Raw genomic sequence first — 144,179 nt, forward strand, 5'->3', positions numbered from 1 at the left:
AAACTTGTGTTTCCTTATTTATTTTCATTTTGGATGATCTGTCCATTGGTGAAAGTGTGGTGTTAAAGTCCCCTACTATGATTGTTTTGCTGTCGATTTCCCCTTTTATGGCTGTTTGTATTTGCCTTATGTATTGAGGTGCTCCTATATTGGGTGCATAAATATTTACAATTGTTATAGCTTCCTCTTGGATTGATCCCTTGATCATTATATAGTGTCCTTCTTTGTCTCTTGTAATAGTCTTTATTTTAAAGTCTATTTTGTCTGATATGAGAATTGCTACTCCAGCTTTCTTTTGATTTCCATTTTCATGGAATATCTTTTTCCATCCCCTCACTTTCAGTCTGTATGTGTCCCTAGGTCTGAAGTGGGTCTCTTGTAGACAGCATATATATGGGTCTTGCTTTTGTATCCATTCAGCCAGTCTGTGTCTTTTGGTGGGAGCATTTAATCCATTTACATTTAAGGTAATTATCGATATGTATGTTCCTATTCCCATTTTCTTAAATGTTTTGGGTTACTTATTGTAGTTGTTTTCCTTCTCTTGTGTTTCTTGCCTAGAGAAGTTCCTTTAGCATTTGTTGTAAAGCTGGTTTGGTGGTGCTGAACTCTCTCAGCTTTTGCTTGTCTGTAGAGGTTTTAATTTCTCCATCAAATCTGAATGAGATCCTTGCTGGGTAGAGTAATCTTGGTTGTAGGTTTTTCTCCTTCATGACTTTAAGTATATCCTGCCACTCCCTTCCTGCTTGCAGAGCTTCTGCTGAAAGATCAGCTGTTAACCTTATGGGGATTCCCTTGTGTGTTATGTGTTGTTTTTCCCTTGCTGCTTTTAATATGTTTTCTTTATATTTAATTTTTGACAGTTTGATTAATATGTGTCTTGGCGAGTTTCTCCTTGGATTTATCCTGTATGGGACTCTCTGTGCTTCCAGGACTTGATTAACTATTTCCTTTCCCATATTAGGGAAGTTTTCAACTATAATCTCTTCAAATATTTTCTCAGTCCCTTTCTTTTTCTCTTTTTCTTCTGGGACCCCTATAATTCGAATGTTGGTGTGTTTAATGTTGTCCCAGAGGTCTCTGAGACTGTCCTCAGTTCTTTTCATTCTTTTATCTTTATCCTGCTCTGCAGTAGTTATTTCTACCATTTTATCTTCCAGGTCACTTATCCGTTCTTCTGCCTCAGTTATTCTGCTATTGATCCCATCTAGAGTATTTTTAATTTCATTTATTGTGTTTTTCATCGTTGCTTGGTTCCTCTTTAGTTCTTCTACGTCCTTGTTAAATGTTTCTTGCATTTTGTCTGTTCTGTTTCCAAGATTTTGGATCATCCTTACTATCATTATTCTGAATTCTTTTTCAGGTAGACTACCTATTTTCTCTTCATTTGTTAGGTCTGGTGTGTTTTGACCCTGCTCCTTCATCTGCTGTGTGTTTTTCTGTCATCTCATTTTGCTTATCTTACTGTGTTTGGGGTCTCTTTTTCACTGGCTGCAGGTTCGTAGTTCCCGTTGTTTTTGGTATCTGTCCCCAGTGGCTAAGGTTGGTTCAGTGGGTTGTGTAGGCTTCCTGGTGGAGGGAACTAGTGCCTGCGTTCTGGTGGATGAGGCTGGATCTTGTCTTTCTGGTGGGCACGTCCACATCTGGTGTTGTATTTTGGGGTGTCTGTGGCCTTATTATGATTTTAGGCAGCCTCTCTGCTAATGGATGGGGCTGTGTTCCTGTCTTGCTAGATGTTTGGCATAGGGTGTCCAGCACTGTAGCTTGCTGGTCGTTGAGTGAAGCTGGGTCTTGATGTTGAGATGGAGATCTCTGAGAGATTTTCATCGTTTGGTATTATGTGGAGCTGGGAGGTCTCTTGTGGACCAGTGCCCTGAAGTTGGCTCTCCCACCTCAGAGGCACAGCCCTGATGCCTGGCTGGAGCACCAAGAGCCTTTCATCCACAAGGCTCAGAGTAAAAGGGAGAAAAAATAGAAAGAAAGAAAGAAAGAGGATAAAATATAGTGAAGTAAAATAAAGCTATTATAAAGCAAAGCTATACAGACAAAATCTCACCCAGAAGCATATACATATACACTGACAAAAAAAGGAAAAGGGGAATAATTAATATATCCTCCTCCCAAAGTCCACCTCCTGAATTTGGGATGATTCGTTGTCTATTCAGGTATTCAACAGATGCAGGCACATCAAGTTGTTTGTGGAGTTCTAATCTGCTGCTTCTGAGGCTGCTGGGAGAGAGTTCCCTTTCTCTTCTTTGTTCGGACAGCTCCTGGGGTTCAGGTTTGGATTTGGACCCACCTCTGCATGTAGGTCGCCTGAGGGTGTCCGTTCCCCACCCAGACAGAACAGGGTTAAAGGAGCAGCTGATTCCGGGGCTCTGGCTCACTCAGGCCGGGGGGAGGGGTACGGATTCGGGGTGAGCCTGCGGCGGCAGAGGCCGGCGTGACGTTGCACCAGCCCGAGGTGCACTGTGCGTTCTCCCGGGGAAGTTGTCCCCGGATCACGGGAGCCTGGCCGTGGCGGGCTGCACCGGCTCCCAGGAGGGGTGGTGTGGATAGTGACCTGTGCTCGCACACAGGCTTTTTGGTGGCGGCAGCAGCAGTCTTAGCGTCTCATGCCCGTCTCTGGGGTCCGTGCTGGTAGCCGCGGCTCGCGCCCGTCTCTGGAGCTCGTTTAGGCGGCACTCTGAATCCCCTCTCCTCTCACACCAGGAAACAAAGAGGGAAGAAAAAGTCTCTTGCCTCTTCGGCAGCTGCAGACTTTTTCCCGGACTCCCTCCCGGCTAGCTGTGGTGCACTAACCCCTTCAGGCTGTGTTCACGCCGCCAACCCCAGTCCTCTCCCTGCGATCCGACCAAAGCCCGAGCCTCAGCTCCCAGCCCCCGCCCGCCCCGGCGGGTGAGCAGACAAGCCTCTCGGGCTGGTGAGTGCTGCTCGGCGCCGAGCCTCTGTGCGAGAGTATCTCCGCTTTGCCCTCCGCACCCCTGTGGCTGCGCTCTCCTCCATGGCTCCAAAGCTTCCCCCCTCTGCCACCTGCAGTCTCCGCCCGTGAAGGGGCTTCCTAGTGCGTGGAAATCTTTCCTCCTTCACAGCTCCCTCCCACTGGTGCAGGTCCCGTCCCTATTCTTTTGTCTCTGTTATTTCTTTTTTCTTTTGCCCTACCCAAGTACGTGGGGAGTTTCTTGCCTTTTGGGAGGTCTGACGTTTTCTGCCAGCATTCAGTGGGTGTTCTGTAAGAGCAGTTCCACATGTAGATGTATTTCTAATGTATCTGTGGGAAGGAAGGTGATTTCTGCGTCTTACTCTTCCGCCATCTTCTTCGACCCCCCCCCTTTTTTTTTTTAATGTGAGAATAAAGTAGCCTTCGTCTTATTTTTTAGCTCCTTGCCTTTCTCCCACTTGCAGCAAAAGAAAGTGGAAAGAACCTAAGAGTACCCTGATTCTAGAACACCGCTGATTCAGGGTCTCTCAGCTGGAAACTGCTGGGTGGTGACTGTGAAGAAAGGCGGATCTTCAGCACTTTCAGATCTTACTCCTCATGGAGGGAATACTAAAGCATAACAACTGGGGGTACTTCCCAAATATGCAAGGCTGTAGTCATCCTACTTCCCAAGGTCAAACCCACAACCACAGGGGTTCTCTCCACACCCTCTGTTAGCAAACTGCTTTCCATTAGTGGTGTCCAGCTGGTGTCCAGCTTTCTCTAAGGAGTGGTTACTTTTATGTCAAGCAAAAAAATGGGGACTAGCCATGGAATACTGTCTTCTGTCAGATTAAATGGAATAAAAGGACCTGTAAATACTCTGTCCCCATAGGAATTAACATGCCTCTCTCCCCTCAGCTCTCCAGCAAACACACACCTCTAAAGGACAACTAGGTTATTGCTAAAACTAATCGCTCAACAACCAGTTATAAAGAAGATATCTGGCATTGATATGATCTAATTTTAAAACATTTGTTGACTTCCTTTTATGAGGGCTTTCTTCTGGGGCTTGCCACTTTCTACATAGGATTAGTGATTTTCTTTGTCCTTGGTTTTCACATCCTTTCTTTGGTGCAGCTGTTAATCTGAATACTAAGGCAACAATAGTGACAGTAACTACTCCTGGACTTGGTCATGAGTGTGGACTCCTCTTGACCATTCCCCTTTCCTCTCCCCTCATGCTCCCTCCCTCCCCTTGCCTTTAAAGCTGTGTGAGGATGCCATGCTTTAAACTTGAACTACAACCATGAACCTTGCTTTAGCCTCCAAGTATGTTTGCATCGGTGCATTGGTTCCTGCGAATCGCATCCTTTGGTACTTCAGAGACATAAAGTGGTGATGATTTGCTGATTTATTCCTGGTACTGGAAGGAATGCAGAAGAGCAACCAGAATGATTAAAGGGCCCGAGGGACTTGCCTTAGAGGAAAACAAGAAGAACCAGATGTTGTTATTTATTGGTTGAATGATCTAAGAAGACTATGGAAACCACTTACAAGCATTTGAGCTGGGATGATGGCAAGAGATGGGGAAGAAGAAAGACCAGTAGCTTTACAGAAAGACAGAAGAAAGGGCTGGGTGTTTAATACCGGGCTGTGAAAACTCACTGAGAAAGTGTTATAGAACCCATCGTTTCAGACACCAGAAACAGATGATGAAGGAGTATAGTTCAATTTTTTCTTCCCTGGATTTTAGCTTAAATTGCAAGTGGATGTATGTTCAGTTACCAGAGAGTTGGGTTTGGCTGGAAGGTGTGGCACTTAGCTCTCTGCATCCTTCTCTAAAACGTGCAGATATCTGGGCCCCCTCCAGCTCTATTAAATTAAAATTTATGGAGGGTAGCTCAGGGGATCTGCATCATAACAAGCACACTAGGTGATTCTCAGATACTCAAAAGTTGGGAACCACTGGTTATGGTAATAGCTAACACTTATTGGTGTAGCATATACTGGGTGCAGTGTCTACTGTTTTAAATATTCAATCATTTTATTCCTGAAGAATTATGCTTTAGCCCAAAGAATTAGGTATTATTATTGCTACAGTTTTACAGATAAAGGAAACTGAGGCACAGAGAGGGTCAGTGACTTGCCCAGCTGACACAACTAAGGAGCACCAGAGTCAGGATTGCCCTCAACTGGCATCTGGCTTCTCACTCTGGGCCCTTCACCACCACACCAGGCTGCCTCTCTGAGGACGGTTAACTTTGAAATACTGTGGGCCTCATAGGATAGAACAGCCAGGGGAAGGGGTTTACACTCCCCTTTTATCAAAGGTGAATTCACCTTTTCTTTTTGTTTTCTGTAAACAGAAGAGAATGAACAGTTTAAGGCCCTGGGTGCACATACGAAATACGTGCGAGCACCTAGTGATTTGGAAACTCTGATTTGTTCTCTGACAACTTGATCGTGGAGCTTATGTCTTTTTGTTTCGACTGTTAAAGGCTGGGAGAGATTTAATTTTGAAAAGCACCTCCTTCATTTGAAATAGTGAAAAGCTTTTCTGAGAATTTTTGTTGCTCTTCTTCAAAAAAACCAGGTTGAGATTGCCTGCCTGCAAGAGGACTTCAATTTAAGGCTTAAGAGACTGGACCTCAAAGAACTTTCCAAGTTGGCATTCTTTAAATGGTAACACTCATATTTTAAATGTTCTGAGTTCTTTTGTGGGATTGGGGGGGGAGGGGTTTGGTGTCATGTTATTAACGAGGATTCTTTCAGCCATTATGTCTGTATTTTTCAACTGATACTATATAACAGAATAATAATATTTATAATGATGAACTCTAAGAGCTTGAATTGCTATCTACATTATCACAAATGAAGCCTCTGCCCAAGGGGAACTTATATGCTAGTAGTGGGAGGCAAAGAATAAACAAATGTATGAATAAATGCTCATAAGAACCCCTTGGCCTATTACTCCCCCAGACCATGGAGAGAATAGACAAATCCTAGAAAAACACGGAAAGAAAGAGCACACAGAGCGAGTTTCTTGAAATGAATGAATAAATAACGTAACATTGGAAAACACAGCACTGGGATAGCACTGAGCAATTTGACCCTCACTCAGGAACAAACGTCCACTCTAGTACTTCTTTCCTGGTCTCTTGTATCGAGCTTCCCAGGACATGCCTGCCCTGCATCCTGTTTGGACATTCTTGATTCCCACCCTGAGCTGTTTTCTCTCCCTCGGCCTGGGCACATTCTCTAATAACCCACGAAGGCATTAAAATGCAACTCCGTTTATTTATACCCTTTTCCCTTGAATGAGAACGAGACTTCCCTGCTGATTGGGATCATTAGAAACTCCCCAGGGAGACACGGACACATTGTATTCTCCCTGTGTGTTGATGTGGATTTACCAGAAGCCCCGGGCGCCATGTGTTTGCATGCACAATCCTGTTTTAGGACGGTAACTACCTGCAATGTTTACAGTGCACAGGCCTTCAGAAATGGTTTCCAAGTGATTTTAAATAAATAGAAGTGAGCTGCTGAAGCATGTTATTTATTCTGGTTATCTCCCCAGGGAAGCCTGAACTGATGCTATGTTGAACTCCCTTCACCCAAGGAGGACGTTTTCTGGGAGCCTGGGTGAAGGGGAGAGGGGGAGGGGATGGGGGGGTGAGGAGGGAGGGCCAAAGAAGGGCCTCCTTGGCCACTGGGGTTTGTTGCTGTCTGTGAAGCAGATGGGGAGAGAAGTGGGGTTTTATAAGCCTTCCAAGGCCTGGAATTAAAATTTAGGGATTGTTACCCTTAGGAACATCAGGATGATGTGAAATATTCAAGTAAAGAGACATTCAGAGTTATTTCCAGCAGGACTTCTTAACTTGGGCGCTGAGGTTTGGCCCCAGAGGGAGGTAATCTTTGAGTTCCTTGAAAATAGAGGCATAATGTTGTTCATGTGAGCACATGCACATTTCTCTTGGGAGAATATTCTCAGCCTTCATCACACAAAGGGATCTGAAAGAAACCATCTTGCTCTTTGCTCACCCCCTTGAGAGCGCTGTTTTTGTATTCCCGGTACAGGTCTCTCTTCCAGGGTTACAGCCTTTTTTTTTTAACTTGAGCTATTGTTCAAAGAAGATTAAAAGAGAAAGATGTACTATATCTAAAGCACCAGGCTTCTGAGAGTGTGAAGAAGACAATATATATCTATTTTTCCCTTTCTCTTCATATACTGTTCCCGTGACTTTCCAGACTGTGTGCCCCTGAGAACTTTCCTGGAAAATGGTGCCCTCCCCTGGGAATGGTGCCCTCTGGTGTCAGTCAGCTCACTGTGCCCCTCCTTCCTGGGCTGTTTTCCAAGGAGGCAGGCAGAATTTTACATGGGGCAGAGGTTATTTGCATTCATATTTGCCACTGTCTAGAGGGCTCTCAGTTTGTAAGAGACTGCTATCAAGATTATTTCAAGAAAAAAAAAAATTCTTTTCCTACCACCTGGCCTATTTTTTAGTGAGAAAAGGACACTAAACCAAATAGAGTTAGAAACTCATAGAACTGAGAAACAATCATTTCCAACTCAATACAATAATTATTCATTTATTCAGTAAACTTTCATTTAGAACCTACTCTGTGCTGAGTGTGGAGGATACCATGATGAACAAGATAAAGAATGACAAAATTACTCATGATCCATTAAAAAAGACAGTTAAGGAGTTTTCAAAGTTGGTTATGTACCTTAATGGAGGTCTGTTCAAGGTATTGTGAGACCTGAGATACTTTCCTCTTTGGATGGTATTTCAGGTGGACTGTTGTCAAGCTTTTGCCTGGACATTTTTGGTGGTACAAACATCTGTCCCAGTTTTTAAACATCAAGTCTTTCTTCGACTGAAATGAAGTTACTTCCTGGTTACCAGTACATTGAGTATAAATACCCAAAGGGTCAGTCTGATGTGTAATTGAGCTGAGTGTTGGATTTATTCTTTTGTTTCAGGGCAGTTTATATAGTAAACACATGAAACTACTTTCCTCTTTCAAAGGAAATATACTTCTTCCATTTTTCTTCTCAAGACATTTTCCATTGAGACGACTAGCCATTTTGGCCTATATTTTGATTTCTCATGTTTAAGAGTAATATTCCACTCTTCTCTTTCCTGTAAGAACAATAATGCATGTATAATAATAAATGACAGCTTCTAGTTGGGAACACAAAAAGATCTGCAGAGACTGTGGCAAACTGTGGACACCTGCCTCTTCTGAATGAGTGCCTAAATGATGCATACAGGCTGGCCCAGTGTTACCAGTTCTTCTCATATTTCAAGAGAGATCAGAAATGAAAATTTTTAATGTAAAATCTGACTTTTAGATGTTGGCTTATTAAACATTTAACAGCTAATCAAAATACGTTCACAGCCTAGACCTGCCCCTGGAGCAGCCTATTTGCCATATCTGAATAGATAACAATCTTAGCAGCTCCAAAGAGGGAATTTCTCCTTTGAGAGTTACTCAAACAAATATACTCCTTCAGTATTTCACTCATTCATTCATTCTTCTATCCATGTATTCGTTCCAATATTTATTGAGTGCATACTATGAGCCAAGCACTATGCTAGGCACTGGATATATAGCGGAAAATATGATAAAGGCTCTGACCCCCCCCCAAAATTTGCTCTTTTTCCTATCTTTCATATTTTCTATGCTGAGCCTTTTACAACAAACTTGAGCCTTTGAGAGTACCTGTTTCTTCTTATCATCACCTGATTTTAAGTGAATGGCTTAATTGGTCAGGAAGAATTAGCCTGAAGAAGTATAAAACAGTGTCAATTTGGCCACCCTGAGGGAACTGAGCCTAAATGTTTTTCTCTGAGGACAGGGACCTTTGTTCACGTCCTTCTTTCCAGGGTGTCTCAGATTTTTAAAGGCATCCCACCACACAGGACCCTCCTGATAGGGAATGTGGAGGCTTTAGTTAGTCCTCCCATTAGTGCAGTCTACTGCTCTTTGGATGTATACCCAGGAGTGGAATCGCTGAGTCACATGGTACTTCTATTTTCCATTTCTTTCCATCATTTTCAGTTTCTTTCATCAGTGCTTATGGTTTTCAGAGTATGGGTCTTTCATCTCCTTCATTAAGTTTATTGCTAAATATTTTATTCTTTTTGATGCAATTTTAAACAAGATTTTTTTTCTTGCCTTCTCTGATAGTTCATTATTAACGTACAGAAAAGCAACAGATTTCTGTATATTAATCTTGTATCCTGCAACTTTATTGAACTTATTTATTAGTTCTAATAGTTTTTTGGTGGAGACTTTGGAGTCTTCTGTATGTAGTATCATGTCATCTGCAAATAGTCACAGTTTTACTTCCTCCCTTCCATTTTAGATACTTTTTATTTCTTGTTCTTGTCTGATTACTGTGGATAGGACTTGAGTATAATGTTAGCTGTGGGTTTGCCATAAATGGCCTTTATTGTATTGAGATACAACCCCTCTATAACAACTTTGATGAGAGCTTTTTTACCATAAATTTGAATTTTGTCAAATGCTTTTTCTGTGTCTATTGAGATGACCATGTGGTTTTAATCCTTCCTTTTGTTAATGTAGTGTATCACATTGATTGATTTGTGGATATTAAACCATCCTTGCATCCCTGAAATAAATCCCACTTGATCATGGTGTATGATCTTTTTTATATATCATTGAATTCAGTTTACTAATATTTTGTTGATGACTTTTGTTTTTAGTTTTTTTTTTTATATTTATTTTTGGCTGTGTTGCGTCTTCGTTTCTGTGCGAGGGCTTTCTCTAGTTGCGGCAAGCAGGGGCCACTCTTCATCGCGGTGCATGGGCCTCTCACTATCGCTGCCTCTCTTGTTGCGGAGTACAGGCTCCAGACGCGCAGGCTCAGTAGTTGTGGCTCACGGGCCTAGTTGCTCCGCGGCATGTGGGATCTTCCCAGACCAGGGCTTGAACCCGTGTCCCTTGCATTAGCAGGCAGATTCTCAACCACTGCGCCACCAGGGAAGCCCTGTTGGTGACTTTTGCATCTATATACATCAGAGATATTGACCTGTAATTTTCTTTTTTTCTAGTGTCTTTGTCTAGTTTTGGTATCAGGGTAATAGTGGCCTCATAAAATAAATTTGAGAGTGTTTCCTCCTCTTTAATTTTTTGGAATATTTGAGAAGGATATGTATTAGCTCTTCTTTATGTTTGGTAGAATTCCCCTGCAAAGCTGTCCAGTCCTTGACTTTTGTTTGCTGGGAGTTTTTTGATTACTGATTCAAGTTCACCACTAGTGATGGCTCTGTTTAGATTACCTATTTCTTCCTGATGCAGTCTTGGAAGATTGTGTGTTTCTAGAAATTTATCCATTTCTTCTAGGTTGTCCAATTTGTTGACATATAACTGTTCATAGTATTCTCTTATAACTTTTTGTATCTCTGTGATATTAGTTGTAATTTTTCCTCTTTTATTTCTTATTTTGTTTATTTGGGTCCTCTCTCTTTTTTTCTTAATGAGCTTGGCTAAAGGTTTATCAATTTTGTTTAACTTTTCAAAAATCAGCTCTTGGGTTCATTGACCTTTTCTATTGGTTTTTTGTTTGTTTCTGTTTTATTTATTTTTGCTCTGATCTTTATGTTTCCTTCCTTTGACTTTGGGCTTTGTTTGTTCTTTTTCTACTTCCTTTAGATGGTAGGTTAGGCTGTTGATTTGAGATTTTTCTTATTTCTGGAGGTAGGCCTATATCAATATAAACTTCTGTTTTATAACTGCTTTGGCTGTGTCCCACAGACTTTGGGAAGTTGTGTTTTTATTTTCATTTGTCTCAAGGTATTTTCAGATTTCCTCTTTTATTTCTTCTTTGACCCATTATTTTTTTAGTAGCATGTTGTTTTGTCTCTTTGTGTTTGTGTTTTGCCCATTTTTCTTCCTGTAATTGATTTCTAGTTTAATACCATTATGGTCAGAAAAAATGCTTGATATAATTTCTATCCTCTGAAATTTGTTGAGACTTGTTTTGTGGCCTAGTATGTTATCTATCCTGGAGAATGTTCTATGTGCACTTGAAAAGAATGTGTATTCTGCTGTTTTGGATGGAATGTTGTAGGTATCTATTAAGTCCAACTGGTCTAATATGTCATTTAAGGCCACTGTTTCCTTATCGATTTTCTATCTGGATGATCTGTCCAATGATGTAAGTGGGGTGTTAAAGCCCCCTACTATTAATTTCTCCCTTTATGTCTGTTAATATTTGCTTTATATATAGGTGGTCCTATATTAGGTACATACATATATGTTAACCAATGTTTTAGTCTCTTCTTGTATTGATCCCTTTATCGTTATGTAATGCCCTTCTTTTGATTTAAAGTCTACCTTGTCTGATATGAGTATTGATACCCCCACTTTCTTGTCATTTCCATTTGCATGAAATATCTTTTTCCATCCCCACACTTTCCATCTGTGTGTGTCTGTAGTTCTGAATTGAATCCTTTGTAAGCAGCATATAGATGGGTCTCGTTTTTTAATCCAATCATTTGCCCTATATCTTTTGATTAGAGTATTTAGTTCATTGACATTTAAAGTAATTATTGATAGGTATGCACTTCTTGCCATTTTGTTACTTGTTTTCTGGTTGTTTTTGTAGTTCTTCTCTGATCTTTTCTTCTTATTTTAGTTTCTTCCCTTGTGGTTTGATAATTTTCTTTAGTGGTATGCTTGTGCTCCTTTCTCTTCCATTTTTGTGTATCTATTGTAAGTTTTTGATTTGTGGTTACCATCAGGTTCATATATGTTGATCTATAACTATATCTACTTGTTTTAAACTGATAGTCATTTAAGTTTAAACACATCCTAAGAAATATACACTTTTTACTCCCCCCATGTTTAGTTTTTTGATGTCATTATTTTTCATCTTAATGTTTATCCCTTAACTGTTTATTGTAGTTATAGCTGATTTTACAATTTTTGTCTTTTAATCTTCAGACTAGCTTATTTAAGTGGTTGATCCACAGCATTTACTATATATTTGCCTGTACTAGTGGGATTTTTCCTTTCCTATAAATTCTTATTTCTTGTGGTAGCCTTTTCTTTTTCAATTAAAGAAGACCCTTTAATACTTATTTTAAGATTGGTTTAGTGGAGATGAATTCTTTTAGTTTTTGCATGTCTGAGAAGCTCTTTTTCTCTCCTTCAATTCTGAATGATAACCTTGCAGGGCAGAATATTCTAGGTTGTAGGTTTTTCCCTTTCAGCACTTTAAATACATCATGACATTCTCTTCTGGCCTGCAAATCTCCTGCAGAAAAATCATCTGATAGCCTTATGGGGTTCCCTTGTATGTGACTCTTTGTTTTTCTCTTACTGCCCATAGAATTCTCTCCTTATCTTTAATTTTGCCGTTTTAATTATGATACATCTTGGTGTGTGTCTCTTTGGGTTTATCTTGTTTGGGACTCTTTGTCCTTCCTGTACCTGGAAATCTGCTTCTTCCTTCAAATTTGTGAAGTTTTCAGCCATAATTTCATCAAATATATTTTCACCTCTTTTCTCTCTCTCTTTTCCTACTGGGACACCTATAATGCAAATGTTAGTACACTGAATGTCCCAGAGATCCCTTAAACTGTCCTCATTTTTTATTTGTTTTTCTTTTTGCTATGCTGATAGGATGATTTCCATTATTCTGTCTTCCCAATCACATATACATTCTCTGTATCACCCATTCTGCTGTTAATTCCTTTTAGTTTGTTTTTCATTCCAGTTATTGTATTCTTCAGCTCTGACTGGTTCTTTTTTATATTTTCTAGTTCCTTATTACAATTCTCACTGTGTTTATTTATTCTTTTCCCAAATTCAATTAGTATTCTTATTACTAATGCTTTGAACTCTTTATCTGGTAAATTCTCTTTGTTTCATTAGGTGTTTTTTCCAAGGGGGTTTTCTTACTCTTTCATTTGAAACATACTCCTCTGTCTTCTCTTTGTGTTTAACTTTCTCTGTCTCTGTGAAATTAGATGAAACAGTTACCTATCACAGTCTTGAAGAGATGTCCTTGTGTGGGAGAGTCCCTATGCAGTCTGCATGTGCCCAGTGGCTTTGGTGGGCGAGCTGGATCTGATGTGAGCAATGGTCACACCTTTCCCCAGGTGTGCTGGCAGCTATCACCTTGGTGAGAGGTGGGGCTGGAGATGGAGAAGCTAGAGCCAGAGGCAGGTGTGAGCTGGGGCTTTTCCTATCCTCAGGGCCATCACTGACCTATTGGGGACAGGGTTGGTTCCCAAGATTCTGGAGCAGAAGCCCTGAAACTCTGGTCTGAGTTGGTTCCATTCCCTCTTAGTGTGTGCCCTCACCCATCCTGGCAACAGCACTGTCGCCCCAGAGAGAAGCAGCGTTGAAGCAACTGGGGCCAGAATGGGTGCTCAGTGTAGGCTGTGGTGTGCACTGGAACATTCTGGCATGTCAAATAGAGTTCCAGACCACTCCCGATTCACTGCCTCCATGAGTGCCAGTAATGTCCACCCTAACCCAGTTCAGGTGCGGTGCTGAGTCCAAGCCTGCTCTTCCCCCCCTTCATGTGTGTACTCTCCTTGGCAATGGCAGCCTTCCCCCTAGTAGGGAGCTATGCCAGAGCTAGAGAGGCCAGTGCAGGCGCTGGGACAGTCCTGACACATTGGTCAGAGTTCCATACCACCATCACTCTGTTCAGATGCAGTGCTGAGCCTGAGCCCACCCAAGTGTGCACTCTCCTCGGCAATGGCAGCCTTCCCCATAGTGGGGAGCTGCTTGGGAACTAGAGTGGCCTGGGCTTGTGCTGGGGCAATTGTGGGAAACTGGCTGGAGCCCAGGTAGTTTCAGTCTACTTCCTCCATCTTATTCCTGGGAGTAAGCAAATGTATATGTGATCTTCAGGAGTGGAGTCTCGATTTCTTACAGCCCTCCTGTAGGTCCCACTGGTTTCAAACCAAATAAGGGGACTCATCAGTTTCAGGCCCTAGGCTGGGTTGCCCAATATGTGGTTCAAACCCCTCGCTCCCCAGGGAGGATCTCTGAGCCCATGTAATCCCCCTCCATTTTTGTGTCCCCTCCTAGGGGTGCAGAGCCCAGCCTGATCTCTTCTCCTCCCTTCCTACCCAACTCCGTGTGGATCTTTCTTTACAGCCTTGGTTGTAGAAGCGTCTTCCTGCCAGTCTCCAATTTGTTTTCAGTGAGAATTGCTCCACATGTAGGTGTATTTTTGATGTGTTTGTGGATGGAGGTAAGCTCAGCATCCTCCTACTCTGCCATCTTGATCTCCACCCCTTGGCTAAACTTTTTTTGACAGGCATGAACTCATTCTATTCCCAAGCAGTAAATATAATTTTATACTACCTCATGTATCTTGAGTTCATGTATACCTGTGACAAAGCTGTCTTCAAGAATCATGGACTTGCTTTTATTACATATTGCTTTTCACTGTGTACTCTATTCTCACTCAGGAACTCAGTGAAATAATGGACTAAAAAATAAGTACAGGCTAGTTTGATTTTTTTCTCTACTTGAATTCAAGTAATCACTGGTGACCAGGGAAAAAAAGCCACCAAAATATTTTCTTTATCTTCATAAATAATATACCATGTATCTGCTTGGAAACTTTCCTTTGTGATCACAATTGCCTTCATTGAACATCCAAAGTGAACAGGTTTTTAAAAATTATTAAACATCATTATCACTAGAAATATGAATAAGACCCACAGTCTTTTATTGCAGAAAATGGATACCCCAAGGTTTTTTAAGCAGCAAGCATCATTTGAGGTTCCTATGATAATGCTGACTCATTATTCTTGTTCTAAATTTATATTTTACTTTTTCCTCACCCTGCCTTTTCATTCATAGTATTTATGATGCAGAAGTGTGAATGTTCTGAGAGGACCATAAAAAAGTTAGCATACCATTCTTCAAGTTAGAATGACAGGGTTTCCCTGGTGGCGCAGTGGTTGAGAATCTGCCTGCCAATGCAGGGGACACGGGTTCGAGCCCTGGTCTGGGAAGATCCCACATGCCGCGGAGCAACTAGGCCCGTGAGCCACAATTACTGAGCATGCGTGTCTGGAGCCTGTGCTCCACAACAAGAGAGGCAGCGATAATGAGAGGCCCGTGCACCGCGATGATGAGTGGCCCCCACTTGCCGCAACTAGAGAAAGCCCTCGCACAGACACGAAGACCCAACACAGCCATAAGTAATAAATAAATAAATAAATAAATAAAAATTAAAAAAAAAAAAGTTAGAATGACAGACTACGTGACCTAGACATTATTTTCCGAATTATTTTTATAAGAAGTCAAGTTATTTTGTGGAGACAGAAAAGTTATTGATATATAAGGTAGAAATATTCTGGTCCTACAACCCTCTTTTGATGATGCACTGAGTTGGAATTGTCCAGCCCACTTGTGCCCATCACAATAACCATAGTCAGTCCACTCTCAGCCAGCTAGAATGGGTCCCGAACACCTTAGGTGGGACAAACATTTCCCCAGGGGGACATGAACCTGAAATTTTTTAGGTAATCAGTTCCCAGAGCTTTAACTTCCATCTGTACACTCTCCTAAAACTGATCTGACTGAGAATGTGCCTGTGGTCATGGCACCAGGATGATTCTCTTTTCCCTCTTCCCTGCTCACAGTAAGCTTTTCTTCTTTACATACAGAAGTCATCATTCTCACTCAACCAGAATCATACTAATCTCTTACTTACGACTCTAGTATAAAAACCTAAGGCACAAGCAAAAGGATGATTTGAAGTACTGGGGTCCCAAAAAAACACTTTAATCAAGGCCCCCTAAAACGAAAGTAAACCTCATCTCTTTCTCCCAGTCTCTTTCTCAAAAGGGTAAAATATGACATTAGAAATAGGGTATTTGGGCCTGTGCTGGGGATGTTCTAAATTCAGAAGGGAGTCACTTCTCATGGGAATGGGTATCATAGGTTTATTTGAATTAAAAACACAAAACCAGAGTTTGTGACAGAAAGCACATTAGTTTGCAATTGGTTTGATAATGATGACTGGCTTTGTCAGTTAACCTGGTAGATATCTTTCATAAACTGAATGAGTTAAATCTCCACATTTTGATGAAAATATTTAAAACATAATACTTATATAATTATAAAACATAATAATATATTAACAGTATTTATTTAAAATATTTTATATTTTTTAAAGTATTATTTTGGCAAAGCTGTTTCCATTTTACAATCCGTTCTAAGTTTGTTGGATTAATTAAGGTGTCTCTATGTGAAGAAGTAACAGATACCAGTAAAAACTCCTTTAATAAAGGTAGAACCTTACGGGGTATTTCCCAGGAACTGGGCAAATGAATGACTCATAACAGAGTTACAAATCACTTTATATCAGGTGGGTTCCAGTTATTTGCTTCCTACAAAGGAATTGAGTTGTCAGCTGCTACCACATTAAGAACTGGTTTTGATAATAAATCACTGTGTGAATTTTGGCATTCTGAAAGGAGTTCAAAGAACTGAGTCATTGTTGGAACACAACTTCCCCCTATTCTCATACACATGAACAACTGGTAAAGAAAAAATTGGGAATATTGTTGATTCTGCCCACTGTTTTGTACTAGCAATAGGTAATATTCACCCACAGATACAAGAGCAACAGCCCCCAAAGTACATTTTTACATTTAATATTTAGTTATAAAAATGTATGATGTCTATGTGGATTAGCCAAATCTGTATCAATAACAAAAATAACAACTCAATCCAAATTTAAAAATTTTAACGCTTAAAGCCTTATAGCTATAGGAAATTGAATTTTTTTAATTTATATACATATTTATGATATTGAGAGATGAAGCAGTTAATAAGAGATTTTCTAGGATAAATATATATTAAGCAAGCTAAAATTCTCTTGGAGAAATGGGACAGAAATATTTCTTTAAGAGAAAAGGAAGGATATAAAATACTCCACCTGTTACAGAAGAGCTTCTTCATGTTTGTACAAATGGAAGATGATTGAGTGTCATATTACTGTGGCATTTAGATTCCACTGGGTACGTTTAACACAGTGATATTAAAGTTTTATTTTTAAATGTCAGATACACATGAACTGAAATCCTTTCTATTTAAAATTATGATGCAAATTTAAATATTAACCTAAAAGATGAGAGAGGATGCATAGTTTTTAAAAATTCTCTTATGAGACAAAAAGGTAAAATGCTTCTACTATAAATGCTGTAGAATTTCTGACAGTGGGTCATTGGCAGCATGTCACATTGCTCTAAATGTCAGCATTATACTTCTGACAAGTGACTTGTTTTTTTAGTTCAGCTGAAAATCCATGTTTGGAGTACCTTGGAGTCAATTATTAGAAGAAAGAACAAATGAGCAGGGCAGATAGCCATCTGAATTCAGCGTTTGCAGAGAGGGGGTGCACAAAACTGCAGGTCATTTTGGGCAGAGAGATCACAAGCTGGTGGAGTTGAAGTTGGTTTCTAAGAAAAAAGGAAAATCCTATTAGTAAAATAACGTTAATTTTTTTTTTTCAGTAGGCTTTAGTACTAAATGAAAAAATCCATGAAAATGAGATAAAAGGAGCAATGGAGACTGGGAGCAGCTAGTCATTTAGGGAAGGATGTTAGAGAAGGCCATTTGTAGTCACAAGATGAGAGAGGTGTGAGAAGAAGTCAAGAAAATTGTTCTGTTAGACAAATCACACTGTAAAATGAAAAACAAGAGACTCATTTGAAAAAGTAGACCTCAGTTCAGGTTCTAAGGAGGAAGAAAGAGAAAAAAAGGAAAAGAGATGCACTTACACAAAACATAAGGATGAATTATATTTAAAAAATTGAAGATCATGCAGGAATAAAGGGGTAATGAGAATAATTCCCCTTTGTTGAATTGGGGGATAAAAAATAGACCATAACTAATGAAAGGAAAGATGGGAAAATTTTTTAAAAACCCTTTTTTTTTTTGGTATTCATGTGACTTCACTAGAGTATTTCATCTGCCATACTAATTAGACACTCAACCACTATTCAGTAAGTGCCCACTGGGTACAAGGCACTGTCTAGGTACCGGGAGGTACATGAACAGGCACAGACTGGTCCCTGCCCACGAGTTGTTTACAGTCTCACAGGAAAGCAAAAGAACACTAAAATAACAAGACCTAGCAGCTTGTTGCGATATAAACAAGAACCTCAACAGGGAGAGAATTTGATTCCAACTTGGGTAGGCAGGGAAGAGTTAATTCATTTGCTCTTTCTTCCCACAAATATTCATGCACACATTTCACGCCAGCATAGACTGCTTGGTGCAGCAGTGACCCTGTCCCCACCCTGATGTCAAGCCTGATGATACATGGAGGAGTTTCCTGAAAATGCTGATGGCATCTGAAATTTGCCCAGCTCAGTCCACCTCCCTGGTGATGGCAGCCTGCGGTTGAGGCAGAAATATGTGTTACTCATCTGCATGTGTTTTCTTTTGACTGTGAGTTGACCAAGCCCTTTCCGTATTTCTCAGTATCCCACAGTTTAGCATTTCTTTATAATAAAGTCCACCAGTTTTACTGTGGCATTCAAGGCTTTTCATATTCTAGCCCCAATTTATCTTCTACCTTTGCCTCCCATGGCCCCCCTCCCACTTTCATTCACTCCATGTCTTGTCACTTTGTGCCTCCCCTTCTGGAAACTCCTACATTGCTTTAGATCCCTGTTCCTTTGCTCCTGTTGTTTCCTCTGCCTGGAAGGTATCTTTTTCTTTCTGGCCTCGAATGCATGTTTCCTTCACTTCTGCTTCCTGAAATCCTCGTCATCTGTCCTTAAGTCTCAGTTCACAGGCCAGCTCTTCCACAAGGCCTTCCCAGATCCTCCAGGCCAAATTACTCCCATTCTTCTGTCTTCCTGTGGCAACTATTTCCTCTCTTAATGGCATGTGCAGTTTCCTGGTACCTTACTTAATACTCTCCTTTGCCTCCCCACCAGAGGGTGAACTCAGGTGTGACTGAAGAGGCCAAATGAACAGCTCCTTCTCCTTCACGGTAATTGGTTTTAGGTCTGGCATCAGTGTTAGCAGCTCTGACACTATTTTCCTCTCTGAGTCTCTGCTCCAAGGGATGCTACATTCTTTACAGCAGGGTTCATTGGGCTGGCAGTTTCTGCTGCTGGTGAGGCTTCCCAGTAGAGCCTGACTGGACTACGGGGTGAGAAGCAGGGCTTCGAGGCATCATTAAAGCCTGAGCCATGCTTGCCCTGTTTGTGATTGCTTCCTTCCAACTTGCTACCCCCAGGAGCACCTGGAGGTCTGGTGTTCTCCGTGGTTTGCATATCCATATGTGCAGTGAGAGTGTTCATCCAAGCCCAGGGACCCAGCTTCACTCCAGGACCTCATCACTGATGAGGCTGGTTCTCTGTTTAAACTTCAGGAGGCCTTGCAGGTGATGCTGAGCTAAGTGTCCTTGTGTAGACAGAGCAGATCTGGACCTCACAGCTGCTCTGCTCATAATCATTGTCTTCAGCCTGTGGGTCAGAGCTGGGTCTTGACACCTTGGTGACATCAAACTCCCCTTCCCCACCTTCCTGATTTCCTAATTCTTCTCAGATTCAAAAATCAATGGACTGTGGTTCTACTAGCAGCTCTGTGGTAATAGCTTTCAGCTCTCTGCTCCTAATGAAAATATTTTTCTGTGTTCAAAGTTTTTTGGGTATAGATCAGTAGAGAATTTCTTTTTATATGTGACTTGATGTCAATCTATATGTGTGCATATAGTTTAATTCCTTTTTATTTACATTTATAATCAGTTTATTACACTACGTACTGAAGGTAATTTAAGGCAATATCCAGGTGAACTTTAATAAAATGATTTCTCAAAACACTCAGTGAAGCAGATGAAATGTTTATGGCCCCACCCTCTTCCTCTGAAGTGGAAAGGAGGAGAGAGAGAGCCATCAAGATTTATGGAGCATCTACTATGTGTGTGTTCTCTCATTAAATATAATGATCATGTAAGGTAGGAGATGGGAGGTGTTCCTCTCATTTTAAGATGACAAGCTGAGGTTTAGAAAGTTAAGATCAAATTGTCCATGGATAGACAACTAGCAGGTGATGGAGTGTGGATTCAAACCCTGGGTGATCTAGCACCAACACCCACGCTCATTAAACCATCCCTCCTCTGTAAATGCAAAGCGAGCGGGTTTATCTTATGAGGATAATTACCAATATATTTCCCAGAAAATTATTATCTGCTATTAATTGACAATTGATTCTCTATTTCTGCTCTTTTCTCTGCTTGAAATGTCACCCGAGCTCTCTCCTTTGGTGAACTCTGGTTCACCCTTTAAGAATTAGCTCAAAATGTGACTTCATCTTTGAAGCACTTCCTGAACCATATCCCACCTCCACTCTTGACAGAATTATTTCATTCTTCCACTACACAGTTCTTTGTAAATGTGCCTTAATTTTAGCACAGCATTATGGTCAGTCATTTATGCCTCTCTCTTCTCAACCACTTATTCAAATCGCCCTGATACCCTAGGGTCCAGTAAGATGACTGCACTCAGTGTTTGCTCAAAAGCTGCTTTTGAAAAAATATGTTGAATGAATAAATTTTGGTGATATAAATTGACTCTCCATAGAAGGATGTTAAAAATTAAATATTAAAATTCTGCATCATCCTCCCTCAAATCTGCCCTATGTAAAGCCATTGTTAAATTTATATGACTGTGAGCATCTGTCCAAGACAGGGATACAGTTCTTCTGCAGGGAAAGGGTTAGAGAGCTTCCTGGGGACCAGGGACAGGACATTTGAGCAAATGATGCTGGCGTGTTTCCTGGAGGGGCATCTGATTCCACTTTGTGAACGTTGATCTTTAGCTTAGCTTATTGACCCACATCTGTACGATACACCTCATGAATGAGCCAGCGTTTCTATTTAAGAACACTGTTCTAAACCAGTTTCTAATAATATGAAGTGGTGCTATGGAAATCTTAAATAGAAATAAGCCTACAGTCCCAGATTACAAAAGAGGATCAATCCCCACTCTTTAGTCTGACCGTGTTCTTTCAGGCTTTCCCAATGGGTGGTTGTTATATTCTAGAGGCACCAAGAGGCCTTGGGGGCCAAGATCTGTGTAATAACAAGCTGCGTGACTGGAAGTGTCTATTTTGTGTACCATTCTCACTTTTAGAAACAAAGGCATTTCTAAATGAGCTGATCTTTAACTTTTTCATTAAAATTATGGAATCTCTCCCTAGAAAAATGCATATCTACCCAATATTATGACTATAATTTTAGGGATGTATGGAACTGTAGCAGGTAAAGAAACAAGGGTAAGATGTCCCAACTACAGAAATAATGGCCTTCACTTCAAAACAGGAGGAGCAGGTAAGCATGGCCGCTGCTGAAGGGAACAGCACCATTTCTTGATATGGAAACAATTCTATCTTAAACGTAAAAGGAAGGTTTTGCAGCTCTGAAGTGCTTTTAGAACTATCTCTTCAAAAATATAATTAGAAATATAAATTTCACCAAGTTAGTAAATGTTCATTGAAAAAAAATTAGAAAGTACAGATAAACCATCCCCAAATAAAAGTATCCATGGTCTCAAAACCAAAGAGGACTGCTGTTAATATTTTATTATGTGTCTTTATTGACTTTTTCTATGACACATTCTTACCAAAATAACTACATTGATGATATTTACTAATACTTATTGAGCATTTAATATGTTCTAATCATGTTAGATGCATTAGTTAGTTAAACCCCAAATAACCTTATATGGTAGTTTCTATTATTTAAGCTATTTTCACATGGTAGAATTGAGGCGCAATGTACTTGGCTTGCTTAGAGTACATGGCTAGTAAATGCCAGAACTGGGATTTGAACCTCAGGAGCCTATCACCAGAGCCCATGAGAGCATGGAGTGTATACTATTTGGAAATCTACTTATTCACTTAAAAAGCTTATTGTGAACATCTTCCCATGTCACTAAAATTATATATCTACATCATTTTTAAATGACTGTGTAGGGCTTATTTATAAGCATGCATCATAATTTACTTACCCAATGCCCTACTGCAGAGTATCCAACTATTTCAAGGAGGAAATTTTAAATAATTCACGCTGTACATTCTCGAAGCTAAATCACTGCTCAATTACTTAATGATTAGGTTAGAACAGAGTTAAAATACTAATAGACCTTATATTTACACATGTTATTTCTTAGCAGTTCACAATTCTTCTTAGAGTAAAAGAATCTCAGCCTTGTTTTTCAAGAGTGTAGACCAGTGCTGTGTTGGGGAATGCTTCCCTCCCATGGCTTCTTCCTTCTTCCTGATGCTCAATTTGTTCCTGGGGACCTGAGCAATGCTGGTGAAAGAGACAGGCATCACAGTGTTTGGACTGTGCTTGGTGTATGATCTCAAAGCAAGATAAACCATAAGTTGTTTTCCTATTTTGATATCAAGTAGCAGGGAAAATGTACAGAGGAATTTTCTTAAAACACTGGTTTTCAAACTTTCATTAAAAATACAACAATAGGGACTTCCCTAGTTGTGCAGTGGTTAAAAATCTGCCTGCCAACGCAGGAGACATGGGTTTGATCCCTGGTCCAGGAAGATCCTACATGCTGCGGAGCAACTAAGCCCATGTGCCACAACTACTGAGCCTGCGCTCTAGAGCCTGCGAGCCACAACTACAGAGCCTGCGCACTCTAGGACCTGTGTGCCACAACTAGTGAGCCTGCGTGCTGCATCTACTGAAGCCCACGTGCCTAGAGCCCGTGCTCCACAACAAAAGAAGCCACCACAATGAAGAGTAGCCCCCACTCGCCACAACTAGAGAAAGCCTGTGTGCAGCAACGAAGACCCAACACAGCCAAAAATATATATATATACAGCAATAGAACTTTTCTCAAATGTAATCTCATAGGAGACCCCATCAAAATAAAAATATTTATTTTACTAGTATAAATTTATTTTATAACTCAAAGTTTCAACATTTACTTTTTATAAAATTCGTATAAAGAATTACGAAGCATTTTTGGTGAACAAAAATTTTGGAGTTAAAATTTAGTTGCAAACTTATATCTGTATTAGTTTATTTCAGTTTTTGTTTCGGTTGTACAGTACTGAGAAAACTCTTGGTTTGCACAGGTAAGTATTTGCAGAAGTTTTTTATAGCTTACCATGAATTTCTGAATGGTCTTCAATTAAACAGATCCAAACATTTGAAAAAAGATTAAATAAGAAAGTTTGGTTTCAGAGTTGTGTCCTTACACATAAATAACAACCGCTCACGTTACTTATTATAGAAATAATAGTAGAATACACATTTATAATGATCATTGCAACTATTTGTAATAAAATATTATCAAAATGTGTGTTGGGGCTTCCCTGGTGGCACAGTGGTTGAGAATCCGCCTGCCAATGCAGGGCACACGGGTTCGAGCCCCGGTCTGGGAAGATCCCACATGCCGCGGAGCAACTAGGCCCGTGAGCCACAATTACTGAGCCTGCGCGTCTGGAGCCTGTGCTCTGCAACAAGAGAGGCCATGATAGTGAGAGGCCCGCGCACCGCAATGAAGATGAAGAGTGGCCCCCGCTCGCCGCAACTATAGAAAGCCCTCACACAGAAACGAAGACCCAGCACAGCCATAAATAAATAAATAAATAAATTTTTTTTAAAAATGTGTGTTAATTAGCTTGACTGTGGTGATCAATTCACAATGTATATGTATATCAAAACATCAAGTTATTGCACCTTAATTATGTAAATTTTTATTTGTCAATTATACGAAGAGGTGGCAGGAAAGAGAAATCTGGGGCTTGTCCCACTGAGGGTCAATGAGCTGGGATCACGTGAAGCCAAGGATGACAACCCAGGACTGCCCAGACTGGTGATAATGGCTCCCGACAGATGGACACGGCTCCAAGACCTGCTCTTGTGGTAATTCGGCATGAGGATTAGGTGTAACCATGTGTTTCAGCGATCTCTCCTGTATCCTTTTTGATTTGGCTTCAGGCAAATGAGCACAGAAAGAAAGCTCTGGTGTTTGTCACCTGCCGAAACCACAGAGACACATTTTAGACCAATGAGAAGCCACACATCCTTTGCCCTAAGCTCTTTTTCCTCATTCCCAGACCCTTGTACCCTTTCCAGTTGCACTCTCTGACCTATATTTTCTTTACAACCTTCTTCAGCCCTCCTCTTCCCTTGCCCAGAGCCCTGGGAAGCTTCTCCTTGTGTGACTAGAAGGCAACCAGGCACATTGTTATTAACAAGAAAGCCCCTGGTCATTAGGCCTGTTAGAATTCCACAAACCACAGAGAGAGAGCAGTTGATACTTTGTAGTCACATGTTATATTCAAATAAGAACTTTATTTAGTAGCCTATTTTCATTAAAAAAAGTTAAGCATATGCATTTTTGCCTGTACATTATTAATGAAAAGAATGGCTGAGGCATATTCCAAGTTTAAGCACATACTGCAATTTTCTTCCGCTATGAAATCCATAAAGCAGCCATTTGACATGTAGACTTTGAAGTATTTAATACCAGTAATTATAAGGCCTTAACTCTTCAAAAAAAAAAATTTTTTTTTTTTATATTTGATTTATTTTCCTGCCTTGTCAGATGAAGAATTTTATCTGGAGAAGGATACTGTTGGTTTTTTGATTTGTTTGTTTGTTTGAAGTTCCTACATCTTTAATCTCCTTGACATGAAGATGATAGAGCGCTATTGAGGGGCAACAAGCTGGGATGAGTCATTACATTCTGATCACCTCCCTGCCTGGGCACGTGATCCTTGGAGAGTGTTCAGCAGCCCGGCGCTCCGTAAATCCCAGAGGGGGAAGCAGAGGTGGGAGCCAGTTATCACATTGACCCAGGCTCGTGCCTGGCATGCATCTGACTGCAAAGCTTCAACAGTGCCTGAAAGCTGTGAGCCAGAGGGCCTCCCCTTGGCTTATATGAGAATGCCTTTCCTCTCTTTCCTCTCAACCAATGGGAGTAATCGAATTGCCTGTCTTACTTTTTAGAGAGTGACCTCTAAACCCCTCTTGCTTCCTATTTTTTCCTTGTATTCACCTTGTTTCTGTGTCCTAACTTCTCTCTGCTTTGCCTCACTGACAGCAGAAGGATACAACAGCTGACTGCGGATGTGCTCTCTCTCTCTCATTTGGTCCCGTCCAGAGCTATTTAAATGTCCCCGTTGAAGTCTTGTCTCCTCTGGTCTCTCCAGCCCACTCTTACCTGCACCTCTTTCTCTCCATTCACCTGTCACTACGGAGCCAGGCCTTTCTCCAAGGGGATAATTGTCTCTTTTGTTCTCTGAATAATCCTTCTTGACCGTCTTCATAATAAACTAGCAGAAGTTCTATGGAAAGAATAATATACTGCTGATACATAGCTTAGAAGGCCCACAACACATAATTTCAAATTCTGTGCTTTTCAAACCATTTAACACCCAGCAACTCTGCATACATGGAAGCATTCATTCATTCAGTATGTACCCTGTGTGTTTGCTGCTCTGCTGGTCATTAGGAATGAAGCCAAACACAAGACAGATGATTCCTGCCCTCAGAGAGCTTCTAGTCATATGGGGAATGCAGATACCACACAGTATGTACCATAAAACTGATTACAGTTGTGACAGATGCTACAAAGCGAAAGTTCAGAATGCCACGTACATAACAGGGAGCCTGGCCAATAACAGTTAGTGCTTCTTGAGTGCTGATCATCTACCACCCAACCTTTCCTACAACCCCACAAGATAAGGACTTGTTACGATTTTCATTTCACAGAGGAAGAAACTGAGGCTCAAAGAATAAGCAGTCCAAAGTGAAACAGCTAATGAGGGGTGTAGCCAGTGTTTGGACCCAAGTTTGTGTGACTCTAGAGATGATGTCACTAACCTGTGTCCACCACTGCCGCCCATGGAAGAAGGTACACAGGACAAGAGTCAGGACACCTCCCGGCACATCGGCTGTCAAGGCCTGGGCTCCCACTTGTACCATGAAAGAGTTATGCTAATCAAGTCCCTCCCTGTGAATCTGGAGAGGCTCTCTGACTGCTTTGACCAACAGAACACCTTTGACAGAGGAGGGGTTTTACTGTGTTCCTTTCCACATCCAGATGTTAAGAGACTGGCAGCTTCCACTTCCCGTGTCCTGGAATGCTCTTTCTGAGATAAGCCAACCACCAGGTGAGAAGTCCCACCACCCTGAGAGTGCCGTGCTGTGAGGAAGTTCAAGCTGCCTGTGTGAAAAGGCTGTGCCGAGAGAGAGGAACCCAGCCTGCTTCTGTTAGAGCCGTCAGAGCCCAGCCACCAAGAAAGAGAAATATTTGGCCATTCCAGGCCCACCAGATTCAACCAGGAGAAAATTTGAGGAAACAAGTCAACTGCCAGAACCAAGGCCCCAAGCGTATATTGTACGCACAACTATTCAAGCCACTCGAGCCAAAGTTTCAGTCACCATGGGACAGATACAAGCCATTCCCACCGCGCCCTGCCTGAATTCCTGCTCAGCGTGGCAGGCCTAAGAAAGTGTTTGGTATTTTATTGCCCTAGATATGGGGGTGGTTTGTTACACAGCAAACCGTTTGAGAATCTAATGTAAGCAACAGACCTTCCTACGATAATGCTCATATACACATGCAATTTTACACCCTATCTTAAGATCCACTTCCCCCAAATTTATCAGCCGATTCTAGGCAAAGTGCCTGAGCCATAAAACTGAAGGCCTCAGAAACTGTCTAGCAACTAGGCACTTTGCCTAGAATCGGCAGATTCTAAATCAAATTCAGGCTGCAAGGGCAAAGAGGGATTTCTTTACCAGACATCTTCTTTCAGGAGGGACATTTTTTATGAAAGTGCATTTTCTTTTCTTTTAAAAAAATTGTGATATAATGCCTAACATAAAGTACAAAGAAAAACAATGAACATCTGTGTTTCCACCACCTAGCTCTATCAAGTCTTGACACTGTAATATATCTAGCTCATTTTTCTAAAACTTATAGAAACATTTTAAATCTCTTGTACCACTTGTATCCTCCCTCCCTAGAAGTAACCATATCCTGAATTTGCTGTTTATCATTCTTATGCATATTTTATTACTATTACTTTATAAGTTTATAACTATAACGAACAAATGGCATCATTTGATTTATTTTCAAGCTTTGAATAAAGGTTATACAGGGGAGCAAAATTTGCTACCCAAAAATGTGTCTCTTTGACATGAAGATTAATTTAGGCTGATTATTTTTAAGAAACAGAAGACTCGGGAAGTTTTTCTTGTTACCTCTCCCTTAGCTGTCTAAAAGAATATAGATAAAGTGCCTGTTAACAGAATACAGCTATCTCCAGAGAACACATGCTAGGTGTGTGTGGGAAACTCAGCAGGGCCTGGAGACCAGAGTCCACTCTGTGTCCCATTGTCTCTGCACGGCCCAGCAAACATTTGCTTACCGAACATTTGCTTTTCTATCCCCATGTGACTTGGCTTCTTCCCCTTTGAAGTCCCAAACCACTACCCCTAGCATCCTCTTTTCTCTTTAGCTGAAGATGGTATTTAAGGTGAGGGCTTTGGCTATTTTGACAAGTGACTCTGTTCTCCCGAGTCTCTCACAGGTATACATGTTATTAAACTTTTGTTTGAGCTTCTTCTGTTTATCTACCTCATGTCCATTTAGTTCTCAGACCAACTGATAGGGATAGACTAGGATAGTTGCACAGCTAGTTTTGGAAATCCCACTAGGGGATTATAGATAGAGAGGAAACTTTGGGAGACCATTGTAAGTTAATAATCACTCAGGAAAGTAAACAGAATATTGTGACACAAAACAGGCCTGCTTAACAATGAAACCAGGGAATAAAAGCACAAGATCTGACACAAACTCTCCCGCAGCAGTCACATGCATCACGGCGGTACTGCACTGGAAACAGTTTACGCCCAACTCAAGACTTTCATGGGATCACAACTGGCTGCTGGACAATCATTGACAGGAAGACCCTGGAGTTCACCAAGGAGGATACCCCATGTCCAAGGACAGAGGAGAAGCCACAGTGAGACGGTAGGAGGGGCGCAATCAGAGTAAAATCAAATCCCATAACTGCTGGGTGGGTGACTCACAGACTGGCGAACACTTATACCACAGAAGTCCACCCACTGGAGTAAAGGTTCTGAGCCCCACGTCAGGCTTCCCAACCTGGGGGTCAGGCAACGGGAGGAGGAATTCCTAGAGAATCAGACTTTGAAGCCTAGTGGGAATTGGATTGCAGGACTTTGACGGGACTGGGGGAAACAGAGACCCCACTCTTGGAGGGCACACACAAAGTAATGTGTGCATCGGGACCCAGGGGAAGGAGCAGTGACCCTGGGGGAGACTGAACCAGACCTACCTGCTGGTGTTGGGGGGTCTCCTGCAGAGGCGAGTGGTGGCTCTGTTTCACCGTGGGGATAAGGACACTGGCAGCAGAGGTTCTTGGAAGTTCTCCTTGGCATGAGCCCTCCCAGAGTCTGCCATTAACCCCACCAAAGAGCACGGGTAGGCTCCAGTGTTGGGTTGCCTCAGGCAAAACAGCCAACAGGGAGGGAACCCAGCCCCACCCATCAACAGTCAAGTGGATTAAGGTTTTACTGAGCTCTGACCGCCACAGCAACAGGGAGGGAACCCAGCCCCACCCATCAACAGTCAAGTGGATTAAGGTTTTACTGAGCTCTGACCGCCACAGCAACGGTCAGCTCTACCCACCACCAGAGCCTCCCATCAAGCCTCTTAGATAGCCTCAACCACCAGAGGGCAGACAACAGAAGCAAGAAAAACTATAATCCTGCAGCCTGTGGACCAAAAACCACAGTTACAGAAAGATAGAGAAGATGAAAAGGCAGAGAGCTATGTACCAGATGAAGGAACAAGAAAAAAACCCAGAAAAACAACTAAATGAAGTGGAGATAGGCAACCTTCCAGAAAAAGAATTCAGAATAATGATAGTGAAGATGATCCAGGACCTTGGAATAAGAATGGAGGCAAAGATTGAGAAGATGCAAGAAATGATTAACAAAGACCTAGAAGAATTAAAGAACAAACAAACAGGGATGACCAATACAATAACTGAAATGAAAACTACACTAGAAGGAATCAATAGCAGAATAACTGAGGCAGAAGAACGGATAAGTGACCTGGAAGACAGAATGATGGAATTCACTGCTGCGGAACAGACTAAAGAAAAAAGAATGAAAAGAAATGAAGACAGCCTAAGAGACCTCTGGGACAACATTAAACGCAACAACATTCGCATTATAGGGGTCCCAGAAGGAGAAGAGAGAGAGAAAGGACCAGAGAAAATATTTGAAGAGATTATAGTCGAAAACTTCCCTAACATGGGAAAGGAAATAGCCACCCAAGTCCAGGAAGCGCAGAGAGTCCCATACAGGATAAACCCAAGGAGAAACACGCCGAGACACATAGTAACCAAAGTGGCAAAAATTAAAGACAAAGAAAAATTATTGAAAGCAGCAAGGGAAAAACGACAAATAACATACAAGGGAACTCCCATAAGGTTAACAGCTGATTTCTCAGCAGAAACTCTGCAAGCCAGAAGGGAGTGGCATGATATACTTAAAGTGATGAAAGGGAAGAACCTACAACCAAGATTACTCTACCCGGCAAGGATCTCATTTAGATTTGATGGAGAAATCAAAAGCTTTACAGACAAGCAAAAGCTAAGAGAATTCAGCACCACCAAACCAGCTCTACAACAAATGCTAAAGGAACTTCTCTAAGTGGGAAACACAAGAGAAGAAAAGGACCTACAAAAACAAACCCAAAACAATTAAGAAAATGGTCATAGGAACATACATATCGATTATTACCTTAAACGTGAATGGATTAAATGCCCCAACCAAAAGACATAGACTGGCTGAATGGATACAAAAACAAGACCCATATATATGCTGTCTACAAGAGACCCACTTTAGACCTAGGGACACATACAGACTGAAAGTGAGGGGATGGAAAAAGATATTCCATGCAAATGGAAATCAAAAGAAAGCTGGAGTAGCTATACTCATATTAGATAAAATAGACTTTAAAATAAAGAATGTTACAAGAGACAAGGAAGGACACTACATAATGATCCAGGGATCAATCCAAGAAGAAGATATAACAATTATAAATATATATGCACCCAATATCGGAGCACCTCAATACATAAGGCAACTGCTAACAGCTATAAAAGAGGAAATCGACAGTAACACAATAATAGTGGGGGACTTTAACACCTCACTTACACCAATGGACAGATCATCCAAAATGAAAATAAATAAGGAAACAGAAGCTTTAAATGACACAATAGACCAGATAGATTTAATTGATATATATCGGACATTCCATCCAAAAACAGCAGATTACACGTTCTTCTCAAGTGCGCACGGAACATTCTCCAAGATAGATCACATCTTGGGTCACAAATCAAGCCTCAGTAAATTTAAGAAAATTGAAATCATATCAAGCATCTTTTCTGACCACAACGCTATGAGATTAGAAATGAATTACAGGGAAAAAAACCTAAAAAGGACAAACACATGGAGGCTAAACAATACGTTACTAAATAACCAAGAGATCACTGAAGAAATCAAAGAGGAAATCAAAAAATACCTAGAGACAAATGACAATGAAAACACGACGACCCAAAACCTATGGGATGCAGCAAAAGCAGTTCTAAGAGGGAAGTTTATAGCTATACAAGCCTACCTAAAGAAACAAGAAAAAGCTCAAGTAAACAATCTAACCTTACACCTAAAGAAACTAGAGAAAGAAGAACAAACAAAACCCAAAGTTAGCAGAAGGAAAGAAATCATAAAGATCAGAGCAGAAATAAATGAAATAGAAACAAAGAAAACAATAGCAAAGATCAATAAAACTAAAAGTTGGTTCTTTGAGAAGATAAACAAAATTGATAAGCCATTAGCCAGACTCATCAAGAAAAAGAGGGAGAGGACTCAAATCAATAAAATCAGAAATGAAAAAGGAGAAGTTACAACAGACACTGCAGAAATACAAAGCATCCTAAGAGACTACTACAAGCAACTTTATGCCAATAAAATGGACAACCTGGAAGAAATGGACAAATTCTTAGAAAGGTATAACCTTCCAAGACTGAACCAGGAAGAAACAGAAAATATGAACAGACCAATCACAAGTAATGAAATTGAAACTGTGATTAAAAATCTTCCAACAAACAAAAGTCCAGGACCAGATGGCTTCACAGGTGAATTCTATCAAACATTTAGAGAAGAGCTAACACCCATCCTTCTCAAACTCTTCCAAAAAATTGCAGAGGAAGGAACACTCCCAAACTCATTCTATGAGGCCACCATCACCCTGATACCAAAACCAGACAAAGACACTACAAAAAAAGAAAATTACAGACCAATATCACTCATGAATATAGATGCAAAAATCCTCAACAAAATACTAGCAAACAGAATCCAACAACACATTAAAAGGATCATACACCACGATCAAGTGGAATTTATCCCAGGGATGCAAGGATTCTTCAATATACGCAAATCAATCAATGTGATACACCATATTAACAAATTGAAGTATAAAAACCATATGATCATCTCAATAGATGCAGAAAAAGCTTTTGACAAAATTCAACACCCATTTCTGATAAAAACTCTCCAGAAAGTGGGCATAGAGGGAACCTACCTCAACATAATAAAGGCCATATATGACAAACCCACAGCAAACATCATTCTCAATGGTGAAAAACTGAAAGCATTTCCTCTAAGATCAGGAACGAGACAAGGATGTCCACTCTCACCACTATTATTCAACATAGTTTTGGAAGTCCTAGCCACGGCAATCAGAGAAGAAAAAGAAATAAAAGGAATACAAATTGGAAAAGAACAAGTAAAACTGTCACTGTTTGCGGATGACATGATACTATACATAGAGAATCCTAAAACTGCCACCAGAAAACTGCTAGAGCTAATTAATGAATATGGTAAAGTTGCAGGATACAAAATTAATGCACAGAAATCTCTTGCATTCCTATACACTAATGATGAAAAATCTGAAAGAGAAATTATGGAAACACTCCCATTTACCATTGCAACAAAAAGAATAAAATACCTAGGAATAAACCTACCTAGGGAGACAAAAGACCTGTATGCAGAAAACTATAAGACACTGATGAAAGAAATTAAAGATGATACCAACAGATGGAGAGATATACCATGTTCTTGGATTGGAAGAATCAACATTGTGAAAATGAGTATACTACCCAAAGCAATCTACAGATTCAATGCAATCCCTATCAAATTACCAATGGCATTTTTTACGGAGCTAGAACAAATCATCTTAAAATTTGTATGGAGACACAAAAGACCCCGAATAGGCAAAGCAGTCTTGAGGCAAAAAAATGGAGCTGGAGGAATCAGACTCCCTGACTTCAGACTATACTACAAAGCTACAGTAATCAAGACAATATGGTACTGGCACAAAAACAGAAACATAGATCAATGGAACAAGATAGAAAGCCCAGAGATTAACCCACGCACCTATGGTCAACTAATCTATGACAAAGGAGGCAAAGATATACAATGGAGAAAAGACAGTCTCTTCAATAAGTGGTGCTGGGAAAACTGGACAGCTACATGTAAAAGAATGAAATTAGAGTACTCCCTAACACCATACACAAAAATAAACTCAAAATGGATTAGAGACCTAAATATAAGACTGGACACTATAAAACTCTTAGAGGAAAACATAGGAAGAACACTCTTTGACATAAATCACAGCAAGATCTTTTTTGATCCACCTCCTAGAGTAATGGAAATAAAAACAAAAATAAACAAGTGGGACCTAATGAAACTTCAAAGCTTTTGCACAGCAAAGGAAACCATAAACAAGACGAAAAGACAACCCTCAGAATGGGAGAAAATATTTGCAAATGAATCAACGGACAAAGGATTAATCTCCAAAATATATAAACAGCTCATTCAGCTCAATATCAAAGAAACAAACACCCCAATCCATAAATGGGCAGAAGACCTAAATAGACAGTTCTCCAAAGAAGACATACAGACGGCCACGAAGCACATGAAAAGATGCTCAACATCACTACTTATTAGAGAAATGCAAATCAAAACTACAATGAGGTATCACCTCACTCCTGTTAGAATGGGCATCATCAGAAAATCTACAAACAACAAATGCTGGAGAGGGTGTGGTGAAAAGGGAACCCTCTTGCACTGTTGGTGGGAATGTAAATTGATACAGCCACTATGGAGAACAATATGGAGGTTCCTTAAAAAACTAAAAATAGAATTACCATATGACCCAGCAATCCCACTACTGGGCATATACCCAGAGAAAACCGTAATTCAAAAAGACACATGCACCCGAATGTTCATTGCAGCACTATTTACAATAGCCAGGTCATGGAAGCAACCTAAATGCCCATCAACAGACGAATGGATAAAGAAGATGTGGTACATATATACAATGGAATATTACTCAGCCATAAAAAGGAACGAAATTGAGTCATTTGTTGAGACGTGGATGGATCTAGAGACTGTCATACAGAGTGAAGTAAGTCAGAAAGAGAAAAACAAATATCGTATATTAATGCATGTATGCGGAACTTAGAAAAATGGTACAGATGAGCCAGTTTGCAGGGCAGAAGTTGAGACACAGATGTAGAGAATGGACATATGGACACCAAGGGGGGAAAACTGTGGTGGGGTGGGGATGGTGGTGTGCTGAATTGGGCGATTGGGATTGACATGTATACACTGATGTGTATAAAACTGATGCCTAATAAGAACCTGCAGTATAAAAAAACAAACAAAACAACTAATACTAAACTTTCATTGGGTTATTTGTATGGAAATATGTTAATATAAATGTTTCAGACATTAAAAAAAAAAAAAAAATGCACAAGATCTGCCCCAGGCCATTAAGTGAAAAAATGAGGCCTGCGACCTGCTAGTCAAGGTCAGTAAGATAATGATCCTTCGGACATGCACCTCTGCATGGACTGAGGACAGAAATATAGGGGAAAGGTGACATTCCAAAGTAGAAGACCCTCATTATAGTGAAACTTGAGACGATTTAACATATTTTAACATATTTTAGTACATGTTATCACCCTTCTGCTGAGTTGAATAGCGCCATGACAGTCCGAGTTTGACCATATAGGATCAAAAACTCCCCCACCTGACACAAAGGAGAAGCTAATGATGTAAGCTTGATGTCTACTCAAAGAATGAGGAAGAAGGTGGTCTTCTCCCCTTCCCCACTTTTCCTTTGATTATAAAAACATAGCCCGCTTAGTTCTCAGGGCAGAGCTCTCTTGCCTGCCCTCTTGTATCCTTCACAAGCATCCTATACTAATAAATCCACTCTTTACCTATCACTTTTTCCCTAACTGAATTCTTTCTGTGCCAAGACATAAAGAGCCTGAGCTTCATTAAGTCCTGAGATGAGTTGTGCATTTTCACAACTAGAAGAAACTGGAAGGGTAGAGGAAAACTTCTTGCTCCCTTACAGTTATCACTGTATTTATCATTGTGTTAACTTCCCTGTTTTCCTACTGAACATTAGGTTTTTGAAGTTCACCCATTTAGATACACATAGTCAAAGTTCATCAATATTAACTGCTGTGTAATGTTTCAGCTTCACAATTTGTTTATCCATTTTCCTATGATTACTTGTGTTATTTCCTCAGTTTTCCTATTACAAACTATGGTACAATAGTGCCTAGTGTCAACGGCATATAGATGAGAGTATCTGTTGGGTATGCCCCTAGAAGTGGAGTTTCTGAAATGTGTGGAAAACCCATGCCCACTGTTCCATATCCAGAGAAATTGCTCTTCAGAATGGATGGGACAATTCACAGGCACATCAGCAGTAAGGCCCCTCTCTTCACATCCTCACCAAAATTCAACTGCATCAGAGTTTTTAACTTTTGTTAATCTGATGGGTATGAAGTTGATCCTCAGATTGGTTCAAGAAGGAAATGTATTCATAGTAACTTCAGTGTGTGACTCTGCTGTAAACAATACTTACATGGTCATAATAATTTAATACTAAATACTGATTTAACCAAAAATTTTAAGAGAATCTAAAGTATGAGAAGAAGTGTGTGTGTGTGTGTGTGTGTGTGTGTGTGTGTGTGTGTGTGTGTGTGTGTTTATGAGTGGTGGTGGTGGTTAGATTTTCACACAATGAATCTTAAAATTTTTCTTGTAATTACCTTGCACAAAATCTTGTAAATCAAGTTACTTACACAGGGTTGGGTTTAGAGAACAGTTTCATGTTTACAACTAAAGTGAAATTCCATGTATTTAAAATTCAGGAGATTTAAGGGGGCATATAAATGTTTTGACCAGCACTGTTGGAATGGAAAACCAAACTCATTTTTTTAATTTTATTTTTTATACAATTTTAAAAGGTTACTTTCCATTTACAGTTAGTGAAGTGAGGTTTTCAGGTGACAGAACAAAAAATCTGTGGTTAAATTATGTATTATTAATAAATAACAATGTTCTCTTCAGATCAAAATTGTTCACCCCTTTCCCATTTCAAACACCTTTCCTTATTGACTGGATTCAGGTGAGTAGCTCCTGACTTCACTGAGTTGCTATCTGTCAAAACTGAAATTACTGAACGAACAAGGTGTGAAATTAAACAGTCAACACAGAAAATGCAGCCACCAGTTACAGTGATGTTTGTGGAATCATGTTTGATTAACAGATTAAAGTCTCCTGATAAAAGTTTAAGCCTAATTAATAAGTGAATGTTTTTAACTCAGAGCACAAACAATGTGCTTCAGACACCTTATGCACAATCTAACTTCAGATTTCTTGAAAGGTTTTTTTTTTTCCAACTTCTCTTTGTGACACTTCTGGATTCTTTCACTTCCTTCATTCATTCTAATATGAATTTTCCCTTTAAACATGTGCTGGGACATATGCTCATGGGAGGTAGAAATATTCTGGTCTTTAGTTGTAGACCTGATGATGACTATATAGAGACCACTGTCCCTGAGCTTGGCGAAGCAGGACGGTGGTGGTGGGTGCTGACGGAGCAGCAACTTTGTCACAGCGTTTGGTAACTGACATAAACCAAACCAACCAACAAAATTATTGTACCATCATTTATTGTTTGTGTATTTGAACTATGTAATTAGGTACATACATATTTAGAACTATTATGTCCTCTTGCAAATTAACCATTCATCATTATGGAATGCCCCCTTTTATCAACAGTAATATTTCTTTCTTTTTTTATTTTATTTTTTTAACATCCTTATTGGAGTATAACTGCTTTACAATGGTGTTAGTTTCTGCTTTATAACAAAGTGAATCAGCTATACATATACATATATCCCCATATCTTGTGTCTCCCTCCCACCCTCCCTATCCCACCCCTCTAGGTGGTCACAATGCACAGAGCTGATCTCCCTGTGCTATGCGGCTGCTTCCCACTAGCTATCTGTTTTACATTTGGTAGTGTATATATGTCCATGCCACTCTCTCAGTTCGTCCCAGCTTACCCTTCCCACTCCCCATGTCCTCAAGTCCATTCTCTGCATCTGTGTCTTTATTCCTGTCCTGACCCTAGGGTCTTCACAACCTTTTTTTTTTTTTTTTGATTCCATATATATGTGTTAGCATACGGTATTTGTTTTTCTCTTTCTGACTTACTTCACTCTGTATGGCAGACTCTAGGTCCATCTACCTCACTACAAATAACTCAATTTCGTTCCTTTTTATGGCTGAGTAATATTCCATTGTATATATATGCCACATCTTCTTTATCCATTCATCTGTCGATGGACACTTAGGTTGCTTCCATGTCCTGGCTATTGTAAACAGAGCTGCAGTGAACATTGTGGTATATGACTCTTTTTGAATTATGGTTTTCTCAGGGTATATGCCCAGTAGTGGGATTGCTGGGTCATATGGTGGTTCTATTTTTAGTTTTTTAAGGAACCTCCATACTGTTCTCCATAGTGGCTGTATTAATTTACATTCCCACCAACAGTGTAAGAGGGTTCCCTTTTCTCCACACCCTCTCTAGCATTTATTGTTTGTAGATTTTTTGATGATGGCCATTCTGACTGGTGTGAGGTGATACCAAATTGTAGTTTTGATTTGCATTTCTCTAATGATCAGTGATGTTGAGCATTCTTTCATGTGTTTGTTGGCAATCTGTATATCTTCTTTGGAGAAATGTCTATTTAGATCTTCTGCCCATTTGTGGATTGGGTTGTTTGTTTTTTTGATATTGAGCTGCTTGAGCTGCTTGTAAATTTTGGAGATTAATCCTTTGTCAGTTGCTTCATTTGCAAATATTTTCTCCCATTCTGAGGGTTGTAACAGTAATATTTCTTGTTCAGAAGTCCAATTGGTCTGATACTAATACAACTACTAACACTATCTTTTCATTAGTATTTGCATGGAAAATTTTCCATGCTTTTACTCTTGATTTATGTTAAGTCTTTATATTTGAAGTCGGTTTCCTTTATTGTGCAAGACCCATGTATTTTGGGTCTTGCTTTTTTCACCAAATCTGACATTGAAGTGTTCAGAGCATTAATGTAATTATAAATATGTCTGCATTTAAATCTGCCATCTTGCTAGTTGTTTTCTATTTGTCCCATTTGTCCTTCTTTTTTTTTCCCCTTCCTTTTCTGGCCTCCTTTGGATTTATTGTATTATTTTTTATGATTCTGTTTTATTTTCCCAATTTGCTTATTAGTTACACTTTTATTTATTTGGTTATTCTGGAGGGGGGTTCCTTCAAATTTCATCAAGATATAATGATGTGATTTACGTACATCACGAAATGATTACCACAACAAGTTTTGTGAGCATGCATCACCTCATATAGATAAAAAAAGAAAAAGAATAGAATTATTTTTTCCTTGTAATGAGAGTCGTCACTCCCTTAACAACTTTCATAAATAACATACAGCACTATTAATTATATTTATCATTATATATTACATCCCTAGTATTTATTTATCTCATAACTGGTGGTCTATACCTTTTGACTGCCTTCATCAAATTCCCCCTCCCTCCACCCTCTGCCTGTGGTAACCACAAATCTAATCTCTTTTTCTATGAGTTTGTTTGGTTGATTGGTTGGTTGTTTTTTTTAAGGTATAACTGACCTACAACAGGATGTTAGTTCAGGGTGTACAACATGGTGATTCAATATTTCTATACATTAAAAAATGATTACCACGATAAAAGCCTTGTTACCATCTGTCACTATACAAATATATTACATTATTAATGACTATATTCCACATGCTGTACATTTCATCTCTGTGACTCATTTATTTTGTAACTGGAAGTTTGTACCTGTTAATCTCCCTCACCTATTTCACTCATACCCCCTTCTCCCTCCCCTCTGGCAACTACCTGTTTACTCTCTGTATCTATGACTCTGTTTCTGTTTTGTTATATTTGTTTTGTTTTTTTAGATTCCACATATAAGTGAAATCACACAGTACTTGTCTTTCTCTGCCAGACTTATTTCACTTAGCAAAATACCCTCTAGGTCACTCCATGCTATCCTAAATGGCAAGATTTCATTCTTTTTTATGGCTGAGTAATATTCCATTGCATATATATACCACTTCTTTATCCATTCATCTATTTGATGGGCACTTAGGCTGCTTTCATATCTTGGCTATTGAAAATTATGCTGCAATGAACATAGGGGAAGCATATACATTTTCAAATTAGTGTTCTTGTTTTCTTCAGAAAAATACCCAGAAGTAGAATGGCTGTATCCTATGGTAGTTCTATTTTTTATTTTTTTGAGAACTTCCATATTGTTTTCCATAGTGGCTGCACCAATTTACATTCCCACCAACAGTGTGTGAGGGTTTACTTTTCTCCACATCCTCGCCTACCCTTGTTATTTGTTGTTTTTTTGATAATAGCCATTCTGACAGGTGTGAGGTGATATCTCACTGTGGTTTTGATTTGTATTTCCCTGATAATTCGTGACATTGAACATCTTTTCATGTACCTGTTGGCCATCAGTATGTCTTCTTTGGAAAAATGTCTATTCAGGTCCTCTGCCCATTTTTTAATTGGTTTGTTTGTTTTTTGAAGTTTAGTTGTATGAGTTTTTTGTATATTTTGGATATTAATTCCTTATCAGATATATCATTTGAAAATTTCACCTCCCATTAAGTAGGAAGCCTTTTGGTTTTGCTGATAGTTTCCTTCCCTGTGTAAAAATTTTTTGGTTTGATGTATTCCAATTTGTTTATTTTTTGTTTTATTTCGCTTGCCAGAGGAACATTCTAAAAAATATTGCTAAGACCAATGTCAAGGATCATACTGCCTATGTTTGCTTCTAGGATTCTTATGGTTTCAGGTCTTACATCTAAGTGTTTAATACATTTTGAGTTTATTTTTCTATATGGTGTGAGAAAGTAGTACAGTTTGATTCTTTTGCAGGTAGCTGTTTCCCAACTCCATTTATTGAAGAGACTGTGATTTCCCCCATTGTATATTCTTGCCTCCTATGTTGTAGATTAATTGTGCATATAAGCGTGGGTTCGTTTCTGGGCTCTCTATTCTGTTCCACTTATCTGGTGTCTGTTTTTGTGCCAGTACCATGCTCTTTTGATTACTGTATCTTTGTAGTAGAGTTTGAAATCAGGAAACATAATACCTCCAGCTTTATTCTTCTTTTTCAAGATTATTGGCTATTTGGGGTCTTTCATGATTCCATACAAATTTTAGAATTATTTGTTCTAGTTCTGTGGTAAATGTCACTGGTATTTTGATAGGGATTGCATTGAATCTCTAGATTGCCTTAGGGAGTATGGTCATTTTAGCAATATTAATTCTTCCAATGCATGAGCATGGTATATCTTTCTATTTGTTTGTGTCATCTTTAATTTCTTTCATCAACGTCTTATAGTTTTCAAGTACAAGTCTTTGACCTCCCTGGTTATATTTATTCTAAGGTATTTTATTCTTTTTGATGCCTTTGTAAATGGGATTGTTTTCTTTATTTCTCTTCCTGATAGTTCATTATTAGTGTACAGAAATGCAACAGATTTCTGTATGTTAATTTTGCATCCTGCAAGTTTACTGAATTCAATTACTAGTTCTAATAGTTTTTTGGTAGTGTCTTTATGATATTTTATATATAGCATCATGTCACCCACAAACAGTAACAGTTTTACTTCTTCCTTTCTAATTTTGATGCTTTTTATTTCTGTTTCTTGTCTGATTGCTGTGCCTGTGGCATCCAATATTATGTTGAATAAAAGTGGCAAGAGTGGGTATCCTGGTCTTGTTCTTGATCTTAGAAGAAATATTTCAGCTTTTCATCATTGACTATGATGTTGGCTGTAGGTTTGTCATATATGTCCTTTACTATGTTTATGTATATTCTCTCCATACTTATTTTGTGGAGAGTTTTTTTATCATAATGGATGTTGAAGTTAGTCAAAAGCTTTTTCTGCATCTATCAAGATGATTATATGATTTTTATTCTTCAGTTTGTTAATGTGGTGTATCATTGACTTATTTGTGGATATTGAAACACATTTAATATTTTTGACATCATATTTTACAATTTTTTTGTTTTGTGTATCTCTGTTTATTGTGGATATAGGTGATTTTACTACTTTTGTCTTTTTTAACTTTCCTGCTAGCTTTATAAGTGGTTGATCTACTACTGTTACTGTATATTTTCCTTTACCAGTGAGATTTTTCTTTTCATAATTTTCAGATTTCTAGTTGTGGTCTTTCTTTCCATTTAGATAAGTCCCTTTAACCTTTCTTGTAAGCTGGTTTAGTGGTGCTGAACTCCTTTAGCTTTTACTTGTCTGTAAAACTCTTTATCTCTCCTTCAAATCTGAATAACAGACTTGCTGAGTAGAGTATTTTTGAAAGTAGGTTTTTCCTTTCATTATTTTAAATATGCTGCTCCCTTTGGACCTGCAAAATTTCTTCTGAAAAGTCAACTGACAGTCTTATGGAAGTTCCCTTGTACATTACTTCTTGCTTTTCCCTTGATGCTTTTAGTATTCTCTCTTTATATTTACTTTTTGCCATTTTAATTACAGTTTATTTTTTATGGACCTCTGGTTGATCTTGTTTGGGACTCTCTGTGCTTCCTGGACCTGAATGTCTGTTTCCTTTCACAGGGAAGTTTTCAGCTATTATCACTTCAAATAAGTTCTCTGCCCCTTCCTCTCTTTTGTCTCCTCTGGGACCCCTATATGCAAATGTTAGTATACTTGATGTTGTTCCAGAGGTCTCTTAAACTGTCCTAATTTTTTACAATTCTTTTCTCTTTTTTCTGTTCAGCTTGGGTGATATCTACTACTCTGCCTTCCAGTTCATTGATCCTCATCTCTGTATCATCTAGTGCACTGTTGATGCTTCTAGTATTTTTTTTAATTTTAGTTATTGTATTCTTTAGCTTTGCTTGCTTCTACTTTATATTTTATAGCTCTTTGTTAAATTTCTCACTGTGTTCATCCATTCTTCTCCTGAGTTTATTGAACATCTTTATGATCTTTATTACTTTGAACTCTTTATTGGGTAAATTGTTTATCTCTACTTCATTTAGTTCTGCTTCTGGGATGTTGTCTTCTTCCTTCATTTGGAACATATCTTTCTGTCACCTCATTTTGCCTAATTCTCTGTCTTTATTTTTATGTATTTCGTAGGTCGGTTACATTTTCTGACCTTGGAGAAGTGGTCTTATGCAGAAGACATTGTACTCCCCTCTGTTCATCAGAGCTATGTGATCTAGGGGTGCCCACTATGTGGGCTGTGTAGTCCCTTCTTCTGTGGTGAGGACAACTACTGTGAGCACACTGGTAGGCGGGGCTGGTCCACAGCCCAGTTGCCTGCTAGGCCCTGGCTTATGTGGAGGCTGCCAGCTGCTGGTGGGCAGTGCTTGGTTCTGACGTGGATTGATGTGGGGCTGAGGTGAGTCCAGGGCTGGTGGCTGCCCCCTGGTGGGTGGGGCTAGGCCCCCACATGATTGAACTGCTTGGCCTGCTGGGGTTCTAGAGGGAGGACTCCAAAATGACACTTGCCAGCCCCGGTGTCCTCATGATAGGAGGAGCTCCCCAAATGGCTGCTGCCAGCATCCATGTACCCAAGGGGAGTCCCAGAGACCTCCTGCCTCTTTCTGAGTCTCTCTAAAATCAGTATGTGGATCTGACCCAGGCTCTTTTCAAATTATTGCCTGTGCACTGGGTCTCAGAGGGTGTGAGAATTTGCACATGCCTTTTTAGAACAGAGTCTCTGTTTTCTTCATCCCTCTGACTCTCCTGTACACAAGATCCACCGGCCTTCAAAGCCAGATGTTCTGGGGCCTCATTTTCCCAGTGCAATACTCCCTGTTGAGGAGCCTAATGTTGGGCTCAGACCCCTCACTCCTCGGGGAGAAGCTCTTCAATTGTGATTATCCTCCTGTTTGTGGGCCACCTACCCAGGTGTGTGGGTCTTGGCCATACTGCATCTCCACCCCTCCTCCTCATCTTGTTGTAGTTCCTTCTTTATATCTTTATTGTGGAAATCTTTTCTGCTAGTCCTCAGGTCATTCTCATCAATGGTTGCTCTGTAAATAGTTTTAGTTTTGGAGTACTCATGGGAGGAGATGAGCTCAGGTCTTCCTACTCCACCATCTAGGCCACTTTAATATCTGGTTGTTCTAGGGTTTACATTACACATCTTTATCTTACCACAGTTCACTTTCAAATGATGATATAGTATTTATACTGAGTAAGAATCTTACCATCATGTTCATTCATTTCCTCTCTCTTGTCCTTCATGCCACTGTTCTCATTCATTTTACTTCAACATATTTTGTAAAGCTTTTTACATGTTTTTACCTCAGATTGTTAAAAATTTTTTAAAGGGTAGAATAAGAAAAATATTTTCAATATTTACCCATATTTTCTCTTTATTTCTTTGTGTAGATAAAAGAAAAAACTATCTTGTATCAGATTCCTTCAGCCTGAAGAATTTCCTTAACATTTTTTGTTGTGCAGATCTCAAAAGCTGAGAGCAGCTTTTGTTTTTCTGGAAAAAAATCTTACTTCATGCTCATTTTTTTTCACCCTCATTTTTTTTTTCCTCATGTGTCAGTACTTTTAATATTGTGCACATCAAATTATAGTAAAAGATGACTATAAACAAGATGCAGCCCCTCTATTTCCATGAATAGCGTGTTGCATTACAGTAAACCGAGTTTATATTCAACCATCAAATGTGGTCCTCTCATTAGTTCACTTTGTGATGGGTCATTAAGGATATCTTCAAATCCAATAGGCTCATCATTACCCCTCAAAATATTCAGTGAAAGGTTTGAGCTTGGAAGAAATGGAAGACACTGAACCTGCTGCACTGCCTTGAATTCCATTTGTAGTTTTAGTGGAGCAAATAGACCCTGGATGTTTCTCAGTGTGGAAAAGTTCATTTTATCTTGGTTGAACTGGAAATTTTTTTCTGATAATTCAAGAGGATGACTGAACAAAAGTTCATTTTTGAAAGGTATTTTCGCTGAATACAGAATTCTGACTTGACTGATTTTTTTTTTTTTTTTAGTTCTTTAAAGATGTTTTCTGCTTGCCTAATTTCTGATAAGAAATCTCTTCTTCTTCCTATCCTTGTGCTTCTGTAGAAAAAGTTTCTTTATCTCTGCCACCTTCAAGATTTTCCCTTATCTTTTGGTTTTAGCAATTTGACTATGATGAGCCTAAGTGGATTTTTCTTGGTATTTATACTGCTTGGGCTCTCTGAATTTCTTGGATCTGTGGTTTATTTGTCTTTTATTCATTTTGAAAGTTATCTCTTTAAATAATTCTTCAGTCCTATTTTTTATCTCTTGTTCTAGAATCCAAGGATACATGTGTTTAGATCATTTGCTATTGTCCTACTTCTCTTAGATATGTTCTTTGTTTCCCCATTCCTTTTTTCTCTCTGTGATTGATTTTGGATAATTTATATTGACCTATCTTCAAGTTCACTGATCCTTTCTTTTGCTGTGTCCAGTCTGCTGATAAGCCTGTGGAAGGAATTCATATATATTATCACTTACTAGAATTTCTATTTGATTCTTTTTATTGTTTTCATCACTCTGCTAAAATTTTCCATTTGTGAGTGCATGTTGTCCACCTTTTCCACTAAAGCTTTTAACAAATTATTCATAGTTATTTTCAAGTCCCTCTTTGATCATTCCAACAGCTAAATCATATTTGAATCTGAACCTGGTTCTCTTAACTGCTATATCACTTGATAAGTTGTCATTTTTTCCTTTTTGGTGTGTCATAATTTTCACTGAATAACATATATATCTTGTAAACTGAAAATGGGCACACTGCTTTCTCTGTCAGGCTTTAGTCGTTGTTAGTATTTGAGCTGGATGTTGTTGCTATGTTGTTGTTACCATAGTTACATTCAGCTCACCACAGGCTTCAGATGCAGCCAATGAAGGGCTGCCCCTACTTTGTGCTTAGGGTGAAGCCTGGATTGCCTGAGGGTTTTTTTCTCCCAGTGTTCCTGTTCTGCTCCCAGTTATCAACAAACCCTGCTTGCACGCCTGCATGAAGATGATTTCTTTCCATGCCTTGTTCCTCCCCAAGCAGCAGATTGTAATTGCTTGTTATATGGTGAAGGCATGTGGTGAAGGTAGGTTGGTTATTGCTTGGTTATCACTATCTAACTTCAGAGTTAAGAAGGTCTTGTTCAACTGATTTTGGAGAGTGGGGCTTTCTTAGTGTTCCAGACTCCCCCTTACAACATTCCACACTCCCTCCCTCATCCTCCACAGACCTCTGGTTTGTATCAGTGCAGAGACCCTGGCTTCAAGCAGCTAACCCACCACTCTCTCAGTTGGGGAGAGCTTTTGCCAGTAGCCCTCTTTCTGCTGCAGCAGAAACTGAGGTCTGTGAAACTTCAGTTAAAAGGAGCAAACATTTTGCTGCTTCCCTGGTGGAAGAGCTCTGAGCATCAGAGAGCAGGTGTTCTTGTTTTTCTAGGGAAGTAGAGCCCTACATTCCCTTACTGTCTCTCCTTGGTCTTGGTGTGTGATAGGAATTTATTACAGCACAAGTATGGGAGGGATCCCCAGGGACTCTGACTCTCAAAAATGTTTTGAAGAGGGGGTAAAATGCTTTTGCCACATGGGATTTTCTGAAGGCTTTACAGTCATTTCTTTTTTCTTAACCTGACCCAACCGTGCTGATAACATAGACTTATTAGCACAGGCACTCCCTAAGTGAGGCTGCCTCTAAAACATCTCAAGTCACTGGACAAATAAAACCTTTAATAAATATGTAAATTCTACTTATACCATTAGTACTCTAACACTTCAAGGTTTTTTTTGTTTTGTATTGTTTCTTATGGTTATGGAATGACATGATCAGATTTGCTTTTCTGAAAAGTTCAGTCTGGCTGCTGTATGCAGTAGGGACCCAAGCTAGGAGGCTGTTACACTGTCAAAGGAGAGTTTGAAGGAATTGAAGCCAAGGTAGTAACAATGACAAAGAAGGGACATGGGCAGTTTGAAGTATATTTTGACTATAGAGTCAACAGAACCTGCTAACAGATGGGATAAAAAGGAGAAGGAAAATCAAGGATTCCTGAGTTTCTGGCTTAAGCAACTGGGTGCATAGGGAAACTCTTTATTGAGATAGAAAGAGTAGAGGAGGGATTTTGTGAAGGTGGGGGATAGGGGAGGAGAGAGGATGTAGTCACAGGAAGGTGTGAGATCCCTGAGGCAGAGAGAAAAGGGATTCATTCATTTGTTTAGAAGGGTCATGGAGGAGGGGAATGAGGAATTAGGAGAGCATTGGTGACTGTCAGTGTGGGGATTTCAGCAGAATGAGGGACAGAAGTCAGACTGCAGGAGATGGTGAACACCATAAGAGCAGGGAGGGACCACGTCAGTTTTTGCTCACAGTTGTGTGGTAGCAGGGCCTGGTACAGTGCCTGGCAAATGTAAGTGCTCTTCAATTACTTTTCAAATGAATAAATGATAGAGTGGAAGAAAATGAAGTATTGGAACTGAGTGTTGAAGACAGCACATTTGTCAATGAAGGAACAGGGAGAAGTAACATGCTAACTGGCAGAGAGCAAATTTTAATTCTTTACAGTTACATTTAATGAATAAGGGAGATTTGTCATTTAATGGATAAGGGAGACTTGTGTAAAGAAAAGAATTCTGCCTGCCATTTCTTGTTCTACAAGGATCAAGCCATTAGCCACTGCAGTCGCCCAGTGACAGGGCACAGAGGGGAATTCAGGATGGAGAAAAACAGGAAGCATTCTATGCTTTGGATAGGCCATCCCCTAGATAGTCAAGATGCATATCTAAGGAAAAATGTCAGATGATTCCAGATTCTTGCATTTTCCCCCGTACAAAAAAAAAAAAAGCACTAAAATCATTAACTTAATATATCTGTTCTTTCTGATTAACAGTAATCTTTTGATGTTCAACTGTAGGTTTTTTTACCAGCAGGGGAAAAAATTAACGCATATCGTTTCTCCTTCCTTACCTCTTTGGAGCAGTTCCTCAGAGCTCTCTGAGAGGCTGTCTCCCAAGCTATAGTCCTCAGTAAGTTCCCTGAATAAAACTTAATTTCCAACTTTTAGGTTGTGCGTTTTTCTTCCAGTGGACAGTTGAATGTTTGTAGTCGTAAGAAAGATAACTCTAGAGAAGATACTAAAGAAGCTGGTCCATAAAGGGGTAATTGATGCATAAGGTTCTTCCACAGGGGAAAGGAAGTTAACATCTATTATTCATCTATTATGTCCTAGGAAGTAGGCTACCACTTTATATCTGTCATCTCATTCAACCATCACAATAGCCCTTTAGAGGAGAACTGCCAGATAAAATACAGGACACCCAGTTAAATTTTAATTTCAGATATCAAAAAAAGGTTTAAGTATGTTTCATGCAATAATTTTAGTTTAAGTATGACCCATGCAATATTTGAGACATACCTGTATTTTTTTAGATAGTCAATGTTTATCCAAATTCCAGATTTAACCAGGTCTCCTATATTTTTATGTGTTAAATCTGGCAACTCTACTTTGAGGTAGATTACATAATTGCCATTTTACCTGAAGGAAACTGAGGATCTGAGAGATCAAATAACGTTGTCCACATTTACAAAGTTATTAGTAAGTGGTTAAGTCAGAATCGGAAACTAGTCTGTCTGACTCCAGAGCCTGTGCTTTTCCCATTTGCTGTGCCACAGGGGATGGGAGTTGAGTCCCTGGCAATGGCTTAGCTCAGGGAGTCAGCCTTTTCCCACTTGTACCTGTGACTGTTGTCCCATTAATTTGGAGAGCAAGACTGACTGGGCAGAGACACAGCCCTGCCGGAGTGGGCCAGATGTTTACCATGTTGACATGTTTGAGTGAGGAGGACAGCTTTCCCTTTTTGAAAAGAAAGCTATCATTTTTTTTAATGTAGAAATGTACTTAGCATTAAAATTATTTGGGGGAATGATGCTTGTACTTTTGGAGTAAGACATGGGTGAGATAAGCTTAATAAAACTTCCAAGAGGTGATATAGGCTAGGACTTAAGAACCTTGACTCTACTGTCAAAAAGACTGGGGTTTGGATCTTGACTCCACCAGGTATTTGATATTGGAGAAGTTTCTTAACCTTTCTTGTTTTGTGTTCTCAGAAACAGGGGTGATGGTAATGATAATATCTTCCCTACCGAGTAGGTGTGAGGACTAAATCTGATAATAAAAGCAATAACTACTCAATACAGGGGTGGCTATCATCTTCATCACCAGCAGCAACAGCATGATTACTATTCCTGAGTGTGCTTCTGTTTGTAAATAATGATGGATCCACACTTTACAAGCTGGGAATAAGCTTAGGTGGGAATGTTCTTGTTGTTTAACTTTGAAAGCTGCTTGTGACAAATAACATCACATGAATTTGTACTGGGAGCATTGGTACAAGACTGAAACTAATCTGCCAACAAATCTGAAACAAATCACCAAACATAGGAAAAAAATCTTTTCCTACTAAATACCATTTCTTTGGTTGCCTGGATTTATATGCCACTTAGTGACTGTCTTAAAGTAGAAAACTCTTAATACATCATGGAAACATTGGACTGAGGATATACAGCTCTGTCCTGAAATCAGATAAAATTTAAGTTGATTTTGCCTTTTCATGAAATTACTCCACATTATACACTCCCTATCCTACACAAACACTAAATTCATGCCCACAGCTTTTCCATTTTACATTGGAAAGCCCAGTGAATTCTACATGAAATCTTATCTTCATATATATATGTATATATACAGATATTTATTTATTATAATAAATATAATATATTCATATAATATATAATTACATATTATACTATATGGATTATATTTATATTATATTCATTATATTATATATTTATTATATAATATGCATAATATATATGTTATATATACTATATTTTATATCATGTTATATATGTGGATAGATAGATAGATAGATAGTCTCTTTATTGATTTCACTTTCTTCGATAGTGGCCAAAATATGCACTGAGGACAGTTTCTGACTCAGGGAATTTGTAGACATTTCCTCTCTTCTCTTTTCTTCTCATCACCTCAGCAGTAGCCCATCCTTCAGGATCTGTCATGTTCAATTATTTATTCAATAAATATTGAGCACCTACTACATGCTAAGCACTCTTCTAGGGGTTGGAAGACTAGCAGACCACAAAACAAAACCAGTTCTCATGGAACTTAGCTAGTGATCATGATGCTTTTGCTCAGTTTTCTACTTTTTGTGGATGAGGCAAGGCTTAGATTTGCAGTCTGTAGATCTTAAAAGTTTCTTGTAATTGCCTTTACACAGGCAAGTAAATCAAGAAATTAAGACAGGTTTGGGAGTAGAGGACAGTTTCATGTTGGGCACTAAATTAAAACCATGGGGTATTTAAAATTCAGGAGATTTAAGGAGGCATATAAATATTATGACCTTCACTGTTGGAATGCTTAACCAATCTTTTAAGTGTCATTTTAATGTTTCATTTTCACAGACATTGCCCTACACTCTCATCTCACAAACTAAGAATGTTCCCAGTCTTGCTTGATGTCCTAAGATGTACTTCAAAGTTTTGTGTTACATACATGTAGTGACATGAGTAGATCAAGTCATCATTACCGACAAATCTGTTTTGAGAGAAACTGGCTGAGCTTTTACATAGCTTTCTTGTCAATTGACCTCAGGCTGTTCTCATGTCATTCAGCTACTGCCTTTGACGAAGTGACCAAATGAACTGATTGTGAGGAAAGTGCAGCCCTCTGTTACAAGTGAAGTGTGTGGCTTTACATTCATCTAATAGATACCCACAGCCCCATTTCTGTCATCTATTGCTAAGTTACGAGCCACCCCAGAACTCAGTGGTATAAAGCAACAACCCATGTGGCTTCTGTGGGTTAGGCGTTCAGAAAGGGCACAGTGAGGAAGGCTCCTTTCTGCTCCATAGTCTGTCGGAGCCACAGCTGGTACGACTTCTATGGCTACAGGCAGCCCAAGGGTCTGGGGCTGGAGGACCCACTTCTGAGATGACTTCTTCATCCAGTGAACAGCCCAGATGCCAAAGTATGGGCTCAACTGTACTGTCAAGCTGAATGCTGCCATGGTCTCCCTGGCATTGCGGGATAGGATAGCCCACTCTTCTCACAGTGGCTCAGGACTCCAACAGGAAGCGTTCCCAGAGAACAAAGTGGAAGCTGCAGCCACAGAAGCCACATAGCATCTCCTCAGCTGTGCTGCAGTGGTTGAAGCCACCACAGGCTCAACTGAGGCTCGAGGGAAGGAGACAGAGACCCTACCTCTCAATGGAAGGTGCGTCAAAGAATTTACAGAAATGTTTTAAAACCTCCACACCCCATCATTTTAAATATCCTCATGAAAATTTAAGCCTTATGAATGAATAGATTTCAAAGGAGGAGTTGGCCAATTATTTACATAGTTTTCTTAACTCAGACCACACTTCGTGAAAGTAGATATAATTTGATATTTTATTTTAAAGGTTATTTCTTTTTTTAAATTTTTGTGAGAGTTCCTCTTCTTTTCTTCACAATTTCTTCAGTTCTTTCTCACATGAATTTTCTTTGTTTAGTTATGTGCTAGGAGTGTTATGGAATTCTTCCTTCTCTTGGGTGGTAGGAATACTTTGGTCTTCCTTTGCTGATGACTACAGTAAGACCACGTCAGCCTGAATCAGTGGAGTCAGGAAAGCCATGGTGCTGGGCCCTGAGGGAGCAGTAATTTCCAAGCAGTGTTTGGTACTAAATCAACTACTATAATTATTATAAAACCATTTATTATTTATTAAAACAATTTTATATCTGTTTACACCAATGTTCATATCACCTGAATATACCTCCAATTTCTTCATGCCCTTTTTGATTTTCAGTTCCATAGCATCCAAAGCTTTTACATCATTTACAAAATATAAATTTTTTAAGTATAGTGAAATGAAAATTGCTTCTGCTAACATTAATACCCCGTGGTGTCACTGGGGTGCAGGCATGCACAGCACAGGTTAAGGCCCTGCAGAGGGAGGTAAGTAAAGGAAATATTTTCCTGAGAAAGGAGACCAGATGGCCTTATTTTGTGATAGGAGAGACAGAAATTTTGTTAAAAAACTGTATTTAGTCTGCTGTTGCTAGCTTCCTTAATTATGGCCTGTGTTCTTGGGGGGAATGCCATCAGGTTTCAGGGTTTTGTTCTACAAAGCTCTCCTCACTTTCATGTTCTTTAGGTTAATTGATTTATCCAAGTTGGATTCTCAATTTCCTGAATAGTGGCTTCATAGAAATACAAAGATTACAAAAAATTTATCCCTTTTTGAGGCTAAAGAGCTTGAGCAAGTGTTGGGGGGTTTTATTTTTAAATTGTTATTAGTGTTTCCTAACCATTGGTGGAGCATGTTGCTATTTTTGCTGAGCCAGACCCCTGAGTATGTAGTAAAAGAGAAATTACTTCAATGTGTTCGTATGAATTTACTGAAAACTGCTTTGGTGCTTGAACTGAGCTCAACACTAAAATGTTGATCATTACAGTAAGATGCTTCTTGGCTTCTTTCAGAACTTAGCACTAAAATCTTCTTCTGAATAAATCGCATGCTAAGGAAGAAAATTTTTAATTTTCATTTATGGAGAGCAGTTGGTAGAGTTCCTAGCTGATAACCCTGGATCATTTTGCTTAACGTTGATTGGAAACCGGTGCTTGGCAATCTTCATTTCCTCCTTGTGAATTTCAGTCAGTGGATGATGAGGTCTCTCTTAGCATACAGCAGTGGTTGTCAAAGTGTAGTCCGTCAGACCCCTACAGGTCTCCATCATCCTTTCAGTCAGTGCACAGATGTTACATATTTGCCTTTTTCACTATGTTGCATTTATACTAATTGTGCAAAGGTAATGGTGATTAAAACTGCTGGCACCTTAGCTCAAACCGAGGCAGTGGCACCAAATTGACCTAGTAGTAGTCATTGTATTGCTTCACTACTTGCAGTCCCTGATAAAGCAGGAAAAATTATTGATTTTATCAAATCTTCACCCCTTGAGTAAACTTATTAACATTTTGTGTGATAAAATGAGAGGTACACATAAAGCACTTCTGCTGCATTCCAAAGAAAGACGGTTGTCCTAAAGAAAAGCACTTGTGTAATCACCTGGGTTACAAGCTGAACTGGCTGCTTTTTTTCAGGGAATATCTCTTTTTACAAATTATGTTTTTTCAGATTTGAGAATTTGAGAGACATTTTCTTGAAAATGAATGAAATGGGCTATCACTTCAAGGAAAATAAATGAGTGTATTTGTTGTTACAGGTAAAAATTATGCTTTCAAGGGAAAATCAGAATTTTAGAAAATTTATACTTGCACCATGAACATCCTAATACTTGCACTCTTTTCTGATGATATAGATTGTATATTAACCAATATGACTTTTCATATCATATAATGAGTCATCATTAGGAATGTCTGCATAGCTCTGAACAAATAACTTACAAATGACCAATGCATGGTGTAACAAAATCACACACTGGTTAGAGATCCACTGAAAGTGTAAAATAGACCAATTATTTTAATGTATCAGGACACTAAAATGTTCAGAGTCCAAATTGCAACTAACCTTAAAGATTAAACAACTGCTTATATATCTCTTTGTGGTATCAAAGAGGAATATCCACAATTATATAAAATAGCCAGTAAGATACTCCTTTCTTTTTCTATAGTATATCTATGTGTGTGAGGCTGGATTTTCTTTGTATACTTCAACCAAAACAGCCTATCACAACAAACTGGATGCAGAGACGGATTGGAGAATCCAGGTGTCTTCTGTTAAGCCAGATTGTAAAGAGAGATACAAAACAATGACACTTGCTCACTAAATTTTTTGTTTTGTTTTGAAAAACATACATTTTTTAATAAAAATATTTATATTAACATGTAATGGGTGTATTATGGTTATTTTTAAATGAATTCATATGTATTTTTTAATTTCCCTCTAAATTTTTAATATGGCAAAACTGATAGATACGAGACAAAAAATAAACTCATTAGGTTCTCAATAATTTTTAAGAGTGTGAAGGGAACTGAGAGCAAAAAGTTTGAGAAGTGTTGGTGTAGATTAATCCTCTTTCCAATTAGATGCACAGGGGCATGTGTTGAAAGAGAAAACCATCAGCATGTAAATAGTCCAACAGGCATGTGGTTCCCCTACCATCAAAAAGGCCTTTGGTACAGCATCCCAGGCCGCGAGTTTCTGTGCTCTCCCATCGGGTCCCCATTTAGAATTCTCTGGCCTCTGTAGCTGTGATTTCCAGACCACCAAACTTCTCTCATTTGTTTTGCAGAATACAACCAAGGCTCGTGGGCCAAATTTGGGGAATTTACATTGTAGTTATTTTACTTTGTAATTAACGTTGCTGCTCTCCAGGTTTGGGTTTCTTTTTCTTTTCTCTTCCTTCCCTTCCTTTCTCTTTTTTCTATTTTTCCTTCATGTCTTTATTTTTATCGTTCTCTTATTTTTTTTTTTTAACATAACTCTCTGAGAGGTAACAGGGATTATAATAGAAATATATCATCTTTACATTGTGAGCACTAAGTGGATATACTAATATTTCTTTCCTAAGACATCATTCTACACCAGACAGTGAACCTTGTGATCTCAAATAACATGGTGAAAATGCTAGTTTGTAGCTCTGAATATTATGTGGTAACCTGGTTTGAACACTGACCAGCGTTATTCCTTTATAAAATGCATGTAACCAGATCCATAAAATATACATGCTTGAAAATTAAGGATAAATCATTAAGAGTTTAGAAGTCTATTTTGCCCAACCAAAGGAAAACAAGATTCGACAAATATAAATAATTTAGAAATTACTTTACCATCCAGTAGAAAATATCATGGTCATAATTAGCACCATGATCACTGTTATGGTCATCATCATAGCTATCGTAGAGAAAAGGAAATTTTTGACTCATAGCACTCCATGCATGGAAGATAACAAAACAATTTTCTGTTGTATCCCAACTGGGTCTAACAAGCTGAGGCTGATAAGGAATCATGAACTCTGAGTGACTTAGGATGTCATAGCTTTATTGAGTCCAACCCAAAATTCTCATGATTCATGAACTTTGGGACTTGTTTTAACCAATCACAGACAGACCTATGAACTCATTCCTGCCTATCCAGACTGCTAGCTGTCAATCTGATCTCAGGTGGCCTCAGCCTGCAGCGCCTTGAAGCAGGGTTTCAGTTCCCGGCCAGAGATTGAGGTCGGGTTGAGGCGGTGAGAGCACCGAATCCCAGCCACTAGACCAGTGGTCAGTGACAAGGCCCTGGCGCTACAGCTTTGCAGAAGAAGAATTCCCACAAAGACGGAAAGTAGTGAAACAAGTAAAGTACTTATTAGGAGAAAAAAAAGAGTATAGTATGTGTGGATAGACACACGGACGGACTCAGAGAGAGAGTCGCGTTCTCTTGGCAGTTTGAATCACTTATATGGGGCATTTCTTTCGGGTTTCCTTTGGCCAATCATTTTGATTTGCCTGGTTCAAAGTCTGTGTTTGGTATATCTCAGGATCTTCCCATGTGCGCCCGCACATCTCTTAGCCAAGATGAATTCTACCGAAGAGGCTTATGGTAGACTTAGTATAACTCCCCTTTGACCTCCAAGGAACCTTTCTGTGCATGCGTAGGCAGGGAGGTCTCCTGACTTTGAGAATGAGAAATATGTGGTCTCTTATCTTCTATCTGGGCAGGGCCCAGCCTCCTCTCTCAGTTGTCCTGCTATTCTCATCTCAGATTATTGGGGTATTGGTCCACAGGGAATGAACCCCAACTGTGTGCCCCGGGGCCCCATCTATCTCCTGCCTCAAATCCTTGTTTAGAATAACACCATAACTACAGAAACATACCCATTCCCACGTTCTAGCACTTAAATATTTGTAAGACTAAGAGTTGGCCTTCATTCAAAATGCCCTTTTAATATATATAGAGTTCCTATTGATAAAGAAGCATCTGTTAAATAAACAATCAGGTTGAAAACCAAAAAATGAACATAAATATAACTTATTAAACTTTATAACCACACAGGAAGATATGTTTCTTATATGTAGACTTTACTAATTTTTATTCTTTTCACATCTATGCAAACCATGGTCATCATTATTTATATATCACAGAAAATGCATATTGTTTTTGAAATCACCCTAAGCAGCAGTTTCCATGAGAGAACTGACATTAGAGATTTCTTTTTAAAGATTTAAACTTCATATGTGTTGGCAAAGTGTTTAAAGGGAACATAAGTATGTATTTTTAAGAAATGGAGGCACTTAATATAATAAATAAATACAGTCATAGTTAGATGGAGGGAAAAATTAATGTTCGTGTCTTACATTAAGGGCTGCACACACACTTTGAACTGAATGAATAGCCAATATATTTCAGTTATTTATCAGTAGAGTGTTATATATTTGAGAGTTATGTCTTTATCATAGATTTTTACTTTTTGTATTTTGCAGTTGACTTTCCTAGATAATTTTTCCTCATGTCTGTTAAAGGAACTATAAACTAAACTAAACATCAAACTAAAATTATGATGGATAAATATGTTTGGTTGAAAAAAGTTTTTTTATTTGACTTAACAAAGAGTAATTTTGGTTTTCAATGAAGTCAATGAGATATTATGTATTTTTCCCCAATGAAGATTGTTTCTATCCAATGATACTTTATCAAATCATGGCATTTACAGCTCTAGAAGAGAGGAAAACACTTCAGAGAGCAGAGTCCTTATTTCAGTAGAAGATGCAGGTGTGACCATAGTTAATGACTAAAAGAATAGAAGGTCTTGCAATTAAAGCATGTGCCAATGTTCCTCATTTCTGTTCTGAAAAAATCTGAATGTTGTCAAACCACTGATTTGTTTTGTTCTTTTGAAAGCTAGCGAAAGAATAGATATTTCCAAGTAGTGCTAAAGGCAAAGGAAGAGGCAACACAGAGAGGAGGAAAAAACCGTGGCTTTGTGGTCAGGAAACCTGGGTTCTACTCAGTTTCACCCTGCTCCTGGCTTCCGATGTGACTTTGGGCCAGTTATTATAATTTCTTGATCTCTACTTTTCTTACCTACTAAGTGGGTGAAGATTTTTTGGATACTTTTCAAAGTCTATTCTGTCCACCAAATTCTGTAGAACTGAACTGCCATTTTCTTCTTTTTTACACACCTGCATTTCAATGGCATGTGCATAATTGGAGGTTGTGTGCAGAGTTGGGCATTGGGAAGGTCTCCTTTCTCTGAGCCAACACATTACTTGAGCTCTTGGATTGAATAAAGAAAGTAATAGTTTTATGTTGATATTCAGTTCAACTAAATTAGACTCCATAATGAAAGAGACTCTCATGGTGGTTAAGAAAACTGTGGAGAGTATTTTGCAAATGAGCTTTTGTCCTTTTCTTTTCTTCCACTATAATCTAAATAACTGTCTCTGTATGTCTTTGACTTAAGGCAAATGTATTGATTGAAAATTTTGAAATAAAGGAAAGTAAATTAAATTTTGCAATCCGCATAATTTGCCTTCACCTGCCATTGATATAACAAAGGCTGAGCATCTACAAAGAGAGAACTTGCTGATTCTTAAAAAGCAGTTTATGGATTCATTTACTTAATAGACACATTGATCACTTGTGAAATCTGGGTGATTTCACAAGACAGTCTGCTTCTTCCCTCCAGACCCACCTCCTATATTCTACCCACCCTTAGCCTAGTCCCCCTGAAGTGCAGGCAGCTCTTCCAGGCTTGTAGCACTGGGTGGTGTCCCCCTGACTGCACTGTTTTCCTGAGTAGTGTTAGATGAACAGAACACAGTGTATGGTTTTTCTCTTCCTTTTGGTAGACTTGGTAACTTGGTAACTCGGTCAAGCCATGGAATCCTTGGTCTAGGTAGGTCTGGTTATGAAGACTTCTTTGGTCTTGCAAAAAGTTGAGAGGTCAGAATGGGCTTGTCTCCCTCCATGGGCAAACTGTTACTCTGCTTCAGATGCTCTTCCTCCAGACATCACTGGCATGTTTATACACATGCATGCACTGAGGATACATTAGTATTCACAGAGAAAGGAGTAACATTGTGAGTTTGAATGCTAGGTTTTTTTAAAGGGGACCTTATAAAGTATGGACTCTGAGCAGTAATGATGTGTCAATGTAGGTTCATCACTTGTAACAAATGTAACACTCTGGTGGGGGGTGTTGATAATGGGGCAGGCCATGCACGTGTTGGGGCAGGGAATATATGGGAAATCTCTGTACCTTCCACTCAATTTGGCTGTACACTTAAAAATGCTCTAAAACAATAAGTGAGATCTTATATGTTGTTTCCACCACAACCACCCTTGATTCTGGAAGTCATTTCCTGTGTACTTCTGATGACTTTGAAATGTTATGCAAAGAAGATGAATTCTACGTAGACATAGCCGACTGTTGTGAAATAGCAGATCAAATGAACATCTTTATAGAAATGACAAAAACCTTTATACTAGAGCAACTTGACTCCACAGGACATTCAATTAATTATGAGCTGGGAATAACTAATACTTTTTGCAGTACCTTGACATTTATCTGAGTGCATTGTTTTATAAACAACATTATTCAGTCAGTCTTTCAGTGCTGCCTTTATTACATGGTGATCTTATAATTCTAAATGAGAAATTTCACATCAAGAACTTGGCAGATTTACAACTGAGTTTTATAAAGACTTTTAGATTGTTGTTTGATAATAAAAAATGATATTTAAAATTTTATCTCACATTCTTTGGTTTATCATTCTATATTCTTTTTTGTTCATTTTTAAACTATATTTTGTGCTAATTATTAAGTAGACAAGAAAGAATTTTAGTAGAATATACATGACATTTAAAAAACAATAATAAGATGGCCAATAAACACATGAAAAGATGCTCAACATCGCTAATTATTAGAGAAATGCAAATCAAAACTACAGTGAGGTACCACCTCACACTGGTCAGGATGGCCATCATTAAAATGTCTACAAATAACAAATGCTGGAGAGGGTGTGGAGAAAAGGGAACCCTCCTTCACTGTTGGTGGGAATGTAAGTTGGTGTAGCGACTATGGAAAACAGTATGGAGGTTCCTCAAAAAACCAAAAATGGAATTACCATATGATCCAGCAATTCCACTCCTGGGCATATATACAGACAAAACTATAATTCAAAAATTACATGCAACCCTATGTTCATAGCAGCCTTATTCACAATAGCCAAGACATGGAAACAACCTAAATGTCCATCGACAGTTGAATGGATAAAGAAGATGTGGTACGTATACACAAAGGAATACTACTCAGCCACAAGAAAGAATGAAATAATGCCATTTTCAGCAACATGGATGGACCTAGAGTTTATCACACTATGTGAAGTAAGTCAGAAAGAGAAAGACAAATACTATATGATATCACTTATATGTGGAATCTAAAATATGACACAAATGAACTTATCTATGAAACAGAAAGAGACTCACAGGCATAGAGAACAGACTTGTGGTTGCCAAGGGGAAGGGGAGTGGGGGAGAGATAGATTGGGAGTTTGGGATTAGCAGATGAAAACTATGATGTAGAGAATGGATAAACAACAAGGTCCTATTGTATAGCACAGGGAACTCTATTCAATATCCTGTGATAAACCATAATGAAAAAGAATATGAAAAAGAATGTATATATATAACTGTATCACTTTCCTATACAGCAGAAATTAACACAGCATTGTAAATCAGCTATACTTCAATAAAATAAATTTTAAACAAAATGACAATACAATGAACACCTCTGTATTGCGTGCCCTTCCTCAATCTTACTCCCTTCTCAAATACCATGGTTTAAGATTGTGTTAATTATTCTCTTTCTTGTCCTTATTGTTTTACTATGTGTTTGTACCTCTAAACAACATATGGTTTAGTTTTGCATGTTTTTGAAATCTCTATAGATGGAATCATACAGCAAGTATCCTTTGGGGACTGCTTTTCTCACTCAGCGTTATACCCCTGCAATTCACCAGTGTTATTTGTGTAGCTTAAATTCATTGAATTCCACTTCCATATGAATGTAGTACTCAAAAAATGTATAGCTAGCCCACTATTTATCTATAATCCTTTAACTAAATGTTCAGGTCTCCAGTTTTTTTGCTATCACAGAAAATACTGTCAAAAATAAATTTGCAAGTCTCTGATGCTCAAGACTTTTTTCAGAAATCTTCCATGAATGGCATTTCAGGGCATGGGGAGTTCATTTCTTCAGCATTACCACTTAAGCCAAAATAGTTCCCAAAGTGGTTGTACCAATACATTTGGCATCAACAGAGATGTGATCAAATTGTGTCAAATACTGTCAAATTTTTGAATAGCACCAGTTTGATAGGTACAAAATGGTATCTTACTGTGAACCTAACTTATTTTTTTCCTGAATCCCAATAACACTAAGCATATTTTCAATTGTTTATCATTGGCCGTTTGATTTGCTCTTGAAAATGAAGTGCCTGTTTTTCTTTTGGATTATTAAAAATTTTAACACAAATTTTTATTGCATGAAATGCACAGTTTGTGAAGTTTGATCAATTTTTACAGTACATACACTCCTATAACTCACACCACTATCAGTGTAGAGAACATTTTATTACCCTAAAAAGGTCCCTGTCTTCTTTCTCAGTTGATCCCTCCATCACAGAAGCAAACACTGATCTGATTTCTATCATCATAGGTTAATTTTACCTATTCGAAACTTTCAAATAAGTGGAATCATCATATGGTATGATGGTACTTTTTACGCTTGGCTTTTTTTCATGCAGAAAAATGTTCTTGAGATTCATTAGTGCTGTCGTATCTCTTAGAGAATGATTCTTTTTATTGCTATGTAGTGTGTTTATCCATATTCCTGTTAATGGACAGTTGGACTGCTTCTAGTCTTAGCTATTATGAATAAAGTTGCTAGGAACATTCTATACAAGCTTTTGATAGATAATAATTGTTTTAATATCCTCCTCTGCTAATTCTAACCTCAGGGTCAGTTCTGGGTTTCTTTCCTTTGATTCGTCTCTCATTATGGGTGTGTTTTCTTGCTTCTTTGCATACCTGGTACCTTGATTGGATGCCAGACATCCTGAATGTCACCTTGCTGGGTTATGGAAATTTTTGTATTCCTATTGCTTGCCTTGAGCTTTGTTCTACTATGCAGTGAAGACCCAAAAGGAGAAAACTATTCCAAGTAACTTACTTTTATGATTTGTTAGGCAGATCTGGAACTAGGTCTGCCTAGTCTAGGCTAATTATTCCTCTCACTGAGGCAAGATCTTCCTGAGTACTTTACCCAAGGCCCCATGAATTATGAAATTTTCCAGTCTGGCTGGTGGGAACAGACATTGTTCCCAATCCTGCATGAGAACCAGTCATTGTTCCCTCTAATTCTCTTGATGGTTCTTTCCCAAATCTCGAGAGAAAGAGGTTTCTCTTTCTTTTCCTCACACATGTGCTAAATACTCGAGGGGGAAGTAACTCCCCAGGTTTTTCTCTCTGTGCAACTCTCTCCTCTCTAGTGCTCTGCCTATGAACTCCAGCTGCCTTGGTTTCCCTGGATGCTCAGCTCTATCTCCTCAACTCAAGAAATCTGCCTCAGTTACCCCTCCCTGCACCACAGCCTAGAAACTATTTTAGGCAATAAGCTGGAGCAATGGAGGGCTCACCTTTTCTGTTTCCCATCTTTCGGAGATCACTGCCCTTCACTGCCTGATGTCCAGTGTTTTGAAAACTGTTGTTTCATGTATTTTGCCTTTTGGGAGTTATTACAGGTGGAAGATAAATCTGGTCCCCATTACTTCACTCTGACCAGACAGCACCAATATTTTGAACGGTATGTTTGTCTGTCACTCTGGGAGGATTTTCGCCATCAAGGTAGGGAATCATTTTTACATTCAAGATAAATGTGCCTTTCTTGACACAGTGGGAAAAGTGGCTAATGGGGGGTGAGGTGTGGAAACAGAAACAGTATGACACCTGAATGGCACTACTCATCAGGCTGCTCAAGGGTGAGCAATGTTTCCACGGGTTCTCTGTTCTCTTTTTGTGAATCAGGAAGACATCCTGTTCAGCATCTGGCAGCCCGAGTGTTAGTTCTGGTCCCCATTGAGGTTTGGGGCCTTGGAAAGGGCTCCTTAGTTAATAAGAGGAAATAAGAGTAATAAGAGTAATAAGAGTAATTCTCATTAAAGCTGGGCACGTGTTGGGAATTAACTTTGAGATGTTAATGTATCTGAACACCTGAGTGTTTAATACGTGCCTTTACTTAAATGTGGCTTGCGCGTCCCACAGTAGGGCTGGCAGTTGTTCCACTTGATACAAGATGAATGTTCCGAGATGGCAGGCTGGTTCATTGGGGGATTCTCTTCCAGGTAGGATTTGTTTGAGGGGAAATCCATGTTCTGCTAGAGAGTAGCTCTCAAGAAAATCTTCCCAGACACGAGCCGGCTGAAACAGGACTGTTCGTAAAGTGACTCAGAGCATTTTGAGCACATTCAGAACTCCAGCAGCTCTTTAAAGTTCTGCCTCCAGGCCCCAAATCCCTGACTATCCCCCATGTCTGCTCCAACTGTTCAATCCTCCTCACTTCATTATAACAATGTTAGAAATATGGTGCCATTTGCAGTTTACATCTTGAGCTAAACCAATGACCCTAAGATCCTAGAGCATTGCATTTAAATTTTTGGTATTAGAACAAGAAGGATAATGCAGAACAGTTCCATTAAGTTAGAGAGAAAAGAAAATCATAGTGCTAATGCAGCATTTAGAACTCACAGAAACTTGTTTGTCTTTAAAAAATCCTTTATAATCTCCCCTTCTAAGTCACAACATAAAACTGTTTCCTTCTTCATTTTGTAAAATATTTACCTTTTGTATTTCTTTATCTGAAAATAATTTTCTAAAGGTAGATTTTGACAAGGCCATTTGAAGTCCAGGTTAATGACAAACACTGGGCATCAGCATCATTTGATGTCAGTCACGTGGTTCCTGAGACACCCCTGAGATAGGAGTGCAGTTCGATGGCTGCAGAGAAAGAGCAGCCCGCAGACTAATCGGCACGCGGCGGGAGCACGAGCAGCCAGATGACTTACAAGGCATCCGCTGTGTCCTAACGGGCATAAAGATTTTCTGCAGACCCTGGCAAGGGGGTGCAGGCTGCGTTTGGAGTAGCTCGGTCTGGAAGCCAGCTAGCAGTGTGGCAGCTGCTTGACTAAAGAATGAACGTTTTCAGTAGAAACGAAGAAAACAAATGAGAAAATGGAAATCAACTATAAATTCTGTTTGCTCCTCTGAAAAGGAGAAAAGAATATCATTGAACACTACACTGGAAGGGGGTCTTTCTCATTTGCTGCAAACTTATCAAAATTACTTCCATTTGGCTCATCATTTGCTACTATTGACCCTTCTTTTAGCAGATTAATCTTCATATCTGTACAAGGGAACTTGCCCTTGTGCTGTGGATTATCTACCTTTCTTTACATCATTTCTTCTCATTCATAAAGATGATGAAGCATTTTATGCTTTAAATATATTTTATGCTTCCATATATTGTATTATTAGAATACCATAGGAACCATAAGAAACCTACCTTACAATAAAGAATTGAAGTTCAAGTATTAAAAATTTTCAATAATAACATTTTAATTTTTTTTTTAAATGTAAAAAAGTTTTAAAATTTTAAACACATTTTGGAAAGCAGACAAATGGGTACAAAAACTATTGTCTACTTGTGACTGGCTTCATTACCAACTGCATTTGAATTTCTCTAACAGAAAGAAGGACAGAGAAAAGATAAACAGGATCAGGCAAGTGAGGAATTTCTCTGTTTATTTTCTAGGTTTTCTTTTTCCATTTTTATTTTGCAAATTTTTGACATTTTCCCTCAAAACTTTTTGTCCAAATGTACTGTACTTTACTTGCACATGGAAACATATTTTCCTATTCTTTCTCCTGCCTCTAATGAGAAAATACTTTTTCTGTTTTCTTTGCATTCGCTTACTCAGTTCTTTCTTTTTCGTTTTTATAAATTTATTTTATTTTTTATTTATTTATTTTTGGCTGTGTTGGGTCTTCTTGCTGCACACTTCATTCTTCTAGTTGCAGCAAGCTGGGCTACTCTTCATTGCAGTGAACAGGCTTCTCATTGTGGTGGTTTCTCTTGCTGTGGAGCACAGGCTCTAGGTGCATGGGCTTCAGTAGCTGTGGCACGCAGGCTCAGTAGTTGTGGCTCAAGGGCTCTAGAACGCAGGCTCAGTAGTTGTGGTGCATGGGCTTAGTTGCTCCACAGCATGTGGAATCTTCCCGGACCAGGGATCAAAGCTGTGTCCCCTGCATTGGCAGGTGGATTCCTAACAACTGTGCCACCAGGGAAGTCCCCACTCAGTTCTTTCTTAATGTGCCAGATATAGTGCTAAGCCCCTTACATGAATTATTTTATCTAATCTGCATACAAGTCTCTCAAGTATTATTATTCTAATTTGACAGGAGACAAAACTGAGGGTCTGGGAACTCAAGTGCCAATTGCAAAGTCACAGAGTGAAGTCATCATTTGAAACCCAGCAGCCTGACTCCAAATTATAATGGTGTTAGATATCTATATTGTTAAAGTGGCGTACTAAAGTCTGAAACTTTTCAGGGGAATGACGAAGATGGTAGAGTAGGAAGACCCCTGAGCTCACCTCCTCCCACAGGCACACCAAAATTACAACTTTTACAAAGCAACTTTCGATGAGAATGACCTGAAGCCTAGCAGAAAAGAAGGAACCACAATGAGACAGGTTGGAGAGGCAGAGACATAGTATAGTCAAGACCCACATCCCTTGACACAGTATAGTCAGGACTCACACACCCTGGTAAGTGACCCCAATGAGAGGATAATCAAAATTGCAGAAGTTCTCCCCAAGGAGCAAGAGGTCCAAGCCCCATATCAGGCTCCCCAGTGTGGGGGTCCTGCACCAGGAGATGAGTCCCCAGGACATTTGGCTTTGAAGGACAGTAGTGCTTGTGTACAAGAGAGCCAGAGGGCTATAGGAAACAGATACTACACCCTTAAATGTTGCATATGGCATCTCACACACTCAGAGTCCCAGCACAGAGGCAGTAACTTGAAAGGAGCCTGGATCAGATCCAACTGCTGATCTTATAGAGACTCCCAGAACAACAGGAGACCACTGGAAGACATGCCCCCCTGGAGACATACACACTGGCAGCAGCCATGTTGAGGAGCTTTATCTACCATGAGGACACTGGTGTTGGTAAGTGCCATTTTGGAGTCCTCCCTCTGGACTATTTGTGCTGAGACACAGTCCCGCCCACCAGACAAACTGCACCAAGTCTGGAACTGTCGGACCCACATCCAGCCATTACAGGACACAACCCAATTATAACTGGGCCAGAACTAGCCCTGGAACCTCCAGGCGCACGGGCTTAGTTGATCCACAGCCCTGGAACCTCCAGGCTCACGGGCTTAGTTGCTCCCCTGACCCAGCACTCAGCTGCCCCAGGACCTGGCCCCACCAAACAGTGGACCAACACTAGCCCCAGCACACCTCAGCTAGTCACACCAGTACCTGGCCTTGCCCACCAATGGCTGTCAACCTCAAGATGAGGCACGGCCAGGCAGCCAACAAGAACACAGACCAGCCTCACCTACCAGCATGCCCACAGTAGCCAGGTTTGCCACAAAAGGAAGATCCGCACAACCCACAAAGGGAGTACCCCTAGATCATATAGCTCTGGTGGCCAGGGGGGAGAGTTGTGCTGAGCTACATAGGTTGTCTCCTACATGAGTCCACTTATCCAAGATCAGGAAATGTAACCAATCTACCTAATACATACAAATAAACATGGAGAATTAAGCAAAATGAGGCAACAAAGGAATATGTTCCAAACAAAGGAACAAGATAAAACTCCAAAAGAAAAACTAAGCAAAGTGGGGATAAGCAATCTGTCCAATAAAGAGTTCAAGGTAATGACCATAAAATGCTAAAAGACCTCAGAGAAGAATAGATGAACACAATGAGAAGTTTAACAAAGAAATACAAAATATAAAGAAGAACCAAACACAGCTGAAGAATACCATAACTGAAATTTTAAAATACATTAGAAGAAATCAACAGCAGATTAGATGATACAGAGGAATGGATCAGAGAACTGGAAGACAGAGTAGTAGAAATCACTCAAGCTGAACAGGAAAAAGAAAAAAGAAATGTTAAAAATGAGGACACATCAAGAGACATCAAACATACTAACATCTGCATTATGGGGTCCAGAAAAAAAAGAGAGAAAAAGGGACAGAGAACTTACTTGAAGCAATAATAATTGAAAACATCCCCTAACATGAGACAGGAAACAGACATGCAGATCCAAGAAGGAAAGAAAAGCTCAAACAAGATGAACTCAAAGAGGTCCACAACAAGACACATTGTAATTAAAATGGCAAAAATTAAAATAAGGGGGAATATTAAAAGCAGCAGGGGAAAAACAAAAAGTTATAGTACAAGGGGACTCCCTTAAGGCTGTCAGTTGACTTTTAAGCAGAAACTCTGCAGGCCAGAAGGGAGTGACATGTTATATTTAAAACGATGAAAGGGGAAAACCTACAAACAAGAATATTCTACCCAGCAAGGCTATCATTCGGGTGTGAAGGAAAGAGCAAAAGTTTTACAGACACACACAAGCTAAAAAAGTTCAGCACCATGAAAGCAGCTTTACAAGAAATGTTGAAGGGACTTCCTAAGCATAAAAGACCACAACTAGAAATATAAAAATTACATTGGTAAAGGCAAATATACAGTAAGGTAGTAGATCAACCAGTTATAAAGCTAGTAGGAAGATTAAAATACAAAAGTAGTAAAATCATTTATATCTACAGTAAGCAGTTAAGGATACACACACAAAAAATGTAAAATATGATGTCAAAAAAAGTATGATGTAAAAATGCAGGATTGTTAGAATGCATCTGAACTTGAGCGATGAGCAACTTAATAAAATATATATATATATATATATATATATATCATGATAACCACTAACCAGAAATCTATAATAGATACACACACACAATAAAGAGAAAGGAATCCAAACGTAACACTTAAGATCATCATCAAGTCACAGGGGAAGAGAGCAAAAGAAGAAGAAAGGGAAAAAAGGATCTATAAAAAAGAAAATCCAAAACTATGAACAAAATGGTAATAAATACATACTTATCAATAATTAATTTAAATGTAAATGGACTTAATGCTCCAATCAAAAGACATAAAGTGTCTGTTTGGATACTTAAAAAAAGACCCATATATATGCTGCCTACTCACTTCAGACCTAAAGACACATGCAAACTGAAAGTGAGGGAATGGAAAAAGATATTCCATGGAAGTGGAAATGAAAAGAAAGCTGGGGTGGTAACTCTTGTTTCAGACAAAATAGACTTTAAAACAAAAACTGTAATGAGAAACAAAGAAGGACGTTACATAATGATCAAGGGTTCAATCCAGGAAGATGATATAACAATTGTAAATATATATGTACCCAACATAGGAGCATCTAAATACATAAAGCAAATATTAACAGATATAAAGGGAGAAATTGACAGTAACACAATGGTAGTAGGGGACTTTAACAACCCACTTACACCAATGGACAAATCATCCAGACAGAAAATCAATAAGGAAACACTGGCCTTAAGCGACAAATTAGACCAAATAGACTTAATATAGATATTCAAATATCCAAATAGATACATTCCACACAAAAGCAGCAGAATACACATTATTTTCAAGTGCACATAGAACATTCTTCAAGAGCGATCACATGCTAGACAACAAAACAACTCTCAATAAAATATAAGAAAATTGAAATCATGTCAAGCATTTTTTATAACAATGGTATGAGACGAGAAATCAACTACAAGGAAAAAAATGCAAAAAAACACAAACACATGAAGGCTAAGCAATATGCTACTAAACAAACAATGGGTCACTGAAGAAATCAAAGAAAAAAATTTTAAAAACCTCAACACAAATGAAAAAAGAAAAACAATGATCACAAATCTATGGGACACAGCAAAAACTTTTCTTAGAGGGAAGTTTACAGTGATACAAGCCCACCCCAGGAAACAAGAAAAATCTCAAATAAACAACCTAACTTTACACCTAAAGGAACTAGAAAAAGAAGAACAAACAAAACGAAAAGTGAGCAGAAGAAAAGAAATCATAAAGATCCGAGCAGAAATAAGTGAAATAGAGACTAAAAAAAAAAAAAATGAAAAATGAATGAAACTAAGAGCTGGTTCTGTGCTTTTGATAAACACAATTGGTAAACCTTTAGCCAAACTCATCAAGGAAAAAAAGAGAGATGGTCCAAATAAATAAAAATCTGAAATTAAAAGAAAAGTTACAACTGACACCAAGGAAATACAGAAGATCATAGGAAATTATTATGAACAATTATATGCCAATAAAATGGACAACCTAGAAGAAATGGATAAATTCCTAGAAACATATAATCTCCCAAGACTTCATCTGGATGAAATACAAGATCTGACCAGACCAATTAGCAGCAATAAAATTGAATCAGTAATAAAATAAATAAATAAGTAAATAAATTTTTTAAATTAAAAGAAAAAAAAAAACCTCCCAACAAACAGAAGTCCATGACCAGAAGTCTTCACTGGTGAATTCTACCAAACATTTAAAGAGTTTATAACTATCCTTGTCAAACTATTCCAAAAAATTAAAGACAAAGGAATACTTCCAAACCCTTTTTGTGAGTCCAGGATCACCCTGATACCAAAACCAGACAAAGACACCACAAAAAGATTCTATTACAGGTTAATATCACTGATGAACTTAGATACAAAAATCCTTAACAAAATATTAGCAAACCAAATTCAACAATACATTAAAATGATCTTACCTCATAATCAAGTGGGATTTATTCCAGGGATACAGGATGGTTCAACATGTACAAATCAGTCAATATGATACACCACATTAACAAATTGAAGAATAAAAATCATGTGATCATAATAGATGCAGAAAAAAGCTTTTGGCAAAATTCAACATCCATTTGTGATAAAAACTCTCAACAAAGTGAGTATAGAGGTAACATACCTCAATATAGTAAAGGCCATATATGACAAGCCCCCAGCTAACATCATACTCAACAGCAAACACTGAAAGCATTTCTTGTAAGATCAGGAACAAGACAAGGGTTCCCACTCTTGCCACTTTTTTCAACACAGTATTGGAAGTCCTAGCCACAGCAATCAGAGAAGAAAAAGAAATAAAAGACATCCAAATTGAAAAGGAAGAAGTAAAAGTGTCACTATTTGCAGAGGACATGATATTATATATAGAAAATCCCAAAGACTCCATCAAAAAAATAGTAAGAACTAATAAACAAATTCATTAAAGTTGCAGGTTACAAAATCAAAACACCAAAAAACTGTTGTGTTTCTGTACACTAATAATGAACTATCAGAAAGAGAAAGTAAGAAAACAATCCAATTTACAATTGCATCAAAAAAATAAAAATTCTACCAATATATTTAACCAGGGAGGTGAAACACCTGTATATTAAAAACTGCAAGACATTAATGAAAGAAATTGAATAAGACAAAAGACATGGAAAGATATTCTGTGCTCATGGATTGGAAGAATTAATTTTACTAAAATGACCATTCTACCAAGGCGATCTACAAACTCAGTGCAATCCCTATCAAAATACCAATGGCATTTTTTTTTACCAAATTAGAACAGATAATCCTAAACTTTGTATGGAACACAAAAGACCCCGAATAGCCAATCTTGAGAAAGGAAAACAAAGCTGGAGCTATCACGCTCCCTGACTTCAAACTATACTACAAGCTACAGTAATCAAAACAGTATGGTACTGGCACAAAAAGAGTGATATAGATCAATGGAACAGAGTAGACAGCCCAGAAAAGAATTCACTCTTATAAGGGCAATTAGTCTACAACACAGGAAGCAAGAATATACAATGGGGGGAAAAAAGTCTCTTTAATAAATGGTGTTGGGAAAACTGGACAGCTACATGCAACAGAATCTAACCAGACTACTCTATCACACAATACACAAAAATAAACTCAAAATAGATTAAAGACTTAAATGTAAGACCTGAAACCATAAAACTTCTAGGAGAAAACATAGGCAGCAAGCGTTGACGTTGGTGTTAGCAATATTTTTTTATATGTCTCCTTAGACAAGGGAAATAAACAAACAAAAAAGTAAACAAATGGGAATACATCAAACTAAAAAGCTTTTATACAACAATGGAAACAATAGAAAAGGCCCCCTCCTGAATGGGAGAAGAGATTTGCAAATGATATATCTGTTAAGGGGTTAATATTCAAACTATGCCAAAAACTCACATAGCTCAACATCAAAAAAACAAACAACCCAATTAAAAAATGGGCAGAGGACCTGAATAGACATTTTCCAAAAGAAGACATACAGATGGCCAACAGGCACATGAAAAGATGTTCAACATCACTAATCATCAGGGAAATGCAAATCAAAACCACGATGAGATATCACCTCATACCTGTCAGAATGGCTATTATCAAAAAAACAACAAATAAGTGTTGGCAGCAAGGATGTAGAGAAAAGGAAACACTACTTCACTGTTAGTGGGAATATAAATTGGTGCAATCACTATAGAAAACATTATAGAGGGTTCTCAAAAAGTTAAAAATAGAACTACAGTACCACCTACAATTCAACTCCTAGGTATTAATCTGAAGAAAATGAAAACACTCATTTGAAAAGATATATGCACCCGTATGTTCATTGCAACATTATTTATAATAGCAAAGATATGAAAGCAGCCAATATATATGTTTATATACATACATAAAACGGATTATTACTCAGCCATAAAAAAGAATGGAATTTTGCCATTTGTAACAACATGGATGAACATAGAGGGTATTGTGTGAAGTGAAATAAGTCAGACACAGAAAGACAAATACTGTATTATTTTACTTATATGTGGAATCTAAAAAAACCCCAAACATAACAGAAATAGAGTTATAAATGCAGAGAATAAACAGATGCTTGCCAGAGGGGAGGGTTGTGGGGGAACAAAAGAAACAGGTGAGGGAGATTAAGAGGTGCAAACTTCCAGTAGCAAAATAAATGAGTCACAGGTGTGAAATGTACAGAGTGGGAAATATAGTCAGTAATAATGTAATATTTTGTATGGTGACATATGGTAACTAGACTTAAAATGATTGTTTTGAAATGTATAGAAATAGCAAATCACTATGTCATGTAACAGGAACTAACACAGTGTCCTAGGTCAATTTCACTTCAAAAACAAACAAACGGGGGGGGCGGAGTCAAGATGGCAGAATAGGAGGACACATCTCTGCACAACTAGGGCACCTACCAGGCACCGGTGGGAGACCACAGACACCTAAGGGGACGGGAGGAACCCCCAGCAATGAGGTAGGACGTGGGACATTGGGGGGAGTGAGAGGGGAGAAGTGGAGATGGGATGGGACCAGCAGTCCTGAGGGGCAGTTGGGGGAGGGGAAAGGATCCCACACCCAAAAGGGGAAACTGGGGGGACAGAGGATCAGAAGGGAACTTGGCCAGGTTTCCCCTGCCCACTTGGGCCCCCAGGAGCCTGCTGAGATACCGGGCCTGATCCTCTGCCCACCAAGGCCCTCTTCAGCTGCACAGGTCCAGAGGGAGTGGGAGGGAGGGAAGAGGGAGAAAAAGTAAAGGCTGGACCTAGGGACTGGCACCTTGAGGGGCGGCTGGGGGAGGAGAGGAGTTCCTACACACAGTGGAACCACCCACGGTTAGAGGTCCAGCAGGGATGGGGAAGATGCTGGGGGAGAACCTGGGAGGGGGCCTGGAGGAACAGAAGGGAACACAGCCAGCACTTTCCCTGTCTACTTAGGCACCAGGAACCTGTTGGGCTCCAGGGCCTAATCCTCTGCACTGGGAACCTCCCTCCTACCATGCAGAGCCCAAGCCCTACCCCTACACCCCCACCCAAGGCATTATCTCTATACTCGGAGACCCCCTCTGAGACCCCCTCCAACCACACTGGGCCTAAATCACATCCACACACCCTCACCCAGGGCCTTACCTCCAAACTTCAAAATCCACACTCCACACATGCTGCCTCTCCCCTTCCTGGCAGATCTTAAGCAGAGGCCCTGCCCAATGCTTGAACGTCACCCTGCCTAGGCCCTGCCCTCAAGGCCTTGTCCAGCTGCATGGGTCCTGAGGCTAGGCCCCGTCCCAAGTTCAAAAGTCACCTCCCCCCTGACCCCCGCCTAGGCCCCACTCCACCCTAAACGCCACCCTTGCCTAAGTTCCACTGCCCACTTAAACTCCACCCCCCATAGCCAAGACCTTGTTTTTTTTCCTTCTTCCTTTAAGTTGGGGTTCTGTTTTACCTTGTTGTTGTTGATTCATTTATATTTTTATTTTTCTAGTAAATCTTTTATTTTTCTAATTTTGTTTTATTCTTTATACAGTGTTATTTTTCTGCTCATTTTGGCTTGTCCCCCCTGCCTTTTTTTTTCTTTTTTCTGTTGTGGTTTTGTTTTACCTTGTTGCAGTTTTCTCAATTATATATTTATTTTTCCTGATATATTTCTTATCTTTCTAATTTTATTTTATTTTTTATTCTTTGTTATTGTACTGCTCCTTTTTTTAGTTTTTCTTTTTCTGCACCATGTAGCTTGTGGGAATCTTGGTTCCCAGGCCAGATGTCAGGCCCAAGCTCCTGTAGAGAGAGCACCAAGTCCAAACTGATGGACTAACAGAGAACCTCAGACCACAGGGAATATGAATCGGAGTGAGGCCTCCTGGAGGTCCTCATCTCAGCACCAAGACCTGGATTTACCCAACTGCCTGTAAACTCCAGTGCTGGACGCCTCAGGCCAAACAACCAGTAAGACAGGAATACAGCCCCATCCATTAAAAAAAAAATGAAACGACAAAAAAATATGTTACAGATGAAGGAGCAAGGTCAAAACCTACAAGACCAAATAAATGAAGATGAAATAGGCAACCTACGCGAAAAAGATTTCAGAGTATTGATAGTAAAGATGACCCAAAATCTCAGAAACAGAACGGAGAAAAAACAAGAAATGTTTAACAAGGATCTAGAAGAATTAAAGAGCAAACAAAGAGTGATGAACAACACAATAACTGAAATTAGAAATACTCTAGAAGGAATCAATAGCAGAATAACTGAAGCAGAAGAATGGAGAACTGAGCTAGAAGATAAAATGGTGGAAATACCTGCCAAGGAGCAGAATAAAGAAAAAACAATGAAAAGAATTGAGGACAATCTCAGATACCTCTGGGACAACATTCAACACACCAACATTCTTATTATAGGGGTCCCAGAGGAAGAAGAGAAAAAGAAAGGGTGTGAGAAAATATTTGAAGAGATTATAGTCAAAAACTTCCCTAACATGGGAAAGGAAATAGTCAAGTCCAGGAACCACATAGAGTCCCATACAGTATAAACCTAAAAGAAACACGCCAAGACACATAGTAATCAAACTATCAAAAATTAAATACAAAGAAAAAATATTAAACACAGCAAGGAAAAAGCAACAAATAACATACAAGGGAATCTCCATAAGGTTAACAGCTGATCTTTCAGCAGAAATTCTGCAAGCCAGAAGGGAGTGGCAGGACATATTCACAGTGATGAAGGGAAAAACCTACAACCAAGATGACTCTACCCAGCAAGGATCTCATTCAGATTCGACGGAGAAATCAAAAGCTTTACAGACAAGCAAAAGCTATGAGAATTCAGCACCACCAAACCAGCTTTATAACAAATGCTAAAGGAACTTATTTAAGCAGGAAACACAAGAGTAGAAAAAACAAACCCAAATCAATTAAGAAACTGATAACAGGAACATACATATTGATAATCACCTTGAATGTAAATGGATTAAATGCTCCAACCAAAAGACACAGAGTGGCTGAATGGACACAAAAACAAGACCCTTATATATGCTGTCTTCAAGAAACCCACTTCAGACCTAGGGACACATACAGACAGAAAGTGAGGGGATGGAAAAAGATATTCCATGCAAATAGAAATCAAAAGAAAGCTGGAGTAGCAATACTCATATCAGATAAAATAGACTTTTAAATAAAGACCATTACAAGACATAAGGAAGGACACTACATAATGATCAAAAGATCAATCCAAGAAGAAAACATAACAATTATAAATATTTATTCACCCAACATAGAAGCATGTCAATACATAAGGCAAATGCTAACAGCCATAAAAGGAGAAATCGACAATAACACAATAATAGTAGGGCACTTTAACACCCCACTTACACCAATAGACAGATCATCCAGACTGAAAATAAATAAGGAAACACAAGCTTTAAATGACACAATAGACCAGATGGACTTAATTGATATTTTTAGGACATTCCACCTGAAAGCAGAAGAATACACTTTTTCTCAAGTGCCCACAGAATGTTCTCCAGAATAGATCACATCTTGGGTTACAAATCAAGCCTCGGAAAATTTAAGAAAACTGAAATCATATCAAGCATCTTTTCCGACCACAACGCTATGAGGCTAGATATCGATTACAGGAAGAAAAAAAAAACTGTGAAGAATACAAACACATGGAGGGTAAATAGTGCACTCCTAAATAACCAAAAGATCACTGAAGAAATTTAAAAATACCCAAAAACAAATGACAATGAAAACATGATGATCCAAAACCTATGGGATGCAGCAAAAGCAGTTCTAAGAGGGAAGTTCATAGCAATTCAAGCTCACCTCAAGAAACAAGGTAAATCTCAAATAAACAATCTAACTTTACCCCTAAAACAACTACATGAAGAAGAACAAAAAAAAACCCAAAGTTAGCAGAAGGAAAGAAATCATAAAGATCAGATCAGAAATAAATGAAAAAGAAATGAAAGAAATGATAGCAAAGAACAATAAAACTAAAAGCTGGTTCTTTGAGAAGATAAAAGAAAAAAAAATGATAAACCATTAGCCAGACTCATCAAGAAAAAAAAGGAAGAGGACACAAATCAATAAAATTAGAAATGAAAATGGAGAAATCACAACTGACACTGCATAAATACAAAAGATCATAAGAGACTACTGCAAGCAACTATATGCCAATAAAATAGACCACCTGGAAGAAATGGAAAAATTCTTGGAAAAGTACAACCTTCCAAGACTGAACCAGGAAGAATTAGAAAATATAAACAGACCAATCTCAGGTAATGAAATTGAAAATGCAATTTAAAATCTTCCAACAAACAAAAGTCCAGGACCAGATGGCTTCACAGGTGAATTCTATCAAACATTTAGAGAAGAGTTAACACCTATCCTTCTCAAACTCTTCCAAAAAATTGCAGAGGGAGGAACACTTCCAAAATCATTTTATGAGGCCACCATCACCCTGATACCAAAATCAGACAAAGATATCATGAAAAAAGAAAATTATAGACCAATATCACTGACGAACATAGACACAAAAAGCCTCAACAAAATACTAGCAAACAGAATCCAACAACACATTAAAAGGATCAAACACCATGATCAAGTGGGATTTATCCTAGGAATGCAAGGATTCTTCAATACATGCAAAACAATCAATGTGATACACCATATTAACAAATTAATGAATAAAAACCATATGATCATCTCGATAGATGCAGAAAAAGCTTTTAACAAAATTCAACACCCATTTATCATAAAAAGTCTCCAGAAAGTAGGCATAGAGGGAACCTACCTCAACATAATAAAAGCCTTATACAACAAACCCACAGCAAACATCATTCTCAATGGTGAAAAACTGAAAGCATTTCCTCTAAGATCAGGAAGAAGACAAGGCTGTCCACTCTTGCCACTATTATTCAACATAATATTTGAAGTCCTAGCCACAGCAATCAGAGAAGAAAAAGAAATAAAGAATACAATTTGGAAAAGAAAAAGTAAAATTGTCACTGCCGATGACATGATACTATACATAGAAAATCCTAAAGATGCCACCAGAATTAATCAATGAATTTGGTAAGTTTGCAGGAAAAATTAATACACAGAAATCTCTTGCATTCTTATACACTAACAATGAAAGATCAGAAAGAGAAATTAAGGAAACAATCCCATCTACCATCACAACAAAAAGAGTAAAATACCTAGGAATAAACCTACCTAAGGAGGCAAAAGACCTGTACTCAGAAAACTATAAAACAATGATGAAAGAAATTAAAGATAACATAAACAGCTGGAGAGATATACCATGCTCCTGGATTGGAAGAATCAATATTGTGAAAATGACTATACTACCCAAAGCAATCTACAAGTTCAATGCAACCCCTATCAAATTACCAATGGCATTTTTCACAGAACTAGAACAAGAAATTTTACAATTTGTATGGAAACACAAAAGACCCCGAATAGCCAAAGCAATCTTGGGAAACAAAAATGGAGCTGGAGGAATCAGGCTCCCTGACTTCAAACTATACTACAAAGCTACAGTAATCAAGACAGTATAGTACTGACACAAAAACAGAAATATAGATCAATGGAACAGGATAGAAAGCCCAGAGATAAACCCATACACATATGATCACCTTATCTTTGACAAAGGAGGCAAGAATATACAATGGAGAAAAGACAGCCTCTTCAATAAGTGGTGTTGGGGAAAAATGGATAGATACATGTAAAAGAATGAAATTAGAACACACCCTAACACCACACATGAAAATAAACTCAAAACGGATTAAAGACCTAAATGTAAGGCCAGACATTATAAAACTCTTAGAGAAAAACATAGGGAGAACACTCTATGACATAAATCACAGCAAGATCCTTTTTGACCCACCTCCTAGAGTAAGGGAAATAAAAACAAAAATAAACAAATGGGACCTAATGAAACTTAAAAGCTTTTGCACAGCAAAGGAAACCATAAACAAGGTGAAAAGACAATCCTCAGAATGGGAGAAAATATTTGCAAACGAAGCAACTGACAAAGGATTAATCTCCAAAATATACAAGCAGCTCATGCAGCTCAATACCACAGAAACAAACAACCCAATCCAAAAATGGGCAGAAGACCTAAATAGACATTTCTCCAAAGAAGATATACAGATTGCCAACAAACACATGAAAGAATGCTGAACATCATTAATCATTAGAGAAATGCAAATCAAAACTACAATGAGATGTCATCTCACACCGGTCAGAATGGCCATCATCAAAAAATCTACAAACAATAAACGCTGGAGAGGGTGTGGAGAAAAGGGAACCCTCTTGCACTGTTGGTGGGAATGTAAATTGATACAGCCACTATGGAGAACAGTATGGAGGTTCCTTAAATAACTAAAAATAGAACTACCATATGACTCAGCAATCCCACTATTGGTCATATACCCTGAGAAAACCATAATTCAAAAAGAGTCATATACCACAATGTTCATTGCAGCACTATTTTCAATAGCCAGGACATGGAAGCTACCTAAATGTCCATCATTAGATGAATGGATAAAGAAGATGTGGCACATATATACAATGGAATATTACTCAGCCATAAAAAGGAACGAAATTGAGTTATTTGTAGTGAGGTGGATGAACCTAGAATCTGTCATACAGAGTGAAGTAAGCCAGAAAGAGAAAAACAAATACCAAATGCTAGCGCATTTATGTGGAATTTTAAAAAGTGGCACTGATGAACCTAGTGGCAGGGCAGGAATAAAGATGCAGATGTAGAGAACAGACTTGAGGGCATGGGGGGGGGGAAGGGGAAGCTGGGACACAGTGAGAGAGTAGCACTGACATATATACACTACCAAATGTAAAATGGATGGTTAGTGGGAAGCTGCTGCATAGCACAAGGAGATCAACTCGATGCTCTGTGACAACCTAGAGGAATGGAATAGGGAGGGTGGGAGGGTAGGAGGGAGGCTCAAGAGGGAGGGGATATGGGGATATATGTATACATATAGCTGATTCACTTTGTTGTACAGCAGAAACTAACATCACATTGTAAAGCATTTATACTCCAATAAAGATGTGAAAAAAAAAGTCAGAGTGAAAAAACAAACACACAAACAAATAAACTCATAGAAAAAGAGATCTGATCTGTGGTTATCAGAGGTTGGGGTGGGTGGGGAATTGGAGAAAGAGAATCAAAATGTACAAACATCTGGTTATAAGACAAATAAGTACTAGGGATGGGACATACAAAATGATAAATGTAATTACACTTCTGTGTGTTACATGTGACAGGTGTTAAGAGAGTAAATTCTAAGAGTTCTTATCACAAGGGAAACAATTTTTTTCTATTTATGTAATTTTATATCTATATGAGATGATGGATGTTCACTAAACTTGTGGTAATCATTTCATGATGCATTTAAGTCAAATCATTATGCTGTACACCTTAAACGTACACAGTACTGTATGTAAACTATATCTCAACAAGACTGGGGGGGAAGTTTAATGGGAAAAAAATAATAAATAAATAAGTCACAGGGATATAATGTACAGCACCAGGGATGTAGTCAATAATATTGTAATAATTTTGTATGGTGCAAAATTTACAGAAATAATGAAACACTATGTTGTACACCTGAAACTAATATAATTTTGTAAGTCAATTATACTTTAATTTTAAAAATTAGTTGTGATCTTGAATTTTCCAAGAGTGTCTGACACTACTTTCAATTGTATCAATTCAAAATGAAGTTGTTTTCATCACAAGAAAATAATTGTAACTATGTATGATGATGCATGTTAACTAGACTTATTGTGGTGATCATTTTTCAAAATATACAAATATTGAATCATCATGTTGTAAACCTGAAACTAATATAATATTCTAGTCAGGGACTTCCCCGGTGGTGCAGTGGTTAAGAATCTGCCTGCCAAAGCAGGGGACACAGGTTCAAGCCCTGGTCGGGGAAGATCCCACATGCCACAGAGCAACTAATGCCATGTGCCACAACTACTGAGCCTGCGTGCCACAACTACTGAAGCCTGCACACCTAGAGCCCGTGCTCTGCAACAAGAGAAGCCACCATAATGAGAAGCATGCTCACTGCAACTAGGAGTAGCCCCTGCTCACTGCAACTAGAGGAAGCCCACGCGCAGCAACAAAGACCCAACGTAGCCAAAAATAAATTAAATAAAATAGTCTAGTCAATTATATCTAAATTTTAGAAAATAAAGTTGTTAAAAGTATAATATCCTAATAAATGAATTTGCAGAAAATCAAGCCATAAGAAAACTGTTATAGTCGATCAAGATTTCACATTAATAAAGTATTATTATTTTTTGTTTGAATAGAATAACACCAAAAATAATATTCTGGTTATTTTGTTACTTTTGTACCACAATTACCCATACTACATTTTATCACTAATAAAATTTTTTTAAAGAAAACATCTTTACATTTTAATACTTTTAACGGCATTTTTCCTGCATTTTGAACACAGATGGCCACATTTTTATTTTGCACTGCGTATTATGTAGCTGTCCTGGGTATATGTTTCCTCTCTATATGCATAAGCTCTGATGATGTCATTCACCACTTTTGTTTGGCTTGTCTGCCCACTGAGGAAGGAGGTTGGATGATCTTTACAGTGTCTCCAAAGTGACTTGAGTTTAATATTCCATTTGAACTCTAGCATGTTAGTTGAGATTATCAGAAGACATTTTCCAGATCTACAATGTGCTATTGGTACATTTGTCTTTCTTCCAAAAGCAGGATTGAATAAGAAAGTGATGGTCAGTAGACATGGTATGATTTGTGATATGCTGGTGACTGGGAAGGCAACAGTGGAATTAGGTGGAAGGGGTGCAAACCCACTCAGTGTTACATGACCTTTCCCAAGAAGGGTGCAAGTTATAGAACAGACCCAACCTACAATATCTCTATAGAAGGAAACAGTTTTGTAAGTGAAAGAAGCATAAAAATCCTTTGGCTCTGAGTAGTCACAGTCTCATACAAAACAAGCAAGTGCTGCTAATGTTTCTGTTTGCAGAGTATTCATTTTCATATGTACTATCACAGGCCTATTTCTAGGACAAGGAAATACATTAGCTTTCTGTTATTCCTCAGGTGAAAAGCAGAGCTATGAGTATCTTTTGGCACATAAAGAATTCTGAATTATTTTTAATTCTCTTGATGAAAATTATGGTTTGAATTTATAGAGCCTTGCAATTTCATTAAGTGCCAGTTGATGAATGTGAATTCTTCCATGGGCTTATCTTCCCCCTCCTTTTTCTGTTAGGAAGCCTCTTTGATCTTGTTAGGCTAAACAATGAAAATACATGACAAAATTGCTTAAGTTGAATTTCTGGGGTCCAGTGCTATATATTCCATTTTGTTAGCAAGCCATTTCTTCCCATTAGCAGAATTCATAGTAGAAATTTTGTGAATAATTTGTTCGGCAGTTGCTTTTAAAAAGAGAGAGAGAGAGACACCTGGCAGGGCAGAAATTTTCAACAGATTATTGAGCTTCTGAAATTTTATCAGAATTAATTATTAACAATCAATGACTGTTTGGAAAGTAATACACAAGTCAATTAGTTAAAAATAAATATTTTAGTTAATGATTACAGCTGGTTCCACTAGCACCTCCCTGCCAAATGTAATTACTTTTGGAGTGATTCCAAACGGCTTCCTTTATGCATAAAAAATATTTCAATGCTATGCCAGCTTTTCAAGTAGTATTTAAACAATTTATTAGCAATATTGATCTGAATTCAGATGAACTACAAGGTAGAGGGTATCTACCACTTTCCATTTAGGATGAATGTATTTTAAAAGTGACTACCATTTGGGGTAAATAACCATGACTCTACAGAATTAAAGAAGTCCCCTTTAGTTCTATTTTTATTTCCTTTCTTTTTTTTAACCTATTTGCGTTTCAGAATCCGCTTTGTAAAAACTCACAATGAAGATATTTAAAATACCTATCTAAAAAATTTCATTGAGATTATAACTTTTTAAAAAATATTATTCTTTCTATTTGCTGTTTTTTAATAAGACAGTGAAAATTTAGAATGTAAAAAGAGACTGAAGACAACACATATGGCAAGGCCAAAAAGAGAGCTTAAAATCAAATGAGTAATGTTGCATACAGCTGCAAATATTCCATGGTTCAAGCTGAAGCTAGATATAAAATAAGAAAATGTTTCTATTGCAATTCTGTTTCCCATGCCCCTAATTTTTTTAAAAGTGTTTTTTATAGAAAATGTCCAATCTGTACAGAGGTAGAGAGAACAGTATAATGAACCCCGTGTACCCAGCACCCAGCTTCACCAATCATCAACACGTGTCCAGCCTTGTTTCAACTATATTTCCACCATCCCACCTCACTCCCACAGGGTTATTTTACAGCAAATCCCAGACAACATATCATCTTATAAGTATACATGTTATTATGAATTTCTAAAAGACAAGAACTCTTAAAAAGTATAACCTAAATACAATTATTACTTTAAAAAATTAATGACTTTTTAAAAAAAAATGGTTCTGAAGAACCTAGGCCCAGGACAGGAATAAAGACGCAGATGTAGAGAATGGACTTGAGGACACGGGGAGGGGGAGGGGTAAGCTGGGCCGAAGTGAGAGAGTGGCATGGACATATATACACTACCAAATGTGAAATAGATAGCTAGTGGGAAGCAGCCGCATAGCACAGGGCGATCAGCTTGGTGCTTTGTGACCACCTAGAGGGGTGGGATAAGGAAGGTGGGAGGGAAGTGCAAGAGGGAGGGGATATGTGGATATATGTATATGTATAGCTGATTCACTTGTTATAAAGCAGAAGCTAAGACACCATTGTAAAGCAATTATACTCCAAAAAAAAATTAATGACTTTTTAACATCATATATCCAATCAATGTTTAAATTCCTCTAATAATTATCTTGTAAATGTTTTTTTAACAGTTGTTTTGTTCAAATCAGGATCTAAACAAAATCAACACATTTAATATGCTTGAGAAGTCTTTTAATTCATTTTAAATCATTGTTCCTCTTACTTCCTCTTATTTTTCTTTGCAATATGTTCATTGATGTAACTGGGTCATTTAATCTATAGTTTCCCACATTCTGGATTTTGCTGATTGTTATCTCTGGGTTATCAGTTGACTTGTATTTTTGTTTCCTGTGTTTGCTATAAACTGCAAGGGGCTAGACCTAGAGGCTTGATCGGATCAGCCTCTGATTTATTTATTTTATTTTATTTTATTTTTTTACCATGAGTACTTCATAGCTGGTTTATTGTACTTCCATCAGGAGAATGTCTGGTTTTCTGCTGTGTGACACTAAAATTGGTTCTGGTGTTGTCAGCTTGATCCACCTTTATCAGCCTTCAACCTAGTATTTTAGCAGCCATTGTTGATCATTGCCCTAGATTCATTATTTCAAGAGGAGGAGAATGTAACTTTTAAATTACATCTTTAAGAGGCAGGTTGAGGGTATGATAGGTGACAAAGCTGTGCCATCTTCCTGTAAAGTCTGGTCACCACAAGAGTCTTCACTAAGTCGGTAGGCACATAGCATTGGCCAGGACACTGTACAAAAGCAAGCCTTACTATCAGAGGATGCAAGGACAACCGAGGCCCAAGCCCAAAAGGGAAAAAGCAGCAGTCAAGCCTTCAGCATACACTGTACTATCTTTACTTTTAACTTTTTACAAATAACATTTGTAGGGGAAAGAATGGAGAAGCTCCACTGAAATATGCTCACTTTCACTTCTTTCAGCCCGTTTATCCCTTGAGGCTTGAGAGTAAGGGGAATGAATAATCCCGCTCCTGGACCCTCAACTTGATCATTGTTGATGATTTTCCTTTTCCAGCCTTGGAGGAATAGGAGGAAAGGGTGGAGATCAGGTGGAAGGAGCTGGGAAGGGAGTTCCAGACTAATAGCTACCGGTACGTTCTGTTCAATTGGATTTTAGTCACCAAAATCCTTTTTTTTTTTAACTGAACCTTGTATGATCTATAAAATAATCAAACTCAATAGCATCATAAAATGCTGGGGATGAATATGAATTATTAGGATCTGGCCTTAACCCATGGTTTGACATGTTGCCATACTATAATTGATGTGGGAGCAAATGTAATGGAGCACTGGACTGGTATGTCAGTAAGGGTTTTCCTTGACTCCCTCCTAACTAATTAAGGAGAGTGCTGAGCCCCTACAGATTGTGGTGTTGGTCAGGGGTGTTAAGTATGAACTTCACGATGGCAATAGACTCCACACAGGCAAGCCTTGTTTCTTCCCAGAGTGTTTTTAATAATGTGATGGATGAGTGAAAACTTCCTCCTTGGAAGATCATTCGCCTTTGTGTGTGAGTGGAATTTGTTTCAAAGACTCTTTAATGCAGCATGAAAAAAATCAAGAAAGCATTTCATCTGGATTAATAGAAAGATTTAGCTTTTCTGTGGTGGCTTTCATTTTTTAAATTCTTTGCAAACATTAACTAATCCATCTGGCAATCTGTGGAGGCCAGTTACTCTCTACATTTTGTTCTTTCAGAGTTTGGAGAAAGAGATTTAGCTTCTATCCCATGTTTTTGTGCCTTGGCTTCTCTCTTTTCCAGATCTATTTATACATTGGAAGGCTTTCAAAGTCAGAGTCTCCTACTACTTAGTAACTTCTCAAGGGAGGGACAACTATTTTTTCTGTGTGATGATTAATTACTAAGGACATGATCCTAAGGGCTCTGACTCTGGGACAACAAACAATAAAAGTAAATGCTTGTGAAAATAGAAGTCCTGCTTTATGGACATATTTTTCCCTAATAAAAATGAACAATGGGTAAGATACATGCAAAAATGTCAATACAGTAATTACAACTCTGTTGACCTAGAATGTTTTCCAAGTCACAGGGACTGTACTGGTGAGAGTTTCTTTGAAGTGATTTTATAACCACAGCTATGTCCTTAGATTTTGAAAGAGTATATAAGTACAGTTTATTACTGGGGGGAAAAAAGTTTATTGAATGAGCAAACATATACACAGAGATATGTGTAGAGTTTGAAGGATGATACAAAATATTTCTTTTATTTTCTCTGTGAGTTGACACTCAGTTGTACCTAATCCACCTTGATTGATAAACAGGGAGAGCCTGTTCTCTGGAGTCTCACTCTTCTTCCCCCGCTCATTCGCTCTGCAGAGATTGAGTATTTATAATGGGCTATGCACTTTTCCAGTTGATGGGACTACAGCAGTAAACACAAAAAGGGTCTGCCCTTATTGAGCTTACAATTGAAATAATAAATATAAATATTTGTGTCTGTATGTATGTATATTTGTATTAGGTACATATATAATACATGTGTATGCATTTATTTATATAAACTGATTTATTTATGTATATTACATAATGTGTGTCAGGTGTTGATAAGTGCTGTGAAGAAGTCAGGGAAGGCCTCGAATATAAGATGATACTTGAGCAATTACATGAAGGAAGTAAAAAAGTGAGCCATGTGGCTACTTGGGGAAGAACATCTCAGACAGAGGAAAAGTGAGTGGCAGGGCCCTCAGGCAGGAAAGTGTACACAGAACAGCAAGGAGGCTGGCTTGGCTGGAAAAGGGTGGTGCAGAGGTAGAGCCAAATAAAATGATACCAGAGACATGAGGAGCACATGTTCATGTGCATGTGTGTGTACGTGTGTGTGTGTGTGTGTGTGTGTGTGTGTGTACAGGATCAAGCCTCTGTCTTTTTAAGCCTCACTTATTCTCCCCTCTCCTGCCATGCTTCTCCTTCCACTTGGCTTCTCTGTTGAAAGTCAAGTGGTTCTGTCTGGGGAACGAGGCCATGGGAGATGGAGACAAGACTAGGGAAAAAGAATTCAGATTCTCCAGATGCTCTGTGTGTGTTTGCAGGGGCGGGGTAGGGATTGATGGGAAAAAACAGTCTTTGAGTCAATAAAGAGTCTACAAGACATACAAATCTTTCTTTTACTAATGTTGGCCTCATCTTAATGCCTAGTTTTGGTTTGCTTTGCCTAGTATTTATGCTTGCAATCTTTATCTCTTCTTCAACTTACAAACACCTTGTTCTGCCATTCTACCTTGATATGAGTCAGGGGAGCAAGGGAGTGGTTGAATACTCTATCCTGCTACAATTATCCTTAATGCTTCATTTCTTCACTTACACTTAAACTACATTTTATAAAGCTAAGAGTAAGATATTTAAGAAATAAAACACCACTTAAAATAAAATCCAGGTACATTATCTTCCTCTTCCCTAAACTCCACCCTCCAGGGACCAGTATAGAATATTTGCTCTTGTACATTTTTACACTTAATAAAACAAACACAAACTCTGTATGTTTGAGAAGAAAATTGAATTAGATATTGTTCCAAGTGGCAGAGTATTTCAGGACACTTCAACATCAGGAGGATTAGTATAAATAGATGATGCAGAGCATAGATTTTTGAATTTGCCAAAGTTTTGTCCAGAGTTGAAGGAAAAGAGTCAAAATTAGGAATTCAAGGTTTTGTTATTCTAAGGAAATAATTACAAGATGAAGTTAGAATTTAATTCTAGTTTTCTGTTTTTTCATAGTCTAAGAAACTTTAGCTTGAGCAGTAGTTTATTATTTGTCAGAAAAAATATCTCAGTTTGTACCTCAGAGAAATGTGGTCCTTATTACATAATGTAGAATGTGGTCCACCTGTGCCTCTCTGTCATTTCCTCCTACTTCTCATATCCTCATGCACTTGGGCTGAAGTTAATCTTACATGATGCAGAGATCAATTTAGAAATTCAGCATTGAAGTAATTCCTTTGTCAATAATGATTTTAAAATGATTTTTAAATGAATTAATTTTCTCTCAACATTGTGATTAGGATAATCACTTTGTTGGAATGTATGTACAGTAGAGATAAAGGGTATTTAAGCCGTGAAGACTAATTATTCTATTTTCTTTTATGAATAGTTAATGTTTATACCCCAGGAGGATCTTAGGCTAAAATGCACTTGAGATTTCCTTTATGACTCTTGCAGTTTCAAGCTGAACTAGGTATGTTGGTTTGCCATAAATAGAGACATAAATCAGGAAAACAGCCAGTTTAATTTTGATTGTTTAAGAGAATTAATGCCATTATCTATTTTTTATAGTCTCTATTTCTGATGTCTTCTAATGTGGTTTCTTTCCCTTCACAAAAAGAAACATCGCTGAATTTTATTTATGAGTAATTTTTTTGGTATTGGTTTTTCATTACATTCTCACAAGGTATCTTGAGAATTGGGGTTATTTTACTGTTATTTTACAATCATGTGATGTACTTGAAAATGAAGAACCTTGAGTGGGGTTGATGGTGGAAGAGGCCTGACTTGCCTAATAATGATAAGATGTCTTTGTACTTGGGTATGAAGTGGTGGAACCTCCCTAAGCAGGGTGATTTGAGGGTTTTTTATTTTCCTAATAGAAGTGACTATCTGTCCCAATCTATCCGTGTATCCATCTATCTTTTCCTATATTAATCTCCTCATAACCCACACAAATCACAGGTTATAGCTCTAGGACCTGGAAAACAAGCCAAATTCTCGGAATCACAAGGAGACAAATCTGCTGACCAATGGAGGTGATCACCAGTTACAACTTGGGGAAAATGGAGGGGTGGGGAAGGGGGGGCTAATGCTTCTCCTCACTCTGGGAGGTGGCTGTGTTCCTCGGAGGGATGAGATGTCTGTTCTCAGCCTTGCTCTTGATTAGCCTCCATACTTGTTTATATCCCAGCCCCCAATCAACCTAGTCACCAAAATAACACACAGATAACTTACAGAAAAACAGAGATTGTCAAAAAAAAACCTCTCTCTTTCTCTCAAAATACTCACATCTCAACAAGAAAGTAAAATTAGACTATGGTCCACTATTAGTTACCTATTACTGTGTAACAAATTGCCACACACTAAGGTTAAAACAATGGACATTTATTACCTCACAGTTTCTGAGAGTTAGGAGTCCAGGAATTGGCTTAGCTGGATCCTCTGCAAGGCTACAGTCAAGGTGTTATCCAGGGCTGGGTTCTCATCTGGAGGCTTGACTGGGGATGGATCCTCTTCCAAACTCACTCAGTTCTTGGCAGAATTCATCTCCTTGTAGCTGTAAGACTGGGGTCCCTGACTTCTTGCTAGCTATCAGCTGGGGGTCACTCTCAGCTCCTAGAGGAATTGTAGCCCACAGCTCCTTGCTACATGGCCCTCTCCATAGGCCCTCTCACACCATGCAGCTTACTTCTTCACAGCCTGCAAGGAGGAAGTCTCTAACATCTGTCTGTTAGCAAGATGGAGACGTTGTAATCACAGGAGTGATTACATCACCTTTGCCATAACCTAATGGCTAAAAGTAAGTTTAGCTCCCATGCAGGGGGAGGAAATTGCACAAAGACATCAACCACAGGAGGCAGTAATCATGGGGCTACCTTAGAAACTGTCTACCATACTACTGTGAAGTGATTATTTGCTAATTATATCTCATCTCATTCCAAAAAGGATGTGGACTAAATTGTGGATATACAGTACAATGCAGCAGACCATTGCACTGACATAGATGAACAGTAAACCAGAAGGCATTTTGCATCTAGCTGAGCCATATTTAAGGTCAAGTGATTTTGTGACGTATAGAACACTTTGGAATATTTTGCCAATCCAGAAAAAAAGCAATCATGAAATTTGGGGGAATAAGCATCATGTCTTAGTATACCAAATGGAAAATAAAGTTGAACTGGGAGAATGAAGATTGTATTGGATGGTGAATGGCTCTATGTCAATGCCAATCATTTTTTCCTCTAGACCACATTTCATTTTTCATTTTCTACTATCCCCAGACACCATGTTCTCCATCCTTTTCCTGACCTCATTACATGAAAATCCTCTTCATGCTGGCCATTTCCTGCCTGTGCCAGCATATTCTGCATTGGGACCACAGTAATCATTGATAGAAGAGGTGCTGACCAAATATCACCATGGTCTGTCCATCCACGACCACCAGTGCCTGGGGCATGGTCATTGTCACTCTGTGTCCCAGGCTTCAGTGAAACCACTGTCTCAGACTTTGTCAGCCTCTTCTCACTACTCTTACCTGGCTCCTCCATCTGCCACCTATTTACTTATGGCACTAACTTTCTGCTACTTTCTTGGTTTCGTTTTCCAGATCAGTATCTATGACCAACTTTGGTACTTAGGTCGTGTTCCAAAGCTGAAATTTATGTCTACATTATTTTAACAGTGTTTAAAAATGAGCTTACTGATTTATTTGCCATAGTGTTAGAAAATACAGAATTAAGATTTGTACCTTACCTTAAAATGAAACATGTTTAAAGATCCATTCCTATTGCTAATGCCTTATCCCAACTATGTTTATATCCCAAATACATAAGTCATTGCCTTGCTATATAAGATGCAAACTGTGACTCACGTTCTGTCACTATAATTTCATTTGGTCTCACTTTAAATTTATGACCACCTACCTCAAGTGGGCCCTTGGAGCTGCCACGTGATCTTGCTCATTTCTTTGCCAATTCACTGTCTCACTTTATAGACAATTATTTCACACCTTCTCTTTCCTCAAACCTCCAACTCTTCCTTCCGCATTACTCTCAGCCGATGACTTTGCTTTCTATTTCACTGAGAAAATAGAAAACATGAAAACCAATCATACACATACACACACACACACCACCACCACCGCCACCACATCTCCCAACTTACCCTGTATGGACTCTGCCTTCCCTCTACTTGTTGTGGGTAAACTGTCCATGTTTTTCCATTTGTACACTAGACGCCTTCCCCTCTTATCTACTCAGAAATATTATTCCCGCAATTGCCACTCTTCCTCCAGCATCACCCATTTTTTTCACTCTACTGAATTTTTCTCAGTCGTTCTTACTCAGTACTCAATTATTCTCACTCATAACCATTATAAAACCAGTTTCTAGATGCAATATCTCCTCCCATCTAAAAATTCTCCCTCGCTTCCACGTCTCCCTATACCACTGGCAAAACTCCTCAAAATACATGTCTCTACTCTTCGCTCACACACCTGTCCTCTGTTCTCTCTTGAACCCTCTCTAATCAAGCTTCCAACCCCATCACTTCAACTCTTCACAGCTTTTGTCAAAGTGTCTAATGACTTCCCCATTTTCTAACCTACTGGTCGATTATAAGTCTGCATCTTACTAGACCTAAGCAACATTTGACAGAGGTGCTGCTCCTGCTTCTTTCCTGGGCTGCACTCCATCTTAGTTCTCCCCTCATCTCATGGTCCACCTCCAGTTTCCTTTGCTGGTTCCTCTGCATCACCCTTTCCTCTAAATGTTGGGGTACCCCAGGTCTCATCCTTGGAATTCTTCCTTCTTTATGGACACTCACTCTCTTGATCCTATTCAGTCTTCTGGCTTTAAATACCACCTATATATTTTCAAATACAAAATTATATCCATGGCTTAAATTTCTCCTTGAACTACACATTTATATGCCCAGATAACTTCCTGACATCTCTGAATGGATGTCTAAAGAGCATCTCAAACTCAGCATGTCCAGAACAAATGTTCTGATTCCTGTTACCATCAAACACGCTTCTGAAAACTCAATAAATAACAAGCCCATTATTTTAGTTCCTTAGGCCCAAAATCCTGCCATTATCTACACCCCTATTTCTCTTACACTCACATCCTATCCAACAGTAAATTCTGTTGACTCTACCTTTAAAATATGTCCAGAATACATACAGACCTGACTGCTTCTCTCTATTTCCCACACTACTATCCAGGTCCAAGTCACCGTAAAATCCTTCTAACTACTCTCCCTCCTTCCACCTTTGCTCCTGGTAACCTACATGCCACACAGAATCAGGGCCATCATTTTATAATGTAAATCAGGTGATGTCACTCTTCTGCTCAAGTCTCTCCAAAGGCTTCACCTCATTCGGAGTAAATGTCATGTCCTTCCAGAGGCCTCATTTCCTCCCACTCTTCCCCATTATCATCATGTTCCAGCCTCTTCTGAAACACTCTTCCTCCAGATAGCTACATGACTTCCTCACTTACTCCAGACCTCTCTCAAATGTCACCTTATCATAAGCACCTCCCCAGACCAATGGATATAAAACAGCACTCCCCAACCCTGCCACCACCACCTTCCTTAATTCTATTTTTCTACATAATATCAATTGGCACCTGCCATATTATATGTTTATGTGTTTATTTCTGCTTCCCTCAACTAGAATACAACCTCCACAAGCGCAGACCTTTATGTTCAGCGCTAGGACAAATATCAATAGTACCAAGTACATAGCAGCTACTCCACGAATATTTGAAGAATGAAAGAAATTAGTAACACATGGCATTTGAGAGGATATGCCCTTCATGAATAACAAAAATTAAATATCAGTTGTGCCAAGTCCTTTGCTGGCATGAGGAAACAAAGCTGTAAATTATGTGGTCTCTGATGTGAAATTGCCCTGGGTCTGGTTGGAAGACAAGATATAGAAATAAAGTAATAATCCACAGTGAAGAGGTGCAGAGGGAAATGCCAAATGAGTGACATAGGCAGAATGTGCTTGGTTCAGGCTAGAAATTAATCTTCTCAGTCAGTGAAATTATACTTATCCCAGTGCCAGGCACTGAGCTTGGAGGGGACTTGATATGGAAGGCTTTCATGATTAAGGGGTCATATGAACTTGCCCTTAAATGAATCAGGACTAGAGAAACAGCATTCCAGACAGGAAAAGGAAGTGAGCAAAGGCATGAAATTGGAAATGTGTGTGACATGTTTGGATAAAAATGAGGCAGCCAGTTTACTTGGGGTTTTGCACATGGAAGTAAGAGATGATGGAGTCGGAAAGGTGGAGACCACAAATAAAAGGCTAAGAGGTTGAGATTACACTTCTCATCTAATATGTTACTATTGAGAGGGAAAGAGATTCCCTCTTCATGCTCCCATTTCATCCTGTACACACCTTAATCTCTGCACTTCCTTCTATCACATCAGAAATGATAAGAATGGAGGATCACATACATGTGTAAACTTACATGATGTCTGGCCCCTCCACCCTAATACAGAATTCCCTAGCCTGGGAACCACGCCTTATCTGCAGGTTGGTTGGCTGGTTGGTTTTGTGCCCCTGCCTGGCACACTGACAACTGTGCTCAGGATATATATTAGTTGAATGAATGGATGAATGAATGACTCTCAATAAATGTTTGTTCCTTCAAATTGAAAGCAGCTGAAAATCATTTGCCTGCAGAATATCTTTTTGATTTAAAATACAGTAAACAAACACAAACACACATACACAGCAAAAATAGAATTGAGATACTTTTCAAATTAACAATAACAAGACTCGCAGTTTATCTTAGCAGATAGGTGTAGATGAGATCTGTGAGAATTCATCTTCTGCTTAGTCCAACGTGAGTATTTGTAGTACTCGTTCCCCTTATGATTGCGTGAACTGTAATGAAAATTGCCCCCACAGTCTTTGGAGGTTTTTAATTGGAAACAATGGTTTTGTTGGTAATGGCCCAGCTGTTTCATTGCCTGACACACAGCCTTGTCCACAGTAGGTGCTTAGTAAAAGTCAGTGAATGAAATGAGTAAGAGAAGAAATAAGTCCCTGAGTTTGCCTGCCTGTATCTCAGCCTTCCTGACATTTCAGCAGAGCCCCCTGTGCAGGGGAGGCTGTGATGATTGAAACGACCCAGTTCTTTCAGTTGGGTGAGGATTTCCTCCCGGTTTTCACTGTGAGGTCTCCAAAGAAGGACTCAGAGCCCAATTAGCACTTAGTACTCACCTGGGTGGTGACTGTGGCTTCTGCATCTGCCCCTTTAGAAGAGAGACAGATGGAACTTAGGCAGAAGGAAAACTGGAAGGGGACATTTTCCAAGGACCACAAAAGGACATTTTGGGGATGACTGTGAGGAGTCAGGTTAGAGGGTGAGTAGGACAGAAACACAAGCTGAGTGCCTGTAAGCCAGGGGCCAGGCCTCCCCTTACACTGTGCTAAGCAGAATTCAGATGCAGAGCTTGGGAAAATGTCAGCTAACTTTTCTGCACGTGCTTCTTAGTCATCTAGGCAGCTGGACACATTCATCATCATCTTCCCTCCCACCAGTGGCTCACTACTGTTCTCTGCAGAGTGATTTATTGTCAGGGTGAAAATCCTAGGAAATTGTCTTTACACAAAAAACCTTCTCCTTGGCCTCAAACCAGTCAATAACTCCCCAGCCCCAGGAGACACATTTTTTCTCCCACTCAGTATTTTTATTTATATTTATTTTTGGCTGTGTTGGGTCTTCATTTCTGTGCGAGAGCTTTCTCTAGTTGCGGCGAATGGGGGCCACTCTTCATCGCGGTGCGCTGGCCTCTCACTATTGCGGCCTCTCTTGTTGTGGAGCACAGGCTCCAGACGCGCAGGCTCAGTAGTTGTGGCTCACTGGCCCAGTTGCTCCGCGGCATGTGGGATCTTCCCAGACCAGGGCTCGAACCCATGTCCCCTGCATTGGCAGGCGGATTCTCAACCACTGCACCACCAGGGAAGCCCCACTCAGTATTTTTTCAACTGATTTGTTTGATCATACACAATATATATTATCTCAGAGTCTCTGCTGTCATCTTCAACTTTGGGACTGCTTCAACCTTCCTGTAAACTTCCTTGTAAATCAATCTCATTCTCTTTCTAAATTCTACATTTGAATGCTTAGTTAAATTCATTTCTTCTTTTTCATCCTTTTTTTTTTTGAAGGAGTACATATTCCTAAGAAGATTCTAGAAAACTCCCCTCCATTCAGTTCAAACATTTCTTGCTGCTATCACTTTACAGTTGGGTTTCCTTAAGAGGCTCTGTGTTCCCCCAATGGGGGGTGGGTGTTCAGAGCCTGAGGTCACCCTGGGATGGAAGGATCAGAGGAGAGGAGCAAGGGCAAGGTCGGGGATCCAGGGGTAGGGTTAGTGGAGTCCACAGGAAGAAGATGGTGAAGAAAGAAGGGGAAGGAATTCTAGGATTGGACATGTCAGGAAGTGGGAGGGGTGTGAACAAACCCTTGGAATGACTTAAGGGAGGGGAATTCGTATGAATCACAAAGAGGTGTACAGTCTGACTTGACTTCAGACGGCATTCTTAAAAATAAAATTTTTTAAGAATTGGAAATTTTGAAGAATTTATAAACTTAAAGGAGATTTTCTTCAATTTGGCAAAGAAGATTTAACCAGCATCCATTCACCAGGGTCCCATCTACCCCAAGGCCCCCGACTTGTTTCTCTGATTCTTCCCATCCCAATAGAATGCTAACTTTGGGCAAGTCATTTCACCTCTGAGGGTTCCCATTTCCCCAGCTATAAAATGAGGGAAATGGACAACTGCTGGCTCAGGTCCCTTCTAGTTCTTCAGTAAATTGATTTTATCATCACCCTTTTCTCTCCTAAGAAAATCACAGAATGTATAATTAGGGATAAAAGCAGCTAAAGCAAAAAACGTATTGGAAACTGCTTAATGCATTGGAGACAGATGTAACTTATCATCAAATCCTTTGAGTGTATCTATTTAGTACTAAAAAATGCTGCCTAAAGTGCCTATAAAAGTGAGGCAAACATGATTGACACAATCTCCTGGGGGAGAAAACACTACCAAAAACAAATCCTCAGAAAGCATTGCTAAAAATTGATTGCCCAAAATACAGGGGAAAATTGGAGTTGTTTCTTCATCTCTGAATCCTTAGACAAATTATAAAATTTTTTACCTGTTATTTTTTCACACTTGGAAATTTTGGTGATAACATGGCCTGTTACTTTTCTTCCTGAAGTGTTATAAGAAAGAATTAGTACATGTAAGGAACTTGGGATGTTTGGAAATAAAGGCACAATGGAAATGCATCTCTACTCAATTATCAGATACATCTCAGCCATCAAAACTGCACTCCGGAATTCCCTCACAAGCCTGTACTCCATCCAGTCTTCTCCTTCTTGGTCATGAGCAACTGGTCATACTACCAGTTGCTCAGGCCAAAATGTTTGACACTTCTCTCTCAATATTATTTCTAATCCATCACTAAATGTTACCTGTTCTAGCATGAAAATATATCCAAAATCTGGTTGCTTTTCACCACTACCCTGGTCCAAGTCACCACACTTTCTACTAACTCACCTCCTTCCTTCTAACCTTGCATCCTCTCCCCAGTCTCTTCTTAGAACAGCAGCCAGAAGCACACATCAGATCATGTCCCTCCTTTGCTCAAAACCTTCCAGCAGCTTCCCATTTTTCTGCAAGTAAAAACACAAAAGCAAACAAGACCAAACTTGGTCTGAGCCTGACTTTCCCACCCTATTACCTTTCCTACCACCTCCCTGACTTCATCTCTGCTTGCTCAGCACCAGCTACATTCTCCTCGCTGCTCCTTGAATACAGCAGGCCATCTTGCCTAGGGCCTTTACCAGGTCCTTCCACCAGGAACCCTCTGCCCCAGAGTTCCTCCTTCAAGTCTCTGCTGAATTATCCCCTTCCCAAGAGGCCTTCCCTGAGCACCTCGTGTAAAGTTCAACCAACCCTCAGCCATCCTGAAGCCCTGCATTCCAGGTACCCTTTGTTAGGCTCTTTTTATTTCCCTGTAATAATTGTCACATTTTTAAAATACTAAATAATTTACTAATTTGTTTGTCATGGCTCTTGAGACCCCACTCCCCATCCCATTTAGAATGTTCGCTCCACTGAAGTAGGGAATGTTTCTCTATTTGACTCATTGATGTGTCCCAGAGAACATAGAACGGTGTCTTGCACATACAAGGCACCACATCTAAATTATTTGAGTTAGAAAGTGATGAGTAGCCCTGTATGACTAAGAGAAGCCTCATGGGGGATGGAGAAGGAGACTTTAAGAGGACTCAGACTAGGTAATTTAGGGGATTTTGTTCAATTACTATCCTTAACATAATCTTTCTTAGATTCTAGTTTTAGTTGTTCATACGTACATCAATTTTGAAGTCTGTGGGAATAATGTTGTATTCATCTTTTTGCCCAAAAGTCCCTTCACTCTTTACATATAGTGGGTGTTTGCAAAACATTTCTTTTTTTTTTTTTAGAACTATGTAATAGGTTTATATTAAAAAATTAGTACAGGTTTGGATAAATATCATATAAATACAATAAAGTGTATAAAAATCACTCACAATCCTAAAATACATTATTACATTTTGTTGGATTTCCTTCCAATCATTTACTTATCCATACACTTTTCATGTAATTGAGATGATACTGTGTGGGGTGTCATTTGTAAATATCTCATTCAGGATATTACTTTCTTCAATGAATGTGCCACTTGTTACTGTGTGCACACTAGAATAGAGCTCCATGAAGGCAGTGACCATGCTGTCCTGTTGACTAATCAGAGCCTCAAGTTAAGACTGTGAGTTGCACATGTTAAATGCTTCATGTATATTTATTAAACTAACATGTGTTTGTTAACATTACCCCATGAGCATTTCTCCCATGTTACTAATATTATTTAAAGGCATCAAAACATTTCTTGAAATGAATCAAAATAAGGTTTACGAAATGAAACAAAACAAAATTGAATGAATTTATCCTGCTTTGTACTTTGTACTTTGTGCTTTGTAAAGTATATATTTTTATATGTATATATCTGTATATTTATGCAAATATGTATTTATATGTATATATTCTTATATATGAATATGTATACATATTTATATATTTATCTTTTTAAATTGACTAAAAATGATATTGCCTAGGTATATTTACACAAACATGTTGGATCAGTACAAATTAAAAAAAAAAAAAAAAGAGAAGAGAGAGTAAAAACTTAAGCAGTGTAGATAAATTTCTGGCTCTTGCCTTCCACAAGTGTAGTCCCAAGAGAGAGAAGGGGATAAGACAGGTGAGTGTGTCCTTCTCCCAGGCAATCTGAGTTCCTGTGAGCCCTCGTGGTGTGAGAGCCTTGCAGTGATGAGTGGTATTCTAGTATTTAAAGATCTGCATTTTTCATACAACATGACATCCTTACATGAGTCTTACTTTATCTAGTACTCAGTAGACGAAATAGCCATTCGTTCTAGTTCTTAAGAATGATTTCTCTGGGTCTGGCTTCTTGGGATATGGTATGTCATTCTCCAACATGGAGCCGTTTTAAACGATTTTCAAGAGTAACCTTGACTATGCATGATTTTTGCTTTGTATGCTGGTTTTAGAACCTAACCCCCATGTGACTCTACAGTGGTCTCTAAGCACCATGGCATACCTAGCAGAGGCACAAAGAGGGTAATCCCTTGCTGAAGATTAAAACCTAAGATATATTTAATGAATTGGACCCACTGCTGTTGCAGCAGAGGAAGTAGATGGACATTGTAATAAGGTTCTCTAAATGAATAATGATTTCTTACAATGAAAATGGTGACCCACTGCTCTCATACCTACTGAAAACAGAAGAGCAGGAAATGGGTTTAAAATATGCCAGATACTGAGAAAGTTCCTTGAGAAAGGTTTTATGTGGAAACCTCTTCTTATGTGGAAACTTTTTAACCTCATTCTGTCTGGGATAGTTTATTACCAGCATTTCTCAAAGTGTGTTTTGGATACTAAGAGGGTTTACTCAAAATAGGGATTCTGTCATCAAATACATTTTACATCATTTGAGAAATGTTGATTTAAACATATGAAGGGAAGGGCATAATTTTTACAGACTTGTAATGACCCCTTCGGTGCATTATTCAAAAATTTTCCAACTTATCCCTTCAAGAATAACAACAGCCAAACAAATCTTCACAGAATTATCCCTTTAACATCACCACCTAAATAAGCATTCCTTTGGAACTTTTTATTTTAAAGGTATAGAGAGTTTCTAACTAGTCAACAGTAAATAGAAGATGTCTTGGGAAGAAAGTCAAATGTTCACCTGGTTGACTGTTGATTTAAAAAGAGATGCAAAGTGTGACAATTCACTTTAAAAATGTGTCTGTGTCAATATCGTGTTGCCTTGTGTGAGGTTAGTTAACTTAATGTACACTAGGAGTAATTAGCATTTAAAGTACTATACTCAGTTTACAATAGCCAAGACATAGAAGCAACCAAATGTCCATCGACAGATGAGTGGATAAAGAAGATGTGGTACATATATACAATGGACTATTACTCATAAAAAGGAATGAAATAATGCCATTGGCAGCAACGTGGATGGACCTAGAGATTATCATACTAAGTGAAATAAGAAAAAGAATGAAAAAATCACTTATATGTGGAATCTAAAATATGACACAAATGAACACATTTACAAAACAGAAGCAGACTCACAGATGTAGCAAACAAACTTATGGTTACCAAAGGGGAAAGGGGGTGCAGAGGGATAAATCAGGAGTTTGGGATTAGCAGACACAAACTACTACATATAAAATAGACAAACAACAAGGTCCTACTGTATAGCATAGTGAACTATAGTCAATATTCTGTAATAAACCATAATGGAAAAGAATATGAAAAAGAATCACTGTACTGTACACCAGAAACTAACACAACATTGTAAATCAGCTATACTTCAATAAAAAGAAAAAAGTAAAGTAATATACTCAGGAGTCCCTGCTCTTGAGGGACCTCTGTATACTCTTCCAATACTGTTGTCAAAATCCATACCAGACTGGGCATATACCCAGAGAAAACCATAATTCAAAAAGACACATGCACCCAATGTTCATTGCAGCACTATTTACAATAGCCAGGTCATGGAAGCAACCTAAATGCCCATTGACAGACGAATGGATAAAGAAGACTTGGTACATATATACAATGGAATATTATCCATAAAAAGGAATGAAACTGGGTCATTTGTAGAGACATGGATGGATCTAGAGACTGTCATACAGAGTGAAGTAAGTCAGAAAGAGAAAAACAAATATCATATATTAACACATATATATGTGGAATCTAGAAAAATGGTACAGATGAACCGGTTTGCAAGGCAGAAATAGAGACACAGATGTAGAGAACAAACGTATGGACACCAAGGGGGGAAGTGAGGGTGTGGGGTGATCGTGGTGGTGGGATGAATTGGGAGATTGGGATTGACATATATACACTAATATATATATATAATACATAACTAATAAGAACCTGCTGTATTAAAAAAATAATAATAAAAAAATTCCAAAAAAAAATCCATACCAGAGGTTTGTTCTTCACTGTGAGGGTTGTTAGAAAATAACTTTATACTGGTGGATAAGTGGGGCCAAGGTAGGTGGCTGGCTAGAAAGAGTGTACAGGCACAATCTCCCTTGAATGAACGAAGCCCAGCAACCTTGCTAAGCTAGAACCCACGCTCTTTTGGGTCCTGTGTCCCCACACTTCACAAAGTCTATGAACCTGACTTGACTGGAAGGTGGCTTCTATGCCTCAGAGTGTTTTTACATTGTCCTCAGAGAGAGTGTTCCAGGCAACATAGTGTAGGAGAGCTACAAGACTCACTGGGCACTTCCTTGGGCCTACAAGAGTTTTTACTTGCTTGCTGATAAATGTTTGTATTTCCAGCTGTATTTTACCCAAAACTTGCTATCAGTGTTACATCCCCTCTGGCTCTAAACACCAGGGACCACTCATGTTCAGAAAGGATCCAGCAATCTTTAAGCAACCAAATTGGCTTAGGTCAATTTCCAACACCAAGATTCTGACATTTTTTATTAAAAAAGTAACCCAATGAAAGGAATATCTTTAATGTCAGCCTTCCTGGAATCACTAGAAAATTCTACTTATTCAAATCTATCACAATCCCTTTTGCCATTAGTAATTTGGCCAGTGGATTTTAATCATCTATATACAGATACTATATATAGACAGACATGAGCCTTTAACCAGGCCTTTTTTGGGTAACAACTTAATGCCAAATACTACTGGAAAACCAATTTTACTGTTTGTCTTTAGCCAAACACATTTGTTTTTGTCATCTTCAAGGAATTTTCTAGGAAAAAACAACTCCCAGTTAGTGATCATTGGGCTGAGATTTTACTGTGTCTTTACTACATTTTCAAGCTTCATGTGGATCATATAGTTTCTTCTTTCTTGGATATACTTTAAAGATTTAGGTTGACACCATTTGATGGAAAGCAGTCCCTTCCATGTCTTGATGCATGTGTGTGTTGATGCAACTACTGAGCTCATAGAAATACAGGTACTTGGTGTCATTTTTAAATAAAAGCTTCTTTTTCTATCCATTGCTATATTTTAACAGTCAATTACAACTGCCCTTTTAAATGATGGAGGTTGGCTGTTTGAATGTATTATGTATTAATTATGGGGGAAGTGAACTATTCTTTTAGGTGAGTTATTTGTGAAAGTAGCTTTTTAAACACCTCTTAAAAAGCAAAATAATCCATCACACTTTATAACCATATGTCTCAGAAACAGGAAATTGGGTCCTGTCCAAGGACATGCAGCATATTTTGATGATAGAAGATATTTTGCTTTGGATAAATGCAGCATGATTGCAGGAATCAAATCTATTAATAGGAGCTCCTCCAAAAGTTGTTATGCAACTAAATCTTTTCCTTCTTTTTAGCTGCTAAAATAGAAGCTTACTGGATTTATTGTTACTTTCATATGTCATGAAGTAAGCCAGAAATTTCTCACCATATTTTTTTGATAAAGTATGGTGAACATTTGACTATCTTTATGAAATGCAGGTCTAAAACATTTGAATCTTCACCAAGTGAGTGAAACTCTGTAGATTATATTGAGTTTCTTTTCCTTACTGATTTCAGATTACAGAGCAAAAGCACCATCGTCTAGGTGACAATAAGTAAGTGACAGAAGAATGAGATATTATGTCTTATAATTTTATAAATACGCTGATTTTAATCTGCCTTCACCTGTCTATCATTGATGCCTCTTGGGGAAGAAAGCTCAGCTTTGGAAAAGCAAGTTTTGAATTGGCTGAGAGAAGACTGGATTGTATAAATCTGCTTTTGTCTCCCATTTCGCTTTCTCATTTAAATTTTATCAGTGAATTTTAGAGCTTATAAAAGTTATCAAATGAATTGCTAACTTGAGCCAAGTAGAGTGTGGGCTGGCAGCCATGCTGTATGAGGTCCTGTAACAATCATTTTCTGCTCCAGTTCAGCTTTGTCCTGCTGCTTTCAGAGGAAAGAAAAAGCTAAATGGGTCATCTGGTCGACCATGTCTGCATCTGAGATACAGATATGGCCTGTGCTCAAGTCGTGGGAGAACTGTCCTAACCCCTCTGTAGCATGGTGTTATGGCAGTTCAATCCTGAATCAGAGACACAGCCGAGTACAAAATCATTAAGAGATAAGGCAGAAGTGATTCTGTTTTCAGAATCAGCTTTTAACTTTTCTTACCTTAAGACTGCCCCAGATTTTCTTGCCCCATGTTGCTGCCCGGGTCTGTCTGTGTATGTGTCTGTGTCCTGTATCTGTGTGCAGATCTTTGTTTCCTCAGCTATGCCCCATGCTCTGGAAGCTGAGATCAGAGTAAAAGTGGAAGGAACAGCCAGGAGTTCCCAGGTTACACTTTGGCCCCAGAGCTGAAACTCATCTGCTGTAATTTATAGCGTTGAAAAAAACTGTTACTCTTCCATTAGTGGCTTGGCAGATGTGCGGCTGTGCAGAAGCTGAGTGACTCTGGGCTTACACTCAGTCACCATGGAGACTTCTACTTGGGTATTGAGAGAAGGTTATTTGTTTACCTCTTTGCAGCTCAGGAGGAGGCTTTTCTATATCTTCCCAAGACAGAAAAGAAGATTCAAGCCAGTAATAGCTGCCGTGGGGAATATATTAATATCCCACCTCTGTTTTCACAAGTACATTATGAGACGGGCTTGGTCAGATATCAACACCTTTGTTTTTAACTGATCATCCAGTTAAAGCATAAAAAAGTAATTTTCTTAAAGTCACACAGTTGCTCATGCATAGAAGAACATAGGCTATTAGTAGCTATATTATTAGGTACTTTCATTCTAATCTCTATTCCTTTTCCTCGTGTAATTAGGAATAAGTCAGTTTCCATTGGACTCTTTTCCTAAAAATTAAATTAGTCTCTTAGGAAATTAAGCACTTCCTTTGGCAATGTCCCAAAATCCCTCTTTCTGATCCTTATTCTTTCTGAGTTTCATCTGCACCTATTAGGCTGAAATAAGCTATGCACTGTTTAGCAGATTTTTTCATATCTGGATCCCCCAGATCCACAATTGGACTGTCCTCCTAGCTTTTCTTGTCCTAGGAAATTTAGCAATGTCCTAATGAAAGTTTTTTTTCCTAACTTCCCAATTTTCTGCTTGGCATATTCACTCATATTTTAAAGAAATATCTTTTTACATATTTTTTGTTTGTTTGTTTGTTTGTTTTTCTCTTTTTTTTTAACATCTTTATTGAAGTATAATTGCTTCACAGTGGTGTGTTACTTTCTGCCTTATAACAAAGTGAATCAGCTACACATATACACACGTTCCCATATCTCCTCCCTCCCGCATCTCCCTCCCTCCCACCCTCCCCATCCCACCCCCCCAGGCGGTCACAAAGCACCTAGCTGATCTCCCTGTGCTATGCGGCTGCTTCCCACTAGCTATCTATTTTACATTTGGTAGTGTATATATGTCCATGACACTCTCTCACCCTGTCACATCTCACCCCTCCCCCTCCCCATATCCTCAAGTCCATTCTTTAGTAGGTCTGTGTCTTTATTCCCATCTTGCCACTAGGTTCTTCATGACATTTTTTTTTCCTTAGATTCCATATATATGTGTTAGCATACTGTATTTGTTTTTCTCTTTCTGACTTACTTCACTCTGTATGACAGACTCTAACTCCATCCACCTCATTACAAATACTTCCATTTCATTTCTTTTTATGGCTGAGTAATATTCCATTGTATATATGTGCCACATCTTCTTTATCTATTCATCCAATGATGGACACTTAGGTTGCTTCCATGTCCTGGCTATTGTAAATAGAGCTGCAATGAACATTTTGGTACATGACTCTTTTTGAACTATGGTTTTCTCAGGGTATATGCCCAGTAGTGGGATTGCTGGGTCATATGGTAGTTCTATTTTTAGTTTTTTAAGGAACCGCCATACTGTTCTCCATAGTGGCTGTATCAATTTACATTCCTACCAACAGTGCAAGAGGGTTCCATTTTCTCCACACCCTCTCCAGCATTTGTTGTTTTTAGATTTTTTGCTGATGGCCATTCTGACCGATGTGAGATGATACCTCATTGTAGTTTTGATTTGCATTGCTCTAATGATTAATGATGTTGAGCATTCTTTCATGTGTCTGTTGGCCATCTGTATATCTTCTTTGGAGAAATGTCTATTTAGGTCTTCTGCCCATTTTTGGATTGGGTTATTTGTTTTTTTGTTATTGAGCTGCATGAGCTGCTTGTAAATCTTGGAGATTAATCCTTTGTCAGTTGCTTCATTTGCAAATATTTTCTCCCATTCTGAGGGTTGTCTTTTGGTCTTGTTTATGGTTTCCTTTGCTGTGCAAAAGCTTTTAAGTTTCATTAGGTCCCATTTGTTTATTTGTGTTTTTATTTCCATTTCTCTAGGAGGTGGGTCAAAAAGGATCTTGCTGTGATTTATGTCATAGAGTGCTCTGCCTATGTTTTACTCTAAGAGTTTGATAGTGTCTGGCTTTACACTTAGGTCTTTAATCCATTTTGAGTTTATTTTTGTGTATGGTGTCAGGGAGTGTTCTAATTTCATACTTTTACATGTACCTGTCCAATTTTCCCAGCACCACTTATTGAAGAGGCTGTCTTTTCTCCACTGTATATGCTTGCCTCCTTTATCAAAGATAAGGTGACCATATGTGTGTGGGTTTATCTCTGGGCTTTCTATCCTGTTCCATTGATCTATATTTCTGTTTTTGTGCCACTACCAAACTGTCTTGATTACTGTAGCTTTGTAATATAGTCTGAAGTCAGGGAGCCTGATTCCCCCAGCTCCATTTTTCGTTCTCAAGATTGCGTTGGCTATTCGGGGTCTTTTGTGTCTCCATACAAATTGTGAAATTTTTTGTTCTAGTTCTGTGAAAAATGCCAGTGGTAGTTTGATAGGGATTGCATTGAATCTGTAGATTGCTTTGGGTAGTAGAGTCATTTTCACAATGTTGATTCTGCCAATCCAAGAACATGGTATATCTCTCCATCTATTTGTATCATCTTTAATTTCTTTCATCAGTGTCCTATAATTTTCTGCATACAGGTCTTTTGTCTCCTTAGGTAGGTTTATTCCTAGATATTTTATTCTTTTTGTTGCAATGGTAAATGGGAGTGTTTTCTTAATTTCACTTTCAGATTTTTCATCATTAGTATATAGGAATGCAAGAGACTTCTGTGCATTAATTTTGTATTCTGCTACTTTACCAAATTCTTTGATTAGCTCTAGTAGTTTTCTGGTGGCAGTTTTAGGATTCTCTATGTATAGTATCATGTCATCTGCAAACAGTGACAGCTTTACTTCTTCTTTTCCGATTTGGATTCCTTTTATTTCTGTTTCTTCTCTGATTGCTGTGGCTAACACTTCCAAAACTGTGTTGAATAATAGTGGTGAGAGTGGGCAACCTTGTCTTGTTCCTGAGCTTAGTGGAAATGGTTTCAGTTTTTCACCATTGAGGACAATGTTGGCTGTGTGTTTGTCATATATGGCCTTTATTATGTTGAGGAAAGTTCCCTCTATGCCTACTTTCTGCAGGGCTTTTATCATAAATGGGTGTTGAATTTTGTCGAAAGCTTTCTCTGCATCTATTGAGATGATCATATGGTTTTTCTCCTTCAATTTGTTAATATGATGTATCACGTTGATTGATTTGCGTATATTGAAGAATCCTTGCATTCCTGGAATAAACCCCACTTGATCATGGTGTATGATCCTTTTAATGTGCTGTTGGATTCTGTTTGCTAGTATTTTGTTGAGGATTTTTGCATCTATGTTCATCAGTGATATTGGCCTGTAGTTTTCTTTCTTTGTGACATCTTTGTCTGGTTTTGGTATCAGGGTGATGGTGGCCTCATAGAATGAGTTGGGGAGTGTTCCTCCTTCTGCAATATTTTGGAAGAGTTTGAGAAGGATAGGTGTTAGCTCTTCTCTAAATGTTTGATAGAATTCGCCTATGAAGCCATCTGGTCCTGGGCTTTTGTTTGTTCGAAGATTTTTAATCACAGTTTCAATTTCAGTGCTTGTGATTGGTCTGTTCATATTTTCTATTTCTTCCTGGTTCAGTCTCGGTAGGTTGTGCATTTCTAAGAATCTGTCCATTTCTTCCAGGTTGTCCATTTTATTGGCATAGAGTTGCTTGTAGTAATCTCTCATGATCGTTTGTATTTCTGCAGTGTCATTGGTTACTTCTCCTTTTTCATTTCTAATTCTATTGATTTGAGTCTTCTACCTTTTTCTCTTGATGAGTCTGGCTAATGGTTTATCAATTTTGTTTATCTTCTTGAAGAACCACCTTTTAGTTTCATTGATTTTTCTATTGTTTCCTTCATTTCTTTTTCATTTATTTCTGATCTGATCTTTATGATTTCTTTCCTTCTGCTAGCTTTGGGGTTTTTTTGCTCTTCTTTCTCTAATTGCTTTAGGTGCAAGGTTAGGTTGTTTATTCGAGATGTTTCCTGTTTCTTGATGTAGGCTTGTATTGCTATAAACTTCCCTCTTAGCACCGCTTTTGCTGCATCCCATAGGTTTCGGTTCATCGTGTCTCCATTGTCATTTGTTTCTAGGTATTTTTTGATTTCCCCTTTGATTTCTTCAGTGATCACTTCGTTATTTTGTAGGGTATTGTGTAGCCTCCATGTGTTTGTATTTTTTACAGATCTTTTCCTGTAATTGATATCTAGTTTCATAGCGTTGTGGTCGGAAAAGATACTTGATACAATTTCAATTTTCTTAAATTTACCAAGGCTTGATTTGTGACCCAAGATATGATCTATCCTGAAGAATGTTCCATGAGCACTTGAGAAAAATGTGTATTCTGTTGTTTTGGGGTGGAATGTCCTATAAATATCAATTAAGTCCATCTTGTTTAATGTATCATTTAAAGCTTCTGTTTCCTTATTTATTTTCATTTTGGATGATCTGTCCATTGGTGAAAGTGGGGTGTTAAAGTCCCCTACTATGATTGTGTTACTGTCGATTTCCCCTTTTATGGCTGTTAGTATTTGCCTTATGTATTGAGGTGCTCCTTTGTTGGGTACATAAATATTTACAATTGTTATACCTTCTTCTTGGATTGATCCCTTGATCATTATATAGTGTCCTTCTTTGTCTCTTGTAATAGTCTTTATTTTAAAGTCTATTTTGTCTGATATGAGAATTGCTACTCCAGCTTTCTTTTGATTTCCATTTGCATGGAATATCTTTTTCCATCCCCTCACTTTCAGTCTGTATGTGTCTCTAAGTCTGAAGTGGGTCTCTTGTAGACAACATATATATGGGTGTTGCTTTTGTATCCATTCAGCCAGTCTGTGTCTTTTGGTGGGAGCTTTTAATCCATTTACATTTAAGGTAATTATCGATATGTATGTTCCTATTCCCATTTTCTTAAATATTTTGGGTTTGTTATTGTAGGTGTTTTCCTTCTCTTGTGTTTCTTGCCTAGAGAAGTTCCTTTAGCATTTGTTGTAAAGCTGGTTTGGTGGTGCTGAACTCTCTCAGCTTTTGCTTGTCTGTAAAGGTTTTAATTTCTCCATCAAATCTGAATGAGATCCTTGCTGGGTAGAGTAACCTTGGTTGTAGGTTTTTCTCCTTCATGACTTTAAGTATATCCTGCCACTCCCTTCTGGCTTGCAGAGCTTCTGCTGAAAGATCAGCTGTTAACCTTATGGGGATTCCCTTGTGTGTTATTTGTTGTTTTTCCCTTGCTGCTTTTAATATGTTTTCTTTATATTTAATTTTTGATAGTTTGATTAATATGTGTCTTGGCGAGTTTCTCCTTGGATTTATCCTGTATGGGACTCTCTGTGCTTCCAGGACTTGATTAACTATTTCCTTTCCCATATTAGGGAAGTTTTCAACTATAATATCTTCAAATATTTTCTCAGTCCCTTTCTTTTTCTCTTCTTCTTCTGGGACCCCTATAATTCGAATGTTGGTGCGTTTACTGTTGTCCCAGAGGTCTCTGAGACTGTCCTCAGTTCTTTTCATTCTTTTTTCTCTATTCTGCTTTGCAGTAGTTATTTCCACTATTTTATCTTCCAGGTCACTTATCCGTTCTTCTGCCTCAGTCATTCTGCTATTGATCCCATCTAGAGTATTTTTAATTTCATTTATCATGTTTTTCATCGTTGCTTGGTTCCTCTTTAGTTCTTCTACATCCTTGTTAAATGTTTCTTGCATTTTGTCTATTCTATTTCCAAGATTTTGGATCATCTTTACTATCATTATTCTGAATTCTTTTTCACGTAGACTGCCTATTTCCTCTTCATTTGTTAGGTCTGGTGTGTTTTGACCCTGCTCCTTCACCTGCTGTGTGTTTTTCTGTCGTCTCATTTTGCTTATCTTACTGTGTTTGGGGTCTCCTTTTCACAGGCTGCAGGTTCGTAGTTCCCGTCGTTTTTGGTATCTGTCCCCAGTGGCTAAGGTTGGTTCAGTGGGTTGTGTGGGCTTCCCGGTGGACGGGACTAGTGCCTGTGTTCTGGTGGATGAGGTTGGATCTTGTCTTTCTGGTGGGCACGTCCACATCTGGTGGTGTGTTTTGGGGTGTCTGTGGCTTTATTATGATTTTAGGCAGCCTCTCTGCTAATGGATGGGGCTGTGTTCCTGTCTTGCTAGTTGTTTGGCATAGGGTGTCCAGCACTGTAGCTTGCTGGTCGTTGAGTGAAGCTGGGTCTTGATGTTGAGATGGAGATCTCTGAGAGATTTTTGCCGTTTGGTATTACGTGGAGCTGGGAGGTCTCTTGTGGACCAGTGTCCTGAAGTTGGCTCTCCCACCTCAGAGGCACAGCCCTGATGCCTGGCTGGAGCACCAAGAGCCTTTCATCCACACGGCTCAGAATAAAGGGGAGAAAAAAATAGAAAGAAAGAGGATAAAATAAAATAAAATAAAGCTATTATAATAAAAAATTAGAAAAAATTATTAAGAAAAAATGTATTCAGAAAAAAAATTTTTTTTAATTTTTAAAAATAGATTTATTAATTTTTATAGTAAAAAATAAGAAAAAAATTATTAAGAAAAAAATTTAAGAAAAAAAATTTTCAATTTTTTAAAATAAAAAATATGAGAAAACTTATTAAAAATTTTTTTTAATTTCTAAAAATAGAAAATAAGGAAAAAATTATTAAGAAAACATTTATTAGGAAAAAAAATTTTTTAAGTAAAAAAAAAAAAAAAAACACGGTCGGATCTAATCCTAGGACTAATGGTGAAAGCAAAGCTATACAGACAAAATCTCATCCAGAAGCATACACATACACACTCACAAAAAAAGGAAAAGGGGAAAAATTAATATATCCTGCTCCCAAAGTCCACCTCTTGAATTTGGGATGATTCGTTGTCTATTCAGGTATTCAACAGATGCAGGCACATCAAGTTGTTTGTGGAGCTTTAATCCGCTGCTTCTGAGGCTGCTGGGAGAGATTTCCCTTTCTCTTCTTTGTTTGTACAGCTCCCAGGGTTCAGCTTTGGATTTGGACCCGCCTCTGCATGTAGGTCGCCTGAGGGCATCTGTTCCCCGCCCAGACAGAACGGGGTTAAAGGAGCAGCTGCTTCGGGGGCTCTGGCTCACTCAGTCTGGGGGGAGGGAACGGTACGGAGGAGGCGGGGCGAGCCTATGGTGTCAGAGGACGGTGTGACGTTGCAGCAGCCTGAGGCGCGCCGTGAGTTCTCCCGGCGAAGTTGTCCCTGGTTCACGGGACCCTGGCAGTGGTGAGCTGCACAGGCTCCCGGGAGGGGCGGTGTGGAGAGTGACCTGTGCTCGCACACAGGCTTCTTGGTGGTGGCAGCAGCAGCGTTAGCGTCTCCTGCCCGTCTCTGGGGTCCACGCTGTTAGCCGCGGCTCGCGCCCGTCTCTTGTGTTCGTTTAGGTGGCGCTCTGAATCCCCTCTCCTTGCGCGCCGTGAAACAAAGAGGCAAGAAAAAGTCTCTTGCTTCTTCGGCAGCTGCAGACTTTTTCCCGGACTCCCTCCCGGCTAGCACCGAAGCCCGAGCCTCAGCTCCCAGCCCCCGCCTTCCCCGGCAGCTGAGCAGACAAGCCTCTCGGGCTGGTGAGTGCTACTCAGCACCGATCCTCTGTGCGGGAATCTCTCTGCTTTGCCCTCCGCACCCCTGTGGCTGCGCTCTCCTCCGTGGCTCCGAAGCTTCCCCCCTCTGCCACCCGCAGTCTCTGCCCACGAAGGGACTTCCTAGTGTGTGGAAACCTTACCTCCTTCACAGCTCCCTCCCACTGGTGCAGGTCCCGTCCCTATTCTTTTGTCTCTGTTATTTCTTTTTTCTTTTGCCCTACCCAAGTACGTGGGGATTTTCTTGCCTTTTGGGAGGTCTGACGTCTTCTGCCAGCGTTCAGTGGGTGTTCTGTAGGAGCAGTTCCACGTGTAGATGTATTTCTACTGTATCTGTGGGAAGGAAGGTGATCTCTGCATCTTACTCTTCCACCATCTTGCCCCTCCCTCTTTTTACATATTTTTAATCTAACTCAGCTGGTTGGAAAGGAGGGAGAACAAATAGTAAGGACAATTAAAATTTAGGTTAAAGAATCATTTGTGAATATTATTGTTTTCAAAATTACCTTCATGGAAATTAGATAGTTTGCCCTGGGCTTAAGTGAGATGTTTTTAAAATAAAGAGAAACACAGGCCTGCTTCCTGCCTTTTCAGATCAGCACTCCCTAGTAGAAACAGGGAGTGACAGCCTCCCTCCACGTGTCAAAGCTCCCACTCAGAAGTCTCCCCCTTCTCCTCTCTGGCCCCCCAGGGACCTCATGTCACAGGGTAACGTAATTCAGATGACAACGTCTTTCAGAGTTGGAGGAACCTCTGGAACCCAGCCCCATTGGGCTGAGCTCTGAGCCCTAAGCCTCACTTGTCGCATTATATAGTTCAGGCCCTTGAAGATGGAAAGGCTAACATGCCTGCCCAGGGTGACCAATGGTGTATTAGTGGCAGGGCCACGACTGAAGTCCAGACAGCAACTCCCGATCCGAGGCTTTATTTTCTGTGCAGGAAGGACCCTTCAGCAGCTCTCCTTTGCCTCAAGGTAAAGGTTAACTCACAAAAGGCCATAGAAACCCTCACGATCTTTCTCCTGCCCACTTGTTTAGTCTTATTTCCCATCAGTCTTGCCCTGCACTTTACACTCAGAGGTACAAAATGCCTCTTAAATACACTGCGTGGCATTTGACACCTACCTGCCTCCTACCTTCTGTACCTTCTTCTTGGAAGGACCCTTGTCTTGACCCTTCCTCAACGTGTTCTGCTTTGTGAGCATTCACTCATTTTTCAAACCCAGATTGTCCCCTCCACCAGGAAGCCCTCTCTATCCTCTGCCCTTCTCACACCCAGTTTTCTCTCTCACATGGAACACATTCATTTATTGATTTATTCAACAAATATTTCTAAACACTCACTAAGTGCCAGGCACCGAGCTGAGCACAAACCACACGCCACTGAACACAACTGAGCAGCTCCTGTCCTCATGGAGCTTAGAGTCTGGGGAAGACATTAATTAAAGACAGTGAGCACACAGATAAACACGTAATCACAACTGGGATGAAGGCCAGGAAGGGAACAAACGCCATGCCTGGAGCCTGCAGCCCCATCTCTGCATCTCCAGCAGCGGCGGCAGCTCTCGGGACCACCTGCTGCAGGGGCTCCGGGACTGGGGAGGGAGGAGGCCGAGGGGGCCTCTATGCTCCCCGGACACCTGGCTCCTCCCAACCTACTGGCTTGCCAGCTCGGGCTTCTGCTGAGTAAAGGCCGGAAACGTATGACACCACAGTGAGGAAGGGCCTTCGGTCAGGCAGCAAGGGGTGACACTGGGGGTGTGAAGGCGACGCCTCTTTCAGATCCGCAGTGAGGGCTGATCTCCAATAACCGCAATGAGGTGGGGAGGCGCCTCACTGGGTAAAACACAATCCAGGGACCTGGATTGTGACCTGGTCAGAATTCTCTTAACCCCTGCCCTTGTCTTAATGCTTAGGATTAATTAATAGGGGGTATTACATTCTCTTTACAAATCTTTCTGGGAAGACACATGAATACTTCTGTAAAAGTATTTCAGTTTTTGAAAAGTGTCCAAAAAAGTCAACTATCTCTGAAAAATAAAAGTGCACCTATAAAAAGGGAACATCAATAATAGGCTCAGAGTTCATGAGCGACGCTTGACAAGATGCTCATTCTCTGGGATTTATTTTCAACTTTGTCAAGAAATATTTGCCTTCATATTACAGAATTCTTATGAGGGTGTTTGTTCTTTTAAAAATTCTATAATCTTTAAATTCTTGGACTGAAATATACTCTGTAAACTGAAAGAAAAACCTAAATTACAAAGATAGCTTGCAGTTTTTAAATATAATGAACGTTTTACTTCTCACCTGTTTTTTTCCTTCAATTTAAGTGGGTCATAAAAAATATAACATTATTGCATCCATTTGAGTTGAAGGCTTGTTATGCAAAATTTTTTCTTCTTCTTCTTTCATCTTTTAATTCTAAAGAGTATGGTTACTCTAGGTAAAAAAATGAGATCATTACTTACGTTCCCTTACGTTTAAAGGAAATTGTCCAAATCACGTTTGTTCATATGGAATTGCTCTTAGAAATTTTATTATTCTATATATTGTAGTCAGCAAAACAAAGATTTTAATAAAATCCAGGTAACAAATGTCTCAATATGTTTGAAATCTTTTACTTTGTCTACTTAAAGTATTAGTAGTTTGTATTAGGGAATCTTATTTATGTTTTTGAAATTCTTCTGTTTAGTCTTTCACAATTATTAAAAGTAATAGGCTATTTAAAATGTTTATAAGAAAAAATTTAAAACTGTAACATGGAAAGTTCTATTTGGTTTTCCCCTTAAACTTTTTTTAAAAAGAAAAAAGTAATACCATCCAATACATTTAGGTTTGTTTTAAATAGGCTTTCTTTCAAATACATCTATTTGGAAATACACACTAGCTTTTACAGTGCCCATTACAACATATTATTAGTAATAAATAGAAATATTTTATGTTAACTATAAGTGACAAAAATCTTTACAAATTAATATATACAATGTAAGAGAAAAGTGTTCTGTCAGTATAATGATTTATTGTAATGAATTTTGATTCCAAAAAATTTCATGGAATAAATACTTGCTTACTGGCTTATTTGGAAAGATGCTAAAAACACCTCAGCTCAAATGATCTCCTTCATTTGTGCCCCACATTTCACCATTTTCATTTAATTTCCTTCATGCTAAACTTTGCCTCTCTTGGTGGGTTTTGTGTGGGTTTTTTTTTCTTTTTTTTTTTTTTGTTTGTTTGTTTTGCTTTTAATGTGTTCTGTTTCTGAGAGGACAATAATTCTCCATGATGCCTTAGTGGGCTTGATCCTATCCAACTGCTTTGCTCCCTGGAATGATTTGCCTGGGGGCATAGGAACTCTAAAAGAAGCCAGACCAAGAAGCAGGATGGCTGTAAGGCCAGCCCAGAATAAGGAATAATTGTCACTGATCATGTTATGCAAATAGCAGATGTTCTGAGTGGCAAATGTGTGTCAGGGGTACATGCAAATATTTCCACAAGCCAGAGGTTTTAGCCTGAGGGCTTTCTCTGATGAATTCAGCACACTAATCAAAAGGTTTACATTGGTCTAATTTATTCATTCCTTCAATGAGAAGTTGAAAATGAAAAAGATGGTTAAATGCTGACGGAAGTGGAATTAAACCCAGATTAATTTGTCCTCCACTATTGTGTGTTTCAGAGATTGGAGCACAGGGAAGTTTTGGTGGGCTTGTTGTTCCTGGTTTTCCCGTTCATCCCAGCCAGCAACCTCTTCTTCAGGGTGGGTTTCTTGGTGGCCGAGAGAGTCCTATACATGCCTAGGTAATTACTGTTTCTGGTTTCTTCCTTTTTTAATTAATTTTATTTTTATATTTTTTTGTTTTTTATTTTTATTGAAATAGCTGATTTACAATGTTGTGTTAGTGTTCGGTGTACAGCAAAGTGATTCAGATATATGTGTGTTTGTGTATATATATATATATATACATATATATATTCTTTTTAAAATTCTTTTCCATTATAGGTTATTACAAGATATTGAGTATAGTTCCCTGTGCTATACAGTCGGTCCTTGTTGGTTATCTATTTTATATATAGGAGTGTATGTATTTTAATCCCAAACTCCTAATTTACACCCCCTTCCCCTTTGGTAACCATTTGTTTTCTTTGTCTGTGAGTCTATTTCTGTTTTGTAAATAAGTTTATTTGATCATTTTTTTAGATTCCACATATAAGTGATATCATATGATATTTGTCTTTCTCTGTCTGACTTACTTCACTTAATATGATAATCTCTAGGTCCATCCATGTTGCTGCAAATGGCATTATTTCATTCTTTTTTATGTCTGAGTAATATTCCATTGTGTATATGTACCACATCTTCTTTATCCATTCATCTGCCAATGAACACTTAGGTTGCTTCCGTGTCTTGTGTTTTGTAAATAGTGCTGCTGTGAACATTGGGGTACATATATCTTTTCAAATTATAGTTTTCTCTAAATATATGCCCAGGAATGGGATCACTAGATCATATGGTAACTCTATTTTTAGTTTTTAAGGAACATCCATACCTAAATGTAAGACTGTATACTATAAAACTCCTAGAGGATAACATAGGCAGAACACTCTTTGACATAAATCACAGCAATATTTTTTTGGATCTGTCTCCTAGAGTAATGGAAATAAAAACAAGAGTAAACAAATGAGACCCAATCAAACTTACAAGCTTTTGCACAGCAAAGGAAACCATAAACAAAATGAAAGACAACCCACAGAATGGGAGAAATTATTTGCAAACAATGCAACCAACAAGGGATTAATTTTCAAAATATACAAACAGCTTATCCACCTTAATATCAAAAAATAAACAACCTAATCAAAATATGGGCAGAAGATTTAAATAGACATTTCTCCAAAGAAGACATTCAGATGGCCAACAAACACATGAAAACTTGCTCAACATCGCTAATTATTAGAGAAATGTAAATCAAAACTACAATGAGGGACTTTCCTGGTGGCGCAGTGGTTAAGAATCTGCCTGACAAGGCAGGGAACACGGGTTCGATCTCTGGTCCGGGAAGATCCCACATGCCGTGGAGCAACTAAGCCCTTGAGCCACAACTACTGAGCCTGCACTCTAGAGCCCGCGAGTCACAACTACTGAGCCCTTGTGCCATAACTACTCAAGCCCACGTGCCTAGAGCCCGTGCTCCGCCATAAGAGAAGCCACCGCAATGAGAAGCCCGCGCACCACAACAAAGAGTAGCCCCCGCTCACTGCAACTAGAAAGCCGGCACGCAGCAACGAAGACCCAACACAGCCATAAATAAATAAATAAACTACAATGAGGTATCACCTCACACCAGTCAAAATGGTCATCATTAAAAAGTCTACAAACAATAAATGCTGGAGAGGGTGTGGAGAAAAGGAACCCTCCTACACTATTAGTGGGAATGTAAATTGGTCCTTGTCTCCTCCTTACGAGACATGCCCTCTGTCACCAACACAGATGGCTCCAGAGAGACCGTTCTTTGCCTATATGACAGTTAAATCCTTGTGGACCTAAGGTGTTTATTACCCTAGCTTTAAAAACAGCTGCAGAGGAGGTTGGATGAGATCAAGTTTACACACATTCACTCCAGTTTACAGCGCTTACTTCCAGGTGAAAGCTCACTAGCTCCATGTGAAATACTGAGTGGAATATATTCAGGATTTTCACAGCAATCATTTACCATGACTTCTTTGTCCAAGTGTCTGTGTTTACTAAACATAATTATAGTAACTTTCTAGGAATATTTGTTGATTTGCATAAAATTATTAACTATGTTAAGTAGAATGATTGTAATTAACTTCTTCCTATCTTCTTCCTTCTTTCTTTCCCTCTTTCTTTTTTATTTAATTTAAAAATGGGAAATATACTGAGAGTAAATTTCAGGGGTACTCATCACACACAAAAATGATAACTATGTAAGGGGATATGTTAATTGGCTTGACTATAAAATCCATTTCACTATGTATACGTGTATTGAAGCATCATGTTGTACACGTTGAATTACACAATTTTTATTTTAAAATATATAAATAAATGAAAATTTTTTATTAATTAAAATAAAATTAAAATGAGAACAGTCTCAAGAAATCTGTCCTTGAAAAGAATTGGTTTAAAAAATATAAAGGCATTCAAACATGTGAGATTACATAATGCCGATTGGCTCTGAATATTTAAACTGTACTAGAGCCTGTCTCATCTCTTGTCTTAAATGTCAGCCTTCCAAGCCCACGTTTCCTTTTGGATACCTAGAAATGACCCTGAATCAAGGAATAGAGTATTTGTTCCACCTATTTTCAGTCACGTGTCCTGGAGCAAGACACAAAGCTTCTTTGGGCCAGGTTTTCTCATTTGACTAAATGATCTCTGGATTTGATTAAACAGTCTCTGAAATTATGCCATTATAGAAATGATATATAAGAATAATCATTTTCTGAAAGTGAGTTATCAGTAGCCAAAGTATCAAGAAATCATTATTTTTTATGATTTTGAGCTAGCAATAAAACTGATCAAAATCATACATTTTAATTAGAAATGGATTTCAAAATTGTCAAGCCATTAAGAACCAAGTACTTGGTAGCTTTCTTGAGATGTCTCAAAATATTGTTTTCAGTTGACTAAAGGAGCAGTCAGCTCATTATTTGCTTTGTAAGACTCCAGCACAATTTGAGAAACAGTTCTTTATTGCTCAATAAAAACTATTTGATAGTATTCTTTATTTTATAAGAATAAAAATTAGTCAATAATTCTAGATATTCTATATGTGCCGTCTGTTTTCCTTCCACCCCTAACCTCACAGGTGCCCCAATACTACCCTCCTCTCTGTTGCACTCTGAAATCTGGATAAAGAGAATGGGAATAGTTACTTATCATTGACCACCTACTTAGCACTGTATAGTTTTAGGGTCAGAATTTCATCAGTAAAATATATGGGAATAATCTTTTATTTTGATGACAAATACCAGTTTTATGAGTGTCCTTTCTGACTAGGCAAACATATTTATGGCTTAAATTGATCTATTACAAATTTTTTGTCCTCTTATTTTTATCTAGAATGATACATATAATTTCATCGCTCCTTTTTCCATGTTCCAGTCGAATTTCAAATGACTAGAATTCCTTACAATTGAAGAAGTTGGACTAGTTGATGAGAGATATCAAAATAAGTAATAGATTCTGATCATTCACATGCCAGAAAAAGATAATTTATTCACTTTAGTACTAAAGAGCAAATCCTAAACTAATAGAAAACATGAATCGATTGGAATGGGGGGAAAGTAGACAGAATTAGCAATGGTAGAAATAATATGTGTGATAGAAATTATTAGAATAACTGAGGATACAGAGAAACTGGATAGTCAGAGAAAGAAAGGAAAAACTTAAAGTGACTGTAAACCTAAAAAGAGATGCTCTCTATAAATTTATAGATGCTTGAGACATGAGGAATTTAAAGAGGGACCTTCTGTTATCTTCTATTATGAGTAAAAATTTTAAATCCTATCTATTAATATGAAATTAAAATTTTAATCAAATAAGAATCTCAATAAAAATGAAGTTCCATATTTATTTCTTGAGGAATGTTACATATAATATATGGGATCCATTCTGATGTGTTTTCTGTGAGTGTGAATCTCTCGTGCTTCAGAGTCACTGGGGAAGAGAGACGACTAACTGAGCCTGAATCTAATAGTAGCCAATGTTATCACTGACAGGGAAGGCATTTATGTTATCAGAAACCTAATCTAGCAAAGTAGTAAAAAGAACATTGAAATAGCTGGTAACCTTGGAAGAGCATTGAAATTTGCCACATGACCACTTTCTGATCTATAAAATGAGAGGGTTGGCTTCCCTCAATGACTTCCAAATAGAGTTGGAGGAACGTTGTGGACTGCTGGCCCATGACAGTTTTTACTGACCTATGGCCACATGGAAAATAAAGGAAGACAGTATAATGTTTTTAATAAAACTAAAGCTAAGTAGTTTTAAATTATGTAGGTTCTATTTTGTTGCTGTTAGGATGTCCTTTCTTTTATGAAATGATAATAAAGGCAGATGGTAATTTTATTTATTAATATTTTACTTTACAAAATTAAAGGTTATTAATAATTATTAATTATTAATAACCTTACTTGACAACCCCCTGACAGTCCCCCACAGTGTTTCTTAAAAACCTAAAATTCTGGTGCCACTAAATAGGCAGTGCTGCCTTTTTATTTTTAATCTACATTTGAAAAATTTTAATGGATCTTTAAATGAGAGTTTTAATTCAGTTAACTAAAATATACACAAGCATAATTTAGTAATCTAATATGAAGATCCATCAGAAAGGTAAGGACATTTTGAGAAATGTGAAGAAAGTGTGACTTTATTCATAATATATACACCATGAAACAGATATTCTCCATTATTTTGGTTACTTCAAAATTTAAATTCTGCTTGTTTTTCAATTAATATTTTTCATGACAGATGCTGGGTATTGACCTGTTTTTTTTTTCCTGACAATATTAATAGGCTGCCCAACTACATGATACAACTGTTTTTTGCATTTAATTTAAAAGACTATGGCTCAGCATTTAAAAAATCAGGTTACGTGATTTCTAAGATTTCAACTACCTCTAAATTTCCATTGTTTTGTGAGTCAAACTAATGTAGAAAATATGTGCAAGGTTTCCAAAAAGTATTTATGCAAAAGTTTTCATGTTTTGGAGAATGACTGCCTAGGTCTGCTCAGTCAGCAGATGGGCCCAGTAAGGAAAAGCAGATGCATCCCAGGAGTTGGGTGGGTGGGGCCGGGAAGGGAGGCAGTGCATCTGCCATGAGGGCAAGCTCTCTCATGAGGGTGACAGAAAGTGGTCAGTAGGCATGGGTATGTGACCTCCTCTGTGAGGTATGGAGGTGTCCTCATAAGCAACAGGAACAGGAGAAGCTTAGGAGTTCACATGGGCAAACAACAACAAGGAATGTGGGTCAGGAGCAAATGGGCCCTGGTCACAGGGAAGGTGACAAGACCCTGCTCATTAAGAAGTGATGGAACAGGCAGCTTACCATGAAAGTCTGCAGTCCATGAGAACAGGACTAATATTTTAACAGCTAATATTTTAATGAACATTTAACATCTATATACACTCCCCAGTTCTTTGCCTGGTTGTTGGGAAAGAACAGACAGCTGACAAACATCAATTGAAGATATTCCATGTGGAGTAGGAGAGCTGGCAGAAACTCCTTCCCTCCTCCAGGCACTCCAGACTTTCAGATGGCAGGGACTGAAAGTCAGGCAGGACAGCCAAGTACAACACCTCACAAGCATTTCCAGAAGAATGAGATCTCCCTGGGCACAGAAAACCTAGGGCAGGCCTGAAGATCAAAGCAAACTCCCCAGGTATATAGAGAGCTGACACCCAGGCTCTAAAGCAGGGAGGCATTTCCTACAGTTTGGAAAGCTGGCTGTTTAGATGTAAAGCACAAGGATAATACTGGAATTTCATGAGAGCTTACATCCAAAGTCTGCAAGAGAAAAGTCCTGATCCTATTCTCAAAACATTTGAAACTAGTGATAAACTGAATTAAACTAAAGCTTCAAGAAAACCTAGACTCAGATTAACCACAGATCATATTGACTCAGTTCTTCAATTAGCAGTCTGATACAAGAAGGACCATGATTTCTATGGAGGTAAATATTATTTACCTCAGCCTCCACTATTCTATTACACAAAATGTCTAACATAAAATTTAAAATTATGGGACACAAAAAGAATCAAGAAATGTGGCCTGTGGTTAAAAGAGGAAGCAGTCAATAGAAGCAAAAAAGGAGGCTATAGTATTGCCAGACCAGGATTTTTAAAAGACTGTAATAAAAATACCAAAGGCTCTAGGGGAAAGAGAATAAAGTGAATGTGAAGAGATGAATAATTTCAGCAAACATGGAAACTATAAAAAAGAAATTTAAATGTTAGAAATAAGAAATACAATATTAGAAGAATTCACTACATACGCTTTATAGCATGGACACAGTAGAGGAAAGAATGAACAAACATTAAGACAGGTCAATAGAAAGTTTCTAAACTGAAACACAAAAGGGGGAAAAAAAGCAGAGCACCTGAGATATTTGAGACAATAACAAACAATCCAACATAAGTGTAATTGGAGTTCCAGAAGGACAGGAGAGTGAGAAAGGGACAGGAGAAATATTTGTAAAGATAGTGGCTGAGAATTTTTCAAAATGTATTAAAGACATTATCCCAAATATTGAAGAAGTTCAGTGAACCATAAATGATGCTAACCAGCTAGATATCCTTATGGAACAAAATGAATTTTGACCATTATCTCACTCCTTCCACAAAAATTAATTCATGATATATCATAGAAATAAATGTAAAACACAAAACCATAAAGCTCTTAGAAGAAAACATCATGACATATCTTCTCCACCATAAGGTTTCTCAAACAAGGCACAAAATTACTAAATATAAAGAAAAAATTTTAAATTGGATCTCAACAAAATTAAATTTTTCTCATGAAAAAACACCATGAAGAAAGTAAATAAGTGAGCCATAGGTTGGAAAACATAGTCCTCGTGTACATAGTACATCATGTACACAAAAACATAGTCATCATGTACATCTAACAAAGGATTATACCCATTAGGTATAATAAACTATGAATCAACAACAAAAAATGAACAATTTAATAAACTAGTAAATGATTTAAATGCACAAGTTCCATCAGAAGTTATATGAATGTCCTTAGTAAATAAAAAGTTCTCTATTAGTTATCAGAGAAATGGTAATTAAAAACAAATTATCAAGGGGAGGAGTAAAGATAGCAGTGTGGGAAGACACGGAGTTAACATCTCCCCACAACTAGGGCAACTGCTGGCCGCTGGTGGGGGATTTTGACCCCCAAGGAGATGGGAGGAACCCCAGAGTAAACTAGTAGGCTGCAGGGGGACCAAAGAGGGAGGATAAGTAGAGGTGAGACAATTTGGGTACCCCTGAGGCTGGGGAGATCAGCAGAGGTAGGCAGAACAGGCCCTCCCAGACCACAGACCAGAGGAGCAAGAGGAGACGAGGGAGTTTACCCCATCCACTCGTGCTCAGGAAGCCTGCTGGGCTCCCAGGTGAGGTCCCCTGAACTCTGAGACCAGGGGTGGGGGGCACGCCTGGGCCTCTTCTGTTCCTTGAGCCTAAGCCCCAACCCCACAGCCCCCAGGGCCTTTTCCAGCCCTGTGGGTCCTGAGCATTGGCCCTGCCCACCACCCAAACCTCGCACTTGCTTAGGCCCCACTCTCCACAGCCAAAGCCTTTCACACTCCCCCTCTGCCCTTTCTTTTTTTTTTCTTTTCCCTTGTCCTCTTTTTTAATACTATGGTACTGATGTACCTTCCGGTTGTTAATTCACCTATATTTGTACTTTTACATTCTTTCTAACATATCTGTTAGTTTCCTAGTATAATTTTATTTTTTAATTTGTAATTTTTCTCTTATTTTTAATTTTTTTTTTTTTTTTTTGCTGCCCCACGTGGCTTGTGGGATCTTGATTCACGAGCCTGGGGTCAGGGGGAAGCTCCTGCAGTGGAAGCTCCAAGTCCGAACAACTGGACAAACAGAGAACCTCAGACCCCAGGGAATATTCATCAGAGTGAGGTCTCACAGAGTTCCTCATCTCAGCACCAAGACCCAGATCTACCCAATAGCCGACAAACTCCAGTGTTGGGAGCCTCAGGCCAAACAACCAGTAAAACAGGAATACAATCCCACTCATAAAAAAAGGGGGGGGGGACGGCAAAAAAATATGTCACAGATGAAGGAGCAAGGTAAAAACCTACAAGACCAAGACCAAATAAATGAAGAGGAAATAGGCAATTAACCTGAAAAAGAATTCAGAGTAATGATAGTAAAGATGATCCAAAATATCAGAAATAAAATGGAAGCATGGATGGAGAAAATATAAGAAATGTTTAACAAAGATCTAGAAGAAGTAAACAAACAGAGATGAACAACACAATAACTAAAATGAAAAATACACTAGAAGGAATCAGAACAGAATAACTGAGGCAGAAGAACGAATAAGTGATCTGGAAGACAAAATGGTGGAAATAACTGCCAAGGAGTGGAATAAAGAAAAAAGAATAAAAAGAAATGAAGACAATCTCAGAGACCTCTGGGACAACACTAAATGCACCAACATTCGAATTATAGGGGTCCCAGAAGGAGAAGAGAAAAAGAAAGGGTTGAGAAAATATTTGAAGAGATTATAGTTGAAAAATTCCCTAACATGGGAGAGGAAATAGTCACCCAAATCCAGGAAGCACAGAGAGTCCCATACAGGATACACCTTAGGAAAAACACACCAAGACACATATTAATGAAACTAACAAAAATTACATTCAAAGGAAAAATATTAAAAGCAGCAAGGGAAAAACAAAAAATATATACAAAGGAATCTCCATGAGGTTGTCAGCTGATTTTTCAGTGGAAACTCTGCAGGCCAGAAGGGAGTGGCAGGATATACTCAAAGTGATGAAAGAGAAAAACCTACAACCAAGATTACTCTACCCAGCAAGGAACTCATTCAGATTCAGTGGAGAAGTCAAAAGCTTTTCAGACAAACAAAATCTAAGAAAATTCAGCACCATAAAACCAGCCTTACTAAAGAAGGCTAAAGAAACTTCTCTAAGCAGGAAGCACAAGAGAAGAAAAAGACCCACAAAAACAAACCCAAAACAATTAAGAAAATGATAATTGGAATATATATATTGATAATAATTTTGAACGTAAATGGATTAAATGCCCCAACCAAAAGACACAGACTGACTGAATGGATACAAAAACATGACCCATATATATGTTGTCTACAGGAGACCAACGTCAGACTTAGGGACACATACAGACTGAAAGTGAAGGAATGGAAAAATGAACCTGGAGTAGCAATACTCGTATCAGATAAAATAGACTTTAAAATAAAGACTGTTACAAGAGATAAGGAGGGACATTACATAATGATCAAAGGATCAATCCAAGAACAAGATATAAAAATTATAAATGTTTATCCACTCAACATAGGAGCACCTCAATACATAAGGCAAATGCTAACAACCATGAAAGGAGAAGTCAACAGTGACACAATAATAGTAGGGGATTTTAACACTCCACTTACACCAATGGACAGATCATCCAAACAGAAAATAAATAAGAAAACACAAGATTTATATGACACAATAGACCAGATAGATCTAATTGATATTTATAGAACATTTCACCCAAAAGTGACAGAATACACTTTCTTCTCCAGAGCATATGGAACATTCTGCAGGATAGATCACATCCTGGGTCACAAATCAAGCCTCGGTAAATTTAAGAAAATTGAAATCATATCAAGCACCATTTTCTGACACAACATTATGAGATTGGAAATCAATTACAGGAAAAAACTGTAAAAAACACAAATACATGAAAGCTAAACAGTGCGCTACTAAATAACCAAGAGATCACTGAAGAAATTTAAAAAAATAGAAACTAATGACAATGAAAACACGACAAACTGAAACCTATGGGACACAGCAAAAGCAGTTCTAAGAGGGAAGTTTATAGCAATTCAATCTCATCTCAAGAAACAAGAAAAATCTTAAATAAACAATCTAACCCTACACTTAAAACAGCTAGAGAAAGAAGAACAAAGAAAACCCAAAGTCAGTAGAAGGAAAGAAATCATAAAGATCAGAGCAGAAATAAATGAAATAGAACTGAAGAAAACAATAGCAAAGATCAATAAAACTAAAAGCTGGTTCTTTGAGAAGATAAACAAAATGGATAAACCCTTAGCCAAACTCATCAAGAAAAAAAGGGAGAGGATGCAAATCAATAAAATTGGAAATGAAAAAGGAGGAATCACAACTGACACTGCAGAAATACAAAGGATTATAAGAGACTACTACCAACAACTATATGCCAATAAAATGGACAACCATGAAGAAATGCACAAATTCTGGAAAGGTACAATTTTTCAAGACTGAACCAGGAAGAATTAGAATATATAAACAGACCTATCACAAGTAATGAAATTGAAACCATAATTTAAAATCTTCCAACAAACAAAAGTCCAGGACCACATGGCTTCACAGGCGAATTCTAACAAATATTTAGAGAAGAGCTAACACTGATCCTTCTCAAACTCTTCCAAAAAATTGCAGAGGGAGAAACACTCCCAAATTCATTCTATGAAGCCACCATCACCCTGATACCAAAACCAGAAAAAGATGTCACAAAGAAAATTAGAGACCAATATCACTGATGAACATAGATGCAAAAATCCTGAACAAAACACTAGCAAACAGAATCCAATAGCATATTAAAAGGATCATACACCATGATCAAAAGGGATTTATCCCAGGGATGCAAGTCTTCTTCAAAGTATGCAAATCAATCAATGTGATACACCACATTAACAAATTAAGGAATAAAAACCATATAATCATCTCAGTATATGCAGAAAAAGCTTTTGACAAAATTCAACACCAATTTATGATAAAAACTCTTCAGAAAATGGGCATAGAGGGAATGTACCTCAACAATAAAGGCCATATGTAAAAAACCCAGAGCAAGCATCATACTCAATGGTGAAAAACTGAAAGGATTTCCACTACGATCAGGAACATGACAAGGAGGTCCAATCTCACACTCTTATTCAGCATAGTTTTGGAAGTCCCAGCCATGGCAATCAGAGAAGATAAAGAAATAAAAGGAATACAAATTGGAAAAGAAGAAGTAAAACTGGCACTATTTGCTGATGACATGATACTATACATAGAAAATCCTAAAGATGCCACCAGAAAACTACTAGAACTAATCAATGAATTTGGTAAGGTTGCAGGTTACAAAAGTAATGCATAGAAATCTCTGGCATTCCTATACACCAACATCGAAAAATCAGAAAGGGAAGTTAAGGAAACACTCCCATTTACTACTGCAACAAAAAGAATAAAATACCTAGGAATAAACCTGCCTAACGAGGTGAAAGACTTGTACTTAGAAAACTACAAAACACTGATGAAAAAATCCAAGATGGCATAACAGATGGAGAAATATACCATGTTCTTGGATTGAAAGAGTCAATATTGTGAAAATGACTAAACTGTCCAAAGCAATCTACAGATTCAATGCAATCCCTATCAAACTACCAATGGCATTCTTCACAGAATTAGAACAAAAAATCTTATCAATTTTGTTCATCTTCTCAAAGAACCAGCTTTTAGTTTTATTGATCTTTGCTATTGTTTCCTTCATTTATTTCTGATGTGATCTTTATGATTTCTTTCCTTCTTCTAACTTTGGGGTTTTTTCACTTTTCTTTCTCTAATTGTTTTAGGTGTAAGGTTAGTTTGTTTATTTGAGTTTTTTCTTGTTTCTTGAGGTAGGATTGTATTGCTATAAACTTCCCTCTTAGAACTGCTTTTGCTGCATCCCAAAGGTTTTGGGTCATCGTGTTTCCATTGTCATTTGTTTCTAGGTATTTTTTTATTTCCTCTTTGATTTCTTCAGTGATCTCCTGGTTATTAAGTAGTGTATTGTTTAGCCTCCATGTGTTCGTATTTTTTACAGATTTTTTTGCTGTAATTGATATCTAGTCTCATAGCATTGTGGTCAAAAAAATACTTGATACAATTTCAATTGTCTTAAATTTACCAAGGCTTGATTTGTGACCCAAGATATGATCTATCCTGGTGAATGTTCCATGAGCATTTGAGAAGAAAGTGTATTCTGTTCTTTTTGGATGGAATGTCCTATAAATATCAATTAAGTCCGTCTTGTTTAATGTATCATTTAAAGCTTGTGTTTCCTTATTTATTTTCATTTTGGATGATCTGTCCATTGGTGAAAGTGGGGTGTTAAAGTCCCCTACTATGATTGTGTTACTGTCAATTTCCCCATTTATGGCTGTTAGCATTTGCCTTATGTATTGACATGCTCCTATGTTGGGTGCATAAATATTTATAATTGTTATATCTTCCTCTTGGATTGATCCCTTGATCATTATATAGTGTCCTTCTTTGTCTCTTGTAATAGTCTTTGTTTTAAAGTCTATTTTGTCTGATATGAGAATTGTTACTGAAGCTTTCTTTTGATTTCCATTTGCATGGAATATTTTTTTCCATCCCCTCACTTTTAGTCTGTATGTGTCCCTAGGTCTGAAGTGGGTCTCTTGTTGAAAGCATATATACGGGTCTTGTTTTTGGATCCATTCAGCCAGTCTGTGTCTTTTGGTTGGAGCATTTAATCCATTTACACTTAAGGTAATTATCGATATGTATGTTCCTATTACCATTTTCTTGATTGTTTTGGCTTTGTTATTGTAGGTCTTTTCCCTCTCTTGTGTTTCTTGCCTAGAGAAGTTCCTTTAGCATTTGTTGTAGAGCTGGTTTGGTGGTGCTGAACTCTCTCAGCTTTTGCTTGTCTGTAAAGGTTTTAATTTCTCCGTTGAATCTGAATGAGATCCTTGCTGGGTAGAGTAATCTTTGTTGTAGGTTTTTCCCTTTCATCACTTTAAGTATATCCTGCCACTCCCTTCTGGCTTGCAGAGTTTCTGCTGAAAGATCAGCTGTTAACCTTATGGGGTTTCCCTTGTATGTTATTTGTTGTTTTTCCCTTGCTGCTTTTAATATGTTTTCTTTATATTTAATTTTTGATAGTTTGATTAATATGTGTCTTGGTGTGTTTCTCCTTGGATTTATCCTGTATGGGACTCTTTGTGCTTCCTGGATTTGATTAACTATTTCCCTTCCCATATTAGGGAAGTTTTCAACTATAATATCTTCAAATATTTTCTCAGTCCGTTTCTTTTTCTCTTCTTCTTCTGGGACCCCTATAATTCGAATGTTGGTGCATTTAGTGTTGTCCCAGATGTCTCTGAGACTGTCCTCAATTCTTCTCATTCTTTTTTCTTTATTATTCTCTGCAATAATTATTTCCACTATTTTATCTTCCAGGTCACTTATCCATTCTTCTGCCTCAGTTATTCTGCTATTGATTCCTTCTAGAGAATTTTTTATTTCATTTATTGTGCTGTTCATCTCTGTTTGTTTGCTCCTTAGTTCTTCTAGATCCTTGTTAAACATTTCTTGTATTTTCCCCATTCTATTTCTAAGATTTTGGATCATTTTACTATCATTATTCTGAATTATTTTTCATTTAGACTGCCTATTTCCTCTTTATTTGTTTGGTTTGGTGGCTTTTTACCTTGCTCCTTCATCTGCTGTGTGTTTCCCTGTCTTCTCATTTTGCTTAACTTACTGTGTTTGGGGTGTCCTTTTCACAGGCTGCACGTTTGTGGTTCCCATTGTTTTTGGTGTCTGCTCCCAGTGACTATGGTTGGTCAGTGGGTTGTGTAGGCTTCCTGGTGGAGGGGACTAGTGCATGTGTTCTGGTGGATGAGGCTGGATCTTGTCTTTCTGGTGGGCTGGACCGTGTCCAGTGGTTTGTTTTGGGGTGTCTGTGGCCTTATTATGATTTTAGGCAGCCTCTCTGCTAATGGATGGGGCTGTGTTCCTGTCTTGCTAGTTGTTTGGCATACGGTGTCCAGCACTGTAGCTTGCTGGTCATTGAGTGGAGCTGGGTCTTGGCGTTGAGATGGAGATCTCCTGGAGATTTTCACCACTTGATATTATGTGGAGCTGGGAGGTCTCTGGTGGACCAATGTCCTGAACTCGGCTCTCCCTCCTCAGAGGCACAGGCCTGACAGCTGGCCAGAGCACCAAGACCCTGTCATCCACGTGGCTCAGAATAAAAGGGAGAAAGAAAGAAAACAAAGAAAGAAAGAAAGAAGGAAAGAAAGAAAGAAAGAAAGAAAGAAAGAAAGAAAAGTTATTAAAATAAAAAGTAAAAAATAATTATTAAAAGTTAAAAAAAATTAAAAAGTAATTTAAAAAAAAGAAAGAAAGAAGAGAGCAACCAAACCAAAAAACAAATCCACCAAGGTAACAAGTACTAAAAACTATACTAAAAAAAAAAAAAAAAAAGAAGACAGAACCCTAGGACAGAGGGTAAAAGCAAAGCTATAGAGACAAAATCACACACAGAAGCATATACATACATGGTCACAAAAACAGAAAAAGGAAAAATATATATATATATCATTGCTCCCAAAGTCCACTGCCTCAATTTGGGATGATTCGTTGTCTATTCAGGTATTCCACATATGCAGGTACATCAGGTTGATTGTGGAGATTTAATCTGCTGCTCCTGAGGCTGCTGGGAGAGATTTCCCTTTCTCTTCTTTGTTCGCACAGCTCCTGGGGTTCAGCTTTGGATTTGGACCCGCCTCTGAGTGTAGGTCGCCTGAGGGCGTCTGTTCCTGCTCAGAGAGGACAGGGTTAAAGGAGCAGCTGATTCGGGGGCTCTGGCTCACTCAGACCGGGGGAAGGGAAGGGTACGGATGCAGGGAGAGCCTGTGGCGGCAGAGGCTGGCATGACTTTGCAACAGCTTGAGGTGCGCCGTGTGTTCTCCTGGGGAAGTTGTCCCCGGATCACGGGACCCTGGCAGTGGTGGGCTGCACAGGCTCCTGGAAGGAGAGGTGTGGAGAGTGACCTGTGCTTACACACAGGCTCCTTGGTGGCTGCAGCAGCAGCCTTAGTGTTTCATGCCCGTCTCTGGGGTCTGCGCTGATAGCCGCAGCTTGCGCCCATCTCTGGAGCTCCTTTAAGTGGCACCCTTAATCCCCTCTCCTCGTGGACCCTGAAACAACAGTCTCTTGCCTCTTTGGCAGCTCCAGACCTTTTCCTGGACTCCCTCCCAGCTAGCTGTGGCGCACTAGCTCCCTTCAGGCTGTGTTCATGCCACCAACCCCAGTCCTCTCCCTGGGGTCCAACCTCCAAAGCCCGAGACTCAGCTCTCAGCCCCGCCCACCCCAGCGGGTGAGCAGACAAGCCTCTCGGGCTGGTGAGTGCTGGTCAGCACCAATCCTCTGTGTGGGAATCTCTCCACTTTGCCCTCCACATCCCTGTTGCTGTGCTCTCCTCCGTGGCTCCGAAGCTTCCCCCCTTCTGCCACCCACGAAGGGGCTTCCTAGTGTGTGGAAACCTTTCCTCCTTCATAGCTCCCTCCTACTGGTATGGGTCCCATCCCTATTCTTTGTCTCTGTTTTTTCTTTTTTCCTTTGCCCTACCCAGGTACGTGGGGAGTTTCTTGCCTTTTGGGAGGTCTGAGGTCTTCTGCCAGCTTTCAGTAGGTGTTCTGTAGGAGCTGTTCCACATGTAGATGTATTTCTGATGTATTTGTGGAGAGGAAGGTGATCTCCACGTCTTACTCTTCCACCATCTTGAAGGTCTCTGGGAGATATAATTTAATTGATGTCTTATTTTAGTTTTTTCAAATGATATTATATGAAATCTAACGTGAGCTGGTTCTTAAGTGAATTTATGAAGAGAGGGCTCATAGGAAAGTTTCTCGTCTATGAATTCAGATGGAAACTGTATAAACGATGAGCTGGGCTGTAAAATCAACTGTAAACAGAATAAAACTGGTGAGCCTAATGTCATCGTTCAGTCAAACAATTGGCAAAAGTGTTCACACAGAAAGAAGAGAAATGCAGTACATTTTTTTTAGAATATTCCAGGATATTAAGTTGTGATCTGTAGTCTTATTGTTTCATAAGGAAATGAAAAACTCTTTCATGTCCTGATAGGCTTTTACATGGTAGAGTATAACACTGTCAATTCATAGCCCAATACTTGTAGTAAACTATAAACACTCTTTGGGGCCATTGCTCACCATGCTGTGTGAACAGGGGTTTCTGATCCAGCAATAAAGACCCTCACCTGGCTTCTGTTTGTATCTCAACACCATTTTTAACTGCCCCAACTCCAACAGACTGCCAGTCTATCCTCTATTTCAGTTATTTATTCCTGCTAATTAGCTGTCTGTCCTCAATTCTGTCAGCCTGTTTCTTCTTGCTCCCCTTCTCCAGACAGCAGTTGGTCATATTAGACATGCACCCATCATTCCATCTGTTACCCCTTACCTCCTTCCCTTGATTTCCCTTGTGCTTAATTTGCTAATCCTCCACCTTGAAAAGAATCCTCTTCCCCTTCCTTAGGTACAGGCTGTGCATAGTGACATCCTTCTAAAAAGAACTGTAAGAGGGAAAAAAAGCGTAACTTTGCAATGGAGAAACCTGACAAACACTACCTCAGCCAGGTGAGCAAGGTGAGCATCGGTATTCATAAACCATCTGCTGATAGTGTGTACTCTCTACGACACTTTACCTTTGTGGTCTTCCTCCCAAAACGCTTAACTCGAGACCTATCAGGAGAAAAACATAATAATGGGGCATTCTACCAAAAAAAAAAAAAAAAATCCTCTAATCTATGTTCCTTCTCCTGTTAACAAACCACAAGTTTTGCCGGTGAATGTCTTTAAAATGGGCTGCTCCCCCACATGTGTTCTCTTTGTCCTCAGCTGTGCTGCAATGGAGACTTGCTCATCTCTAGTTGATAGCTCCAGATATGTCCTTATTTCCCAACTCCTGTTGCAAAGTTGTTCCTCATTTCCCTTCGCCGCACCCTGTGGGTGACCTTCATTCCTCCCACAGTTTGGTGTGAGCTTTAAATGAAATCAAAGTACGTGAGGTGTCCGAAATCTGTGAGGAGAGTTCACAGGTGCATCTTCGCTCTGCTGAGAGGATGGGGTCCTGTGGAGTGACTGCTCTCAGGCGCTCTCTAGTTCACAAACTTTCTTTTCATCTTCCTCCTTCTTATTGTCTCAGAGGAAGAGTTGTGTCTATTATGAATGGTGTAAAATGTCAGTGGATGTTTCTGAAAAGGTAGCTTTTATCATTTACACAGGTCAATGACATAATTAATTCATAAGTGCAAATGCTGAAGAATAAAATTTTATCGGTAATTCCCGTCACAGCATCTCATCAGCTCATCCTAATCATTCCAGCCTCATCAGTGTCTCTCTCACCAGCTGCCTCTGAAAGGAGACTTTGATTCAACAGCTTTGTGTGTGTGAATTACATTATTTTTTTTTCTTCCAGTATTCCTGAGAAATAATTGACATACAACACAGTAGAAGTTTAATGATAATTAAGCACGATGATTTGACTTACAAACATCATAAAGTGATTATCACAATGTTTAGTGAACATCCATCATCTCATGTAAGTAAAAAAATTAAAGAAATATTTTTAAAAACCTTTTTCCTTGTGATGAGAACTCTTAGGACTTACTCTCTTCACACTGTCACATGTAACATACAGCAGTGTTAATGTTGTACATTACATCCCCAGAGCTTATTTATCTTATAACTCGAAGTTTGTACCTTTTGACTGCAAGATTCAACAAACTTTAGACAAAAAAAAAAAGAAGTTCCTAAAGAATGACCCTTTCTATGTCAAACTGCGCCACCATGTCAGGGTTTACATAATCCCATGGGAACGTCTGTCAGTCTACTCGACACTGGGTGTGCATTAGCGGAAAAACAAAAAGTGACTTTAGGTAACTTAAATAAGAAGACTATACAGTGAGGGTAGGGGGACCTCACAGAATTGAAGGGAATGTGGAGGAAGCTGGCTTGTAGTAAACAAGAAATGGGAGATGTTATGGGCTGAATTTGAAATTCAAATTTTGAAGCCCTAATCCCCAGTACCTCAGAATGTGACTGTATTTGGGCCTTTAAAGAGGTGATTAAGTTAAATAAGGCCATTGGCTGGGGCGGCCAGGGGTGGCGGGGGCGGTTGTCTAATCCAATTTGACCAGTGTCCTTATAAGAAGAAAAGATTAGGACACAGAGACACCAGGGATGCATGCAGAGAGGAAAGAGCATGTGAGAACCCAAGGAGAAGGCAGCCGTCTGCAAGCCTGGGAGAGAGACCTCAGAGAAAACCAGACCTGCCAACACCTTGATCGTGGACTTCTAGCTTCCAGAACTGTGAGAAAATACATTTCTGTTGTGTAAATCACCTAGTCTGTGGTATTTGTTATAGCAGCCTGAGCAAACTAATACGGGGTTTTGACAGTAAGATCTGAGAATCATCACTGGAATAAATGATAAACTTCCACTGTTTTTGTCCCACTTCACATCAAAGTCCTGGTAGAGAGAATCCTATTAGCAGAGTTTAGATTCAGGTCATGTACCCTCATCCCCACTAGGTTAGTGAGATGACTGGCTTGTCCAAAGTCATCAGAGGACCGCTTTGTAGCCCCTGATGCAGAGAGCAGAAAACTTTGAATCTCAACAAAACTGCACATGGTAGGTAGAGAGGGACTTTCCAGTAGGAAATCCAGGTGTGGCTAAGGGCAGATAATGGGATGCCCAAAGAGTGACAAATATTCTGCTTCTGATAAACCATTTTTAAATAAATTCATCTGATTTTGAAATGACCATTTTACTTTTTTGATAGAAAATAAAAATTCAGTTTTGCATGCATGCTTTCTATTTTTTAAATGTGAAAGTTTTAAATATGAAATGAAATCAACCTTTGCTTTTGAGTTTCATTCCGTCTCCATCACACCAGTCTGCCTTCAGCATCATGACTGGTGGTGAAAACTCGGCCTCTGTGTACTGATGCTGAATCGAGTCTCGGAGACAGAGTTTTGGGTGAGGTAGGAAAGAATTGCTTTATTTGCCAGGCAAAGGGGGACAGAGTGGGCTTGTGCCCTCAAAAACTGTGTGTCCCAACCTGGGCGGGGGTGTGGGGGGGTTGTGAGGAGTTTTATAGTCAAGGCACATGGTTTCTGATAAGGATCAGTGTGTGTGCAGGACCTGTATTTCTTCAATCTAGAGATCTTCTGGAGTCAGGAGGTCTTGTGATCTGTGGTTCTTGAGGTTACTGAACTGTGACCTTCTCTCTGGAACATCTTCCACTTGGTGGGGGTTTTAGCTCTGTAGAAGAACATAAAGATATTGTTATGTGTATCCCTTGAGGCAGAACCAGGACCCTGCCCCAAGGCTGCACTGTTGTTTCTTGACTGCTCCTCCCTTGTCTCTGCATCCCCTCCCTTCCCTGATTAACAACTGTTTGAACCTGCCCTTCGGAACTCAGGGAAGGAGGACACGGTTGGCTTCATTATCACAGATCATGCTGGACCTGTTCTCTCTAACCACCCAGGGCCAAGTCTTTCTGTAAAAACAGACTTCAGCATCCAGTAATGTAATGTCTTTTTTAAGTCTTTTTTTTCTTCAAAATATTCTTTTCACATTTCAGTTGTCAGAACTTTTATAAAGAACTTCGAGTTCTGCCCTTTATTAAACCTTTGCCTGAACAGCAGCTGTGTCTTCATCTAAGTGACCTTGGGTAGTGGATCTTTGGAAAGACAGCAGTTTATTTCAAGGATAACAAACTGGGGTTCAAACCCTCACATGGAAACCAAGTGCCCCTAAAACTGAGTTCCTCTGCCAAGTGTATGATTAACCTCTCTATCCAAAACTTTATTCCCTTTCTTGTCCCACACCTGTTCCCCTGAAGATTGAGGAGTATGAAAGAAAAGGGGGGATTAAAACCAAGCAGGAACCTGTGGTACCCTCCTGTTGCAGGAAGGGGGACCCCTTCCAGGTCCCAAGGGTGGGCTCCTGTCTAACACTCAGAAATGAACTGTCCGAGGAGACACACTTGCTGACAAAGCAAGAGACTTTATTGGGAAGGGGCACCTGGGTGGAGAGCAGGAAGGTAATGGAACCCAGGAGGACTGCTCTGCTACATGGCTCACAGTCTCAGGTTTTATAGTGATGGGATTAGTTTCCAGGTTGTCTCTGGACAATCATTCTGACCCAGGGTCCTTCCTGGTGGCGCACACATCACTCAGCCAAGATGGATTCCAGTGAGGAGGATTCTGGGAGGTTGGTAGGACATATGGACTGGCGTCTCCTTTTGACCTTTCCTGAATTCTTCTGGTTGGTGGTGTCTTGTTTTTCGTTGTCCTTACCAGGACCTCCTGTCACAAAATAACTCATGCAAATGGTTACCTTGGTGCCTGGCCATGGTGGGCAGTTTCAGTCAGTGTTTCCCCTAACACTCTCAGGTACCAAAGCCCTGTTTTGGGGACTTTGGTACCATGTCCCCTGTTTCTTGTTTGTATAAAAAGGCTTTAGTCTCCTAAGCCTTCCCTGAGTTCCAAAGATCAGGCACAGGCAGTTACTAATTAGAGAAGTGAGGGAATGCAGAAACAAAGGAAAAACAATTAAACAAAAAAAGTAATGACAAAAGTTCAGTGATAAAACAGAGTCCTAGTTCCTCCTCAATGGATATATATAACAATCCGATATCTTTGAATTATTCTTCAGGAACTAAGACTCTCACTGCCACCCCTGCCCCCCAGGTGGAGGATAGTGACTACATGGTGACCACAAACACATAGACCCCAGACTGGTTGGAACCAGAATGTTGATGATTGAGATTCCCAAAGCACCACCCTGTTACCTCACCACCAACCAATCAGAAGAAAATCATGAATCCTGCAGCCCTCACTCCAAATGTTGCCTTCAAAAATGCTCCCCTGAAAACCATCAAGGAGTTCAAGTCTTTTGAGCATGAGCTGCCTGTACTCCTTGCTGGGCCCTGCAATAAATGATGTACTTTCCTTCACCACAACCTGGTGTTAGTAAGTTGGCTTTGCTTTGTGGTGGGTGAGCAGACCCAAGTTCGATTCGATAACAACAGCAGATGGCAGTAATTCAAAGAAAGCTCCTTCACCTTGCATCTAGAAAGATACTCTTCTTCTGAGAGACTGTGTAGTAAGTCAAGATTTGATTATTAAAACACAGCCATTACATCTGTGTGATGAAAGACACTATGTAATCTGAGAGGCCAAGGGAGAGCATCTGAAAGAATTTTGTTCTATGCCAAGAAAAATATCACTACTTTTAGAAACCATGAGATCATCTTTTTTTATTCCTTATACTGAAATAACATTTAAGAATCTAAGACTTTAAGTTTATACTTATTTCCTCAAGTCCAGATGTCTTTATAAATTTGTCGATGCTGAATAATGTTTGGATGAGTTTAACAGTCACTGCTATGAGTCAGCACAGTGCTTTGCCTTATGTAGGATCTGCATAAAACCACACTTCTCCAGTCCTTCTCCTGCATTTACCATTTACTAAGCATGTGACTTTGGACAAGTTACCTGTGATATTGTGATTTATGATAAGAAATATATATATTTGGTCTTCATCCCTGGTCCAGGCACAAAGCTCCTAAAACCCTTGAAATTTCCTAAGTGTTGAGAGGGATAAAGCTGTCTTTTGTTATGTCAATGAAGTGACTTTCAGAAAGCCCCTAGGTAACCTAAGAATGGGGTCTGGTTGCCAGGGGAACCAACCATGAGATAGAATAGTTGCAACTGTCACTTCGACCCACTCCCCACAACCTCCCAGGTAGGAAAAGGGGCTAGAGATTGAGTTCAGTCACCAATGGCCAATGATTTAATCAATCGTGCCTATGTAATGAAGCCTACGTTAAAAAAAAAAAAAAAAGGTTGGGGTTCAGAGAGCCTCCAGGTTGGTGAACACATGGAGATTCAGGGAGAATGCACCACTGCAGAAGGCATGGAAGCTCCACACCATTTCCCCATACCCTGCACTGTGCATCTTTCCATCTTGCTATTCCTAAGTTACACCCTTTTATATTAAACTGGTAATCTCATAAATAAAATGTTTCCCAAATTCTGTGAGCCATTCTAGCAAATAAATAAAACCCAAGGAGGGGGTAGTGGGAACCTCCAATCATAGTAGGTCAGAAGCACAGATAACAACTTGGCTTGCAATTGGCATCTGAAATGGGTGAGGGGGCAGTATTGTAGAACTGAGCCCTTAACCTGTGGGATCTGATAGGACATTCAGCTGATGTCAGAGAATTGCTTGGTGGTATCAGACACATGTTGAAGTTGTGTCAGAATTATATACCTAACCATTCTGGCTTCCATTTCCTCATCTGTAAATTGGGTATGAGGATGAAATAAGACAAAACATGCAAGATGTTATTATCGTTACTATGACCTAAGGACTGAGGTACAAAGACAGCAAGACTGGCCCTGCCCTAGAGGGGCTGCAGAAGGTGGTACAGACCCCTGAACTCAGTGATGTCTGCATAGGGACTGTACAGTCAGAGCACAAAGGTAGGCCTCCAAAGATGCTTTTCTTTCGGACCCACACCAAGCTTCAAAAATGAGTAAGTCCCTAATTGGCCATAATGGGCAAAACCCAAGAGCTGACTGTACAGACAGTCAGCCACAGCTCCCAGTCAGCCACGTGATCACAAGGGTACACAACTGATACACCTACAACTGTTCTGTACCCAGACAACCATTCTGCTTTTCACTTCCAGTACAGTATTCCATAAATTACATGAGAGATTCAACACTTTTTTATAAAATAGGCTTTGTGGCGGATGATTTTGCCAATTGTAACCTAATGTAAGTGTTCTGACCACATGTAACTGTAGGCTACGATGTTCGGTGGGTTAGGTGTCTTAAATACATTTTCAACTTATGATATTTTCAACTAATAATGGCTCTATTGGGATGTAACCCCATGGTAAATCAAGGAAGATCTGTGCTAAGTCAGTGATTTCATTTACTTGCATGTCAAAGGCCTAACTGCCAGTTTCAACATGATCTGCTTCAGCAAATTAGGAGAAATGTCAACAGTTTGGGTGATGATAATGTTTTCACAGAGATCCTGTCCTCAGTTTGAAACTATAAACCTACTCGACCATTCCTAGGACATATGGCTTCACTGAGGCCTAATTATATGGGGTGGTTTTGCTTGGTGGTACAAAAGCAGCCTTACAGAATACCTTATATAGGTCTTTGTCTTGGAGAAAATTCAAATTCTGATCAAGTTCCAGCCTTTCTCAAAAGAGCTTCTTTGCCCTAAAGAGATCCCAGTGTCCAGTGCATTTCAGGATGACAGGTTCCCCCACAGTTTCCGTTGGCAAGAACCTTACACACAAGAAGTACAAATACCCAGCACCATGTTTCACAACGCAGCTGATGAGGGCTTCCATTTATTGGGATGCTGTGCTCAATGGCTGACAAATTTTAACTCAGTCTTTATAATTCCATTTTACACTGAGAAATTCGAGGCTCAGTGAGAGTGAGTAACCTGTGCAAAATGACCCAGCTAGCAAGAAGGGAGCCAGGATTTGAGCACACATCTGATTTAAAAGCCAAAGAATACATAAACACTTGTTTTTATGTTCCCAACACCTAAACTAGACCCAGTGTAAGCAAAGAGAAATATTCATAATCCTGCTACAAGGAATTTTCTTTAATTCCTATTAACAAGAAATCATCTGATGTCTAAACCTGGGGAGGGTAATGACTACACAACTTCACCTGGTTGTAGTTACAGCCCATGCTACCGTACTCTTGTTTGGATTAAAACAATTACATGTACCGTCCCCTACATACGAACCTTCAAGTTGCGAACTTTCAAAGATGTGAACGTGCCTTAGCATGACCAATCAAGTGTTAGTTCATGTGTCTGGCATAAATTGTCACATGGGTGCATCCTCTAAAGTGGTTGTGCTTTTGTGTACTTTACTGTACAGTACTGTATAGAGTAAAGCAGTACAGTGTCTTTATTTCAAGCCCAGGATGTCCAGAAGCAAGCATAAAAGCAGTGATGATGTAGCTGTACTGCTAAAGAAGCACCAAGAGATAACGATGGAAACAAAAGTGAAAATAATTGAGAGAGTGGAGTCAGGCGAAAAGATGGTAGACGTCACTCGTTCTTATAACATGAGTCGTTCAACCAACAGCACAATTCTAAAGAATGAGGACAAGATCATGGAACATGTGACGTCTGCTGTGCCAACGATGTCAACAATAATATAGAAGAAGCGTGGAAAAGTGATGGAGGAGATGGAGAAACTTCTCAGTGTGTGGATGCAGGATCAGCATCAGCATCGAGTCTCACTCAGCTTAATGCTGATTCAAGAGAAAGCTAAAAGCCTTTATGAAGACTTGAAGAAGAAACGTGGCGAAGAATCAGAGGGTGCATTTTTTAATGCCAGCCATGGCTGGTTTCATCGGTTCAAGGCTAGAGCCAACCTTCACAACGTAAAAGTAAGTGGTGAAGGAGGGAGTACAGATATGGTGGCTGCCTGGGAATTTCCTGAAACACTTAGAGAAATTATTGATGAAGGCACGTATTACCTGAGCAGGTTTTTAATGTGCATGAGACAGGACTGTACTGGAAGAGGATGCCAGACCAAAGTTACATCAGTAAGGAGGAAAAGTTGATGCCAGGCTATAAAGCAGCAAAAGATAAGCTAACTCTGTTGTTTGGTGGCAATGCTTCTGGCGATATGAAGCTGAAGCCTTTCTTAGTTGATCATTCAGAGAACCCAAGACGCCTCAAAAACCTAGCCAAGGGCTCTCTTCCTGTTTGAAAGAATCTTTGCCCACAGTTTGTTCACAATTTTCATGGATTTGAGAAAGTGAATGAGGAGTCCAAAGAGGTCTTCAGCAACTTAGAGACCCTCAGTGAGAAGCTAGAGCTAGATCTGCAAGAGGACAACTTCATTGAACTCCTTGCTGTGCAACGTGAAGAGCTTACTAATGAAAACCTGATGGAATTGGAGGCCCAGAGAAAGGACGAGGAGAGACAAGAGGAAGAAGAAGTAACTGAAGAACCGAAGAGACTCACGATGCACAAAATGGCAAGGGAATTTTCTTTATTTGAGGAGGCACTGTTAGTTTTTGAGGCACAGGACCAGAACGTAGAACGGTACACGAAGGCTGCAGCAGCCGTTCAGAATGCAGTCCAGTGCTACCGTGTCATCTATGATGAGAAAAAAAAGAGCTACTACCCAGACATCACTGGATCATTTTTTTCAAGAGGGTATAAATAAATAAATTTTAAAAAAAAACAAAAAAAAAGAGGGTAAATGGAGTTGAATCCGGCAAGGAACCAGGCCCTGTGCCATTAATGTCAGGCGTGAGTGAACTTGCAGTTTGCCCTCTGTCTCCTACTGCTGACTATCCTGCAGCTCTACCATCTCCCACATCCTCTCCCCTCTCGAGTCAGTAACTCTTCTTGCCTGTTCACTCGCTACCTGCCCCTGTATGCCAGCTGTTGTACTGTACTACTGTACTTTTCAAGGTACTGTACTATAAGATTAAAAATGTTTTCTTTATATTTTGTTTGTTTTTTATGTAGTAGTTGTGTAAAAAGATTTATAAACCTATTACAGTACAGTACTATATAGCCGATTGTGTTAGTTGGGTACCTAGGCTAACTTTGTTGGACTTACCAACAAATTGGACTTATGAACGCACTCTCACAATGGAACTCGGGAGAGAGGAGAAGATGTCGGAAGAGTAAGACGCGGAGATCACCTTCCTCCCCACAGATACATAAGAAATACATCCACATGTGGAACTGCTCCTATTGAACACCCACTGAACGCTGGCAGAAGACGTCAGACCTCCCAAAAGACAAGAAACTCCCCACGTACCTGGGTAGGGCAAAAGAAAGCAGAAAAGACAGAGACAAAAGAATAGGGATGGGACCTGCACCAGTGGGAGGGAGCTGTGAAGGAGGAAAGGTTTCCACACACTAGGAAGCCCCTTCATGGGCAGAGACTGCGGGTGGCAGAGGGGGGAAGCTTCGGAGCCACGGAGGAGAGCGCAGCCACAGGGGTGCAGAGGGCAAAGCGGAGAGGTTCCCGCACAGAGGATCGGTGCCAAGCAGCACTCACCAGCCCGAGAGGCTTGTCTGCTCACCCACCGGGGCAGGCGGGGCTGGGAGCGGAGGCTCGGGCTTCGGTCGGATCGCAGGGAGAGGACTGGGGTTGGCTGCATGAACACAGCCTGAAGGGGCTAGCGCGCCACAGCTAGCTGGGAGGGAGGAAGGGAAAAGGTCTGGAGCTGCCGAACAGGCAGGAGACTATTTCTTGCCTCTTTGTTTCCTGGTGCACGAAGAGAGGGGATTAAGAGCACCGCTTAAAGGAGCTCCAGAGATGGGCATGCGCCATGGCTATCAGCACGAACCCCAGAGACGTGCGTGAGACACTAAGGCTGCTGCTGCCACCACCAAGAAGCCTGCGTGCAAGCACAGGTCACTATCCACGCTGCCCCTCCCAGGAGCCTGTGCAGCCCACCACTGCCAGGGTCCTGTGATCCAGGGACACCTTCCCCGGGAGAACGCACGGTGCGCCTCAGGCTGCTGCAACGTCACACCAGCCTCAGTCGCCGCAGGCTCGCCCCGCATCCGTACCCTTCCCTCGCCCAGGCCTGAGTGAGCCAGAGCCCTTGAAGCAGCTGCTCCTTTAACCCCGTCATGTGTGAGCGAAGAACAGACGTCCTCAGGCGACCTACACGCAGAGGCGGGTACAAATCGAAAGCTGAACCCCAGGAGTAGTGCGAACAAAGAAGAGAAAGGGAAATCACCTCAGCAGCCTCAGGAGCAGCGGATTAAAGCTCCACAAACAACTTGATGTACCTGCATCTGTGGAATACCTGAATAGACAACGAATCACCCCAAATTGAGGAGGTGGACTTTGGGAGCAAGATATATTATTTTTTCCCCTTTTCCTCTTTTTGTGAGTGTGTATGTGTATGTTTCTGTATGAGATTTTCTCTGTATAGCTTTGCTTTCACCATTTGTCCTAGGGTTTTGTTCATCAGTTTTTTTGTTTGTTTGTTCACTTTTTACTTTAAAAATTATTTTTTCTTAATAATTATTTTTCATTTTAATAACTTTATTTTATTTTATCTTTATTTTATTATATCCTCTTTCTTTCCTTCTTTCTTTCTTTCTATTTTTTCTCCCTTTTATTCTGAGCCATGTGGATGAAAGGCTCTTGGTGCTCCAGCCAGACATCAGGGCTGTGCCTCTGAGGTGGGAGAGCCAACTTCAGGACACTGGTCCACAAGAGGCCTCCCTGCTCCACGTAATACCAAACAGCAAAAATCTCTCAGAGATCTCCATCTCAACACCAAGACCCAGCTTCACTCAACGACCAGCAAGCTACAGTGCTGGACACCCTATGCCAAACAACTAGCAAGACAGGAACACAGCCCCATCCATTAGCAGAGAGGCTGCCTAAAATCATAAGGCCACAGACACCCCAAAACACACTACCAGACGTGGACGTGCCCACCAGAAACACAAGATCCAGCCTCATCCACCAGAACACAGGCACTAGTCTCCTCCACCAGGAAGCCTACACAACTCACTGAAGCAACCTTAGCCACTGGGGACAGATACCAAAAACAACAGGTCTGGAGCTGTGAAACCTGCAGCCTGTCAAAAGGATACCCCAAAAAAAGTAAGATAAGCAAAATGAGAAGACAGAAAAACACACAGCAGATGAAGGAGCAAGGTAAAAACACACCAGACCTAACAAATGAAGAGGAAATAAGCAGTCTACCTGAAAAAGAATTCAAAATAGTGATAGTAAAGATGATCCAAAATCTTGGAAATAGAATAGACAAAATACAAGAAACATTTAACAAGGACGTAGAAGAACTAAAGAGGAACCAAGCAATGATGAACAACACAATAAATGAAATTAAAAATACTCTAGAAGGGATTAATAGCAGAATAACTGAGGCAGAAAAACGGATAAGTGACCTGGAAGATAAAATAGTGGAAATAACTACTGCAGAGCAGAATAAAGAAAAAAGAATGAAAAGAACTGAGGACAGTCTCAGAGACCACTGGGACAACATTAAATGTACCAACATTCGAATTATAGGGGTCCAAGAAGAAGAAGAGGAAAAGAAAGGGACTGAGAAAATATTTGAAGAGATTATAGTTGAAAACTTCCCTAATATGGGAAAGAAAATATTAATCAAGTCCTGGAAGCACAGAGAGTCCCATACAGGATAAATCCAAGGAGAAACTCGCCAAGACACATATTAATCAAACTATCAAAAATTAAATAAAAAGAAAACGTATTAAAAGCGGCAAGGGAAAAACAACAAATGCCACACAAGGGAATCCCCATAAGGTTAACAGCTGATCTTTCAGCATAAATTCTGCAAGGCAGAAGGGAGTGGCAAGACATACTTAAAGTGATGAAGGAGAAAAACCAACAACGAAGATTACTCTACCCAGCAAGGATCTCATTCAGATTTGATGGAGAAATTAAAAGCTTTACAGACAAGCAAAAGCTGAGAGAGTTCAGTGCCTCCAAACCAGCTCTACAACAAATGCTAAAGGAACTTCTATAGGCAAGAAACACAAGATAAGGAAAACACCTACAATAACAAACCCAAAACATTTAAGAAAATAAGAATAGGAACATACATATCGATAATTACCTTAAATGTAAATGGATTAAATGCTCCCACCAGAAGACACAGACTGGCTGAAAGGATACAAAAACAAGACCCATATATATGCTGTCTACAAGAGACCCACTTCAGACCTAGGGACACATACAGACTAAAAGTGAGGGGATGGAACAAGATATTCCATGCAAATGGAAATCAAAAGAAAGCTGGAGAAGCAATTCTCATATCAGACAAAATAGACTTTAAAATAAAGACTATTACAAGAGACAAAGAAGGACACTATATAATGATCAAGGGATCAATCCAAGAAGAAGATATAACAATTGTAAATATTTATGCACCCAACACAGGAGCACCTCAGTACATAAGGCAAATACTAACAGCCATAAAAGGGGAAATCGACAGTAACACAATCATAGTAGGGGACTTTAACACCCCACTTTCACCAATGGACAGATCATCCAAAATGAAAATAAATAAGGAAACACAAACTTTAAATGATACATTAAACAAGATGTACTTAATTGATATTTATAGGGCATTCCACCCAAAAACAACAGAATACACATTTTTCTCAAGTGCTCATGGAACATTCTCCAAGATAGATCATATCCTGGATCACAAATAAAGCCTTGGTAAATTTAAGAAAATTGAAATCACATCAAGTATCTTTTCCGACCACAACGCTATGAGACTAGATATCAATTACAGGAAAAGATCTGTAAAAAATACAAACACATGGAGGCTACACAATACAGTACTTAATAACGAAATGATCTCTGAAGAAATCACAGGGGAAATCAAAAAATACCTAGAAACAAATGACAATGGAGACACGATGAACCAAAACCTTTGGAATGCAGCAAAAGCAGTTCTAAGAGGGAAGTTTATAGCAATACAAGCCTGCCTCAAGAAACAGGAAACATCTCAAATAAACAACCTAACCTTACACCTAAAGCAATTAGAGAAAGAAGAACAAAAAAACCCCAAAGATAGCAGAAGGAAAGAAATCATAAAGATCAGATCAGAAATAAATGAAAAAGAAATGAAGGAAACAATAGCAAAAATCAATGAAACTAAAAGCTGGTTCTTCAAGAAGATAAACAAAATTGATAAACCATTAGCCAGACTCATCAAGAGAAAAAGGAAGAAGACTCAAATCAATAGAATTAGAAATGAAAAAGGAGAAGTAACAACTGACACTGCAGAAATACAAACGATCATGAGAGATTACTACAAGCAACTCTATGCCAATAAAATGGACAACCTGGAAGAAATGGACAAATTCTTAGAAATGCACAACCTGCCAAGACTGAACCAGGAAGAAATAGAAAATATGAACAGACCAATCACAAGCATTGATATTGAAACTGTGATTTAAAATCTTCCAACAAACAAAAGCCCAGGACCAGATGGCTTCACAGACGAACTCTATCAAATATTTAGGGAAGAGTTAACACCTATCCTTCTCAAACTCTTCCAAAATATTGCAGAGGGAGGAACACTCCCCAACTCATTCTACAAGGCCACCATCACCCTGATACCAAAACCAGACAAAGATGTCACAAAGAAAGACAACTACAGGCCAATATCACTGATGAACATAGATGCAAAAATCCTCAACAAAATACTAGCAAACAGACTCCAACAGCACATTAAAAGGATCATACACCATGATCAAGTGGGGTTTATTCCAGGAATGCAAGGATTCTTCAATATACGCAAATCAATCAACGTGATACACCATATTAACAAATTGAAGGAGAAAAACCATATGATCATCTCAATAGATGCAGAGAAAGCTTTCAACAAAATTCAACACCATTTATGAAAAAAACCCTCCAGAAAGTAGTCGTAGAGGGAACTTTCCTCAACATAATAAAGGCCATATATGACAAACACACAACTAACATCGTTTTCAATGGTGAAAAACTGAAACCAGTTCCACTAAGATCAGGAACAAGACAAGGTTGCCCACTCTCACCACTATTATTCAACACAGTTTTGGAAGTGTTAGCCACAGCAATCAGAGAAGAAACAGAAATAAAAGGAATCCAAATTGGAGAAGAAGAAGTAAAGCTGTCACTGTTTGCAGATGACATGATACTATACATAGAGAATCCTAAAACTGCCACCAGAAAACTACTAGAGCTAATCAAAGAATTTGGTAAAGTAGCAGGATACAAAATTAATGCACAGAAGTCTCTTGCATTCCTATACACTAATGATGAAAAATCTGAAAGTGAAATTAAGAAATCACTCCCATTTACCATTGCAACAAAAAGAATAAAATACCTAGGAATAAACCTACCTAAGGAGACAAAAGACCTGTATGCAGAAAATTATAAGACACTGATGAAAGAAATTAAAGGTGATACAAATAGAGGGAGAGATATACCATGTTCTTAGATTGGAAGACTCAACATTGCGAAAATGACTATAGTACCCAAAGCAATCTACAGATTCAATGCAATCCCTATCAAACTACCACTGGCATTTTTCACAGAACTAGAACAAAAAATTTCACAATTTGTATGGAAACACAAAAGACCCCGAATAGCCAAAGCAATCTTGAGAACGAAAAATGGAGCTGGAGGAATCAGGCTCCCTGACTTCAGGCTATACTACAAAGCTACAGTAATCAAGACAGTATGATACTGGCACAGAAACAGAAACATAGATCAATGGAACAGGATAGAAAGTCCAGAGATAAACCCACGCACATATGGTCACCTTATCTTTGATAAAGGAGGCAAGCATATACAGTGGAGAAAAGACAGCCTCTTCAATAAGTGGTGCTGGGAAAACTGGACAGGTACATGTAAAAGTATGAAATTAGAACACTCCTTAACACCATACACAAAAATAAACTCAAAATGGATTAATGACCTAAATGTAAGGCCAGACACTATCAAACTCTTAGAGGAAAACATAGGCAGAGCACTCTATGACATAAATCACAGCAAGACCCTTTTTGACCCAATTCCTAGAGAAATGGAAATAAAAACAAAATAAACAAATGGGACCTAATGAAACTTAAAAGCTTTTGCACAACAAAGGAAACCATAAACAAGACCAAAAGACAACCCTCAGAATGGGAGAAAATATTTGCAAATGAAGCAACTGACAAAGGATTAATCTCCAAGATTTACAAGCAGCTCATGCAGCTCAATAACAAAAAAACAAACAACCCAATCCAAAAAGGGCAGAAGACCTAAATAGATATTTCTGCAAAGAAGATATACAGATTGCCAACAAACACATGAAAGAATGCTCAACATCATTAATCATTACAGCAATGCAAATCAAAACTACAATGAGATATCATTTCACACCGGTCAGAATGGCCATCATCAAAAAATCTAGAAACAATAAATGCTGGAGAGGGTGTGGAGAAAATGGAACCCTCTTGCACTGTTGGTGGGAATGTAAATTGATACAGCCACTATGGAGAACAGTATGGCGGTTCCTTAAAAAACTAAAAATAGAACTGCTGTACGACCCAGCAATCCCACTACTGGGCATATACCCTGAGAAAACCATAATTCAAAAAGAGTCATGTACCAAAATGTTCATTGCAGCTCTATTTACAATAGACAGGACATGGAAGCAACCTATGAGTCCAACATCGGATGAATGGATAAAGAAGATGTGGCACATATATACAATGGAATATTACTCCTCCATAAAAAGAAACGAAATGGAGGTATTTGTAGTGAGGTGGATGGAGTTAGAGTCTGTCATACAGAGTGAAGTAAGTCAGAAAGAGAAAAACAAGTACAGTATGCTAACACATACATATGGAATCTAAGGGGGAAAAAAATGGTCATGAAGAACCTAGTGGCAAGACGGAAATAAAGACACAGACCTATCAGAGAATGGACTTGAGGATATGGGGAGGGGGAAGGGTAAGATGTGACAAAGTGAGAGAGCGGCTGGACACATATACAATACCAAACGTAAAATAGATAGCTAGTGGGAAGCAGCCGCATAGCACAGGGAGATCAGCTCTGTGCTTTGTGACCACCTAGAAGGGTGGGATAGGGAGGGTGGGAGGGAGGGAGATGCAAGAGGGAAGAGATATGGGAACATATGTATATGTATAACTGATTCACTTTGTTATAAAGCAGAAACTAACACACCATTGTAAAGCAATTATACTCCAATAAAGATGTTGAAAAAAAAAAAAAAGAATGGAACTCGTTCATATGTAGGGGACTTACTATACTGAAATAACTCAAACTGATCAATTTTTCCTCCACAGTCTTCAAAATACCAAGAAAGACATAAAATAAAGTATCTTTTCTCTTATATCCAGTTTGTGGACTCTCTGAAACTTGCTTATGAGTGTCCACAGACCACAGGTTAAGAACACTTGGCCTCGATCAGGAGGAGAGACTAGGACTGGGGCCATGTCCCTGCCACATTGGAGGCCTGGTTATTTTTCGTTAGGAGAAAGTTGATGGGCTTCTGAGGTAGCTGATCTCACTATAGCTTAAGGGCAACAAATAGCACTTCAGACCAGGAGTTGGCAAACTACCATCTTTGGGTCAAATCCAGTCCTCCACCTACTTTTGTAAATGAAGTTTTATGGGAACACACCCATGCCCTTTTGTTGATATTTTCTCTATGGCTGCTTTCATGCTATAATGGCTGAGTTGAGTGACAGAGATCATATGACCTGCAGAGCCAAAAACTTTTACTCTCTGGCCCTTTATATAAAGTTTTCCAATCCCTTGCTAAATTATCCTCTCCCTCTACAGGCAGCACACTCTTCTTTGATGTTCTCTGAATTCCTGAGCCAGGGAGAGCCACAGACCTACCACAGTGAATATAAGCCCTGCAAGAGCGAAGTCCTAATCAGCTGGTTTCCCCAGGGTGCTTCCTTCACGTCACGCATTGGCTCAGAAACTCAAGACTGATTTTGTTCAAGTATAGGAGATAGTTAAATGTAACGTCTTAAAACCTTGAAGCTTTGTTCAAATTCCTACTCAGCTAGCTACTTCCTAGGTTTGTGACCTTGGGGAAAAAAACTTTACTTCTCTGTGCCTCAGATTCTTTATCTTTAAAATGAAGATGACAATGATACCGCCCACTTGACAGGGTCATTGATAAAATTAAACAAGTGAATC

The 144,179-nt window shown here is 39.0% G+C and overlaps 2 long non-coding RNA genes across 4 annotated transcripts; one reads left to right on the forward strand and one right to left on the reverse strand.

Moving 5' to 3' along the window:
- Positions 1–15,177: 15,177 nt before the first annotated feature.
- On the reverse strand, positions 15,178–99,882 carry LOC309609990. Of its 3 annotated transcripts, XR_014233677.1 has the most exons (8): positions 98,907–99,882; positions 92,701–92,816; positions 90,352–90,383; positions 87,032–87,188; positions 85,501–85,724; positions 25,150–25,273; positions 23,661–23,959; positions 15,178–22,268 (listed from the first exon to the last, which is right to left on the reverse strand). It is a non-coding gene; the product is annotated as an uncharacterized lncRNA (long non-coding RNA). The 3 variants fall into 3 exon arrangements; XR_014233676.1 differs by lacking the exon at positions 90,352–90,383; XR_014233675.1 differs by lacking the exons at positions 85,501–85,724; positions 90,352–90,383.
- Positions 99,883–108,653: 8,771 nt separating this feature from the next.
- LOC309609178 lies at positions 108,654–117,030 on the forward strand. The gene is made up of 2 exons (XR_014233303.1): positions 108,654–110,583; positions 111,434–117,030. It is a non-coding gene; the product is annotated as an uncharacterized lncRNA (long non-coding RNA).
- The last annotated feature ends 27,149 nt before the right edge of the window (positions 117,031–144,179 follow it).

This window comes from Balaenoptera borealis, assembly GCF_965194805.1.
Source record: "Balaenoptera borealis genome assembly, chromosome: 13".
NCBI lineage: Eukaryota > Metazoa > Chordata > Mammalia > Artiodactyla > Balaenopteridae > Balaenoptera > Balaenoptera borealis.